This window comes from Rhamphochromis longiceps, linkage group LG10, assembly GCF_057381845.1.
Source record: "Rhamphochromis longiceps isolate RC_006_pf linkage group LG10, R_longiceps_female_GT1.1, whole genome shotgun sequence".
In the NCBI taxonomy this organism is placed as follows: domain Eukaryota; kingdom Metazoa; phylum Chordata; class Actinopteri; order Cichliformes; family Cichlidae; genus Rhamphochromis; species Rhamphochromis longiceps.
This window is the reverse complement of record NC_140566.1, coordinates 34,739,743-34,882,564: the sequence shown is the minus strand read 5'-3', so window position 1 is coordinate 34,882,564 and position 142,822 is coordinate 34,739,743. Positions and strand designations below refer to the sequence as shown.

The 142,822-nt window shown below is 44.4% G+C and overlaps 10 protein-coding genes and 1 pseudogene across 12 annotated transcripts; 3 read left to right on the top strand and 8 right to left on the bottom strand.

Moving 5' to 3' along the window:
* The first annotated feature begins 23,133 nt into the window (after positions 1-23,133).
* Positions 23,134-24,078, top strand: LOC146661316 (olfactory receptor 52J3-like). The gene has a single exon (XM_085419752.1). The coding sequence runs from the start codon at positions 23,134-23,136 to the stop codon at positions 24,076-24,078; it is 945 nt and encodes a 314-aa protein (XP_085275878.1).
* Positions 24,079-25,751: 1,673 nt separating this feature from the next.
* Positions 25,752-30,207, top strand: LOC146661315 (olfactory receptor 52J3-like). The gene is made up of 2 exons (XM_085419751.1): positions 25,752-26,141; positions 29,241-30,207. Exon 2 carries the CDS (start codon positions 29,263-29,265, stop codon positions 30,205-30,207), a length of 945 nt encoding a protein of 314 aa, XP_085275877.1. The 5' UTR covers positions 25,752-26,141; positions 29,241-29,262.
* Positions 30,208-44,858: 14,651 nt separating this feature from the next.
* On the top strand, positions 44,859-49,314 carry LOC146661314 (olfactory receptor 52J3-like). The gene is made up of 2 exons (XM_085419750.1): positions 44,859-45,248; positions 48,348-49,314. The coding sequence occupies exon 2, from the start codon at positions 48,370-48,372 to the stop codon at positions 49,312-49,314; it is 945 nt and encodes a 314-aa protein (XP_085275876.1). The 5' UTR covers positions 44,859-45,248; positions 48,348-48,369.
* Positions 49,315-52,138: 2,824 nt separating this feature from the next.
* Positions 52,139-57,146, bottom strand: or6at1 (odorant receptor, family 6, subfamily AT, member 1). Its single transcript, XM_085419723.1, has 3 exons — positions 57,084-57,146; positions 56,323-56,985; positions 52,139-52,303 (listed from the first exon to the last, which is right to left on the bottom strand). Exons 1-3 carry the CDS (start codon positions 57,117-57,119, stop codon positions 52,139-52,141), a joined length of 864 nt encoding a protein of 287 aa, XP_085275849.1. The 5' UTR covers positions 57,120-57,146.
* A 12,370-nt stretch (positions 57,147-69,516) lies between these two features.
* LOC146661312 (olfactory receptor 8G17-like) lies at positions 69,517-70,461 on the bottom strand. The gene has a single exon (XM_085419722.1). It carries the CDS (start codon positions 70,459-70,461, stop codon positions 69,517-69,519), a length of 945 nt encoding a protein of 314 aa, XP_085275848.1.
* Positions 70,462-71,228: 767 nt separating this feature from the next.
* On the bottom strand, positions 71,229-72,368 carry LOC146661311 (olfactory receptor 52N5-like; annotated as a pseudogene).
* Positions 72,369-97,806: 25,438 nt separating this feature from the next.
* LOC146661310 (olfactory receptor 8G17-like) lies at positions 97,807-98,751 on the bottom strand. Its single transcript, XM_085419721.1, has one exon. It carries the CDS (start codon positions 98,749-98,751, stop codon positions 97,807-97,809), a length of 945 nt encoding a protein of 314 aa, XP_085275847.1.
* A 197-nt stretch (positions 98,752-98,948) lies between these two features.
* LOC146661309 (olfactory receptor 1500-like) lies at positions 98,949-103,213 on the bottom strand. The gene is made up of 4 exons (XM_085419749.1): positions 103,163-103,213; positions 99,983-100,334; positions 99,791-99,853; positions 98,949-99,178 (listed from the first exon to the last, which is right to left on the bottom strand). The coding sequence occupies exons 1-4, from the start codon at positions 103,211-103,213 to the stop codon at positions 98,949-98,951; spliced, it is 696 nt and encodes a 231-aa protein (XP_085275875.1).
* A 7,892-nt stretch (positions 103,214-111,105) lies between these two features.
* LOC146661308 (olfactory receptor 8G17-like) lies at positions 111,106-112,922 on the bottom strand. Of its 2 annotated transcripts, XM_085419719.1 has the most exons (2): positions 112,148-112,922; positions 111,106-111,284 (listed from the first exon to the last, which is right to left on the bottom strand). In XM_085419719.1, exons 1-2 carry the CDS (start codon positions 112,920-112,922, stop codon positions 111,106-111,108), a joined length of 954 nt encoding a protein of 317 aa, XP_085275845.1. The 2 variants fall into 2 exon arrangements, with proteins under 2 accessions (XP_085275845.1, XP_085275846.1); XM_085419720.1 differs by lacking the exon at positions 111,106-111,284 and having other exon boundaries at positions 111,978-112,922.
* Positions 112,923-126,197: 13,275 nt separating this feature from the next.
* LOC146661307 (olfactory receptor 8G17-like) lies at positions 126,198-127,498 on the bottom strand. 2 transcript variants are annotated; one of them, XM_085419718.1, is made up of 2 exons: positions 126,583-127,498; positions 126,198-126,223 (listed from the first exon to the last, which is right to left on the bottom strand). In XM_085419718.1, exons 1-2 carry the CDS (start codon positions 127,496-127,498, stop codon positions 126,198-126,200), a joined length of 942 nt encoding a protein of 313 aa, XP_085275844.1. The 2 variants fall into 2 exon arrangements, with proteins under 2 accessions (XP_085275844.1, XP_085275843.1); XM_085419717.1 differs by lacking the exon at positions 126,198-126,223 and having other exon boundaries at positions 126,554-127,498.
* Positions 127,499-134,941: 7,443 nt separating this feature from the next.
* LOC146661306 (uncharacterized) lies at positions 134,942-137,167 on the bottom strand. Its single transcript, XM_085419715.1, has 3 exons — positions 136,549-137,167; positions 136,251-136,391; positions 134,942-136,035 (listed from the first exon to the last, which is right to left on the bottom strand). The coding sequence occupies exons 1-3, from the start codon at positions 136,823-136,825 to the stop codon at positions 134,942-134,944; spliced, it is 1,512 nt and encodes a 503-aa protein (XP_085275841.1). The 5' UTR covers positions 136,826-137,167.
* Positions 137,168-142,822: the final 5,655 nt, after the last annotated feature.

Here is a 142,822-nt window from a genome sequence, read left to right as displayed (position 1 = left end):
AATTCAACTTTATTGTCATTGCACATGCACAGGTACAGGGCAACGAAATGCAGTTTGCATCCATCCAGAAGTGCTTTAGTGATATAGATATATTACAATATATATTAGCAATAATATAGATATGTGAGTATATTACAGAAATGGGTCTATTATGTTATAATGTACACGGTATGAGGTATGTTGTGAATATTCTATAACTATAAGTATGTACAGGCTGTAGTGAGTACAAGCTATGTACAGGCTATGAACAGGATATAAATATGAAAAACTATACAGAATATGAAATAAATAACTTTACAGAAATCTGAGATATACAGTTATACAGAAATGGGAACTATGCAAGTTGTAAACAGTTGTAGGGTTAAAGATTATCGAATGTACAGAATGATTATTTACACAGAGCTATACAGCAGTGCAGTTAAGATAAGTGAGATATGTGGATAATTTCTACAGAGTCTATATAAAGTGCTGGTGGTTGTGAGTGGTGGTTCAGTCCATGTTATTATTGTGTGTTTGAGGGTACAGTTGTCCATTGTGGGTGTGTGTATGTTCAGTCCATGTGTTAACGTGGGTCAGATGTCAGGAGGCAGAGTTCAGGAGTCTGACAGCTGTGGGGAAGAAGCTGTTCCGGTACCTGGTGGTCTTAGTCCGGAGGCTCCTGTAGCGCCTCCCAGAGGGCAGGAGGGTGAAGAGTCCATGGGTGATTGGGGTCTTTGATGATTTTCCCAGCCCTTTTCAGACACCGCTTCCTGTAGATGTCTTTTATGGCAGGAAGTGGTGCTCCGGCGATGCGCTGGGCAGTTTTCACGACCCTCTGCAACGCCTTCCGGTCCGAGGCAGAGCAGTTCCCGTACCAGACTGTTGTACAGTTGGTCAGGATGCTCTCGATGGTGCAGGGATAGAAGTTCACCAGGATGTCTGAGGACAGGTGGTTCTTCCTCAGAGTCCTCAAGAAGAAGTGGCGCTGGTGAGCCTTCTTGACCAGCTTGGAGCAGTTGGTCATCCAGGTGAGATCCTCGGAGATGTGGACTCCCATTTTTCAGAGAGGGGGACAAGCCGAGGACCAGCCCCTCAACCCCAGACCTGGGCCCGCTGAAACGTTCTCCATTTGAAACAATGCAATATCAGGGATTGTAACATCTAGTCCTTTTATTGAATCAGAATGACTCAACAAATCAATATACTGCATGCCAACTCATGTATCTGGACACTTAATGGCAGGAAATGGACATGGCATCTTTGCAGGAAAGCAAAATTACAGAAACCTTCAAATAATGTAAAGATAATGTATAAGTAGATCAATTCTTGAATGTCTCATGGTTGCTAAATTGTGACCAAAAATATTTTGCAAATCTTATTTTTAACAGTCACACTAGAGAAAGATGCATGCTCAAATATTTATGAGGTCAAAATATCCTTATGCTTAATCCTAGAAATTTGTTTTTCTCCTTTTTTGCCTCTTAAGAATTACTTTCCCAGTGTTTTAAAATCTGAGGACAAAAGAATTAAATATCAAGTATCACACCCTTTTTCATCAGAGCGGGTCTTTTTAAGTTAAGCCCCAACGCCCCCGATACCGGGGGCAAAGGGGCTCACGAGTTACGTAATCCTCCATGCCGTCACGCCTTTAATGCAAATATCAACATGTATAGTATCCACTGCATGTGGACCAGAAACTCCGGGAAGAACAAGCTGGATTTCGCAGTGGCCAATCATACATAGAACAGATTTTCATCTTGCGTACCATCATCGAACAGAGTTTAATGCCTCTCAATTACTTTTGTCGATTTCACAAAGGCATTGATAGTGTCCATTTAGATTCCCTCTGGAATATTGCCCGGTCATATGGCATCCCTGAGCAGTTTGTCAAAATATTCCAAACTCTCTACCTCCAGTTCCAGTTGCTGCATCTGCACAGAAGACGGCTATACGGATTTCTTCACCATCAAGACCGGTGTGAGGCAAGGGTGTATCCTCTCTCCTCTCTTCCTGTTCCTTCTTGTCATCGACTTTGTTATGTGGAGTGCCATGGACCAAGATGGCTTTGGGATACCCTGGCAACCACCAACACGCCTGAAGGACCTCGACTTTGCAGACGACATCGCTTTGTTGGCCGATGTCCAGAAAAACATGACTACTATGACATCATGCTTGGAGCAAGAGGCAGCCAAGGTGGGCTTACGGATCAGTAGAAACAAGACCAAGGTCATGAGGATAGGTTACATGATGACACAGGAACCCATTACGGTAGGACTGCAGGCACTCGAGGATATGAATCACGGTCTACCCCAAAAGATCGATCTGGCGATGAAGATTCGCCTGCTCAACTCCATCGTTATACCTACTGCGATCTACACTTGTAAGACGTGGAAAATATCAGCCAGAATCACCAAAAGACTCAATGTGGCCCAGCAGTGATGGCTAAAACGAATCCTGGAGGTCTCCTACCACAACCACGTCACCAACAAAGAAGTACACCGTCGAACTGCCACACGTCCCCTCCAGGACATTGTGACTGAGCGGCGTGTGCTCTTTGGAGGTCATGTTCTACGTCACCCCCCACATTGACTGCCTAAGCTCGCCATCACATGTAACCCACCCCATGGAAGATGCAAACCAGGCTGCCCCCATACAACATGGCGGAGGACCTTCATCGATGACTTACGTGCCATAGACATTGCATAGGATGAGGCCAAAGCAGCCGCAGCTGATCGAGTATGCTGGCGGACACTTGCCGCCCAATGTGCAAAATGGCGCAGGAGGACCTAAGTCTAAGTCCTAAGACCTAAATATGGTGTCCAAAGTGTGGCACAATTGAACAGACCGGTGCAACACCTTAACATTCATGGATTAACAGTGCTGTAAGTTTTTGCTGTTTCATTTTAGAATCATAAATCTTAGCACAGATGATGTTTATATGTTGAAGACTAAATTTCTGAATTAAAATGTGAGCCAAAGCATATTTTCAAAAAGGTTATATGCTAAAAAATAAATGAATAACTACTATTCTACTTACTTTTTCTGTGTTCTAGCTTCAGTAACTTTGACACAATAAGATCTGCTGCAATATTTACACCTGTGAAGAAATCTCAAAAGTGTTAACTTTATTTTGAAACCAAGATTGTTTATATAACCCAGTGTTTCTTTAGTTATTTGATATTGTGTGATATTCAGTATATATGTATATCGCTATATTGGGTGTTCTGTTATAAAATGTTCTGCAATGACTTTTTGTTTTTTTTAATTGCCATTGATTTGCAGCTGCTTTACGACAATCGACTGGGGTAGTACAATCTAGCGGGAGGGGCTATGAACTCACATGGCTTGTAGCTGTGCCAGAGAGCAACTAAGATGAGCTAGTGGGGAATGTTTACATCTGCAGTAGCCTTAAAAGACTATTGTTCGTTCTCCTGCCAGGTGAAAATTTGTATGTATATACTCACTTCCGGTGCCCCCCGTGTGTGACAGTCTGTTACAGCAGCTCTGCTCATTCTGAGTTTCAGTCTTTCTCATTTTTATAACTAAAGTATTAGCAATTAGACTCTGCAATCATGTTCTACCGTTTTGTGCTAGTTTTAGTCGTTTTTCTCTGTTTTTTTTCCACTTTTTTCACCTGTGTTTGGGGACCCAGCACATGGATCCTTTGTTTACAGTAGGGATCAGCCGTTAGCACTGTGTCCCGCAGCGATACTGCGGGCAGATAGACTTGACATTCCCAGCGAGCTGAGGAAGAAAAGACGGGGGTGTGGTGCTGGGAGGGAGCGCCGTCGTCTGAGAAGGAGACATTATACACCATGTAGCATCATGATGCTAACAGAGTCCTGGCTAACACCGCTGACTCCGGACACAAGCGTGACGCTACCTGGGATTCCAGCTGCTCTGGGTGGACAGGACGAGAGAGAGCGGTAAGAGGAAAGGCAGGGGACTGGCAGTGTTTGTTGATGACAGATGGTGTAATCCTGGGCACATCACTGTGAAAGAACAACTCTGCCACTGTCAAGTGTTCCTCTGACTGTGAGGTGTCCACACTTGAAAAAGACCAGACTTTGAATTTCACTCAACTTTATTTAGACCAACTAGTTTGATAGCTGGTAGGTAGCAGCAGGTAAAAAACCTTTCAACACAAAAATAAAGAACATTTCATTAACCATTCAGATAAATTACACAGAAGACAGATGAAATAACAAAATACACTTCAGTAAAGCCATTTACCATGTGGTTAACTGTGTTAATTTAACTGTGGTTCTTAAATAAATATACACAATGTGTCTTCTTTGCATTTAACACTTTTTTATAAACAATTGTATTTTAAAGTATACATTTTAGAGTTCACAAACATTTTAATAGACTTTAACTAAGGATTTTCTTTACAAAGAATTATTTTCTTTAAATCAAAACCAAACATTTATTCACTAGTTTTACGATCCACCCAAGGATTTGGGGTAACTATTTTTAATATTAATTAACATAAATATGTGGGAACACTAACTGCACAAACAATTTATTCAAACTTAAACATTCATTTTTGTCAATATAATTAAACTTAAATGCAGCAACTATTTCCCTAAGCGTAAAACATTTGCACAACTGAGCTTCCATAGTCCCAGATACATCTGCAAAAGCAAAATGTGAACTCAAGAGCTTACCGATAGCCTGTCTTGTTCAAAGTCTTCCTCACAGTGGAAAAGTGCTTTGTTTGCCGTCCTCTCAGTATGTTGCACCCGGGTCAAATGACTGCTGCATGCATTTAAAGGTTTACTCAGCACGCCCACCCTTGATTGCTCTAATGTGGCTCACCTGGCAGGGCGGCGCACACCAGGCCGTGCTTAGTTGTTGATTGCACCCAAGGTCTAATCAGCGGCCATGGGTAAGCAGCAGCACCGAACAGGTAGAGGGCAGGAGGAGGAAAAGAGGAATAACAGCCACACCTACTAGGTCAGCGCGACACCTCCCACTCGATCTTTGCTCAGCACTGTCTGGAAAGATCGCACTCAGGTGGGCTGGTCCCTCGCTTGATCTTCCACCGGTAAAAGGACCACAAGACGCCGGATGTCCCGATGTAAGGTGGTGCCCAGCTCAGGACTTGTGGTAGCAGGTTTTGGACTCTTGATCGCAATGCTGGAACTTGGAGTGACCCTCACATGCACATCTCGAACGATCCCTTTAGAATCAGGATTCACGCTGATGACTTTTGCGAGTCTGAACTGCCCTCTAAGGGCATTTTGGTCGCAGAGCCAAACTATGTCTCCAACAGCAATGTTTCTCTCTGCAGTATGCCATTTACTGCGGATGAACAGGTTTGGTCCAGCGAGTTGGCTCCAGGACCTCCAGAAGTTGTTGACTATGGTTTGTATTTCCTTCAGCCTTTTGAAAGGATAATTTGTGAAGTCAACAGTTTTGAAGTCCCCACTTTGTGTGGCTCGACCAAGCAACAGATTATTCGGCGTGATGTAGTCAATGCGATCTTCTCGGCTCTGAATTCTGGCATCAATGGGTCTCTCATTTGCAAGGTTGGCGACTAGCTGGAGTGCTGTCAGAAACTCACTAAAGGTAAGAGCCTCTGTATTGCCGAGAGTATGGAGGGCTCTCTTGATAACTCTGACAGCAGCTTCGGCGGCCCCATTTCGGTGAGGTGAGTCAGCGGGAAGAATCTTCCATGCCCAGATGGTCTCATTTTTGGCAGAGTATTCTTCAAGCGACTCCTTGTTTTGTCGTCTCAGGTAAGCATACATTTCTTCCAAGACAGGTTTGGCGCCGACAAAGTTTGTACCAGGATCTGACCAGATTTTTCGGGGATGGCCTCGGACAGAAGTGAACCTCTGGTAGGCAAGCAGGAAGCTCTCTGTTGATAGTGTGCTCGCTAGTTCGACATGAATGGCTCGGCTTGCCATACAGCAAAACACAACTCCCCAAACTTTCATGGTCACTCTTCTCTTGACATCATCCCTCACATGATAGGGTCCAAACAGGTCAACAGATGTAAATTCGAATGGTGCAGCAGGATTTGACCTCTCTTCAGGTAAGTCCCCCATTACTTGCTTGCAGGTTCTTGCCTTTGCCTTCTTGCAGATGATGCACTGGTCAACGACTTTTTGGGCAATAATTCTTCCTCTGACAACCCAAGCCTTCATTCTCATCCGCAGTAAGGTTTCTGCCACTCCGCCATGTCCCTCGCTGTGTGCTTCTCTGGCAAGGAGGGTGGATAGCCAGGCTTGGAATGGTAGAAGGGGAACGGCTCTGCGGTCCTTTTTGAAGGTTTGGATTCTGCCCCCACAAACTAGAAGTCCACTTGTTTGGTCTTTGTAAACGACTAGTCTGTCTGTTGTGGTGCTTGGGAAGGTGACGCCCTCTTGTGCTGCTAGGCAAAGGTCTCGAAAAGCATCTCGTCTTTCGCTGACTGTGAGGACACCCGAAGATGGTACTACCTCCCACTTTTCTTGGTCTCTGGTCTTTGATCTCATGAACTTTTTGGCAACCCTCCAGACCCACGCCACGGTCCCAATCAGCCTTCTCAGGTTGCTGAATCGCCTTTCGTCGATTAGCTGTTGGGTTGCTACTCCTCGTGGTCTTCTCGACTCTACGTGTACTGAGTCCTGAGCCGCCTTGATGTGCATTCTGGTAAGGACCGCAAGAAAAGTCTTTTTCTGTAGCTTTGTGACCGTTTCTCGAGCTTGGGCAGCGACTTCTCCGGCGGATTTCTTCAGCCACTCATCTTCAGGAAGTTGGAGAAACTTTGGACCCGACTGCCACTCGGAGTCCTCGGTTAGGGCATTCGGACTGGCCCCTCTGGTGAGGATGTCTGCAATGTTTGCTGACCCAGGAATCCACCACCAATCCTGGGCATCAGTGCTACTCTGGATTTCACCAACGCGGTTTGCGAAGAAGGTCTGGAAACCGTAGCTCTCACGCTGGATTGCACCCAAGACGGTCTGGCTGTCAACGAGGTGGTACCATTTTTTGACCTGGATTCTGCAGTGTCTCTGGAAGTAGGTCTTCAGACGGGCAGCAAAGACTGCGCCACACATCTCTGCTTTAACAGGATCGCCTTTGTGATTGAGAGGCGTCAGTTTGGCTTTGGACTCTACTAGTCTCACAATGACACTATGGCTGCAGCTCCAGCGAAGGTACATCACTGCACCATATGCATGTTCACTGCCATCAGAGAACGTGATGGCACTGGGCTCTGCACAAGGATCTGGTGGAGTCAGGGCTCTAGTGAAATGCAGTTTCTTCAGGTCAGCATACTCTTCCAGAAGCTTTATAGCGTCTTCTCGGAGACCTTCAGACAAGGCTGCGTCCCATGTGTCTTCGAGGCAGTGCTTTACTTTTGCTTCTTGGAAAGCTCTCCTTACCAGGATGGCACCCTTTTGTTTGACGGGAGTCACTAGACCGAGTGGGTCGTATAGGCCGGAGACTTGGCTTAGCAGTTCTCGCCTGGTGAGTGGATCAGGTGTTTGCTCTCTGACTTCTTCTCTGAGCAGGTCTTGACCAAGGCGCATTTTCCTCCTTTTCTTTGAGAAGTTCACTGCGACCATGACATGAAGCTTGTCATCATTGATGGTGTAGCCAAGGCCAAGGGCTTTGTTGTCATCTTCCGTCAGCTGGTTTGGCAGGATCATAGTCTTTGGCTCTGATCGAGGCAACTCTGTCTTTGACTCCTCCCTCCCACTTTGACTGGAGTAGACCCAAGGCTTCATGTAGAATCCTCCAGCTCTCAGGATGTGCTCGATGTTGGCTGTTAGGCGTCTCAAATGGTCGAGGTCATTGTGTGATGTCAGGATGTCATCGACATAAGCATCTTCTTCCAGCACACGTTTCTCCTCTGTGAAGTGACTGAATGAAGGTAGGTTTGCAGTTTCTCTCATGGCGACTTGGGCTATGCAACCAGCAGGTTTGTCTCCAATGTTGACTCTTGTTATGGCATAGTCTTCTATGTCTGCATCTTCTGTGTCACGCCACAAGAATCTGTGCAAGTGGACTTCTCGATCTTCCAGCCAGACGGAGTTGTACATCTTGCGGACGTCACCAAGGGCGGCGTAGACACCAGCTCGGAACCTCAGCAGGACAGCTCTTATCGGGTTCAGGACATCAGGACCTTTGATGAGGATGTCATTCAGGCTGAGGCCTCTGTACTTCTGGCTGCTGTTCCACACCAACCTCACTGGGGTAGAGACAGAGTGTGGATTTGGCGCGATGAGGTGGCTTATATACCATACTGGCCCAGTCCAACTCTGCAGGACTTCTTTGGACAGCTTCACTGCAGCTCTGCGGTTTACCATCTCATGAACTTGTGCAGCATAGGCCTTCTTCCATTCAGGTTCTTTAGATAGCTTCATCTCGGTTCTGATGAATATTGCTTCTACTGCTTTCCTGTTATTTGGCAAGGTTGCTGGATCTTCTACCCATGGGTATTTAGCATGCCAATGCGGTTCACTGTTGTGGGCATCTCCAGTTGAGTAAGTCAGGCCATTCCTCACGATCTCCATCTCCCTCTCTTCTGCAAGCGTCATTTCTTTACCCCCTGGCTGGCAGCTCCCACAACGACACCCTCCACATCTCGGCTGGCAAGCGGCTCCGATGCTTTCCCACCTCCACCACTTCAGAAAGTCTCTGCTGCTGGTAGCTGTGGTGGATAGAGTCTCAGGGTGATCAGGGTGCTGACAGGAAGCTAGGTCTTTAGTGAACTCTTGGTACTTGAATGCAGCAGCTCTCATTGATCTTGCAAAGTGAGTTTTGGAGGTGTGGGCCATCAAAGTGACTTCCTCAAAGAGGTCTGGATGCGTGCCCCCGATTGTTTTGCCAAGTGGACCGTCCCAGAGAACCAGGTCACCGATGGAACGGATCTTTTGGGGCACCAGCTGGCCTTCTTTATGGCTGATTAGAAGCTGGATCTCTCTGGGTCTGATGAGGTCTTGGAGAGGGATGTCAGGGAAGATCTTTTGTAGCTTCTGAGGTGGAACATGTCTTTCCACTTCAGCAATCTTGTCAAGACCATAGCAGACTAACTGGTGAGGCTTTAAAGTTCCTTTTGAGGTGTTGACACGGATCTTGAGAAGGTAGCGCTTGGTTGCCACAGACACCTTCATACCTCCGATACCCTGGATGACAAGCATGACGTCTTCACTGCGAAGGTTGAGCTTACTTGCGGCTTTATGGGTTATGTAGTTTGTGTCAGATGCTAGATCAATTAGTGTCCCAATTCTCTGCCCATCATTGGCGATGACGTCAAGGAGCATCAGGATCACAGGGTACTCTTTTAGACCAGTCTCCTCCAGTAGACCTCTCTCTGCTGCCATGGAGTTGAAGGCTCGTGATGAGACGTTGCAGAAAGCTTTCCGACACTCCTGCGCTAGCTCTGGCGATAGTTTAGAGATGAACTCTTCTTGAACCTCTGTATACCTCCTCCCCTCAGCTCTCGCCGGACCAGACTTGGGCCTTTGTGATAAGGGTCGTGGCAAGGGACAAAGAAGGTAATGATGCTGGTCTTTGCACTCTGGTTTTCCACACAGGTAAGTAGTCTTTCTGCAGGGTTCATCGTGGATCTCGAGGCATCTCTTGCAGGCTCCAAGTTGCTGCACTGCATCCTCTTTCTCCTGTAACTTTGTGTTGGTTCGAAACCGTCTGCAGATGTAGAGCTTTCTCTTGTGTTTTGGGTCCCCACAGATGATGCAGCCTGCTGGATCAGTACTGGATTTAACTGACTTGGTACGGGCGTACTTTACTGGGAACTTTATTCTCTCCTTGGCAGGGTCGATGTCTCTCAGCTGGTCTAACTGCTCGTAGATGGACTCTTGAGATTGGAGGTATGCGAGCAGCTTGTCAAACCGGTTCTGATGAGTCACAACATTCTTTGTATCAGCAGCGTGGGTAAGCCAGTCTTTCTTTAGGGACTCGGGCAGCTTGCTTTCAATAGACTTTATTACTAAGAGGTTCTTTATGGCATTTGCTTCATCCAGCTCACTCAAATCATAGAGGGCCTTTTCAACTGCGTGGATAAGCTCTATAATTCTTCTAGGCTGGTTGCTACGGACAGGAGGGATAGCTTGAAGCTCCTCAATGATTTCAATGGCGATGGTGGCTTGATTTCCATAGCGGTTCTCGAGGACTCTGAAGATCTCATCGGCCGAGGTGTATGTGGACAGGCGCAGATCTTTGGCCACCTTATCATCGAGGCTATCGAGAAGTTGGAATTTCTTTACTTCCACGGACCCGGTTGGTTCACCTTGCTTTTGCAGAGCCTCCCATTCCTTCCGCCATCTGTAGAACTCACGCTGGCTGCCGGTGAACTTTGGTAAAGCTGTGGCTTTCAGTTTTATGGCTGCGACCGAGGCTGCGTTGCGGACTGTGACAACTGCTTGGTCGGCATCTCTTTTAATCCTCTCTGCTTTGATCAGGACTGCCTTCCCTGACACCAGCTTTGGAAGGCAGGTTTGGAGCTCCATCAGTCGACGATCACAATCTCGCCTCTCAGCAGGTGGAGCCCAGCGGTTCCATGTCTGGTGTGCCTGCTTAGCTTTCTTCACCAGTTCTTCTAGATGGTGGAGCATAAAATCATATGCCTCCAGGGGTGTATCAGGCTGAGTGGATGTGACGTTCTCACACGCCATTTCTGCTGATTTTAGAGCAAGGGTCAGTTCTTTTTCACCATATGATGTCCACAGTGTCTCTCTGATCAGGTGCTTCACCTCCTTCAACTTCTGCTCACATTCTTTCTCCGTTTTTTCGACGTCTGCTCTCTGTTGGCCCATCAGCTCCGGTGTGCCCTCTGCTTCACACTGCGTGATGTAGGCGGCCTCAAGCTCCTCGTTCGCGTCAATCACTTTGGAGCACTCTACTGTGAGTCTCTTGAAGGAATCCTGCAGCTCCTCTACAGACATATCCATGTGGGTCCTTATTATATGGTTGGTGAGTCTGGAAAACAGTCTCTTTGCAGTGGTTCGCTCTATTTTCAGCTCTTCGAGTGACTTGGACTCAGCCATTCTGTTTTCTCGGTTATTGGTTGGACAGGCAAACGGCAAGTCGCGATTTCCTCCAGGCCCCCAGGTGGAGTCTTCTCTGTCTTTGTGGTGAGCTTTTGTGGAGTCTTCACTGGTCAAGGCCGGTTTCTCTACTGGCCAGGCCGGTTTTTTACTGTCAAGTGTTCCTCTGACTGTGAGGTGTCCACACTTGAAAAAGACCAGACTTTGAATTTCACTCAACTTTATTTAGACCAACTAGTTTGATAGCTGGTAGGTAGCAGCAGGTAAAAAACCTTTCAACACAAAAATAAAGAACATTTCATTAACCATTCAGATAAATTACACAGAAGACAGATGAAATAACAAAATACACTTCAGTAAAGCCATTTACCATGTGGTTAACTGTGTTAATTTAACTGTGGTTCTTAAATAAATATACACAATGTGTCTTCTTTGCATTTAACACTTTTTTATAAACAATTGTATTTTAAAGTATACATTTTAGAGTTCACAAACATTTTAATAGACTTTAACTAAGGATTTTCTTTACAAAGAATTATTTTCTTTAAATCAAAACCAAACATTTATTCACTAGTTTTACGATCCACCCAAGGATTTGGGGTAACTATTTTTAATATTAATTAACATAAATATGTGGGAACACTAACTGCACAAACAATTTATTCAAACTTAAACATTCATTTTTGTCAATATAATTAAACTTAAATGCAGCAACTATTTCCCTAAGCGTAAAACATTTGCACAACTGAGCTTCCATAGTCCCAGATACATCTGCAAAAGCAAAATGTGAACTCAAGAGCTTACCGATAGCCTGTCTTGTTCAAAGTCTTCCTCACAGTGGAAAAGTGCTTTGTTTGCCGTCCTCTCAGTATGTTGCACCCGGGTCAAATGACTGCTGCATGCATTTAAAGGTTTACTCAGCACGCCCACCCTTGATTGCTCTAATGTGGCTCACCTGGCAGGGCGGCGCACACCAGGCCGTGCTTAGTTGTTGATTGCACCCAAGGTCTAATCAGCGGCCATGGGTAAGCAGCAGCACCGAACAGGTAGAGGGCAGGAGGAGGAAAAGAGGAATAACAGCCACACCTACTAGGTCAGCGCGACAGCCACAGAGACATCGAGCTGTTAGCCATTAGCATGCGTCTGTACTACATCCCCAGGGAATTCTCACATGTTATTGCGATAACAGCGTATGTTCCCCCTTCGGCCAACGCGGATGCAGCCTGTGACTCTTTCCACTCTGTTGTCATCTCAGAGAGCCCTTCTTTTAATATCAGGGGACTTTAATCATGTCTCACTGAACTCCACGCTGCCCACCTTCACCCAGTACGTGGCATGCCCAACCAGAGACAATAAAACACTGGACTTACTGTATGCCAATGCTGAAGAGGCATACAGTTCATTACCTCTACCTCTCCTGGGCAGATCTGATCACAACCTGGTGTACCTTGTCCCTGTGTATGAGCCCTTAGTGCAGAGGGAGCCACACACAGTGCAGAGATGGTCGGAGGAGAGCGAGGAGGCTCTTAAGGACTGTTTGGAGTCTACAGGGTGGGCCATTTATATGGATACACCGTAATAACATGGAAATGGTTGGTGATATTAAAGTCCTGTTTGTGGCACATTAGTATATGTGAGGGGGCAAACTCCTCAAGATGGGTGGTGACCATGGTGGCCATTTAGAAGTCGGCCATCTTGGATACAACTTTTGTTTTTTCAATAGGAAGAGGGCCATGTGACACATCAAACTTATTGTTAATGTCAAGTTTCTCTTTGTTCACAACCATTGACATGTTAAAGAGGTTAACACGTGAGGAGCGGATTGAAATTGTGTTTATATCTGGTGAACGCAGTAACCGGGTCATTGCAGCAGATTTCAATGCAAGACACCCTACAAGACCACCCATCTCCCATGCTACAGTTAGCAAACTGCTTGCTAAGTTTCATGAAACTGGTTCAGTGTTGGATTTGCCAAAAGTGGAGGCAAGAAAACTGTCACTAATGAAGAAACATCAGTGGCTGTCCTAGCTTCATTCAGCAAGAGCCCACAGCGTAGCACTCACCGCATGTCACTGGAGAGTGGCATTAGTCGAACATCCCTTCGGCGGATATTAGCTACTCACAAATGGCACCCTTACAAACTCCACGCAGAAGATTTTGTTCAGTGATGGGGCAAACTTTTATTTGAATTGTGAAGTTAACCCTCCTGCCATCCTTTAAAAAACTCACACCCATCACCCTAGGGACCATTCTCAGCCACGCCATAAAAAGACCATATATCCATATTTTATTCCACTTTAAATTAGCCAACCTTGTAAAACTACTTCTCCCTGAAATATTCATGTAAAGTTTTAATTATATTTTCGTTGTTTTAACCCTTCAAATCCCAGTGTTATTACATGAGCGCCCTGTGTTATAAGCCCCAAAAACCAAAAAACGAAACTAAATATTTCCACAAAAAACCAGTTGAAGTAATATGTGATTGTCATTATAAGTAGGCCTTTAGATGGACCAAAGATTGGCACCAACATACATTTTGACCTGCCATTATTTTTTTGCATTTTTTTTGCAATTTAAAAATTAAAACTTCAAGGCCCTGAGTCTTCATTGACATCCAAGAAAAGAAGAAAAAATAAAATCATATGATGATAATTTGGGGTTGAAAAATAGCGTTTATAATGGAAGTCAATGGGCAGAAAATGGTCCCCAGGGTGATGGGTGTGGGGATTTCTGCTGCTCAGCCATTTTAGGCTGATTTAAGGAATTCACACTGGAATATTAACATTGACAGGTAAAAACTATCCTGTGGCAAGTTTGGTTATATTCCACTGAACACAGTGGAAATGGCAGCCATTTAACACATAGCAGTGGCACAAAAAGGTCCCAAGAAGGCAGGAGGGTTAAACAAAACCACCGCTATTGGTCTGACACTAACCCACATTGGATGGATCCCTCCAAGACTGTTGGAACAACAAAAGTGATGGTTTGGTGTGGTATATGGGGTACAACGATAGTGGGTCCATTCTTCATCAATGGAAACCTCAAGGCCACTGGATATTTGAAATTGCTACATGATGATGTGTTTCCCTCTTTGTACACTGAAGCTGGCACGTTCCCTGAGTTTTTCCAGCTGGATGGTGCACCACCACATTACGGGTGCCAGGTCCGAGCATTCCTAGATGAACAGTTTCCTGGAAAGTGGATTGGTCGTCGTGGGCCAGTTGAATGGCCCCCAAGGTCTCCCGATCGGACCCCCTTAGACTTTTATCTTTGGGGTCATCTGAAGGCAATTGTCTATGGTGTGAAGATACGAGATGTGCAGCACCTGAAACTACGGATACTGAATGCCTGTGCTGGCATTTCTCCTGCGGTGTTGCTATCAGTGTGTGAAGAGTGGGAGAAGAGGGTTGCATTGACAATCCAACACAATGGGCAGCACATTGAACACATTTTATAAGTGGTCAGAAACTTGTAAATAACTCATGAAAGAATAAAGTTACCCTGAAACCAAGCACACCATTGTTTTTCTTGTGACATTACCAATAAGTTTGATGTGTCACATGGCCCTCTTCCTATTGAAAAAACAAAAGTTGTATCCAAGATGGCCGACTTCTAAATGGCCACCATGGTCACCACCCATCTTGAGGAGTTTGCCCCCTCACATATACTAATGTGCCACAAACAGGACTTTAATATCACCAACCATTCCCATGTTATTACGGTGTATCCATATAAATGGCCCACCCTGTACTGTGTGGGAGGTGATCTGTGACAACCACGGAGAGGACATTGACAGCCTTGTGACATGCATTATGGACTATATTAACTTCTGTGTGGTTAACACCGTACCTACCAGGACTGTGCGGTGCTTCTCTAACAACAACCTGGATGACTGCAGAAATTAAAGCCATCCTCATGCAGAAGAGGAGGGCCTTAAAATCCAGAGACAAAGAGGAGTTGAAAAGGGGGCAGAGAGAGCTGATAATGAATGGGAAGGACAGCTACAGGCAGAAGATGGAGAACCAGCTTCTGGTGAAGTCTGGAGAGGCCTTAGAACCATCTCGTGCCACAAACATCAGAACTCTCTGCCTGGGAGGGATGTGAGGTGGGCAAATGAACTGAATCTGTTCCATCTCTGACACCTCAGACACTTCACACCTCCTCTACTCACCCTGCTCACTCCTCCCCACCCCCAACAACAGCATCCAATACACACTCAACACAAGGCTCCAGCCTGTCTCTCTCAACAACCCAGGTTAGAAGGGAACTGGGGAGGATTAAAGCCAAGAAGGCAGGGGGTTCAGATGGCATGAGCTCAAGGGTCGTCAGGTCCTGTGCAGACCAACTGTGTGGGGTGATGGAGAACCTCTTCAACCTGAGCCTGAGGCTGGGGAGAATCCCACAACTCTTGAAAACCTCCTGTGTTGTACCAGTGCCAAAGACCTCACGCCCCAAGGACCTCAACAGCTATAGGCTGGTGGCTCTGACATCCCACCTGATGAAGACCATGGAGCGGCTGGTCCTGGCTCAGCTTCGGCGCCAGGTGAGCTCATCACTGGACCCACTTCAGTTTGCCTACCAGCCTGGCATCGGAGCGGATGATGTTGTCATTCACCTCCTACATCGTTCCCTCTCTCACCTGGAGACCGCTGGGAGCACTGTGAGAATCATGTTATTTGATTTTTTCTCCAGTGCCTTCAACACTATTCTTCCCATGGTCCTGAAGGACAAGCTGGAAAACACCGGAGTGGACCACCACCTCACTACCTGGATTCTGGACTACCTCACTGACCGACCACAGTATGTGAGAACTCAGGGCTGTGTGTCGGACAGAGTCGTCTGCAGTACAGGGCTCCACAGGGAACGGTTCTGGCTCCGTTCCTCTTCACCATCTACACTGCAGACTTCTCCCACAACTCCACCCAGTGCTTCCTGCAGAAGTTCTCTGATGACTCTGCAATAGTCGCCCTCATCACTGATGGGGACAACAAGGAGTACAGAGAACTGACTCAGGACTTTGAGGACTGGTGCCAGCTGAACTACCTCCACAGCAACACTAATAAAACCAAGGAGTTGGTGGTAGACTTCCGCAGGCACAAACATCCTCCACTGCAACCACCGAACATCCAAGGTATGGACATTGAGGCTGTGGACAGCTACAGGTACCTTGGTGTTTATCTGAACAATAAACTGGACTGGACTCATAATTAGGACACCCTCTACAGGAAAGGGCAGAGCAGGCTGTACTGTCTTTTGGAGTGAAGGTCCCACTCCTGAAGACCTTCTATGACTCTGTGGTGGCCTCAGCTATCTTTTACGGTGTGGTCTGCTGGGGCAGCAGCAACTCTTCTGGGGACAGGAAGAGACTGATCTGGAGGGCCAGCTCTGTTCTAGGATGCCCTCTGGACCCAGTGGAGGTAGTGAGTGACAGGAGAATGGTGGCTAAGCTGTCATCCCTTTTGGACAACATCTCCCAACCCATGCAGGAGACTCTGACAGCACTGAGCAGCTCCTTCAGTGGCAGGCTGCGGCACCCGATCTGCTGTCAGACTCCACAACAAAGACTTTGCAGCTGATCAAACACACAAACCCACTCATGTGCAATAAGACTAAGTGCAATACTCTTTTTCTGACAAAGTTGTATTTTTACTCAATTGTATATAGCACTTGTATTCCAATTTTATCCTATTGTGTATATTATTATTTTATTTTATTCTATTCTGTACAGTTGTTTACAGTATCGTATTCTTATTCTATTCCAGTGTTCTCTGATTTTGCTATATAACTTGGCACTGCCCACTCTCTGCTGTAACAAAACAAATTTCCCACGTGTGGGACTAATAAAGGTTATCTTATCTTATCTTATCTTAGATTATGCTATTCCATGTGTTATCATGTATTTATGTTATGATGTGATGTGTACTAATGATTATTAATAGTTACAGCTAAAAGTAGTAGGAATAATTGGGACTTGAGAGCATCAGTAACCTTATCCTGAGCATATGCACGAACATCTGTGAATTCATCTGCCGCTTTGCAGAGAGAGACAATGTAGTTTTGTGAAAGGTATGGTTTTGATCCAGAATACACCGTTATGTTAAATGGGGTTAAAGCCAAGTTTAAACTACAAGAGGTGCAAAGGGCGTTCACTTTGCTGGATTACTTTGTTAAAATTCAACAAATTGATAGTGTCCCTGACACTATTTTGTGTCAGTTTACTGAGTTTATTATCCCATTGCTTTTAGATGGTGAACATTCAGCAGATGGCTCCCTGCTTGTTGATCCTGTGCCAGCAGGACCCGGGCCATGACCAAAATGGAGACCCCAGAGACCCAAACAACCGTTCACAAAACTCACAGGGGAGCAGAGTCCAAAGCACAGTGCAGGTGGCCGGCCTGGGGCCCGATAGCACAGGAGGCCGTCCACGAAGAAGGCCGTGGCGGCGCGTAAAAAGTTCAGGAGGCCGGCCACGAAGAAGGTCGTGGCGGCGCGCAAAAAGTTCAGGAGGCCGTCCACGAAGGAGGCCGTGGCGGCGCGTAAAGAGTTCAGGAGGCCGTCCACGAAGGAGGCCGTGGCGGCAACAACCTCGTTTAGGAGGGCGGCCACGACGGCGATGACGACTAGCCAGCAGCCTAGAAAACAGCCAATGAAGATGAGGTGCCAGACGCGGACCGGATGGTGGTGTGCCAACAGTGGAACCAGGCACAGACGAGGAGAAGGAAGAGGCTGGACCCGCTGAAGCCAAACCAGGCGGGGCTGGAGCTGATGCAGCAGGCGATGATGCGGAAGCCGAAGGAGCTGCTGCAGGCGATGATGCGGATGCCGAAGAAGCTGCTGCAGGCGATGATGCAGGCACAAAGGCTGGACCAGACGAGGATGCAGGCACGAAGGCTGGACCAGACGAGGATGCAGACACGAAGGCTGGACCAGACGAGGATGCAGACACGAAGGCTGGGCCAGACGAGGATGCAGGCACGAAGGCTGGACCAGACGAGGATGCAGACACGAAGGCTGGGCCAGACGAGGTAGCAGGCACGAAGGCTGGACCAGACGAGGATGCAGACACGAAGGCTGGACCAGACGAGGATGCAGACACGAAGGCTGGGCCAGACGAGGTAGCAGGCACGAAGGCTGGACCAGACGAGGATGCAGACACGAAGGCTGGGCCAGACGAGGATGCAGACACGAAGGCTGGACCAGACGAGGATGCAGACACGAAGGCTGGGCCAGACGAGGATGCAGGCACGAAGGCTGGGCCAGACGAGGATGCAGGCACGAAAGCTGGACCAGGCGAGGATGAAGCCGGACCAGGCGAGGATGAAGCCGGACCTCCTTAGACGGATTAAGCGCTGCTGGGTCCATCTTGTGGTCGCGTCGTACTGTCACGGTTTGGGTCAGTGGCCGTGTGAAGAGTGGAAAGGAGGACTCAAATGCAGTACTTATTTAGACGTGAGGGCGATTTATTAACAATACCAAACATAAAGTGGAGATGGCAAAACAGAACTAAGGATGAACTAAACTGGGAGTTAAACTACACCAAGGAGTGGCAAACCTGAACATGAAGGGAGAACAGCAGGGAGAGCACGCAGGGGATTTCACAGAGTATGAACACAGACGTCGCGACGAGGAACAGAGGAAAACACACACTATAAGTACACAGAGAGACACTGGGAAATCACACACAGGTGGGGGACACAGCTGGACCTGATTAACCTGATGAGACAGGGGAACACTAACACCAGGGACCAATAGAGGGAGCACAAACCCAGAACCCAGTATCTAAAATCCCAAAACACAAACCATCCCAAAACAGCCATGAATAATAATGAAAGTAATAACAATAAAGAACACAAACACAAAGTCACTGAGTCATGGCCGCAGGACCATGACAATATCTATATTGGGTGTTCTGTTATAAAATGTTCTGCAATGATTTTGAGGTTTTCTTTATTGCTATTGATTTGCGGCTGCTTTACGACAGTCAGCTGGGGTAGTACACTCTATCAGGAGGGGCTATGAACTCACATGGCTTGTAGCTGTGCCGGAGAGCAACTATGGTGAGCTAGTGGTGAATATTTACATCTGCAGTAGCCTTAAAATACTATTGTTCATTCTCCTGCCAGTGGTGGAGGAGACTCGTTTTTTTTTTTTTCAGAAGAGGCCTCACTGTCATGCTGTTTCACTGGTGCCATTTTTCTTTGGACCTCGAGTATTTGGACTGAAGTACTTACACCCATGTACACAATTAGTGGCATACATTTTTTTCATTTTACTGGCCAGCTATCACAATTGTTTTCTCATTCACAAAGACTATACAAAAACATTTTGGTTACTGCCAAATAGACACTCTCTGATTACGGACTGAGGAGGTTGCAGTTTACAAGGCCAGGACTGAGAAAAGACTCTCTAAATAATATATTCACCTATCTCCAGGCTCAGAGAAGTGGGTAATTGATGCAAGTATTGTTTTTCTTTCTCTCTTTTCTTCTTCTCTTTGTTTACATTACATTCCAGGGGAACTGTAAGTTGTTCAGGTTGTAAACATTTTGGTTAAGTTTCTTTTGATGTACCAGTGTCAAGCTGATGTATAAGAGGGTATGTTAGGAGGTGTTAAGGACATATGTGCTCCAGTTCGGCAATTCTTTAAGGTATTGGACACCAATGGTAAACTGCCATCAGACCCTAAATAAATTGCCCTCTGTTGTTATCAATATTGTTTTGATCATTCTTAGGTGAGTGGACATATAGGTTACATTTACAAAGAGTTTGTAATTGTAATTGTAAATATCATTGTATTTAAAATCCATTCATTTTGGGCACGTAATTTTCAAGCAGGAAGCTAAGAAAGCCCTTTGGGGCAAAACTGGTTAATATTTCCAACAGAATTACAGCTGGTCTTGGATCTGAAAATCCCAATACCTGTAATAATCAAGCTTTGCTTTTGGTTCAAATTAATTTCTTCTGTGATTTCTAAATTCAAAAATATAAATGTACAAACTTGGAGAAAGATGTTTGCAGAACTTACAGATATTTTCAGATCTGAGTTTACTGACGCAACAAACCCTGGCGCATTGGGTGCATGTTCACATTATAAAAAACATGTCAGCCAAGCCTCAAGTGTGATTTGAGCAGGTTCACGTCAACTGAGGTGCGTATGAGACACAAACACACGCACTACCTGATCTTACTACAGACTAAAATATATGTATCCTTTGTTTTATTTGTGTTGCATTTAGTGATGTCTTAACTCCACTACCACCGATTCATTGTAGGATGGCTTTCATTTGCTCTTTTGATTCAACTCCTATTTCTGGTGATTTAATTAGTAAAAGGTGGTTTTAGGAGTAAACAACAAGCAAACCCAAATATTAGAATGTTGGGCTCATTAAATGTTGACAGTAATTTTAGGTGGTTGACCTACCCAGAGTTAGGAGTGGATTTTGTTTAACATCAAAATTTGTAATCTACTGATAGAAACTATTACTACTAACTACTGCCATGCAAAATGTTTTAAAAGTTTGAAAATATGTCTGGTTAGTAACCGACTAAAAATAAACCTCACCCTGACTCTTGAAGGGTTAATGGGGATCTATCATGTGGTCAGCAAAAAGAAAATTAATTATAAGTATAAAGATTTAATCTTTATACTGCTGAAAATAAATACTTGGACTAAAATTTCAATGAACAAACAAAAGCTCAACATGAGGAAACTTCAATTAAGGAGTTCTAATTCTAGTAACAAGGGAACATTTGGTAATTGCTTTGGAAATAGTGCCTATTTATTAAAAAAAAAAAAAAAAGCAAAAGAAGCTGACAATCATCATGTGTCCAGACGTTTCCATTTGACTTTTCATTTGTTTGTGATTGTTCATAAACAAGGGTAATAGTTTCTATTACCTAATGTGAGCTGAGTTTTCAAAATCAAGTCTGTGACTGATGATGACTCACCGGAGGAACATCAGTTCACAATTTTTGGAAAATCTCTTTGATCCTATTTCTATCACCTAACATTTAAATTTAAATTTTATTTTGAGCTATTTCTTTTTGGCTCGAGCTCCAGTTTTGTGTGTTCCATCTTCATTTTTGTTTGGGGTTAAATACAAATTGCAAAAGCTCAGTTTTCAAATTTTTCTGGACTGCGTCATTTAAAAAGATTTGCTCATGTTTGTGAAGAATATTTACTTCAGTTTTGCACTTTGATCAGTGAATGTGGAAAGAAAAAAGGGGGGTGCTTTATCAAAAAGGAAAGCTTGAAGCCTAATCTTGAAAGTAGAGATAGTGTCTGTCTCCTGAATCCAAACTGGAAGCTGGTTCCACAGAAGAGGGGCCTGAAAACTGAAGGCTCTGCCTCCCATTCTACTTTTAAATACTCTAGGAACAACAAGTAGGCCTGCAGAGCGAGAGCAAAGTGCTCTAATAGGGTGATATGGTACTACAAGGTCATTAAGATAAGATGGGGCCTGATTATTTAAGACCTTGTATGTGAGGAGCAGGATTTTGAATTCTGGATTTAACAGGAAGCCAAAACAGGAGAAATCTGCTCTTCAGGGAGTTTTTAGGACTTCCTGATAATAATGAATTACAGTCGTCCAGCCTGGAAGTAATAAGTGCATGAACTAGTTTTTCAGCGTCACTCTGAGACAGGATATTTCTAATTTTAGAGATGTTGCACAAATGGAAGAACGCAGTCTTACATATTTGTTTAATATGTGCGTTGAAGGACATGTCCTGGTCAAAAATGACTCCAAGGTTCCTCACAGTGTTACTGGAGGCCGAGGTAATGCCATCCAGAGTAAGAATCTGCTTAGATACCATATTTCTAAGCTTTTCAGGGCCGAGTACAATAACCTCAGTTTTATCTGAATTAAGAAGCAGAAAGTTAGCGGCCATCCAGGTCTTTATGTCTTTAAGACATTCCTGAATTGGTGTGTGTTATCCGGGTTCATGGACAGATAGAATTGGGTGTCATCTGCATAGCAGTGTAAATGTATGCTATGTCTTCTGATGCTGCTGCCTAAGGGAAGCATGTATAATGTAAACAAAGTATCCTCACACAGAACCCTGTGGAACTCCATAATTAATCTTAGTCAGTGAAGAAGACTTCCCATTTACACAGCTAAATCAAAGTTTAAAAAATAGATATGATTTAAACCACTGCACCAGTATTGAAAGCTGTAACGAGATCCAGCAGGACTAGCACAGAGGTGAGTCAACTGTTAGAGGCCATAAGAAGATCCTTCATAACTTTCCCTAGTGCCATTTCTCTACAGTCATGAATTCTGCTTGTTGGTTGCTCTGATTGAATTTGAATTGCTCAACTTGAATAAAAGCTTCTAAAACTGAATTTGAATTAGCCTAATTTGAAATTCAGTGTACTGGATTGAGAATGAACATCACTAAATTGAAACTGAATTTTTGTATTCCATCCTTCTTTAAAAGACATGATATAAGACTATCACTGAAATGGCAAACTTTGAAAAAAAAAAAACCCAACACTTCTCATTCTCTAAACAGCTGTAGATTACGCTATCTGTGCTTGTTTACTGTTATCAATAATTACATTTCTAAATTCTCTTTGTTCATATGATCTGTCATTTGACATGATGAATGACTTCTGAATGCTTAATCTGTGCCCCGCTCAAGCTCAAGATGCTGCAGGTCCATTTTGTAACACTGCGTCCGCAGGTAGAACGTAGCTCTATTAACTGGCACTCAATTACTCTGTGGTTTTCATAAAGGACCTAGATGTTTGACAAAAACTGAATTGTAGAACTGAAATTGAATGGTGGAAAGTGAAACTGAAAACATTCAGGAGCTAAATTTAAAGAAGAATGGAATACAAATTCAAATGTAATTATTAAATTTTCAAAATATAAAATTCTATTTCAACTTAGTGATGAACCTTTTCAAACAAATACATGGGATTTCAAATTAAGCTAATTCAAATTCTGTTTTAGAAGCTTTTATTCAAGTTGAGCAATTCAGATTCAATCTGAGAAATTCAAATACAAATTTAACTTATTCAAATTCAGTTTCTAATAGCACAAAGTTCTGCCTGTAAGTGGCTTTCAAAAACACTTGAAAATCCCTTTAAAGTTTGAAAATAAACATGTTTTTTTGTCTTCTCTCCAGGTTGAAATTAACCTTCTGCACTATGGAAAACCAGACTTCAGATATCCTGCTCTTAGAAGGTTTACAGGTCAGCCCAGATGCCTCCATTCCCACCTTTATCCTCCTCCTCCTCATCTATATCTTCACCATGCTTTCCAACATTGTCCTGGTGATCCTGATCACGCTGGATAGTAGCCTCCACCAGCCCATGTATCTGCTCTTCTGTAACATGAGCATTAATGATGTATTTGGAGCCACAACAATCTTTCCACGTATGCTGAGGGATATTTTTATTCCCAGCTCAGATCGGTACATCCACTATGTAGACTATGTCATTCAGGCCTTTTGTGTTCACATTTATGCAGGTTCTTCTCACACTATACTCATGATCATGGCTTTTGATCGCTATGTGGCAATCTGCAACCCGCTGCAGTACGCCACCATCATGACCAACTGGATGGTGGTGAAGCTGTCGGTCTTGGCCTGGGCAGTAATCTTCGTTATGGTGACAATCCTCGTGGGCCTCAGCGTTCGCCTGTCACGCTGCAGGTGGATCATATTTAACCCTTTCTGTGACAATGCCTCTTTGTTTAAGCTCTCCTGTGAAAGCATCCTCATCAATAACATTTACGGTCTCGGCTACACTGTCCTCCTATTTGGCTCCTCCCTCGGCAGTATCACTATCACCTACCTGAGGATCGCCATGGTGTGTCTGAGCAGCAAGAGCAAGACACTGAACAGCCGGGCGCTCCAGACCTACACCACCCACCTGACTATGTTCGTCATCATGTTTGTGTCATCCACCGTCATGGTGCTCCTCCATCGCTTCCCACATTTGACAGACCAAAGGAAGTTAGCCTCCATGATGTTCCATGTGGTTCCTCCAGCACTGAATGCTGTTATCTATGGGATGCAGATCAAAGCAGTCCGACAAAAAATGTTCATCATGTTCACGAGGAATACAGTGACTGTGACTGACGGGAAATGATTCATATTCTCAATAAATAAATAAATATATTTACAGTACGTTTTTCTGCCTTTCATGTTTTTTTTATTTCTCATATCCCGATTTCCTTTGTGTATTTTACTAAATACATACATCACAGCAGTTCACCTCAGACATCTGCATTCCCCTCAATATAATGCAGGTAAGGCCTCAGTCACACCAGACACCAGTTGGTGTCTGCCTGACAAGTGTGAAGTGTGTGTCAAGAGCTTCTCCATTGCACCATAAGAAGATCCTTCATAACTTTCCCTAGTGCCATATCATTAGAAGGCATAGCATACATTTTCACTGCTATGCTGATGACACCCAGCTCTATCTGTCCATGAAGCCAGATAACACACACCAATGAGTTAAACTGCAGGAATGTCTTAAAGACATAAAGACCTGGATGGCCGCTAACTTTCTGCTTCTTAATTCAGATAAAACTGAGGTTATTGTACTCGACCCTGAAAATCTTAGAAATATGGTATCTAACCAGATTCTTACTCTGGATGGCATTACCTTGGCCTCCAGTAATGCTGTGAGGAACCTTGGAGTCATTTTTGACCAGGACATGTCCTTCAATGCACATATTAAACAAATATGTAAGACTGCTTTCTTCCATTTGTGCAACATCTCTAAAGTTAGAAATATCCTGTCTCAGAGTGACGCTGAAAAACTAGTTCATGCATTTATTACTTCCAGGCTGGACGACTGTAATTCATTATTATCAGGAAGTCCTAAAAACTCCCTGAAAAGCCTTCAGCTAATCCAAAATGCTGCAGCAAGAGTCCTGACAGGGACTAGAAAGAGAGAACATATTTCTCCTGTTTTGGCTTCCTGTTAAATCCAGAATTGAATTCAAAATCCTGCTCCTCACATACAAGGTCTTAAATAATCAGGCTCCATCTTATCTTAATGACCTTGTAGTACCATATCACCCTATTAGAGCACTTCGCTCTCGCTCTGCAGGCCTACTTGTTGTTCCTAGAGTATTTAAAAGTAGAATGGGAGGCAGAGCCTTCAGTTTTCAGGCCCCTCTTCTGTGGAGCCAGCTTCCAGTTTGGATTCGGGAGACAGACACTATTCCTACTTTTAAGATTAGGCTTCAAACTTTCCTTTTTGCTAAAGCATATAGTTAGGGCTGGACCAGGTGACCCTGAATCCTCCCTTAGTTATGCTACAATAGACGTAGGCTGCCGGAGGATTCCCATGATGCATTGAGTTTTTCTTTACTCACTATGTATTAACAGACCTCTCTGCATTGAATCATATCTGTTATTAATCTCTGTCTCTCTTCCACAGCATGTCTTTATCCTGTCTTCCTTCTTTCACCCCAACCAATCACAGCAGATGGCCCCGCCCCTCCCTGAGCCTGGTTCTGCCGGAGGTTTCTTCCTGTTAAAAGGGAGTTTTTCCTTCCCACTGTCGCCAAAGTGCTTGCTCATAGGGGGTCATATGATTGTTGGGTTTTTCTCTGTATCTATGAAGAGCCTTGAGGCGACTTTTGTTGTGATTTGGCGCTATATAAATAAAATTGAATTGAAATTGAATTGAATTGTAAGAGCTTGGTCCGTATAGCCACCAATGAGTTGGACTTGTTCCCGGTGGGTGATGAGCTCTGCCAGGGCTGCCCTTTGTCATAGATTCTCTTCGTAATTTTTATGAACAGAATTTCTAGGCATAGCTAAGTGGCAGAAGGCTTTCACTTGGGTGGCCTAAGTGCTGTGGCTGCAGTGATGCGGAGGCTGCACTGGTCTGTTGTAGTGAAGAGAGAGTTGAGTGTAAAAGGGGGCACTCTCAATTTACTGGTCGATCTACATCCCCTACCCTCACCTATGCTCATGAGCTGTGGGTAGTGACCGAAAGAATGGAATCACGGATACAAGTGGCGGAAATGGGTGGCTGGCATCTCCCTTAGAGATAGGGTGAGGAGTTCAGCCATCCGGGGAGGTCTTACTGTTTACTCACGCGACAAACCATCAGCATCAGGGAACATGTTCACATTATAAAAAACGTGTCAGCCAAGCCTCAGGTGTGATATCAGGAGGTTCACGTCAACTGAGGTGAGTATGAGACACAAACACACACATGATCTTACTATAGACCAAAATGGCTGTAGCCTTTGCTGGGTTTTATTTGTGTTGCATTTGGTGGAGTTAAGACTTCGTGTCACTAATTCGTTGTTGGATGGCCTTTCTTTGCTCTCTGATTTATATATGTATGTAGTTTATATAGTGTTGATTAAAATCTTAATGCTGGTGGTTCGAACTATCAGGGAAATGTGGTTTTAGGAGTAAACAACAGGTAAACAAAGACTAGAGTGTTAGGCTGATTGTTTTTTTGTTTGTTTGTTTTTTATTAATAACAATTTTAGGTGGTTGACCTGCCCAGAGGTATTAGTTAGGAGTTGATTTTGGTTAACACTGCAGTGTGTGATCTACTGATAGTAGTAATAGCCAAAATTTTTAAAATGTCTGAAAGTCTGTCTGGTTAGTAAGCAACTAAAACAAAACCTCACCCTAACCCTTGAAAGGTTAATGGGGATCTGGTGGATGTAAAAAGGATTAATTTTTCCATTTGAGCACTTTAAATCTAATTTCCTTTGCTGTGCACGTTATAATCTTTATACTGCTGAAAAAAAAAGAGAACACTTGGAATGAAATTTCAATGAACAAACTAAAACTCAACATGAGGAAACTTCAATTCAGGAATTCTAATTCTATCACCAGAGGAACATTTGTTCATTTCCTACTGCTACAACAAGCTTTAGAAATTGTGCTTGTAAAAAAAACAAAAGAAGTGGAAAAGCATCACATGTTTAAAGTTTCGATTAGACTTTTTAATTTATTCGTGATCTTGCATAAACAGTGGCAATAAAATATAGTTTCTTTTACCGAGTTTTGAAATCAAGTTTGTACCTGATGATGACTCATCAGGGGAACATCAGGTTACCATTTCTGGAAGATCCCTTGAAACCACAGAGAATAGTTGGGTCTGTTGTTTATCAGTGGTATCTAATGTCATTGTGTTTCCCTGATGAATCTCACATTTCTATTACCTAAACAGAAATGTAAAATTTAAATTACATTTTTCTTCATCCCTTTCTTTTTGGCTGGAGCTGCAGTGTTGTGTGATGCATTTTCATTTTCATTTTGGGTTAAATACAAAAAGCAAAAAGCTACATTTTTCAAGACGGCCTTATTTAAAAAGATGTGCTCATCTTGGTGGAGAATATTCAGCTCATTTCGCACTGTGACCAGTTGGGAGTGAGAAGTGGGAGACAAAAAAAAAAGACCCATGTAATGATTACATTCCTTTTTATCAAAAGGAATTGTCATGTTTCAGCTGTGTGGAGGCAGGAAAAGGACCCAAACGCAAAACTCACGACAACAAAATTAAACTCAAGAAGCTGCTTTATTGCAGAATGACATGAAAAACTAAACTAAACTAAACTGGGACATGGATAACTAATACACAGGGAAACACAGACATGAGGGAGATTACGACACTGACAAAGAGAAACACAGGGCTTAAATACACAGAGGGCACAGCTGGGAGTGATCAGGCTGGACGAGACAAGGGAAGCAAAACTAGAATCACTCACATGAGACATGGACCTTCAAAGTAAAACAGGAAACACACTGACTGAACGCTAGACATGCAAACTTAACAGCAACTGAGAAGACAGAACATAGGGACCTGAAACATGGGACAGAAAGCCACAGTAGACACAACGTGGACATAACAACGCCACAGGGAAAGAGTAAAACAAAACACAGAACTTCTTAGAAAATAAAATAGGAAACATAATGAAATGCAAACATGACTACATGAACTTGACAGCATAACAGACTTGAAACACATGAAGGGCAAGGGAGACTTAACAGGGGTTGGAAGACACAAGGGGAATCTAATAATAAAGAACTAGAAAAACTCATGAGCTTAATCATATAAACATCCAAATAAACTAAACTCAAAACACTGGGTCATAAGACCCAGGATCGTGACAGGAATGTTTTAAGCCTAATCTTAAAAGTAGAGAGACAGAATGCAAATAATGATAACACAAAACACTGTGTCTCCATGCCCAGGAGCATGACGCTAATGAATTACAGTAGTCCAGCCTAGAAGTAATAATGAGCTAGTTTTTAATCACTCTCAGATACAATGTTTCTAATCCGATTGTTAAGTGATGACGTGACAAATCCTACTTCCGGGTCTAAAGTAGTCTGCGTTTAATATGGCTTTTGTGTTGTTAACATGTTTAATGTTATGTATTTTCTTCTATTTGATCTCAAAAAGCTCCTAAAACAGTCAGTGATCACTGTTGACCTCCCTCGGCTTTTATTACCGCTAATCATTTATTTAAGCTCAGTTTTTAAAACCTTAGGATGTAACTACAGCCCAGCCCATGCAGCAGTATATGAATGACTAACCTCGTATTGTGGATGGATTATCTCAGTTGTTCTCCTGGCTGAAGTTTGGTCCTTTTACAGCATCCTGCCATGCGATTACGTTTGTTCCTGACCACCGAGAACACTCACGTTAACTTTTATCGAGTGGAAAAAAAGTTAGCTTGTTTATATTATGCTAACATAGCTGTGTCGCTAGCGGTCACGTAGCACATCATTATATACCAGCTAGCCCAACTTCAGTAACCCTACAAACGTCACTGCTGTTTAGTTTTCTGTCTTCATTTATGCTGGAAGTGATAACAGAGCTGTACGTTTGAATTTGTTTCAAAACCCCGCAGTCAGGACATGCTATATTGCATTTAGATAGAAGCTAGCGAGCTAACTCCCTGCTAACTTCTAACTCCGTTAAATGTCATAAATTCCGTTTTCATGGATGCCTGGATGTTAAACTCAATTGTTACACCTGGTAGAGCAGAACGCTGATCATTTTATTAAAGATGAAAGACTTTAGACAGTTTTTCAACTCTCAGTAATGCCATAGTGATCGTTTGATATATGGACCTGCAGCGGAGTTTAGGCCCAGACACGGCTAGTGACGTCAGACTGAACAACCGGATAGATATTTGTGGAAGAAAGCAGTCTTACATATTTGTTTAATATGTGCATTGAAGGTCAAAAAATGACCCCAAACACTTTAAAATCCCTTTAAAGTTTGAAAATAAACATGTTTTTTTGTCTTCTCTCCAGGTTGAAATTAACCTTCTGCACTATGGAAAACCAGACTTCAGATATCCTGCTCTTAGAAGGTTTACAGGTCAGCCCAGATGCCTCCATTCCCACCTTTACCCTCCTCCTCCTCATTTACATCTTCATCATGTTTTCCAACATTGTCCTGGTGATCCTGATCACGCTGGATAGTAGCCTCCACCAGCCCATGTATCTGCTCTTCTGTAACATGAGCATTAATGATGTATTTGGAGCCACAACAATCATTCCACGTATGCTGAGGGATATTTTTATTCCCAGCTCAGATCGGTACATCCACTATGTAGACTGTGTCATTCAGGCCTTTTGTGTTCACATTTATGCAGGTTCTTCTCACACTATACTCATGATCATGGCTTTTGATCGCTATGTGGCAATCTGCAACCCGCTGCAGTACGCCACCATCATGACCAACTGGATGGTGGTGAAGCTGTCGGTCTTGGCCTGGGCAGTAATCTTCATTATGGTGACAATCCTCGTGGGCCTCAGCGTTCGCCTGTCACGTTGCAGGTGGATCATATTTAACCCTTTCTGTGACAATGCCTCTTTGTTTAAGCTCTCCTGTGAAAACATCCTCATCAATAACATTTACGGTCTCGGCTACACTGTCCTTCTGCTGGGCTCCTCCATTGGCAGCGTCACTATCACCTACCTGAGGATCGCCATGGTGTGTCTGAGCAGCAAGAGCAAGACACTGAACAGCCGGGCGCTCCAGACCTACACCACCCACCTGACTATGTATGTCATCATGTTTTTGTCAGGCATTGTCATGGTGCTCCTCCATCGCTTCCCACATTTGACAGACCAAAGGAAGTTAGCCTCCATGATGTTCCATGTGGTTCCTCCAGCACTGAATGCTGTTATCTATGGGATGCAGATCAAAGCAGTCCGACAAAAAATGTTCATCATGTTCACGAGGAATACAGTGACTGTGACTGACGGGAAATGATTCATATTCTCAATAAATAAATAAATATATTTACAGTACCGTATTTTCACGACCATAAGGCGCACTGTGTTAAAAGGCGCAGTCTCAGTTATGTGTGCCCTTACTGTATTTAACACACACATAAGGCGCACTGGACCATAGGGCGCATACAAGTACCGTATGCGTATTTAAAAATAAAGCGGGAGCAAACGTGAATTCGGTACCTTACTCACATTTCTATTGCCGGTAATCGTCATCATCAACAACACACAAGCATACAAGTGTGCATATTTAAAAATAAAGCGGGAGCAAAACTGAGTTTGGTACTCACATTTTTATTACCAATAATCGTCATCATCAACAACACACAAGCATACAAGTGTGCGTATTTAAAAATAAAGCAGGAGCAAAACAAAGTTTAGTACTCACATTTTTATCATCAATTAAACCCATCGAAGTCCTCATCCTCTGTGTCTGAATTGAACAGCTGCGCTAAATCTCCATCACACATGCCAGGTTCACTGTCTTCACCGTCAGAGTCACTTTCCGTGCCGTGCGGCTCCTCGGAAACGATGCCGGCTTTTGCGAAAGCTCGAACAACAGTGCCAGCAGACATGTTAGCCCAAGCATCTACAATCCATTGGCAAATTGTGGCGTAACTCGCCCGGCGCTGCCTTCCACTCTTAGTGAAACTGTGGTCTCCACCGGTCATCCATCGCTCCCAGGCCGCTCGCAGCCTTACTTTGAACGGGCGGTTCACACCGATGTCCAGCGGTTGGAGTTCCTTTGTCAGGCCTCCCGGAATGACAGCAAGCTCACAGTTCATTTGCTTCACAAGTTTTTTCACATCGGCTGTGAGATGGGCACGCATAGAGTCACAGATCAACAGCGATGGTGATGCGTGGAAAAAACCACCTGGTCTCCTTACATACACCTCCCTCAGCCACTCTTTCATCATTTCCTCATCCATCCAGCCCTTTTCATTTGCCTTAATGATGATTTCTGCTGGAAACTTCTCTTTAGGCAAAGTCTTTCGCTTAAAAATCACCATAGGCGGCAGTTTCTGTCCATTAGCATGGCAGCCAAGCACAACAGTAAAAGAAGACTTTTCATACCCCGTTGTGCGTATCGCTACCGTGCTGGTCCCCTTCTTCTCCACAGTGTGACTCACCGGGATGTCAAAAGTGAGCGGGACCTCGTCCATGTTTGTGATGTGGCTGGGCTGGATGTTTTTGTCGCCGATGTGTTTGCTGCAGTAGGAGCGGAAGATGGCCAGCTTTTCCTTATAATCCGCTGGAAGTTGCTGCGCTATCGTAGTCCTGGTCCGGATGGAAAAATGGCACCGTTTCATAAAACGAAAGCACCAAGACGGACCTCCTTGGAAATGTTCAATGTTCATCTCTTCAGCAAGTGAAACCGCTTTTAGCCGAATGGTGACCGTCGAAACGCTTCTCCCGCTCGCTCTTTGCTCGATGATCCACCGCTCGAGTCTTTCCTCCAACTCGGGCCACCTCGCCTTATGTCCGCGGAAACTCAGCTGCGTTTTCTTGACCTGCCGGAGCTTGTTTTCCAGCTTCCTCCATTTGCGAACCATCGATTCGTTTATCTTAAATTCTCTCGCCGCTGCTCGATTTCCATGTTCCTCCGCGTAGCTGATGGCCTTCAGTTTAAACTGTGCTTCTTAAGCGTGTCTCTTTGCCATTTTCAGGGTTGTTAAAACAACGATGTCCTGCATAATGCACATACCTGTTCTTTTATACAGGTATGTGCGATTGTCCCGGTATATACGATCAACGCCCACACTTCACCCTTTAACGTTCTCATGGTGTTCTCTACTACGTCCTCCTTACAACACATAGGGTGCACTGCGCTATAGGGCGCGCCGCACTTTTTGAAGAAAATCTAAGCCTTTTAAGTGCGCCTTATGGTCGTGAAAATACGGTACGTTTTTCTGCCTTTCATGTTTTTTTTATTTCTCATATCCCGATTTCCTTTGTGTATTTTACTAAATACATACATCACAGCAGTTCACCTCAGACATCTGCATTCCCCTCAATATAATGCAGGTAAGGCCTCAGTCACACCAGACACCAGTTGGTGTCTGCCTGACAACCACCAGTCGCAAGTCGTAATGACTGTTTGTTCATTTTAGTTTAGTTTTTTTGTTTTTTTTACAATAAAAACAAAGGATCTTTAGCCCACTGACAGACATCCATAGGACTGAAAGGTCTGTGTGGCGCGGGTGTGGTCTCTGGCCCGCTGCAGGGGAGGGGTGGCATGGTGAGCTCCCGGGGCGGGGGGGAGGCGGGGCTGCACAGGTGTTTGGGACGAGTGACTGATTGTTTCTTTTCTTATGTTTCAGTGACAGTCGAGGAAGCGAACGGAGCGACTACTGAGCGGGAGTGTCTGTGTCCCGTGCGTTTAAGCTGAAACCACAGTTATAATAAAAGAAGTGTGTGTCACCATAACCACGGCGTGTGTGTGCGTGTGTTGGGGTCCGACGTCACAGTCTGACATCAGTTCTAATAAGGTCCTTCAGTGTTTTCTGATTCAGCTGACCTCATCTGAATTTGGAATTATGAAAACTACAAACTTTGAGAACAAAATGAGTAAACTTGATGATACTTTCAGTATTGTTGTGACAATCTGAGTTCAATGACACAACAGGGCAGTAATAAATGAATAGATGATAATTAAATGTTAAAAACAGCTTTTGTTTACTGACAGATCACGCCTGCTTCTGGATCCTTATGATTGTATTATTGTTGATTATTCCATTATTCTCCATCCCTTCCCTTCTATGTAGAGACCACAGGAAGTTAACAGCATTCATTGCTGGAGGAAGTTCAGGGATGCGAACTATGGGATGCAAATTAAAGCAGTCGGACAAAAAAATGTTCATAATTTTTACCCCCCTCCTTTGGGGTGGGGTGGCTGACTGACCACGGTCCCAGTCAGTTGATAGAGCAGGTTACCTACTAATTATAAGTTTGGTGGTTCCACCAAAAATGCAGGGCCTGGAGTTAAGTTCAGGGATGCGATCTATGGGATGCATATCTTTCTTTGGCTCTCGGAGGAGGCGGACGCACTTTTTCTCCTCTCCCTTATCTTCCCTGCTTATGTCCTTGTCTAGTCTTGTGGGGTTTTTTTTTGTATTTTCCCTGGAATATTCTCTCACAGTGTGTTCTCTAAAACCTAAAAGAGGAATTATGGATTGGATCAACTGGTCAATGGGTGCATTGTGTGCCGGGTGGCGGCCAGGAGCAGAGGCCCTGGCGGACTGACCCCCGGCTGCCAAGACTGGCAATAGGGACATGGAATGTCACCTCTCTGGTGGGGAAGGAGCCTGAGTTAGTGCGTGAGGTTGAGAGGTACCGGCTAGATATAGTCGGGCTCACCTCTACACATGGCTTGGGCTCTGGAACCAGTCTCCTGGAGAGGGGCTGGACTCTGTCTCAGTCTGGAGTTGCCCCTGGTGAGAGGCGGCGGGCTGGGGTGGGTATCCTAATATCCCCTCGGCTTGCTGCCAGTACGTTGGGGTTTTTCCCGGTGGACGAGAGGGTTTGTTCCCTGCGCCTTAGGGTCGGGGAACGGGTCCTGACTGTCATCTGCGCTTATGCGCCGAGTGGCAGTTCAGAGTACCCAGCCTTCTTAGAGTCCCTGGGGGGGGTGCTGGAAGGTGCTCCACCTGGAGACTCTGTTGTCCTGCTGGGAGACTTCAATGCTCACGTGGGTAACGACAGCGAGACCTGGAGGGGCGTGATTGGGAGGAACGGCCTCCCTGATCTGAACCCGAGCGGTGCTCTGTTATTGGACTTCTGTGCTAATCACAGTTTGGCCATAACGAACACCCTGTTCGAACATAAGAGTGTCCATAAGTGCACGTGGCACCAGGATGCTCTAGGCAGTAGGTCGATGATCGATTTTGTAATCGTATCAGCAGACCTGCGACCATATGTTCTGGACACTCGGGTAAAGAGAGGGGCTGAGCTGTCAACTGATCACCACCTGGTGGTGAGTTGGATCAGGTGGCGGGGGAAGACGCTGGACAGACCTGGTGCACCTAAACGCGTAGTGAGGGTGTGCTGGGAACGTCTAGCAGAGGCCCCAGTCCGCGAGATCTTTTTTTTTTTTTTTTTTTTTTTTTAAGTTAACATGTTCTTTATTTCTTTTTTTTTTTTTTTTTTTCTTTCTTTTTTTTTTTTTTGGCCTGTCCCGTTTGGCTCTTTTGCCATCAGAATTGTTGTCTAAAGGCAAAGAAAGTCCACGAGATCTTCAACGCACACCTCCGGCAGAGCTTCAACAGCATTCCGAGGGAGACTGGGGACATTGAGTCCGAATGGACCATGTTCAGCGTCTCCATTGCCGAAGCTGCTGCATTGAGCTGCGGCCGCAAGGTGGTTGGTGCCTGCCGTGGTGGTAATCCCCGAACCAAATGGTGGACACCAGAGGTGAAGGGAGCCACCAGGCTGAAGAAGGAGTCCTATCGGGCTTGGTTAGCCTGTGGGACTCCGGAGGCAGCCGACAGGTATCGACAGGCCAAGCGGAATGCGGCTCGGGCAGTGGCTGAAGCAAAAACTCGGGTGTGGGAGGAGTTTGGAGAGGCCATGGAAAAAGCCTTTCGGGCTGCCTCGAAGAGATTCTGGCAAACCGTCAGACGTCTCAGGAGGGGAAAGCGGTGCTCTACCTGCACTGTGTATAGTGCTGGCGGAGCGCTGCTGACGTCGACTGAGAAAATTGTCAGGCGGTGGAAGGAATACTTCGAGGACCTCCTTAATCCCACTGACACGTCTTCCGAGGAGGAAGCAGAGTCTGGGGATGAGGGGAATGACCCGCCAATTTCCGGGGGCGAGGTCACTGAGGCAGTTAAACAACTCCTTGGTGGCAGAGCCCCTGGTGTTGATGAGGTCCGCCCCGAGTTCCTGAAGGCTCTGGACGTTGTAGGGCTGTCCTGGTTGACACGCCTCTGCAATGTTGCGTGGAGATCAGGGGCAGTACCTGTGGACTGGCAGACCGGGGTGGTGGTCCCCATCTTCAAGAAAGGGGACCGGAGGGTGTGTTCCAACTACAGGGGGATCACACTCCTCAGCCTCCCTGGGAAAGTCTATGCCAGGGTGCTGGAAAGGAGAGTTCGTCCGTTAGTCGAACCTCGGATACAGGAGGAACAATGCGGTTTTCGTCCTGGTCGCGGAACACTGGACCAGCTCTTTATCCTCTCCAGGATACTTGAGGGTGCATGGGAGTTTGCCCAACCAGTCTACATGTGTTTTGTGGACTTGGAGAAGGCATTCGACCGTGTCCCTCGGGGTGTCCTGTGGGAGGTGTTGCGGGAATATGGGGTGTCTGGCCCATTGCTACGGGCCATTCGATCCCTATACAACCGTTGCAAGAGCTTGGTTCGCATTGCCGGCAATAAGTCGGACTCGTTCCCGGTGGGTGATGGGCTCCGCCAGGGCTGCCCTTTGTCTCCGGTTCTGTTCATAATTTTTATGGACAGGATTTCTAGGCGCAGCCAAGTGGCGGAGGGCTTTCGCTTTGGTGGCTGTCAAGGCTCGGCTGTGTGGCAGGCAGGAGTAGGACCCAAAATGCAGGACTCACAGGCACGAGGGAATGAACTCAAAAAGGCAGCTTTATTGCTGAAGAGGCAGAACATAGGAAATACAAAACTAAACTGGGAAAAGTAAACTAACACTCGGAGAGAGAGACACAGGGAAATCCACGCAGCATGAGGGACGACGTCACGCTGAACAGAGGGAGACGCAGACAGAAATACACAGAGGGTTAACGAGGAAAGTGGGAACACACGGGGAACACAGGTGACACTGATAATCATAACGAGACAGGGCGGGGTGAACTGAACATGACATGTACGGGCGTGAGAGTCACAAGGTAAACAGGAAGTGCACAGAGGTTCAGACAGGAGGAGAGAGAGCACGGGGAAAACACAGACATAACGGGCTGGGGAAACATGAAACAACCACAAAGGGAGACGAGGGCTCATAAATACATAGAGGGCACACAGGGGGAAGGGAGAGCACGGGGAGAACTTAGACATAATGGGCAGGGGAAGCATGGGATAAAACATAAGGAGAGACGAGGGCTCACAGATACACAGAGGGGCACACAGGGGGTAAAAGCCATGAAGGGAAAACACTTAGGGAACAACACAACAGGGCAACTCAGAAAACATGGCCTAAGCAAGGAACAAAATACAAACATACAAGGAAACTAAGAACACTGTGCCAACATGGCCCAGGACCATGACAGTGGCCTCAGAATCTCATCTCTGATTTTTGCAGATGATGTGGTTCTGTTGGCTTCATCGGGTGAGGGCCTCCAGCTCGCACTGGAGCGGTTCGCAGCCGAGTGTGAAGCAGCGGGAATGAGGATCAGCACCTCCAAATCTGAGGCCATGGTTCTCAGCCGGAAAAGGGTGGAGTGCCCACTCCGGGTCGGGGATGAGTTCCTGCCCCAAGTGGAGGAGTTCAAGTATCTCGGGGTCTTGTTCGCGAGTGATGGGAGAAGGGAGCCGGAGATCGACAGACGGATTGGGGCTGCAGCTGCAGTAATGCGGACGCTGCACCGGTCCGTCGTGGTGAAGAGGGAGCTGAGTGTAAAAGCGAAGCTCTCAATTTACCGGTCGATCTACGTCCCTACCCTCACCTATGGCCACGAGCTGTGGGTAGTGACCGAAAGAACGAGATCGCGGATACAAGCGGCAGAAATGAGCTTCCTCCGAAGGGTGGCTGGCCTCTCCCTTAGAGATAGGGTGAGAAGTTCGGCCATCCGGGAGGGGCTCAGAGTAGAGCAGCTGCTGCTCCACATCGAAAGGAGCCAGCTGAGGTGGTTCGGGCATCTGACAAGGATGCCCCCTGGGCGCCTCCTGGGTGAGGTGTTCCAGGCATGTCCCACCGGGAGGAGGCCCTGGGGCAGACCCAGGACACGCTGGAGAGATTATATCTCTCGGCTGGCCTGGGAACGCCTTGGTATTCCCCCGGATAAGCTGGAGGAGGTGGCTGGGGAGAGGGAGGTCTGGGCCTCTTTGCTTAGGCTGCTGCCCCCGCGACCCAGCCCCGGACAAAGCGGATGAAAATGGATGGATGGATGGATCAACTGGTCCCTAAATGCAATTGACACCCCTTTCTCAATGAGTAGTCTGGGCTTGGGTGAGCCTGAGTGCTGAAGATATCTACCTATTCAGAACCATGGTAACAGGGTTCTGGCTGATCGGAGCTGGCTTGGCCTTGACTTATCGAAGAATTAAGAAAGAGGAATCGGCGAGTTGAATAATCAGAAATGGGCCCATCTTCCTGCAGGACCCATCTTCCTGCAGGACCACCATCCGTCTTGGAGTTCCTGGGTGGGGTGCTGTGGGTGCGCTGCCTGGGGACTCCAATGTGGTCCCTCCAATCAAGGCAAAGCGTCTCACCTATAGACACATTTTAAGAGATGGAATTAGCATGTCTCATGTCTTAAATGTGTACACAAGTGCTTGTGTGTTTTAATCAACAGGCCGTTGTTATGTATTTAAATCACATCTGACAGCTATTACACTTTATAGTTACAAAGTGTACATAACCTTTATATACTTACCATTGCCTTATTTGCCTCTTGTGATTGAAGAGCTGCCTCTGCATTGTTTAGCTCCTCAATGTTGTGCAAGGGCAAATCCAGAGGCAGTACCCCAGCATCTACCGATTCATTGCAGCCAGTATTGCGGATGGCTCTGACCTCCTCATGGAGTTCGTTAACAGCTCTCGTCAGGTCTGACAGAAAAAGATAATTTTTTTTTAAGTAAGCTAAATTTAGCTGATCCGTGCAGGTAAATGAATTTACCCTGTCTAAAGAAATCAAGAGAAACACCCCGGGCTACTCAGTCACTAATTACTGTTACTGTACTTTTATCACAAGTATTATACTGTAAAAGCAACAGGCCGCACCCTGCTGCAGCTCCTGTGCAGAGCTGAGTATTAAATATGTGCAAACAACAGCATGTTTTCAGTCTCTTGCCACATCTGTAAAGACAGTAACATTTTTTTAAAAGCTTGTGCTTCAGTAACTCCTCATTAATCAGGAACTATGGATTAAAGTACTGTAGTGTACTGTAATACTGAAAAAATGTAAGAGAAGAACTTCAGATCCTGAGTGTGTGAGGACAGAAGAATCAGCTTAATTTAAATTTTGAGGGATAAAATTTACATTTGAGTTTGATGGTTCTGTTCTCTTTGTGATTACAGGAGCTGCCCTCAGATTCAGACCTCAGCACCACCCAGTGACAGCAGACAGATCATCCAACATGTTCACATGTTAACTGCAAAATGAACTGATGAAAACAGTACAAAGGTTAAAGTACCACACGTGCTGTAGTGAAAGCTGCAGCTTTATTGATAAAGTTAAAGACAAAAAACAAAAGGATTAATCACTCATGTAACTGTGTCACTATATATCAGCATTAACAGGACCTCAGTTTGGTGTTTCAGAGAGCTGCTGATCTCAGACCTGCACAGCTTCCGTTTTAAACACTTGATGTACTCAGCTGCATGAAGAGCACGTTTGAGTTTCTCTGACACAATTAAAAAAAACCTGATGAAGGTCAAAGGTCGTCACTTGTATGTTGAACTACAAACTTGTCATCTGGAATTCTTTCACAGTTTTTTGCAGATAGTGTTATTTACCATAAAGTAATTCAGAGTTATTCATACCAGAGTAACCAGAGAGGATCATATATTTTTAAATATATAACTTTCTACAGGACTGAATGTAATATCTTTATGTAAAAGTCATCTTTATGTATAACATTACACAAACCAAAAGTCTCCATCACAATGTTCATGAAATCCTGGGTTTATCCATCTCCTGGGGCGGGCCAACAGAGGAGTTCAGAAGATTTCGCTGTGAGGGAGCTGGTGGTGAAGATCATGAGTCCTGCTTGATCAATGCGATGAGCTTCAGTGTTCCTGTTGTTTCTTAAACGATGCCTCTCTCAGTGGGTCAACAGAACATCTGGCACAGGACAGCTGTGATGAAAGAAAAGTTTCTCCAAACCTCTGGACCCAGGTAACCCAGCTTGGTCCTGATGGTCTCCCTCACTAGTTTCTCCCCAGGGTGAATGTAGCTGTTGATAAAATATGGATTCTATTATGAAATGAAAAGAACAAATTACACTACACTACTGAAATGTTCTGCTGATGTTTTTAAAGTTTCCACGTTACCAGGCTGTAGAGGGCTCTGAAGATTTAAACAGTTTTAGATCCATCACACTCACAGTCTTATGTTAAAATCTCAAAGGACAGCATTATATTTTTGATATTAACAGCAACGCTGGGCCTCTGTAAAGTGTGCAGCTGATCTCATCGCTGTCTAAGAATGGATAAAAAAAAAAACCTAAGAAGTGCTGAATCCTTCAATAACACAGACTATTAGAGTAACAGGTGTGTAGCATCGCTAACTAGCTAGCAAAAAGCCTCCAACACAGTGTGTATGCTAGCGGCTAATCTAGCGAACGAATTAACAACAGAGTGATTTTAGAACTATAAGACGATAAGCTGTGTGTGTTTTTTATAACAGTGACATGGTTGTATTTACCTTAATTAAACGAGTCGTCAGTCACGATAAACCAGCAAAAAACCTCAAGTCGCTGGGCTACGTAAAAAGTGTAGAGGGGCGGGTTTGCGGTCACGTCCAGCGGGTGTGTGGGCGGGAGCGTTACACAGTCGCTCCACCTCAAGTCACTACTGCGCAGACTCTGGCAATTTGCAAGATGGCAGCCTCCACAAGTGGGATATTTTGGCTTCATTTTTGCACAATGGGAGGAGGCGGTGTCGCGTCGTCCATCTTTTATACAGTCATTGATTTAAACACAGAGTGTTGATCTTCCTTCAGCCCGAAGATCAAAGAATTGGGGTATATAACTCTGCCCTAAGTGAAAGAGTTGAAGTATCGTGGGGTCTTGCTCACAAGTGACGAGAGAAGGGAGCAGGAGATCGACAGACGGACCCTCACCTATGATCATGAGATGTGGGTAGTGGCCAAAAGAACAAGATCACGGATACAAGTGGTGGAAATGGGCTTCCTCCAAAGGGCAGCTGACTAACTCCAGACACGAGTGTGACGTTGCCTGGATTCCAGCTAGTGATGGGATTTCCATCTCTTTTTAGAGAACCGGCTCTTTCGGCTCGGCTCACTAAAAAGAGCAGGCTCTTTCAGCTCCCAACTCTTCAGGTTGTTTTGTTGCTTTAATTAATTTATTATTAACAACACTATAAAATTCTGCACAAAAAGAATTACTGGTATCGGATAAAACCTGAACGATACCCATCCCTACCCATTGGGAGCCGGCTCGCATCGTTCACTTCAAAGAGTCGGCTCCAAGAGTCGTTTCGTTCGCGACCGACACATCACTAATTCCAGCTGCTGCAGGTGGACAGGACGAGAGAGAGCAGTAAAAGGAAAGGAGGGGGTCTTGTAGTGTTTGTGAACGACAGATGGTGTAACCCTGGGTACATCACTGTGAAAGAACAACTATGCAACAGAGACATTGAGCTGTTGGCCATTAGCATGCATACATACTACCTCGCCTTGTCCCTGTGTACAAGCCCTTAGTGCGCAGGGAGCCACCAACCACCCACACAGTGCAGAGATCATCGGAGGAGAGTGAGGAGGCTCTTAGGGACTGTTTTGAGTCTACTGTGTGGGAGGTGATCTGTGACCACCACGGAGGGGACATCAACAGCCTTGTGCCCTGCATTACAGACTGTGTGGATAACGCCATACCCATTGTTTCTCCAACAGTAAACCGTGGATTACCCTAGAAATAAAAGCTGTCCTCAAGCAGAAGAGGAGGGCATTCAAATCTAGAGACAAGAAGGAGTTGAAAAAGGTGCAGAGGGCTGAGAGGACTGATAAGGAATGAGAAGGACAGCTACAGGCAGAAAATGGAGAACAAGCTTCAGCAGAACAATGTTAGCGAAGTCTGGAGAGGTCTTAGAACCATCTCGTGCCACAAAGACCAGAAGTCTCTGCCCGGGGGTGATGTAAGGTGAGCAAATTAACTGAATCATTTGATTCATCCAGGATGCAGTCTCCAACATTGGCTGCAGACTCACCCACCCCGACTGCTACTGTTCCACCCCTGACACCTCAGTCACTTTACACTTCCTCTGCTCACCCTGCTCACTACTCTCCACCAACAACAACAGCCTCCAATAGAGCTTTGGAATTGACATAACGGTGCAATGTATTGTAGGAGCGCAGCGCCATATTTGCAGACCACGAATCAAAACAAACTGTGTTGGAAGGAAGATTGCAACGAACCATGCTTAAAAGCAGCACAAAAGAAAAAGGATGGTATAGAGACAGATTGCATCCGGATGCAAAGAGACAGTACTTGCAAAAAAAAGAGTGCATCGGAAATGTGGACCCGTATGAAATATGGCCATGGAGTAGAAATCCCGAGGACCTATTGCCATTGACTTACCCTGATATACAGGGTGGGCCATTTATAAACTTGTAAATAACTCATGAAAGAATAAAGTTACGTTGAAACCAAGCACACCATTGTTGTTCTTGTGACATTACCAATAAGTTTGATGTGTCACATGGCCCTCTTCCTATTGAAAAAACAAAAGTTGTATCCAAGATGGCCGACTTCTAAATGGCCACCATGGTCACCACCCATCTTGAGGAGTTTGCCCCTCACATATACTAATGTGCCACAAACAGGACTTTAATATCACCAACCATCCCCATGTTATTACGGTGTATCCATATAAATGACCCACCCTGTATTTTCATACCTTGTCTGTGGAGTCAGCACATTCATTGCAAACCTGTTTCGCAATTATAAATCTCTGGAGGTGCACATCAAATTCACCAATGGTTGGGTACAAGATTAGGCTATTTTTAAACCTCCAAGTCGTGAGTATGTCGCCATTCAAACAAAGGTAAGTCAGCTTGAGTAAAACGCATTTGATTTCCCCCCGAACATTCAGATTCATTAGTGCAAGGATAAATTCCTTCATGAGGGGGAAATTACAGTGAGAACATGTGGACTCTGTTAGAGGGATAACATAGTGAGTTCATTGTATTAATGTGACGTTGTCCTGAGGATTTTTATTATTCTCTATGGTTAAAGAAATTGCAATGATTTATTTATATTTACTATAAATAATCCAAATTATATATCTTGCTTCCATGTTTGTGCCCTGTGTCACTAAAAACACATTCTATTTTAGTTTTATATATTGATTAATGATAACTTTTGTTGATTGTTACATTTGTGATAAATGGATTTGAAAGTAGATAAAACAAAACTGTCGATCTTGGCTTTTGCTCCTCTCCATTGTTAGTGCTTTTTTGGCCTACAAAAATGACACCTCAACCAAAAATCCTGGCCACGCCCCCTCGCGATGTCACATTCCAAAGCCCTATACACATTCAACACAAGGCTGCAGCCTGTCTCTCCTAACCACCTAGGTTAGGAGATGTTTCATTGAATACCACCTCTGTTCAAAGAAAATCCAGGGGAAAATTTTAAGGCAGCAACTGTGTTCAGACATGGATTTTAAATTTTGTGTTTGATAATTGTTTAGAAAAAAGTATTTAGATTTTTTACTTACCTCAAAGCACATTGTGCGCTGTCGATCTTCGTACTGCACAATAACATGTAATATTTAGTGTCTACTGTTATCTACTGTTAGCTAGTTCATTGTGATGGTGTTGTTTTTATTATGTTGGCCTTTGCTGTTTGTTTTCTCTTCTGGTTTTTTATCTCCATACAGGTGATCCAGGTGTTTTGTTTGTTTTTCTTTTTTTTTCTCCCCCCCTTTCTGACCATCTCTTCTCCCCTTTATTTTTCTTTCTCTCCCTCTCTTTCTTTCATTCTTTCTCCCTGTCCTATCCCCCAGTCATGTCTGTCCCGTCTTTAAAAAATGAAAATAAAATAAATACATAATTATAATAAAGGCCAATCAAATGGACCAATATAGCCATGATGATCCACTTAGTAAAGGAAATCCACTTGGCATCTTTCTTGACCTTCAGACAACAATTCTGATGGCTAAAGATCCAAACGGGATAGGAAAAAAAAAAGTCAAACAAAAAGAAAATGATAGTGTGGACGCGGAGCGTTTTTAGTTTTCAGATTTATCTGGATTAGCGTAAACTAGCCTTTGATAAATAGCAATTAATAGCAAATAAATACAGAGAAAGAAGAATGTGCATATTGTGCAAAAGAAGTCAACACATCTGGGATAAGTGGAGAGTATTACAACTGCTCATCCACTTTGTCACAACCCCCTCCCTGTAGGTCACGTGGTAGAGCAGGTTACCTACTATTTACATGTTTGTTTTTCAATTCCCATCTTCACCCATCTCCATGCCAAATATCCTTGTGAAAGATACTAAACCCAAGTTAATCTGAGATTCATCCATCAGAGTATGGATGCGTGTGAATGTTAGATACAAAGCACTTGTAAATATCAACACTTCACCGAGTTCTTTTGATTCCTCAGAGACATCCGAAGACAAAACACTGCTTAGTAGAATATTTAACACCTTATTACTTCTAGAAGGGAGATGCGTCCAGCATGGCATGGATCTCAAACTGGGGCCCTAACAGTTTTATTACAGAAGCTCGCTCATTCGAGTCTAAACAACAGCGTCTCAGTAATTTTTCACTAGAGATGGTCACTTTATAACACTTATTAATAAAAAAAGCATAACATTATTGAGGCACTGCAAGTTATTTAATCCCAACAACAGAAATATCATTGAAGAAAGCACTTGAATGAGGCAACTTGTGTAAAGCACTTTGAGTGCTCAAGTAGAGTAGGCAAGTGGTATTTAAGAATCAACCCATTTACCATTTATGAGGAGAGAGAGAAAAAATAGTAAAAATCTGCTAGACCACCTGCTGAAAAAAGGCAACAAACAATACAGCAGGGAAACCTCAGCAAACCAACATGTGCATAACTAACAGTAAATGATAAATAACAAATATTACTGACAGATTAAATGTATAGTCAGGGTGCGCTGGGAATGCATCTCGGAGGCCTGGTACATGAGATCTTCAACTCACACCTCTGCCAGAGCTTCATATTCAGGATATTTGGCATGCAGAGTGGAGCAGACTGGGATCAAACCAACAACCCTCTGGTTAGTTGGTGCCCCGCTCTACTACCTGAGCTACAGCCTCCCATCGCTGTGCAGGTTTCCATCTTTAAGAAAGGGGACCAGAGGGCATGTTCCAACTATAGGGGGAATCACACTCCTCAGCCTCCCTGGGAAAGTTTATGCCTGAGTGCTGGAAGGGAGAGTCCGTCCATTAATCGAACCTTGGATACAGGAGGAACAATGAAGTTTTTGCCCTTATCATGGAAGACTGGATAAGCTCTTTATCCTCTCGATGATACCTGAGGGCGCAGTGGAGTTTGCCCAAACAGTCTACATGTGTTTTGTGGACTTGGAGAAGGCATTTGACCATGTCACTCTGAGTTTCCTGTGGGAGGTGCTTCAGGAGTATCGGGTGTCTGGACATGTGATCCTTATACAACAATTGGAAGAGCTTGGTCCGTATAGCCACCAATGAGTTGGACTTGTTCCCGGTGGGTGATGAGCTCTGCCAGGGCTGCCCTTTGTCATAGATTCTCTTCGTAATTTTTATGAACAGAATTTCTAGGCATAGCTAAGTGGCAGAAGGCTTTCACTTGGGTGGCCTAAGTGCTGTGGCTGCAGTGATGCGGAGGCTGCACTGGTCTGTTGTAGTGAAGAGAGAGTTGAGTGTAAAAGGGGGCACTCTCAATTTACTGGTCGATCTACATCCCCTACCCTCACCTATGCTCATGAGCTGTGGGTAGTGACCGAAAGAATGGAATCACGGATACAAGTGGCGGAAATGGGTGGCTGGCATCTCCCTTAGAGATAGGGTGAGGAGTTCAGCCATCCGGGGAGGTCTTACTGTTTACTCACGCGACAAACCATCAGCATCAGGGAACATGTTCACATTATAAAAAACGTGTCAGCCAAGCCTCAGGTGTGATATCAGGAGGTTCACGTCAACTGAGGTGAGTATGAGACACAAACACACACATGATCTTACTATAGACCAAAATGGCTGTAGCCTTTGCTGGGTTCTATTTGTGTTGCATTTGGTGGAGTTAAGACTTCGTGTCACTAATTCGTTGTTGGATGGCCTTTCTTTGCTCTCTGATTTATATATGTATGTAGTTTATATAGTGTTGATTAAAATCTTAATGCTGGTGGTTCGAACTATCAGGAAAATGTGGTTTTAGGAGTAAACAACAGGTAAACAAAGACTAGAGTGTTAGGCTGATTGTTTTTTTGTTTGTTTGTTTTTTATTAATAACAATTTTAGGTGGTTGACCTGCCCAGAGGTATTAGTTAGGAGTTGATTTTGGTTAACACTGCAGTGTGTGATCTACTGATAGTAGTAATAGCCAAAATTTTTAAAATGTCTGAAAGTCTGTCTGGTTAGTAAGCAACTAAAACAAAACCTCACCCTAACCCTTGAAAGGTTAATGGGGATCTGGTGGATGTAAAAAGGATTAATTTTTCCATTTGAGCACTTTAAATCTAATTTCCTTTGCTGTGCACGTTATAATCTTTATACTGCTGAAAAAAAAAGAGAACACTTGGAATGAAATTTCAATGAACAAACTAAAACTCAACATGAGGAAACTTCAATTCAGGAATTCTAATTCTATCACCAGAGGAACATTTGTTCATTTCCTACTGCTACAACAAGCTTTAGAAATTGTGCTTGTAAAAAAAACAAAAGAAGTGGAAAAGCATCACATGTTTAAAGTTTCGATTAGACTTTTTAATTTATTCGTGATCTTGCATAAACAGTGGCAATAAAATATAGTTTCTTTTACCGAGTTTTGAAATCAAGTTTGTACCTGATGATGACTCATCAGGGGAACATCAGGTTACCATTTCTGGAAGATCCCTTGAAACCACAGAGAATAGTTGGGTCTGTTGTTTATCAGTGGTATCTAATGTCATTGTGTTTCCCTGATGAATCTCACATTTCTATTACCTAAACAGAAATGTAAAATTTAAATTACATTTTTCTTCATCCCTTTCTTTTTGGCTGGAGCTGCAGTGTTGTGTGATGCATTTTCATTTTCATTTTGGGTTAAATACAAAAAGCAAAAAGCTACATTTTTCAAGACGGCCTTATTTAAAAAGATGTGCTCATCTTGGTGGAGAATATTCAGCTCATTTCGCACTGTGACCAGTTGGGAGTGAGAAGTGGGAGACAAAAAAAAAAGACCCATGTAATGATTACATTCCTTTTTATCAAAAGGAATTGTCATGTTTCAGCTGTGTGGAGGCAGGAAAAGGACCCAAACGCAAAACTCACGACAACAAAATTAAACTCAAGAAGCTGCTTTATTGCAGAATGACATGAAAAACTAAACTAAACTAAACTGGGACATGGATAACTAATACACAGGGAAACACAGACATGAGGGAGATTACGACACTGACAAAGAGAAACACAGGGCTTAAATACACAGAGGGCACAGCTGGGAGTGATCAGGCTGGACGAGACAAGGGAAGCAAAACTAGAATCACTCACATGAGACATGGACCTTCAAAGTAAAACAGGAAACACACTGACTGAACGCTAGACATGCAAACTTAACAGCAACTGAGAAGACAGAACATAGGGACCTGAAACATGGGACAGAAAGCCACAGTAGACACAACGTGGACATAACAACGCCACAGGGAAAGAGTAAAACAAAACACAGAACTTCTTAGAAAATAAAATAGGAAACATAATGAAATGCAAACATGACTACATGAACTTGACAGCATAACAGACTTGAAACACATGAAGGGCAAGGGAGACTTAACAGGGGTTGGAAGACACAAGGGGAATCTAATAACAAAGAACTAGAAAAACTCATGAGCTTAATCATATAAACATCCAAATAAACTAAACTCAAAACACTGGGTCATAAGACCCAGGATCGTGACAGGAATGTTTTAAGCCTAATCTTAAAAGTAGAGAGACAGAATGCAAATAATGATAACACAAAACACTGTGTCTCCATGCCCAGGAGCATGACGCTAATGAATTACAGTAGTCCAGCCTAGAAGTAATAATGAGCTAGTTTTTAATCACTCTCAGATACAATGTTTCTAATCCGATTGTTAAGTGATGACGTGACAAATCCTACTTCCGGGCCTAAAGTAGTCTGCGTTTAATATGGCTTTTGTGTTGTTAACATGTTTAATGTTATGTATTTTCTTCTATTTGATCTCAAAAAGCTCCTAAAACAGTCAGTGATCACTGTTGACCTCCCTCGGCTTTTATTACCGCTAATCATTTATTTAAGCTCAGTTTTTAAAACCTTAGGATGTAACTACAGCCCAGCCCATGCAGCAGTATATGAATGACTAACCTCGTATTGTGGATGGATTATCTCAGTTGTTCTCCTGGCTGAAGTTTGGTCCTTTTACAGCATCCTGCCATGCGATTACATTTGTTCCTGACCACCGAGAACACTCACGTTAACTTTTATCGAGTGGAAAAAAAGTTAGCTTGTTTATATTATGCTAACATAGCTGTGTCGCTAGCGGTCACGTAGCACATCATTATATACCAGCTAGCCCAACTTCAGTAACCCTACAAACGTCACTGCTGTTTAGTTTTCTGTCTTCATTTATGCTGGAAGTGATAACAGAGCTGTACGTTTGAATTTGTTTCAAAACCCCGCAGTCAGGACATGCTATATTGCATTTAGATAGAAGCTAGCGAGCTAACTCCCTGCTAACTTCTAACTCCGTTAAATGTCATAAATTCCGTTTTCATGGATGCCTGGATGTTAAACTCAATTGTTACACCTGGTAGAGCAGAACGCTGATCATTTTATTAAAGATGAAAGACTTTAGACAGTTTTTCAACTCTCAGTAATGCCACAGTGATCGTTTGATATATGGACCTGCAGCGGAGTTTAGGCCCAGACACGGCTAGTGACGTCAGACTGAACAACCGGATAGATATTTGTGGAAGAAAGCAGTCTTACATATTTGTTTAATATGTGCATTGAAGGTCAAAAAATGACTCCAAACACTTTAAAATCCCTTTAAAGTTTGAAAATAAACATGTTTTTTTGTCTTCTCTCCAGGTTGAAATTAACCTTCTGCACTATGGAAAACCAGACTTCAGATATCCTGCTCTTAGAAGGTTTACAGGTCAGCCCAGATGCCTCCATTCCCACCTTTACCCTCCTCCTCCTCATTTACATCTTCATCATGTTTTCCAACATTGTCCTGGTGATCCTGATCACGCTGGATAGTAGCCTCCACCAGCCCATGTATCTGCTCTTCTGTAACATGAGCATTAATGATGTATTTGGAGCCACAACAATCATTCCACGTATGCTGAGGGATATTTTTATTCCCAGCTCAGATCGGTACATCCACTATGTAGACTGTGTCATTCAGGCCTTTTGTGTTCACATTTATGCAGGTTCTTCTCACACTATACTCATGATCATGGCTTTTGATCGCTATGTGGCAATCTGCAACCCGCTGCAGTACGCCACCATCATGACCAACTGGATGGTGGTGAAGCTGTCGGTCTTGGCCTGGGCAGTAATCTTCATTATGGTGACAATCCTCGTGGGCCTCAGCGTTCGCCTGTCACGCTGCAGGTGGATCATATTTAACCCTTTCTGTGACAATGCCTCTTTGTTTAAGCTCTCCTGTGAAAACATCCTCATCAATAACATTTACGGTCTCGGCTACACTGTCCTTCTGCTGGGCTCCTCCATTGGCAGCGTCACTATCACCTACCTGAGGATCGCCATGGTGTGTCTGAGCAGCAAGAGCAAGACACTGAACAGCCGGGCGCTCCAGACCTACACCACCCACCTGACTATGTATGTCATCATGTTTTTGTCAGGCATTGTCATGGTGCTCCTCCATCGCTTCCCACATTTGACAGACCAAAGGAAGTTAGCCTCCATGATGTTCCATGTGGTTCCTCCAGCACTGAATGCTGTTATCTATGGGATGCAGATCAAAGCAGTCCGACAAAAAATGTTCATCATGTTCACGAGGAATACAGTGACTGTGACTGACGGGAAATGATTCATATTCTCAATAAATAAATAAATATATTTACAGTACGTTTTTCTGCCTTTCATTGTTTTATTTCTCATATCCCGATTTCCTTTGTGTATTTTACTAAATACATACATCACAGCAGTTCACCTCAGACATCTGCATTCCCCTCAATATAATGCAGGTAAGGCCTCAGTCACACCAGACACCAGTTGGTGTCTGCCTGACAACCAGTGGTTTCAGGGAGATGCTGCCATGAAGACATTTGTGGTGTTGCGCCCGATACCTCCGTGCAATTTGTTTGATCTGTAGCACATTAACCCTCTCATCCTAACCTTGCATTGAAAATGCTAACTTCTCCATAAACACTTACTATTTTCTTGTGAAACTTTGAAGAGTGTGATGAAAACTGGACACAAAGACTGCTTGCCTTCAGCATAAAAGTTAAATGTCTTGATGTATGTTCAGTCACCCAGGTAAGGAAATCCCAACATTGGAATAGGTGAGATACATTTTCTCTAAAAAACGGGTCTATGTGGCTTTTAAACCCCAAAACATTCTTCACCAAAAACTGGTCCACACATGTAGGATTATGTCCCCTGACACAAACAGAGTAATGCAGTGTACACTGTTAAGTGCCAGCTGTTTCTTTGTTGTTGTTGTTGTACCACAAAAACAACAGAATACCAGCCTGAATTTTACTTTATTAGACTGGAAAAAGAAACCAGTGGTATTGCACATCACTGCTTATTATTTCCCTCCATCTAGTTTCATACCAATTGAATTTCACCTTCTCCTATCTCTCCCTCCCTTCCCCAAAGCAGATACTAGCAGAAGCCTCCTGTGACTGTGAGACTTGGTTACTAGTTGTTGCTGGTACTACTGTTCATGGTGAAGCAGAACTGGCAGCCAACATGTCATTAATTTGACACACTTTGTTGCATCTATTGTAAGTTTCTTTTTTATTGTTTTCTCTCAGGTTTTTAGCTCCACCTTCTCACCACACTAAACCTTTCCTACGAGCTGCTTGAGCACACAGTGATGGTAGGAGAGGGGCCAGTTGCATTCAGAGATTTGATCGGGCATTCCGGTGTCAGTCATGAAAATGAACAATGGGCTGCTGTCAGTGCTTGTACAGCCGGAGTCCAATGGCTCTTCAAGATGGCCCACCGCCCTGAAAGGAAGATGCATGCCAAATTATTAATTCTGTGTTCGGGGCCACAACAATAATTTCCCAAAGGCTAAGTGACACATTTATTCTCAGGTGAGATCAGTGTGACCACTGTATTGTCATTCAGGCCTCGTGTGTTCAATTACATGCAAGCGCCTCTCACACTGTTCTCATGATCAAGGCTTTGATCTCTGAGATACTCCACCCACCATCCAGACCAACTGGCTATGTAGGTCATCATGTTTGTGTCAGGCACTGTCACTATCATACTCCATTGCTTCTCCATTGTTAGCCTCCATTAGGTTACTCCAGCAATGAATGCTGTTAATTATGAGATGCAGATCAAAGAAGTCAGGCAAAAATTGTTCATGTTTATGAGGAATAGTTAAACACACTTGTGGCTAATTTGTTCAGTTTTATTTTCAGTGTTGGAATCATCCAAAGTAGGACTCTGCAGTACATATGCATTAATAAATCAACTTTGCAGGCTGGAGCATTGTATTAAAATGGTATGAAAATACCGTGTGATGGCCAAACCCGTGGCCACACTCTAAAGTTGGTAACTCTTGTATTTTCATTTCTTCATTTTAACACATTAACACACTTTAGTTTCCAATAACTTTATTGATTGGTTTGTATACATTTGTTCTATTTGTAAGCGCGCACATTTAGTTTACTTATGCATTCATACCACCTCATTACTTTGATTTTTGACTAACCTTTCTCTTTTTATTTCTTACCTGCCATCATCCCTGGAAGATGCTGGACAAAAGATGGTAGCCAGGGTTTGAAACCATTAAATGCAAAGGGGGATAATTGGACCACACCACCACTTCCTGCTGAAGGGGAGAATGTGTGTTTTCTTTAATTTAAAAACAAAGTATTTGTATCTAATTAAATATTTGAGTTTAGGGTTTAATGGGTTTTGATTTTCTTCTTTGGTGTTTAGTTTAACAAACTAGATTGTACTGCATCGTTTGTGATTTATGATTGTGTTTTGTTTGTTACCCCTCATGTGTCACAATGGTCTGATCAGCCATTATATATAGCCTTGTATGTCATTTCATGTTTAGGTCAATTATGTATGTTTGGGCAGTCATTTGGTTTGTTAAGGTTGCAGTCTTTGCCTGAGTTCAGTTTTGTTTCTTTGACCTCTTTTATGAGCTCAACATTTATTACTTTTGTAAATATAATTTTTTGGGGTTAAACTCCTCCACTTGGGTCAGGAACTGCTTAACAAATTCTCTGTAATAATTATAATAATTATATATGAATTATTATTTAACTGTAAAATAGTCATAAGAACACTTGGGTGTAAGCCAATCACTTCATGAATGACCCAGATAACTCATGTAGTCTCTGTTAACCACTATTTAACAATATAACAGCTTCAAGATTCACAGCTTACTGCTGTACTGTCTGGTGTAGCTGAAGAGAAATGTAAAAACGTTTAAAGGTTTTGTTAACATTGACTTTATTTCAAACATTAAAAGAAAGTGACAGAGACAAGGGAACCAAAATGACAAAATGTTAACTAATTAATGCAGTACTTTATCAGTAGATTTTATATATGAGCTCATCAGTACATAAACAATTGGACAACTATTATTAATATTGGCACAATCAACCATGTAATTAAAAGATCACCATTTCTAGAAATGATTTGTGTCAGACACTTTTTCAGGACAAAGTGCTGATTTTCTTGGTGGGTAACACAGCAGCAGGTCTGAACCTGCTCAAAGTTCTTCTGATAGACTCTCGCAGCTCTTTGTTCCTCAGACTGTAGATCATCGGGTTCAGGAAGGGAGTCAGAGCAGAGTACAGCACAGACACAATGATCCGCACCTGAAACAGAGTCAGATGTAATGCTTAATTCATCTGTTTATATACTCGAGGATGACATTGCTGGTCCATCTGGTCCTTTAGCATGAATGGTTTTTTACCCAGGAGTCATGCTGCATGGCCCTTGGTAAAAACTGGCATGACTTTTTTTTCCCTGAGATTTAAACCAGAAACATTATGAAAGTATCCAGCTCTGTGGTGGAAGTCATATCAACATGTTATCACAGTAATGATGCAAGTACTTTTTGGTTTGTCGTGGTTTATTGTATCCACAAGGTGATTTAACATATCACCTGGTTGTCAAGAGTGTTGGGGAGTAACAGAATACATGTACCGGCGTTATGTATTTAAAATACAAAATATGAGTAACTGTATTCTGTTACAGTTACCATTTAAATAGGTGGTAATCAGAATACAGTTACTTTGCTGAAATAAATAGAATACACAGCAATCGTTTCTGGCTTCATATATTAGGCTATCCCCTCTCTATGCCTTCTCCAATTTTGGTGATTAAACGCACTTGGCGCAGGTGCATGTAGTCATATATCGCATGGCTATGAGCAGCCGGCCTGAGTTCGAGTACAATTCGCAGCAGGCCCTTTTTTCTTCTTCTTTTTAACAATTTCCATCTGGTATTAATAAAGTTTACCTGATTCTGATTGCTGGAAACCCAAACAAAACACATAATAAGAGGCTGTAATGTAAATGTCCTGTTAATGTTGGTGGCATCAGCTTTTGGGCTGACCCAGAGCCAGCCCAACAGCCAGCAGTGCACGGGCAGGAATGCATTTCTTGGAAATTCCAACACAACCTCATAAGAAGAATGGGATGGGCGAAACTTCAGTATCTTTGATGTACTATTGCTGTGTGATATTTATTACTTTTAATGAAGGATACTCCATACCGAGCTAACATTGTTAGCTGGCGTTAGCTGAGGGTAGTTTGCAGATTGTTAGGCCTTTTCTAAATCCTCATGTACAGTGGCTTGCAAAAGTATTCGGCCCCTTGAACTTTTCCACATTTTGTCACATTACAGCCACAAACATGAATCAGTTTTATTGGAATTCCAGGTGAAAGACCAACACAAAGTGGTGTACACGTGAGAAGTGGAAACAAAATCATACATGATTCCAAACATTTTTTAGAAATAAATAACTGCAAAGTGGGGTGTGTGTAATTATTCAGCCCCTGAGTCAATACTTTGTAGAACCACCTTTTGCTGCAGTTCCAGCTGCCAGTCTTTTAGGGTCTGTCTCTACCAGCTTTGCACATCTACAGACTGAAATCTTTGCCCATTCTTCTTTACAAAACAGCTCCAGCTCAGTCAGATTAGTGTTTGTGAACAGCAGTTTTCAGATCTTGCCACAGATTCTGGATTGGATTTAGATCTGGACTTTGACTGGGCCGTTCTAACACATGGATATGTTTTGTTTTAAACCGTTCCATTGTTTCCTGGCTTTATGTTCAGGGTCGTTGTCCTGCTGGAAGGTGAACCTCCGCCCCAGTCTCAAGTCTTTTGCAGACTCCAAGAGGTTTTCTTCCAAGATTGCCCTGTATTTGGCTTCATCCATCTTCCCATCAACTCTGACCAGCTTCCCTGTCCCTGCTGAAGAGAAGCCCCCCCAGAGCATGATGCTGCCACCACCATATCTGACAGTGGGGATGGTGTGTTCAGAGTGATGAGCAGTGTTAGTTTTCCACACATAGCGTTTTGCATGTTGGTCTCATCTGACCAGAGCAGCTTCTTCCACATGTTTGCTGTGTCCCCACATGGCTTGTGGCAAACTGCAAACGGGACTTCTTATGGTTTTCTGTTAACAATGGCTTTCTTCTTGCCGCTCTTCCATAAAGGCCAACTTTGTGCAGTGCACGACTAATAGTTGTCCTGTGGACAGATTCCCCCACCTGAGCTGTAGATCTCTGCAGCTCGTCCAGTCACCATGGGCCTCTTGGCTGCATTTCTGATCAGCGCTCTCCTTGTTCGGCCTGTGAGTTTAGGTGGACGGCCTTGTCTTGGTAGGTTTACAGTTGTGCCATACTCCTTCCATTTCTGAGTGATGGATTGAACAGTGCTCTGTGGGATGTTCAAGGCTTGGGAAATCTTTTTGTAGCCTAAGCCTGCTTTAAATGTCTCGATAACTTTATCCCTGACCTGTCTGCTGTGTTCTTTGGACTTCATGGTGTTGTTGCTCCCAATATTCTCTTAGACAACCTCTGAGGCCGTCACAGAGCAGCTGTATTTGTACTGACATTAGATTACATGCAGGTGCACTCTGTTTAGTCATTAGCACTCATCAGGCAACGTCTATGTGCAACTGACTGCACTCAGACCAAAGGGGGTGAATAATTACGCACACCCCACTTTGCAGTTATTTATTTGTAACAAATGTTTGGAATCATGTATGATTTTCGTTCCTCTTCTCACGTGTGCACCACTTTGTGTTGGTCTTTCACCTGGAAGTCCAATAACATTGATTCATGTTTGTGGCTGTAATGTGACAAAAAAAGTTCAAGGGGGGCGAATACTTTTGCAAGCCACTGTACACGAGTCCGTACTCGCATTTTCGCGTGTCCGGACTTCGTAAGTTCACACAGGAGTCCAGACTTCCTGAGAACGCAGTGCGATCGTTCCACAATTAGAACGGCAGTGTACTTGATGACATCACAGCTTTTTACTGCCATCCCCTCTTAATTTAGCTGTGATTGATATTTGCAATGGAAATTACACATGACATAAATTATACATGATGTAGCAGATTTCTTTAAGAAAAAAATAATAATTTGAACTAATTTTAATTGAACAAATATTTAAAATATTATCTTTTTGAGCAGCCTTCAGGATCTCCACATATTAACATGGTGGTTTTAGACTGATGGATAGCATTAACAACTTGCTAGCTGCAAATAATCATGTGCAGTTCCACATGATTATTAACAGATAAAAAGAAAACATATTACTGATCCAGAAATATGTCTGTGAAGGTTCTCAGTTATCCAGGTCATCATAGTCAGAACTCAAGAAGCTTCTCAGATGAGAAGCTTTCCAAGCTTCTTAGACTGATACAGAAACAGTCTCCTATACACAATCACTGCAAAAAGTGCAGCCTTACCTAATGTCCATTTTATATTAAGATTATATTAAGATTTAATGATCTAGTTGGCATTGTAATGGCGAGTAGCCTTCAGTAATAGTAATACATCTGTAATATATCTGTAGTGGAATACACTTTAAAAGTAACTTTCCCAACACTGGCTGTTAACTCTCTGGGCTCAGCCCTAAATGAAAACACAAGTGAAACAAATGTACCTTATTTTGAGGCAATATGTCTGTGTAGGTTCTCAGTCATCCAGGTCGTGGTAGGATGACCTAGATGACTTCAAGCTTCTCAACTGAAGAAGCTTCTCAAATGAAAGGGGAATTGCCTTCAAGAAAGTTAAAGAAGTCCAGCTTTCTTTCCAAGCTCTTTAGACTTACTTTGAGCAATGTCACCAAACTCTTAATGTTACTGTTAATGTTGTTTCTTCTGACACTTTAAAACCGTTTGACGTATAGTAATGTGCAAAAGTGTTAAACCACATTTCTTTATGTTTTCCTTTAAAGTCGTCTTAACCAATAGTTCTCCAGGATTTCTGAAGGTCTTTCAAATTCCTTCTTTAGCCACTGGCTTCTTTTTTGCTCATCTCACGCTCTTATTCACACCTAGGCCAATTTAGAAACAACAAGTACCCTAACCCACTCAGGGGAGTTTACATGAAATCTTGTCCATGAGAGTCCTGGTTCTGCTGAAGAAGAAAAGGTGGAGAATAAATGTGGTTATAGCAAATATTGACAGCTCATTAGAAATGTCCAAATGCTGTTTTTGTCATTGATACTGTATTTCCATTTTGGTCTGTTTGTTTCAGTAAATCTCTGCACGTATTTCTTGTTTTCCTACCAAAAATATAAATAAATAGAGGTGGCTCAAGACCTTTACAGAGTACTGCACTGAGACATTACAGAGAAAGCAAAGCAAAGTTTTTACCTCTGATGAAAAGTTTCCCACTCGGTAGGAAATGTATACAAATGAGGCTGCTGCATAAGAGATGGACACCACAGTCAGGTGGGCAGAACATGTTCTGAGCGCCTTCAGCCTCTGAGCAACAACCATCCTGGATATGGAAAAACCAATCAAGATGTAGGAGGAGAGTATGAAGACACCTGTGGTCACCAGCGACACCATTGCAAATAAGAGAGACACAATGTTATCCAAAGAGGTGTCACTGCACACAAGCCGCCTTACAGAAGATGGGTCGCACCAGGCATGTTTCACCACATTTGGGCCACAGTAAGGCCTCTCAAAGGCAATCACAGTAACAGGAAGAGTGCAAATTGCACCGAATCCCCAGGCTCCTGCAACAAGTAGCAGTCGGACAGGCCTGGTCATGATGCTGTTGTATTGCAGAGGGTTGCAGATCGCCACGTAGCGATCGTATGCCATGACTGTGAGAATGGCACGGCCTGTAACAGATAACTGAATGAAGAAGTACATCTGGAGTAAGCAGCCCAGGACAGAGATGGTTAAGATATCTGTCAGTAAGCCAGATAGCATGTTGGGGATGGTGGTTGTGGTGTAGACCATGTCCACAAAGGAGAGGTTGCAGAGGAAGAAGTACAGTGGAGAGTTGAGCTTTGGATCCGTCAGTGCCTGCAGCAGGAAAGACATAGATGGTAATCGTCACATCCTCACCTCATCCTCAACTCTTTATTAGACTACGACAATATTGATTAAACTGTTCTCTGTACCACATAGATGATGATGCTGTTTCCTCCCAGGACCATGATGTAAATCAGCAACAGGATGGAAAAAAGTATTATCTTTTTCTCATCGAGGCTTGTGAGGCCCTGGATGATAAAGAACGTGACACCACCGAGTCCCAAGGTCTCATTAACAGAACTAGATCTGTGATTAGTTGACAAAGTTGGGAAATCTGAAGGAAAAAAAGAGCTCATCAGTGTTCATCAGAGGGGTCCAAGTCCAAAAAGGTGCATTGTTTGTGCTGCTGATATGATGTATATATGATGCCAGCTGTGATGCACCTACTGGCCAGTAAAGTTCCACTAAGCATTTTTTCTATTGTCCTCAAGTTTTTTGAAAGACGTGCCATGCTTATATGATAGCAACATGCCAATTATAAAGTAACAATGCCCCAAATCACACTGTGTTTTATTCTGTTTTTCTGTGGGACCATTAACAGGGTGATCATCATGTTGAATTTATAAGACTTAAAACTATGGTGTAAGACCAAAACTCATCAAGTATGTATAAAGCTCATAAAATAACTTAATGTTAAGGTTGTTTCCTACAGACTTCAAAACTAGATTTTTCATCCAGAGGAGTGGTCTTCTGCTGACGTGGTAAAAAAAAAAAATGAAAGTGTCAGGCACTTCTGCTTTGGCTTTCCTTTTCAGAATCAGAAACTATGACCATCTTTTACACGGATATTTATATATTAAATTTATATTTAGGCAGACAATATGTTAAAAAGCCACTTTTTTTTCTCTTGGCATAACATTAAATCTAGAAGATGGACCCACCACAGTATAGTTTGTACTACTAGTATGTCTGTGACAGACATGAGAGATTGCCATTCCCACATTACATAAATTTTTAGTCCCACTAACCTCTGGCAGGAAGCTGCAGTCCATCAGTACCAGTTTTTTTCCCCATGCAGCTGGACTATTTCACAAACTTAATAAAGCATAAAAGCCCCGAACCTCAAAATCTCTCTTTTTCTTAGTGGAGAGAGTGATATGTTATGTGTGATATTGGTATAAATATTAGGTTTTTCATAGCTAAATATTCATATTTTTTTTTATTTTTAAGCGACTGTTTGTAACATGATAGCAAGACAAATTTCTTTTTTATGCAAAAAGAAACAATAATTGTAATTCTGATTCTGTTTACTGCTGAGATGCTTTAAAATCATTCACAGTGAAGTTTTTCAGACTGGCCAAAATGTTCAAAATTCATCTACTCATATAAAAAACATGTTTCCAAAAATAAAGAAACAAGGTTCAAGCCATTTTCAGCGATGATCCCAATACTTGCCCAAGGAATTTGTCCTTGCCTTCTTCAGAGGCAAACAAAAAGTACTTTTTAGTCCTTCGATCTGGATTACCAAGATTTCTTATCTTATGAATACAGCTATGGTTAGATGATGACTTAAACCTAGGAGAGTTTGAGCCATGTTTAGCAAAAGCATTATCATTGTGGTCTTAATTACATTTTACACAGTACTTCAAAATCAGTATACTCACAGACATTATATTATTCAGTACACAACTGCACCAGGACATTAGGCGAAGGGGCCCTCTGCGTTTCTTGGTGTTTCTCTGTGTCATCCCCACCTCTCATGCCATGTGTTCCCGTGCCTTTTGTCTCCTCGTGGTTTCAGGTATCACAGTGTTTAGCGTTTTGTTTTTCAGTTTGAGTTTGCATGACGTTGGTTTTCCCATTCTAGGTTTTGGTAGCTCCCCAATCATTATTTCCTGTTTTTGTCACTGTGCAGACACTGTAAATAAAACGCTCACTCGAATCACAGCCTTCGCCTGCATTTAGGTCCTTCCTTCACAAACACCACACGACTGTTGTAGCAGCCGTGACGAGTAGGAAATAGTCAAAAATGAATTATCATAAATTTGTAAGTAATGCATTTTGGCAGGGAATGCATTTTGTGTCAAAAGCACATATTTTTGCAGAAAAAGCAGGGAGGTTTTACCACCAGCTGTGACAAGGTTTATAATTTTACTGAGATCACTTTTTCAAAACCTAACCAAGAGGTTTCAAATGACGAACCTTAATCAAATGACATACATGCAATTTAATGGATAAAAAAAATCATACAAGTGATTTGTGGAAAACTGACATGTAACTCAAAGTTCAACATCTGCCATGAAAACAAATACACTCTTTGTTAATTGTTAATCTAGAATTTATCTAACTTTTTTAATAAACAAATAGAGTGGACTGAAGAAAAATTGTGCTCAAGGACACAACATACTGTTGTGAAATGTGGGCCAGCAACGGGAATCAGTAGATTAGTAGTCATGAGTATATCATGAACTGCTATGAGATCAGGCTGGGTTTTTTGTGAGAACGTCAAGATTTGTGGTATTTTGAGCTGTATTAAAATGATTCCTGTAAAAATAAGTTACTTGTGATCACAATGACAAGCATACCTAAACAATCACTTAACCTCCTTGAAAGTAACCACCATTTCTATTGTAAAAATCTAATTTAATCTAAAATCTAATGGTATCAGAATTATTAAATAACTTAAGCTAACAACTTACTCAAAATTGAGTCACATGAACTCCTTATAGCAAAGTAAATGAGTACCACCTATTTTAAAGTTAAATTTACTTTAAGAACCCTAAATTTTAAAATAAATGAACCCAAATAAACATCAGTGTGACTGGACTAAAACTTCAGTATGACTGTACCAAAAACCAAATTGTACTTTTGCTGTATTACTGTACCCCATAAGCAGGTACTATAACTTCAAATAATACTGTAGGTTTGGTTAAAACAATAGATTTAATCAAATAATGACATTAGTTAAAAGAAACACCACAAACACTAATAATGCAGTTGTTATATATATTTTTGAGTTGTCTGTTATTTGATCTCTTGGATTCCAACTATGGTTGTTATTTAAAGAAAAAGAAAATGTGTTATTAACATTGTGGTTAGGGTCCAGAACTGTAAAAGCACCAACAGCAATAACAGAATCAGTTTTAAATAATTTTTACCAAAAAAAACCCCAAAAACACTTCATCACCTTTAACAAGTGTTTCTGTTTTATATAAATGGCAGATTATGAAGTTTTGACTGGACATCAGTAGTTAGTTGGTGGAAAAGTAAAGACAGTAAAGTAAAGGTACAGACCTCTGGGACTTTGGAGTGGAATATCGAATGTCCACAGCTCCATCTCTTCTCACCAGACAGACGGATGAACCTCCCAACAGGTGACCAGGTAAGAAAAAATTAGCTCGATAAACGACAATGACAAGTGAAGAAAAATTTGATGTGTGCATGAAAACATTAAAAGGCTGCAGAACACAAATGAAACCCCTCCAGATTTAAAGGTTGCTTTACAAAATATGTGAGAAGGTATCACTGGCTTGTCTAAGCAGGACTGAAGTCCTCTGCTCCACATTCTGCCTTTTCTAGAAAAAACAACTATCTAATGAGTGACCAGAAAACTTTAATTAGGCTGAGTTACATCAGAGCATCAGAATTAAAAATGTAACACACAAGAACACAAAGAATACCAAAGGGACTTGTTTTAGGTACCTTTGTGGGTTTAAATGCAAAAAGCACAGAAACATAATTATCCCTGTAGCCATGGTAACAAAAACCTGCTTCAAAACACTTGCTTAACCTTCTCATTATACAAACTGTTGCTTTAAGTGTGTGTGTGTTTATTCTCAATTTGTAGGGCAATGACTTTTTACATTTTTTCTTCACCTCAGCTCAAGGCTGAAATGGCCCCCTGTACTAGATTGCCAGAGCAATCAAAGCTGACCAAAAGTCTAATTCCATGGGTTCAACGACCTCCAGAGCTGCTCTAGTTGGCCTGCCAGTGTCTGTCCCACAGGCTAAACAAGGCTGTTAAGACTCCCCACCTGAGATTACCAACATGACAGGCATTAACAACCTTACAGCCACAGCTCTGTCCACACTAACACCCCACCCCCCACCCCAAAAAAAACAAACAACAAAAACAAAACAAACAAACAAAAAAACAAATATTTAAATGAACAAAAAAGGGAACAACTCCCTTTTAACATGAAGAAACCTCTGGCAGAACCAGGCTCAGGGAGGGAACCCATCCGTCCATTCTTCTCTGCTTATCTCGGAGGCTAGAGGGGCTCGAGCCTTTCCCAGCTGTCATAGGGTGAGAGGACTATGGCAGAGGTGGGACAAACAGCTATATGCATTAACATTCACAGTTCATACTTATTGGCAATTTAGAATCATCAAGTAACCTCACATGTCTTTGGACTGTGGGAGGAAGTCAGAGTACCTGGAGAGAACCCACGCAAACACAATTATGCTAACACCACACAGAAAGGCCCTGGCCAGTTAGTGGATCTTAGGACTTAGGACATTCTTGCAGCGAGGAAACAGTGCTTGCCACCGAGCTGTCATTCTATACTTAAAAAAAAAAAAGTAGGAAAGCTATGGTTACAAGGTTTGATTTAAAAAATTTCTTTACACTTTTGTTAACAACAACAATGTTGATATTTGTAAATTAAAATATTTACATTTATTTATTTATTTGAGTCCAAGCAACTAACCATTTTTGCTGGATTATGTCACATCATTTTAACAGGAATTAATTTAGCAACTGTTAAGTTGTTGAATTTCATACAAATCGTAAATGATTTGATTACATATACCATAGAAACATCAAATTATTTTGTTCAAATTATAAGTAAGACTCATGTAAATGCAATAACCAGCCAATTTCACTTTTTTGAGTGCAGTAGCTTCAAAAAGTTACAAATGCCGCCTCTGCCAAATGCTTTCAGTCACCCTGACGATACGTTATGCTAGACCTGTAAATCTAGGCTATGCTAGGCTGGCATCTTATCTTAATGACCTTGTAGTACCATATCACTTCACTCTCACACTGCAGGCCAACTTGTTGTAAAGAGTATTTAAAAGTAGAATGGGAGGCACAGCCTTCAGTTTTCAGGCCCCTCTTCTGTGGAACCAGCTTCCAGTTTGGATTCGGGAGACAGACACAATCTCTACTTTCAAGATTAGGCTTAGAGGTTTGGGGTCTTCACAAACCCCTGTTCTCTGCTGACCATCGGGGCGGGGGGGCTGGGAGGTGTTGGCTGTCCGATTGGGATCTGGGATGTGGGGCCTCCCTGCTGCTGCGGAGCCTGGGGCGGTCCGCTTGCCTCTACCCCGTGGGAAAGGGTAACATCTCCTCGGCCTAGTTGCCGCTTCCCCCTCCAGGGGTGAGGGTACCTGGACCCGGGGTATAGAGTTTGTTTGGGGAGTGTGATTGTGTGTACAGTGTCCATGTATGTCTATCCCTACGTTGAGTGAGTGCTGAGTGTAAAGTGTAAAAGTAAGTGTAAAGTGAGCTTGTTAGTCCCCATAGGGAAATAGTTCCTCTGCATTTAACCCATTCACCCAGTGAAGCAGTGGGCAGCCACCAGTGCAGCGCCCGGGGAGCAGTGTGAAGGGACGGTACCTTGCTCAGGGGTACCTCAGGGTAGCCGTTCAGTGGAGTCGAACCCCCGACCTTCCGATCATGGGGCCACCACTCTACCTACTGAGCTATCCCTGCCCCCAGTGTTTGCATATGTGTGCATGAGGGTGGGAATGCATGTGTGTGTCTGTGTGTGCCTGTTTGTCTGTGTCTATATGTCAGGTCGGGTCTTAGACTCCACCTCTCTGGGAACTCCCAGGCCCTCCAAGGCCTATCTCCCCTCACCACACTCCCTGCCGGTGACTGATGCCCTCAGGGGTCGGTGCATTGGTGGTTCTTGGTGTCCGGGGCTGGGCGCTCAGGTATGTACCGGCTCACTCCCGGTGGCTACTTGGCGCCTGTTGCTCGGTCAGGCCTCCTCCGGGGTGCAGGGGGCCCTCGGGCCTCCGGCCTCTGGGCCTGCGGCTCGGTTCACTCTGGCACAGCTGGCTGCCGGCAGAGCCGGCGGGCACGCCAGTGCAGCCCCCTCTGGCTTCTGCTCGGTGGCTACTGGGTGACGCCTCGTCTGGGGATCCTCAGCCAGGAGGGTGGCCAGGAGGGTGGCACGGATGCCCCTCCGGTGGTCCTCCTTGGGCTCTTGCACTCTGGGGCCTCTGGATGTCTGGGGCCTGGATCTCCTCCATGCCTGCTTCATGCCCTGGGGGACGGGGCTATGGCTCGCTACATCCTCTTGCAGATCATTACATGTGGAAACCATTTGAATACAAGCGTGCTGATCCACACAGGTGTGCACACGGGTGTTCACTGCTCGTAGACTTAAATTACACCTTTCTTGGCTGCTACTTCAAAGCACATTGTGCGCTGTCTGTCCTGCGTGCTGCACAACAACATTGAATATTTAGTATTTACTGCTGTTTACAGTTAGCTAGATTAATGCGATGGTGTTGTGTTTAGTATGTTGCTTTGTTTTTTTTTTGCTTGTTTTCTCTTCTTCTTCTCTCAACAGGTGATCCAGGAGATTTTTTTTTCCTTTCTCACTGTCCCTCTCCCCTTCTGTTTTTCTTTTCCTTCCTCTTTCTTTCTCCCTTTCCTATCCCTCACTCATGTCTGTCCCGTCTGTAACATCTGAAAATAAAATATAATAAATAATAAAAACAAAGGTCGATCAAATGGACCAATACGGCAACGCCACGATGATCCATTTGGCAAAATAAATCCATTGGGTCTCCTTGTTGGTCTTCAGACAACAATTCTGATGGCTAAAGAACCAAATGTATGGAAGCCCGTTTCCGCCACTAAATAAAAACAAAACAGCTAGTATCCATAACTCGAAATTTCGAGTTATTTTCTCAAAATTTCGACTTAATAACTCAAAATTTAAAGTTACTTTTCTCAGTTAGCTCTGCCAATCAAAAATATATGTGAATGAGGTCGCTTTCTTGTTACCCGGAAGCATATGGTGCAGAGGAACGCGCACTCAAAAACGGATCGCAACAAATTGGCGCTTTCGCGAGTACGTTTGCTGATAGTAACACCGTGTGATTCAGCTAATAACACAGGGATTTCATCATTTGTGAAGCCAGGCTGAAAACACTCAGCAATCTGTGCATTCACGACTGGATGTAATACCGGTAGCTTAGCTGTAGCATTTGTAGCTGAGGGCTTCCGGGTAACGAGGAAATGACGTCATTCATGTAGATTACTGATTGGCAGCGCTAACTCGAAATTTTGAGTTACTTTTCTCAAAATTTTGAGTTAATAAATCGAAATTTCGAGAAAATAACTCGGAATTTTGAGTTATGGATCCTTTTTTTTTTTTAGTGGCGGAAACGGGCTTCCATACAAATGGGACAGGCCAAAAAGACTGAACCCTTTGGCTACTAAATTTGGGTTATTGATGTCTGGATTAAGAAATCTGGGTTAATTGGTTGTAAGTGGGTCATTGTTGGGAAATGCTAAATGTTAAAGTGGGAAAAGCAAAATGACAATAAAAAGAAAACGGGGTTTCAAATGGGAAGTTCATAATAATTAAAAGTTTTTGTCTGGGTGATGTGGAAGAAAGCTCGAGGAGTTGAAGAGATTTAACATGATAACTAAAATTATTTCATTTCTTAACACAGGTTTGCAAGCCCGGAGCAAGTTTACTTGAGAGGAGAATTGCTGAGGTTTTCTGAGAAATAATATGACTAACCTTTTTCTTTTAATTTCCTAGATGTGGTGAAGCAATTTCATTCTGTTTGACACATAAAATGTGTCAAAGGGGGAATTTTAGGTTTAATTTGAAAGAATGGATTGCATGATCAGGGTATGACTTTTTAGTGTGCTTGATAACTTAGCTACGGTAAAACTTACGCATAAATCATTGTTTTCATGTTTAAGCTTAAATGATTAAAAATAAAATGAATCCCATTTAGAAGATAAAATGCTTGTGTTCATGAGAAGCTGAGTACCACACTGAAGGGGAAACTGTGGGACAGCAAGCTGAATGAAACATGCTTCTGTGAAAGAAGGGAAGATGCTTAAGATTGAAAATGTTTGATTTCTTTTTGATTTCTTCTACTAAAATAAGCGGTTATAATTATTTTCATACACACATGACAATAATGAAGGACTTAGAGTGCAGAGCGGTAAATGCAAACACGCTTACACACATTATAATAATTAGACTAATCCTGTAGATCAGAGAGTCTCAAACATGATATTCTGAGCCAACTTTAAATAGCTAAAAGAACAAGGAATGAATAAATTAGCTTATTGAGGCTTCGCAGAGCAGTGTTTGCCTTTTCTGTCCTTTACAGAAGGAGCAGATTCCAGAACCACAGCAAAAGCACGAAGGGGTTGGCGAGAATCCAGGAAGCACCAGACCGAACGGATCTGGCTAACAAAGGGGGACACAGTGATCTAAAAGAAGCATAGATCCCAGAGAATCGCCCGTCCCAGAAGATTAGTTGTTTAAATTGTAAAGAAGGTCGAAAGCTCGTTAGACAGAGGTTATGGTGTGAGCACAAAAGTAATCAAAAGTTATGGGAGGATTAGCTTTAGTAATAGTTTGCATGATTTTTATGTTATGTCAATTGACCAAACACAGTGCTCATGCCTGATATAGTCTAGCCGTTAAAGGGGGAGTTTAGAGAACTAAAAGTTGTGTGCTGAGAAACTAGGAGTGCTTTGTAAAGAGGAAACGGGTTAACTCTAAAGAGACTGTTCCCATAGATTTACAAAAGTAATCTAGGACCTTTTACTAGGAAAAAGCTAATTATATCTGTTTGGATTTTACAGTGAGCAGTGAGGGAAGTCAGAAGCGGGATTAAACTATGATGCGGGGTGAAAATGGGGACAGCTCACAGCCAGGCGTAGACACGAGGTGCTGTCTTAGTGCTTGACTTATTTGTTTGATTTTTTGTTGTGGATAGAAGTAATTATGCCACAATATTACATGAACATTGAAGAACACAATTGGAAGAATGCATGACATTTATGTTGGGGTAATGGAAAGGGTTTATTTTGTCTATTATGGTTTCTCTCGCTACATTTTAGCAATTATTGTAAGTTGTTGTTGCTGTGTGCCGTGTATTAGCGTGTTGGCAGTGCGTCTCATCAACAAGGCAGCGGACCCAGGGTCAGAAGGCCAGGGGCCATGATCCCGCTGAGGCAAAATGAGGAGGAAGATACCCTGGACAGGTTAATGAGGGAGTCAGTTAATTAGGTTAACTCATAAACTTATATGAGTTAAGTCTCTCTCTGTACTCAGAGACCAGTTTATACCATCAAAAATCAGTTTTCTGTATTATTTGCTTGCTTATTATGCACCAGTCTACCGGTGTATAAAAATGACCTCCGACAAGAAAGCCTAATTTCCGCTGTTCAATACTGAAGAAGTTTCAGCTTTTACAAATTCTGCCAAAATGCAAAATGCTTATCTCTGTCTCTAAAAATAAGTTTGTAACTCTGCTTTACTTTAGCAGCATCAGGTAATGTTTATCTGTTGATTCATGGTTTTCTTCTGTTTTTGTTCTACTGCAGAATATTTTTAAGGTGGTTATCTGCTATAAAAGAACAGGGCAGAAAAATCTCCTTCATGTTTTATCCTCAGTTAATTTGACACAAAGGCATCTGCTGTTATGCTTTCACCTCTGATGAAGTCTCACAAGTGTCAGCTTTGTTTTCATAGATAGATATAAAAATATGGATTTGTACTGATAAATGAAGATAATTATAATCTTTCTGACTGTCTGAGTCAAAACGGGATCAAATCGAATCAAATCACCAGGTTGGGGCCTTGATAACCCTCTTGTCATGTTTACGCTGTGTGGCATAAAAACACAGTAGTCCAAATCCAAGAAGTTCAGGGGACTGACCTGGAGGTCAGCAGCACTGGTGTTCAACACACAGTTCAGGAGGCAAACCAAGGAGCCAACGGCTGTGACAGAGATGGAGCAGTTCTGGGGACTGACCTCATGAAAAGCGGCAGCGGCAACACAATTCAGGAGGCCGCTCATGGAAGCGAAGATCCTTGGTCAACAGATCTAGAGGGCAATGGTGGTGATGAAGGCTTTGGAACCAGAAGAGGGAGATGAAGGAATCAAAGGGCTTTGGTAGGCTTGGATGGTAACTGTCGTCGGTGCGGCTTGGTGGATGGATGTAGACGTGCAGGTTGCGCTGGAAGTGGATGTAACTGAACGCTCTTGGGTGGCTTGGCAGATGGCCGGTGTGCAGTACCAGACAAGGCAGGACAAGATGAGGCAGGCCAGATGCCGTGTAGCAGTTGCAGGTGGTTGAGCAGGTAGTTGCGGGATGGACTCTGCAGAGCGTCTGACGGGAACAGGTGGCTGAGCCTCCAGCAGGAACAGACGGTTGTGTGGGAGCTCTCCCGAGTCTCCAGCAGAGACAGACAGCCTGGAGTGACCCTGACCTCAGTTCTGACAACATCCAAAATGGAATTATCATCTTCCACAATGCAGGGAGACTTACATCTTTATATCTTTATTCTTTTTCTGGCAGTCTGTTGCAGATTTTCTGCGGTGCTTGGGATCACTACTGTGTTTGGGACCCAGTTTGATCCAAGCTTGAGCTGTGGTAAAGATCGCCTCACATTTGACTCTAGAAATGTTTGGTATACAGAAAAGTTCATGATGAACTCGCCAATCACAAGGTGCCCGGGTCCTGTTGTTAGGAGGTGGTGGGTAGGTGTATAGTTGTTTTTGGGTTTTGTTTCCCTTTTTGGCATAGGTAGGCGAGGCGGGGCTTGATGGCATTCCGGCACACCTGCGGCGCATTGGACGTCATCAGTGAGCGCTTTTATGGAGCTGAGTCACGGACGTCTGGTGTTGGAGTATTGTCGCTGTCACAAGTGGTAATGTGTTGGTGCCAGCTGAATCTGTTGATCCCACGCTATTGAGCTGCATGTTTTTTAGGATCCATCTTCTGCCTGCTTCTCCTTTGTTCTAGCCTGTCCCGCTGCCTGCTCGCCTGCCTAGTTTTCTTTGTGTTGGCTTCTTTGGATCCGTGACGGAGAGTTACTTCATACCAGTCTGTGACCACCGCTACAGCTGTAGTTCTGTGTTTCAAGTAAGCTCTCCAACTCTCCCCGTCCACTTTAGTTTAACTCTCGGCTATTGACGTTACTCGGTAAACTTTGTTTGTCCCTCGTTTTCAGGTAGCTCCGGTGCATCATCTGCCCACCCGCATACCTCGGCTCCGTCTCATCTCTTCAGCTCTGCTCTCCTTGCACATTTTTACCTGTCACTGTATATAGCCCCTTCCCTTGTAAATATTTCCCCATCATTGTATATAAATCTGCATCACTACTATCTTGTGCCCGTATGTGTTTCTGCCACTAAATCCATCCGTGTAAGTTCTAACACCTGTGGCTGCAAAGCAAGTGCAAACGATTGATCATCCCTCCACTACCATGCTGACAGTTGGTGTGAGGCATTTGTGCTGATATGTAGGATTTGGTTTTACTTAAACAAGGCAAATAAATCCAATTCGCTATGTGTACTAAATACAAAAAATATTTATACTATGTGAAAAAGTATTCACAGTAAATTGTAAAGAAACGACTTTTCCCCCCTAGATAATTTTATACACTTACACTGTATTCCCAGTAAAAAAATATGTGAAATACAAGGAAGGAAAAAAGCCGCAACTACAGGATGGGCCATTTATATGGATACACCGTAATAACATGGGAATGGTTGGTGATATTAGTTACGTTGAAACCAAGCACACCATTGTTTTTCTTGTGACATTACCAATAAGTTTGATGTGTCACATGGCCCTCTTCCCATTTAAAAATCAAAAGTTGTATCCAAGATGGTCGACTTCTAAATGGCCACCATGGTCACCGCCCATCTTGAGGAGTTTGCCCCCTCACATATACTAATGTGCCACAAACAGGACTTTAATATCACCAACCATTCCCATTTTATTACGGTGTATCCATATAAATGGCCCACCCTTTACTGTTGTGTTTGGTAAGAAAACATACTATCACCAGGCTCAAAACTCTATTATAAATTGCATTGAAAATGTGGACTGTCATGGCTTTAATTGGAGAAGCAGATTTTTGTATGTCAGCCACTCATATAACAGAAGCCTTCATTATTAACAAACAGTGCTAAAAGGCTATCATTGAAAATGATAAAGACAACAGGAAACATGTAAAAGCAGGTGGAGGCTGTAGCTTAGGTCAAATTTTTACAAGTCATCTTATTCTCATCTGTACTTTTAATATCAGTAATGTATTGTAATAACACCATGTCAGTGACACTGGGTTTTTGTTACACACTTTAATACTCTCTAGGTCTAGGTTTGCTCAATGTTATTTTCTTTTTTTTTTCCAATAAATTAACTAAATATTTGACAAAAATCATGTTGAAAAAAAAGGAACCACAAGGGTTTGCCTTTGAAAATAGTGTTGCATTTCTACAGTGCTGGTAATAAATTATTCTTAATTATCTTGTGTCATCCTGCACGATTAATAATGCATGTGCAAATAAAACTTATTTTAATGGCCCAGTTTTCTTCTGTAGTAACTTTGCAAATAATTTTTGCATCTCTTTGGACTGTACACCATAAATAATGGGGTTGAGGCTTCCAGGGATGATGTGAAACAAAATGGAACAAAGTTTTCTGTAATCTGAGTACTGTGGAAAGCGATGCAACATAATGACAATCATTCCGCTCAACAGCATAATCAAGTAAACAACCAGGTGGGTGCTGCAGGTCTTCAATGCTTTACTGTTCAAAGACTTGTTCTTACTGGTTAGACAGACAATTGTTATACTAGCATATGTGAGAACAATGCTGCCTATAGAACCTGTAAACAGGACCACAGTGAAGGTGAGCCCATAGACATTATTAATGAACACATTTTCACAGGAAAGCTTAAAAAGAGAGGCATTGTCACAGTAAGGGTTTGTAATCAAAGTCCTGCATCGACTCAGTCGTACAGTCAGTCCAAGCAGAATCCCGACCAAAACAAAGGCCACTCCCCAGGCAAAAACCGTCAGCTTGATCACCATTTTGTTGGTCATTATGGAAGCATATCGCAGAGGATTACAAATGGCCACATATCTGTCAAAGGCCATAATCATGAGCACAGTGTGACTCGTGGTACCAAACATATGTGTGGTAAAAGCTTGCACCACACATTCATAATAACTGATAAAGCGTTCAGATGGAGGCTTCAATATGTCTATCAACAATCGAGGTACCATGATAGAGTTTCCAAGAATATCATTAAAAGGCAGGTTGCAAAAAAGCATATACATAGGCTGGTGAAGGTTCTTGTCCATGAAAACTAAAACAACAATCCCTCCATTTGCTACTATTATAAACAGGTAGAAGAACAGCAGGAGAAGAAACAAAGCATATGTGGACTCTACTGAAATATTCAACCCTTCCAGCTGGAGTGTGAGGATGTTGTAGGTGTAGTTCTCCATCATCATGAAAGAACAAAATGGTAAGTAAGCCAATCAAGTTTGTGGTAGGAAAAACGTGTTTTGATTTCAGTTTTAAATGAGAGGTATCTACTCTGTCTTTTGTCTTTTGTCTATTGTCTGCGCTTTCTTGTTCCTGGTAGTTCACAACTGGCAATGCCTACACAGAATGCGCTCTGCTGCAGTGTTATATGGGCATTATCTCAACCATGCAAACACTTAGCTTAAGCAATGTATGATGTCATACAATGAAGACAACAACAACTGTCAACAATCTGGGGAATAAAATTTGTGGGCAATGAAGTAATGTTTGTCTGCTCAAGCTTCACTTCTCACTGGTAGCACTTAGGCTACGTTCACACTGCAGGCAAAAGCGCATCAAATCCATTTTTTTTACCCTCTGTGACACATATCCCATCATGGTGTGACAGTGTGAACGGCACAAATCCGATATTTTCAAATCTGACCTGGGTCACTTTCGTATGTGGTGCTGAATCGATACATATCTGTTTTAGAAAGCGACTGCTGTTTGATGGTCACGTCGCATTAAATCCGTCTTTTACGTCACTGACAGAAGACAGACGCCAATTATCAGCACCGGAGAAGACATCGCGAACGCTTCCTGTCCATCCAGTGTAGATGTCAGTGAAACTGTTGGGAAGACAACGTTGGAGAAACGTGAACATTTTATTTGTTCTGTATAATCTGCAGATTCTGACATATGATATATAATATGTCACTTTAAACTGTTCAAATAACCCTGAAAATTGTCTTTAATATAATGGCAAAACCTTCTTTAACTTAACTTTTGATACAAATTTTTTTTTATCTCTTTGGATTGCATACCATAAATGATGGGATTGAGGCTTCCAGGGATGATGTGATACAGGACAGCCACAATTTTTCTGCTCCCTGAGTACTCAGGAAAGCGATGCAGAGTGATTATGGACATACCACTGAACAAAAAAATCAGATATACAACCAGGTGAGTGCTGCAGGTCTTCAAGGCTTTATTGTTCAAGGACTTGTTCTTAGTGGTTAGACACACCACAGTAATCTTAGTATAGGTAAGAACCATGCTACCGATAGAACCTGTGAACAAAAGCACAGTGAAAGTGAGGCCATAGACATTGTTAATGAACACATCCTCACAGGACAGGTTAAACAGTGCAGCATTGTCACAATAGGGGCTTTTGATCAGAGTTCTGCATCGGCCCGGTCTCAAGGTCAGACCAAGCAGAATCCCAACCAAAACAAAGGCCACCCCCCAGGCAGAAACTGTCAGCTTCATCAACATCTTATTTGTCATTACTGCAGCATAACGCAGAGGATTATAGATGGCTACATATCTGTCAAAGGCCATTATCATAAGCACTGTGTGAGCTGTGGTACTAAACATTTGTGTGGTGAAAGCTTGGACCACACATTCATAATAACTGATGAGGCGCTCAGACATGTCTACAAGCAAACGAGGGATCATGATAGAGTTTCCAAATAAATCATTAATGGACAGATTACAAAAAAGGATATACATGGGCTGGTGAAGACTCTTGTCAACAAAAACCAAAACAGCAATGCCCACATTTGCAACAATTAGAAACAAGTAGGAGAAAAAAGAAAAAGAAACATAGCATATGTGGCTTCCTGTGGGACATTTAAACCCTCCAGCTGTATTGTGAAGATGTTGTTTGTATTTTGCATGGACCTGAAAGAACAAGACAATTTCAAAGGCATTTCAAAAGCAATCCAGTAACTATCTAAAACATTAAATAAAGCTTTCACGCATGACATTCCCACATCTGTAAACAAGAGCTTATATCACAAAAAAAGACAGAGATCAGATACTTGTTAGTCCTGACAATCCTCAACTCCTGAAGTTGAAGTGTTGGACTGTTGTACATATAGTTCTCCATCTTGTCTGAAGTAAAAGCAGAAGGAGGGAAAAAGATTAACTAAAATTGAAATGTAATAAATTAAACATCAAATATTAGCAGTGAGGCAAACTTTTTTCAAAAGTCACACATTGTAAAATATTAATCTAGTATCCACCAGCAAATGGAGGACAAACACTATGATAAATATTTGTTCAAGGGAGAAAAATAAACTGAAAAGGACCCACAGAATAATGTTTTCTGAATGATCATACAAGATAATTTGTTATCATCTGAAGGCAAGAAGCAAACTGTTAATGATCACTTGAAATGCATCAGTTCATGTGCTTCTTGTTTCTCTGCACAGCTTTATCTTGTGCAGTGGTTGGACATGGGTGTCCACTGGGAAACTTTAATCCACCTCAGGATTAATGGTAAATAGTCATCAACACTCTATAAAAAAAATTAGGGGGAGAAAGCATATTTCATATACTTTGTATTGAAAAAACAAGATGGTGCCAGTGTGCACAGCAGGCCGTCCTCGTCTCTGTTTCCGATCTTTCTTTTATGATTGTTGTGTATTATTCGTCCTTCTTTTGGTAATATTCCTCTCTGATGTCAATGCCCATGCTGGAACTTAAGAGATGCTACTTTGCTTCATATATACCCGTCCACTGGTGCACTGCCTCTACCTTCCCTGCCTAAGAGGCACTATAGAAAGCGAAGCAAACTGTTAGGATGCCTGGGTCGTTGACCCAGGACTTTTGAGTTTATTATATTATTTGATTTATTAATACTTTATTTATCCAGGTAAAAAAAAATCTCATTGAGATTAAAAATCTTATTTCCAAGAGAGACCTGGCATCATGGCAACAAAAGTCACATACCACATAGGTATATAACATTTAAAACAAATACAATATCCCATACCAACATGTGTAAAATATACAATAACAGATCAAATTAAGAGTACATTAAAAACAATCACACTGAGTAAAAGAGCTGTTCTCTTGTTCCTTTAAGACAGACTTAAACTCTCCCAAGGTAACCAATTCTGATAATTTCAGTTCCTTCTGCAGATTATTCCAGGAAGCAGGGGCAGCGTATTTAAAAGCCCTTTTCCCCAATTCTGTTCTGATTTTTGGGACAATCAATTGTATGATTTTGTTCGAATGAAGGCTGTATTGGTTGTGGTTTTTACACATATAAACACATAAATAAGATGGAATCAGCCCAAGGAGAGATTTATAGATAAAGATCAACCAATGGGAGAGTCTGCGAATATGCAAAGATGGACATTTAGCAGCAGCATACAAAGAACAATGATGTACATGATTTCCATAGCCAGTAATAAAATGTAAAGCACAATGGTACACAGTATCCAACCTCTTTAGGTAGTGGGCAGGTGCATTCATAAAAAGCAGGTCACCATAATCCAATAAAATAAAACAATTCCCCAACAGCTCGTATCAGAACAAATGACCAGACCAGACATCCTCCAGCTTCTGTCACCTGAGGGGCACCAGACAGGGATGCCCACTCTCCCCTTCACTTTTTGCAATTTTTATCGAACCTCTAGCAGCAGCATTTAGACAGGCTACAACAATTAAGGGCATAAAATGTAAGAGCATAGAACATAAAATCAGTCTCTATGCGGATGATGTGTTGCTTTTTCTGCAAAACACACAAACCAACCTCTCTGAGGTAATTACTCTAATAAACTGGTTTTCAAGAGTTTCAGATTATTCAATTAACTGGCCAAAATCTACAGTTCTCCCCATTAACTGCTCCTTCCATAATTCTTCCTCTGCCCCACTGCAATCCGGAAATATTAAATATTTAGGTATTAATGTCTCTCCTAAGCTTTCAGACTTAACTAAATTAAACCACATCCCACTTCTAAAGAAAGTAGAAGGCGATCTGACTAGATGGAAATCTTTACCCATATCACTCATGGGAAGGGTCGCCACTATAAAAATGATGATCTTGCCAAAAATGAATTACTTATTTTTGATGATCCCTAACAAACCATCACAAGATTGGTTCAGATCTCTGGATTCATATATTTCCAAATTCCTTTGGAAAGATAAACCCCCGCGTATCAGCTTAAAAACGCTACAAAGAACCAAGGATAGAGGAGGATTAGATCTGCCTAATTTTCACCAATACTTCTTAGCCAACAGGCTTCAGTTAATCTCAGAATGGTCAAAACATACCTTCTTAGATGAGCCCTGGCTAGATGTTGAACAGGCACTATGCAAGGATCTAGAGATTTCAGACCTACCATTTATTAGCTCAAACATCAAAAGACATGAATGCTTTAAAAGTATCAACATCAGCTTCTCTCTGACAGCATGGTGGGAGTCTTCATTAATCCCATGTAAACGTACACCTATCTGGAATAACCCTGACATATTACAAAACAATAATATGATTAATTTTCCAGAATGGAGTTGTAAAGGAATTAAATACTTAGAACATATATTAGAGGGAACAGAATTTATTCCATTTGACAGACTAGTTGCACAATATGGGATCAACAAGAAAAGATTTTTAGAATATCAACAAATTAAATCCATAGTAAAAAAGAAATTTAACCTCAGTCAAGTTGAATTACAAACACCACCAAGTGCGGCACATTTCCTTACTCTTAAATCCCCCAAATTATTATCTAAAATATACAGAACACTTTCTAAATTAGATGAATCAATATCCCTTCCTATTGCAAAGTGGGAAGCAGATTTATCAGTCAGCTTAAACCAAAACTTCTGGTCTCAGGTATGCTTAAAAACCTTTAAATTGATTAAAAATCCCAGTCTGCAATTAATACAATACAAAATACTACATAGAGTGCACTATACAGGTCATCGGATGTTCAAGATGGGCTTTACATCTTCCAACAACTGCTCACACTGTCAAGGCAATACACCAGACAGGCGACTAGAGGATCATCAGGGGGTCTTTTTGTCCCTCTGTGGGGGGTCACTCCCACTAGGTTTATATCTGGGACTCTCCATCATTTGACCTTAGAACTGAAGAAGCTTCTCGGATGAGAGGTGAAACGTCTTCAAGCAACTTAAAGAAGTCCAGACGCTTTTCTTTGCAAGCTCCTTTGAATACACCAGACAATTATATCCACGCTCTTTGGTTCTGTCCACCAGTTCAGAAGTTTTGGCGCAAGATATGTGAAGACTTATCAAAGTGTCTGAAATGTAACATTCCAACTTCCCCCTTAGTGTGTTTGTTGGGCAGCTTAGATAATGTCACTTCAGAAAAGAATATCGCCCATATGGTTTTCACTGCCCTATGCATAGCCAAGAAAACAGTCCTCATGAACTGGAAAAATAAAAACAATCTTAATTCTAACCAATATAGAAATTATCTATTAGATTACATTAGTCTTGATACAGCCTCTGCCACCACATCAGATCAATTGCTCTGGGCTCCTTTGATCAGCTCCATCACCTAGTGGGGGTGGGGGGTCATAGTTTGGTCCCGCCTTCACTGTTGTGACTGGTGTGGGGGTAGGGACAGGCTTAGGGCGTCGGGGGGTTCCCCGGAGGCATCTTCCTTGGGGGGCTCAACCCGGGGTAGCGGTCATGTCCGGGTGGGGGCTCTTTTGGCTCTTGGGTGACTGTTTCCTCGTGGCTGCGTGCAGCGGGGCTAGGGGAGGGTCTGTGCTGACGGACGTGGGTTACTGACCTGGTAGCCTGGCTGCCCCTGGGTGGGTCCGGGATGGGCGTGAGGTTCTGGGGGCGCTCCGTCTCTGGGCTGGGGCCCCGGCCGGGCCTCGGGGCCTTGGGTCCTGGTTTGTGTGTTGCCGGGGTTGTGGGCGGGTGGGTGCATGGGGGCCCATCCCTGGCGCAGGGTGCCGCCGGTGCGTCGAGCCGCCTGGGGGGCTCTTCAACTGGTGGGGGAGATTGTCACATCTTGCAGGAGCTTTCCTCTCCTCAGGAGCTCTCTCTGCAGGAGGGGGAGATACAGGAGAGGTGGAGGAAGATCTCAGCCTGGGCGTCTATCGTCTCATGTAGTCTGGAAGATGAATGGATGGTGGGGTGGGTGCAGTTTTCTCTGTGGTGGGGTTGGGTGGACTGTCCCGGGCTCTGTGGGGCCGGGGGGCGCTGCTGCGCTGGGCCCCGGTCTGGATGGGCCTGGGCCCCCTTTCCCTGGCGGGTCGCGGAGTATGGGAGTGCCTACTGGGGTCAGCGTGGGAGCTGACCCCAGGGAGGGGTCACCTGCCCCTCCCTTCCTTCCCTCCCCATCTCCAGCTGCCTCCCTCTTCCCGCTCCACCACAACCACCCACACATGCAGGGCCTTGGAGTAGGGGTATGTCACCAGGGTGCAGAGGAGGCTACCCCCCCCTCTGTCCCCTTCTGGCTGCCTCTGCCTCAATTTTATCCCACAACTTAGACATTCACATTACTCACACTCTCATTACGCATACATATAGGATCTTGGGGGGTGGGCACGATACACGGAGTCCAAATTACCATCAGGGTGTACACTTCACCCCTGGCGTCGTTGCCCACCTCTCAATTTTAAATACACGTAGACATTGAGGGCTATCAGGAGGGACTATGCGCTTACCTGCTCCTCTCTGGCAGGTAGCTCCATGCCCTCCTGGGTTTTAATTGCACCTTAGAACACACATGCATCAACACTACAATGAGCGGGTGGAGGGAGGTTTGGAGTCTTCTCTCACCCCCGTTCTCTGCGGCCTGCTGGAGCGGGGCGGGCTAAGAGGAGTTGGCCGTCCGACTGCGGTCTGGAGTGTGGGGCCTCCCTGCTGCTGCGGTGTCGGGGCGGTCTGCCTCTCCCCACCGCAGGGAAAAGGGTAACACCACCTGGGTCTGGGTGCAGTTCCCCCCTCCAGGGGCAAGGGTACCTAGACCCGGTTCGTAGAGTACGCCTGGGGAGTGTGATCGTGTGAACAGCGTCTCTTTATGTCTGTCTCCACGTTGGTTGAGTGTGGAGTAAGTGCATATGAGAGCATGAGGGTGGGGATGGATGTTTGTGTCTGTGTGTGCCTGTATGTCTGTGTCTATATGTCAGGTTGGGTATCAGACGCCACCTCTCTGGGGACATCTCAGGCTCTCCAAGGTTTGGAGGCCTATCTCCACCCACCACCACTTCCCCTGCCAGTGGCGGACTCCCTCAGGTGTCGGTGCGTTGGTGGTTCTTTGTGTCTGGGGGTGGGCGTCCGGGTACACACCGGCTCACTCCTTGGCGGCCGCTTATCGGGGCCTGGAGCCTGGGGCTCGCTCGGGCCACTTCGGAGGTGGGGTGCCCCCGGCCTCTCGGCCTGGGGCTCGGTCACTCAGGCACAGCTGGCTGCCGGCGGAGCTCACGGGCGCGTCACTGCAACTCCCCCTGGCTTCTGCTCCGCGGCTGCTGAGTGAGCCCTCATCTGGGACTCTCCTCAGCTCTTACTGGGACAGTGGCGCGGCTGCCCCTCTGTTGGTCTTCCTTGGTCTCTTGTGTTCTGGGGGCCTCTGGATGTCTGGAGTTTTGATCTCCTCCATACCTGCTTCATGCCCTGGAGGACGGGGCTGTGGCTCCCCACACTCCCTAGCAGATCGTTACATGGAGAAACCTTTGGAATGCAAGCATGCTGATCCACACAGGTATGCACACAGGTGTACACACGGGTATTCACAAACGCGGACTACAGCTTTCTTGGCTGATGCCTCAAAGCACATTGTGCGCTGTCTATCTTGCGTGCTGCACAATATCGTTTATTATTTAGTATCTAGTGATATCTACTGCTAGCTAGTTTATTGTGATGGTGCCGTTTTTTTTATTATGTTGCTCTTTGTTGTTTGCTTTCTCTTCTGTTTTTTTTCTCCATACAGGTGACCCAGGTGTTTTTGTTTTTTTTTCCTTTCTTCCCCCCCTTCTCACCGTCTCTTCTCCCCTTTGGTCTTCTTTCTCTCCCTCTCTTTCTTTCATTCTTTCTCCCTGTCCTATCCCCCAGTCATGTCTGTCCCGTTTGTAGCAACTGAAAATAAAATACATTCATAATTATAATAAAGGTCAATCAAATGGACCAATATGGCAAGGCCATGATGATCCATCCATCCATCCATCCATCCATTCGCTTCCGCTTATCCTTTTCAGGGTCGCGGGGGGCGCTGGAGCCTATCCCAGCTGTCATAGGGCGAGAGGCGGGGTACACCCTGGACAGGTCGCCAGTCTGTCGCAGGGCCAACACACAGGGACAGACAACCATTCGCACTCACATTCATTCGCACAGTCACATCTAGTGACAATTTGGATTATCCAATTAACCTATCCCCACAAGCTGCATGTCTTTGGACGGTGGGAGGAAGCCGGAGTACCCGGAGGGAACCCACACAAACACGGGGAGAACATGCAAACTCCACACAGAAAGACCCCGGCCTGATGTTGGAATGTTGGCAGCACGGTGGCACGGTGGTTAGCACTGTTGCCGCACAGCAAGAAGGTCCTGAGTTCAATTCCAACATCAGGCCATGATGATCCACTTGGTAAAATAAATCCGCTTGGCATCTTTCTTGGCCTTAAGACAACAATTCTGATGGCTAAAGATCCAAACGGGACACAAAAAAAAAAAAAAAAATCCAATAAAGGTAAAAAGGTTGCACAAATCAAATGTTTTCTTACTTGGAGGGAGAAACAGGATTGGTTTCTAAAAAAGTAACCTAGTTTTAGTTTTAACTTCGACACAAGCCTTTGAATGTGAGTCTTAAATGACAAATTCTGATCTATAATGATCCCTAGATACTTGTAAGATGTGACCATTTCAATTTCAGATCCTTGAATTGTTTTAATCTTAGGAGACATAGCTAACAACTCTTTGCCATTTGAGAATAACATTAACTTGGATTTCTCTGGATTTAACACCAACTTAAGTTGAGTTAAATGGGACTGAACGACATCAAAGGCAGACTGCAGAAATTGCAGGGTTTGTGCTACTGAAGGGGATGAACAATAGATAATTGTATCATCTGCATAAAGATGAAATGCTGCATTTGACAAATTATCACAAAGGTTGTTTATGTAAAGAGAAAATAGCAATGGTCCTAATACGGAGCCCTGCGGAACTCCTTTGGATACTGGGAGAAAAGAGGAAGAAGACCCAGCAGCACGGACACACTGTTTTCTTCTGACAAGTAATTTGAAAACCAACTTACATCATTTACAGATAGACCAATATTGTTTAGTCTATTTAATAAAATAGCATGGTCAACTGTATCAAAAGCCTTTGACAAGTCAAGAAAAAGAGCAGCACAGTATTTTTTGCAGTCCATTGAATCAACAATGTCATTAACTACTTTAATAGCAGCAGTTATTGTGCTGTGTTGTTTTCTGAATCCTGACTGATGTTGGGAAAGAACTGAATTTTTGTCCAAAAAGTCTTTCAGTTGTTCACTAATGAACTTTTCTAGAACTTTTGCTAGAACACACAATTTAGTTAAACAACTCCTTGGTGGCAGAGCCCCTGGTGTTGATGAGGTCCGCCCCGAGTTCCTGAAGGCTCTGGAAGTTGTAGGGCTGTCCTGGTTGACACGCCTCTGCAATGTTGCGTGGAGATCAGGGGCAGTACCTGTGGACTGGCAGACCGGGGTGGTGGTCCCCATCTTTTTTCTTTTTTTTTTTTTTTTTTTTTAATGGGAGGTTCTTTATTCATTTTTTTTTTTTTTTTTTTTGGCCTGTCCCGTTTGGCTCTTTTGCCCTCAGAATTGTTGTCTAAAGGCAAAGAAAGATGCCCAACGGATTTACTTTACCAAACTGACCATCCCAGCCTTGCCGTAATGGTCCATTTGATTCACCTTTTATTGTTTATTTTATTTTCACTTACTGAATACGGGACAGACTTGACTGGGGGAAAGAAGGGGAGAAAGAAAGAGGGAAAGAGAAACAGCTGAGAAGAGGGACGGGGGAGAAGGGCAAAAGACAAAAACCAACAGAACGGGCAGAGAAAAAAAATACATATATCAATCACCTGGATCACCTGCTGAGAAAGAAAAAAGAAAGCAAGCAGAAGAGAACAAGAGTAATAGAATAAACAACATCACAATGATATATGGGGATATGACAGTAAATACTAAATGTTAAACATTATTGTGCAGCACATAAGATCAACAGAACACAGTGTGCTTTGAGGTAGGAGCCAAAAAGGGTGTAGTTTGTGGGTGTGATCGCCCGTGTGTACACCTGTGAGCATGGACGCGCTTGTTTTTTGTTTTTTTAAAAGGTTCCTTCATGTAATAATCTGCTAGAGGGTGTGGGGGGGCCACAGCCCCGTCCTCCAGGGCGTGAAGCAGGTGTGGAGGAGATCAAAACTCCAGACATCCAGAGGCCCCCAGAACACAAGAGACCAAGGAAGACCAACAGAGGGGCAGCTGCGCCACTGTCCCGGAAAGAGCTGAGGAGAGTCCCAGATGAGGGCTCACTCAGCAGCCGCGGAGCAGAAGCCAGGGGGAGTTGCAGTGACGCGCCCGTGAGCTCCGCCGGCAGCCAGCTGCGCCTGAGTGACCGAGCCCCAGGCCGAGAGGCCGGGGGCACCCCACCTCCGAAGTGGCCCGAGCGAGCCCCAGGCTCCAGGCCCCGATAAGCGGCCGCCAAGGAGTGAGCCGGTGTGTACCTGGACGCCCATCCCCGGACACAAAGAACCACCAACGCACCGATGTCTGAGGGGGTCCGCCACTGGCAGGGGAAGTGGTGGTAGGGGGAGATAGGCCTCCAAACCTTGGAGGGCCTGAGATGTCCCCAGAGAGGTGGCGCCTGACACCCAACCTGACATATAGACACAGACATACAGGCACACACAGATACAAACATCCATTCCCACCCTCATGCTCTCATATGCACTTACTCCACACTCAACCAACGTGGAGACAGACATAAAGAGACGTTGTACACACGATCACACTCCCCAAGCGTACTCTACAAACCGGGTCTAGGTGCCCTCGCCCCTGGAGGGGGGAACTGCACCCAGACCCAGGTGGTGTTTCCCTTTTCCCTGCGGTGGGGGGAGGCAGACCGCCCCGACTCCGCAGCAGCAGGAAGGCTCCACACTCCAGACCGCAGTCGGACGGCCAACTCCTCCTCCTAGCCCCCCTGCTCCAGCAGGTCGCAGAGAACGGGGGTGAGAGAAGACTCCAAACCTCCCTCCACCCGCTCATTGTAATGTTGATGCATGTGTGTTCTAAGGTGCATTTAAAACCCAGGAGGGCATGGAGCTACCTGCCAGAGAGCAGCAGGTAAGCGCATGGTCCCTCCTGCTAGCCCTCAATGTCTACGTGTATTTAAAATTGAGAGGTGGGCAACGATGCCAGGGGTGGGGTGTACACCCTGATGGTACTTTGGACTCCGTGTATCGTGCCCACCCCCAAGATCCTATATGTATGTGTAATGAGAGTGTGAGTAATGTGAATGTCTAAGTTGTGGGATAAAATTGAGGCAGAGGCAGCCAGAAGGGGACAGAGGGGGGGGGGGGGGGGTAGCCTCCTCTGCACCCTGGTGACATACCCCCACTCCAAGGCCCTGCATGTGTGGGTGGTTGTGGTGGAGCGGGAAGAGGGAGGCAGCTGGAGATGGGGAGGGAAGGAAGGGAGGGGCAAGTGACCCCTCCCTGGGGCCAGCTCCCCCGCTGACCCCAGTAGGCACCCCCATACTCCGCGACCCGCCAGGGAAAGGGGGCCCAGGCCCATCCAGACCGGGCCCAGTGCAGCAGCGCCGCCCGGCCCCACAGAGCCCGGGACAGTCCACCCAACCCCACCACAGAGAAAACTGCACCCACCCCACCATCCACTCATCTTCCAGACTACATAAGACAATAAACACCCAGGCTGAGATCTTCCTCCACCTCTCCTGTATCTCCCCCTCCTGCAGAGGGAGCTCCTGAGGAGAGGAAAGCTCCTGCAAGATGTGACAATCTCCCCCACCAGTTGAAGAGCCCCCCAGGTGGCTCGACGCACCGGCGGCACCCTGCTCCAGGGCTGGGCCCCCATGCACCCACCCGCCCACAACCCCGGCAACACACCAACCAGGACCCAAGCCCCCGAGGCCCAGTCCGGGTCCCAGCCCAGAGACGGAGCGCCCCCAGAACCTCACGCCCATCCCGGACCCACCCAGGGCCAGCCAGGCTACCAGGTCAGTAACCCACGTCCGTCAGCACAGACCCTCCCCTAGCCCCACTGCACGCAGCCGCGAGGAAACAGTCACCGGAGAGCCAACAGAGCCCCTAACCGGACATGACCGCTACCCCGGGTTGAGCCCCCCAAGGAAGATGCCTCCGGGGAACCCCCCGACGCCCTAAGCCTGTCCCTACCCCCACACCAATCACAACAGTGAAGGCGGGACCAAACTATGACCCCCCACCCCCACTAGGTGATGGAGCTGATCAAAGGAGCCCAGAGCAATTGATCTGATGTGGTGGCAGAGGCTGTATCAAGACTAATGTAATCTAATAGATAATTTCTATATTGGTTAGAATTAAGATTATTTTTATTTTTCCAGTTCATGAGGACTGTTTTCTTGGCTATGCATAGGGCAGTGAAAACCATATGGGCGATATTCTTTTCTGAAGTGACATTATCTAAGCTGCCCAACAAACACACTAAGGGGGAAGTTGGAATGTTACATTTCAGACACTTCGATAAGTCTTCACATATCTCGCGCCAAAACTTCTGAACTGGTGGACAGAACCAAAGAGCGTGGATATAATTGTCCGGTGAATTGGTTTGGCAGTGTGAGCAGTTGTTGGTAGACGTAAAGCCCATCTTGAACATCCGATGACCTGTATAGTGTACTCTATGTAATATTTTGTATTGAATTAATTGAAGACTGGGATTTCTAATTAGATGAAAGGTTTTTAAGCAAATCTGAGACCAGAAGTTTAGGTCTAAGTTAACTGATAAATCCGCTTCCCATTTTGCAATAGGAAGTGATATTGATTCATCTGTTTTAGAAAGCATTCTGTATATTTTGGATAGTAATTTGGGGGGTTTAAGAGTAAGAAATTGAACCACACTTGGTGGTGTTTGTAGTTCAACTTGACCCGGTTTAAATTTCTTTTTTACTATGGATTTAATTTGTTGATATTCTAAAAATCTTTTCTTGTTGATCCCATATTGTGTAACTAGTCCGTCAAATGAAATAAATTCTGTTCCTTCTAGTATATGTTCTAAATATTTGATTCCTTTATCACTCCAATCTGAAAAGTTTATCATATTATTGTTTTGTAATATGTCAGGGTTGTTCCAGATAGGTGTACGTTTGCATGGGATTAATGAAGACGCCGTCAATTTTAGAAACTCCCACCATGCTGTCAGAGAAGAGCTGATGTTGATGCTTTTAAAGCATTCATGTCGTTGGATGTTTGAGCTGATAAATGGTAGGTCTGAGATCTCTAGATTATTGCAGAGTGCTTGTTCTACATCTAGCCAAGGTTCATCTAAGAGGGTGTGTTTTAGCCATCCTGAGATAAACTGAAGCCTGTTGGCTAAGAAGTAGTGCTGAAAGTTAGGCAGTTCTAGTCCTCCTTTATCCTTGGTCTTTTGTAGTGTTTTTAAGCTTATACGTGGGGGTTTATTTTTCCAAAGGAATTTGGACATACATGAATCTAGAGATCTGAACCAATCTTGTGGCGGTTTAGTTGGGATCATTGAGAATAAATAATTTATTTTTGGTAAGACCATCCTTTTTATAGCGGCAACCCTTCCCATGAGTGATATGGGTAGACATTTCCATCTAGCCAGATCATCTTCTACCTTCTTTAAAAGTGGGATATGGTTTAATTTAGTTAGATCTGCAAGCTTGGGAGAAACATTAATACCTAAATATTTTATATTTCCCGATTGCAGTGGTGTAGAAGAGGAATTATGGAAGGAGCAATTAATCGGTAGGACTGTAGATTTTGACCAGTTAATTGAGTAATCTGATATTCTTGCAAAAGAGTTTATCAATTCAATCACCCCAGAGATATTGGTTTGTGAATTTTGGAGAAAGAGTAACACATCATCCGCATAAAGGCTGATTTTATGTTCCACGTTCTTGCATTTTATGCCCTTAATTACTGAATTCTGTCTAATTGCTGCTGCTAGTGGTTCAATAAAAATTGCAAATAGTGAAGGGGAGAGTGGGCATCCCTGCCTGGTGCCCCTCAAGAGACAGAAGCTGGAGGATGTCTGGTCATTTGTTCTAACACAAGCTGTTGGGGAATTATATAATATTTTTAACCAGTTTATGAAAGAGGATCCAAAACCAAATTTGTGTAAAGTTGCAAATAGAAATTTCCAGTTAACTCTGTCAAATGCTTTTTCTGCGTCTAAAGAGAATATTGTAGTTTCTAGGTTTTTACTGTATGAGTAGTCTATCAAATTAAGTAATCTACGTGTATTTGTTGATGAGTGCCTACCTTTTATGAAACCAGTTTGGTCAGGATGAATTAAGAGGGGGGTTATTTTCTCCAGTCTCTTTGAGAGAGCTTTGCAGATTATTTTAAGGTCTACATTTATAAGGGATATTGGACGATAGCTTGAGGGATATACAGGGTCTTTGCCTGGTTTTAGCAGGAGATTAATGTTTGCAGAATTCATATTTGATGGAAGTCTGCCCTTTTCTTTAATTTCCAACAACGTTCTGTAGAAAACTGGTGCTAGAATCGACCAGAATTCTTTGTAGAATTCTGCAGGAAAGCCATCTGGACCTGGAGCCTTATTATTGTGCATACTTATCAGGGCTTCCTGGAGTTCACCTGGTGTCAGTGGTGAATCCAGTGCCATTGCTTGAGTGTCCAATAATTTTGGAAGAGTTATGTTGTCCAAAAACTGATCAATTTCTTTTTTAGATGGGTTTATTTGTGGTGAATACAACGTTTTATAGAAATCCCTGAAAATGTTGTTTATTTGTATCGGTTCATATAATGTGTTCCCAGATGAATCTTGAACAGCACATATAGTTGTTTTTTCTTTATTTATTTTTAGCTGGTTTGCTAGAAATTGACCGGATTTATTACCATGTTCATAATTTTGTAGGCGTAGTCTTTGTACTAAGAATTTTGTTTTTTTATCAATTATCTCATTTAATTCTAGTTTTGTTTTGCGTATTTTGTTCAATGTTTCCTGATCTTGGTGGGACGCGTAGGCTTCTTCTAGTGATTTGATGTTTTTTTCTAATTCCTGAATATTTTTGTTTTCTTTTTTCTTTTTATGTGATGAGAAAGAAATTATTTTACCTCTCATCACAGCTTTCCCTGCTTCCCATAGAACAGAAGCTGATGTTTCGGGAGTGTCATTATAGTTCAAATATGAAGTCCACTCTTTTTTAAAATATTTAATAAAGTCTTCATCTTTAAGTAGTGATATATTAAATCTCCAGTTTTTTCTTGGCGTAGTATTATTCTTGTGCATTAGTGTTAAAGATACAGGACCATGATCGCTGACAGCTATAGGGTGAATCTCAGTGTCTGAAATGTCGTTCAGCAGTGAGCTGCTGACCAAAAAATAATCCAGACGAGAGTAGGAGTGATGGACATGTGAGAAAAAAGTATATTCCTTACTGGTGGGGTGAAGGGAGCGCCATGCATCGCAAAGACCAAAGTCGCTCATATATTGTTTGATTATATTTGTGGACTGCCAATTACGCTGAGTTCCCGCTGTATTGAGCGTATCCATGTCTTCATTTAGTGGTCCCCATCTTTAAGAAGGGGGACCGAGGGTGTGTTCCAACTACAGGGGGATCCCACTCCTCAGCCTTCCTGGGAAAGTCTATGCCAGGGTGCTGGAAAGGAGGGTTCGTCCGCTAGTCGAACCTCGGATACACGAGGAACAATGCGGTTTTCGTCCTGGTCGCGGAACACTGGACCAGCTCTTTATCCTCTCGAGGATACTTGAGGGTGCATGGGAGTTTGCCCAACCAGTCTACATGTGTAGACTGGTTGGGCAAACCAGGGCTGCCCTTTGTCTCCGGTTCTGTTCATAATTTTTATGGACAGGATTTCTAGGCGCAGCCAAGTGGCGGAGGGCTTTCACTTTGGTGGCCTCAGACTCTCATCTCTGATTTTTGCGGATGATGTGGTTCTGTTGGCTTCATCGGGTGAGGGCCTCCAGCTCGCACTGGAACGGATCGCAGCCTAGTGTGAAGCAGCGGGAATGAGGATCAGCACCTCCAAATCTGAGGCCATGGTTCTCAGCCGGAAAAGGGTGGAGTGCCCACTCCGGGTCAGGGATGAGTTCCTGCCCCAAGTGGAGTTCAAGTATCTCGGGGTCTTGTTCGCGAGTGATGGGAGAAGGGAGCCGGAGATCGACAGACGGATTGGGGCTACAGCTGCAGTAATGTGGACGCTGCACCGGTCCGTCGTGGTGAAGAGGGAGCTGAGTGTAAAAGCGAAGCTCTCAATTTACCGGTCGATCTACGTCCCTACCCTCACCTATGGCCACGAGCTGTGGGTAGTGACCGAAAGAACGAGATCGCGGATACAAGCGGCAGAAATGAGCTTCCTCCGAAGGGTGGCTGGCCTCTCCCTTAGAGATAGGGTGAGAAGTTCGGCCATCCGGGAGGGGCTCAGAGTAGAGCAGCTGCTGCTCCACATCGAAAGGAGCCAGCTGAGGTGGTTCGGGCATCTGACAAGGATGCCCCCTGGGCGCCTCCTGGGTGAGGTGTTCCAGGCATGTCCCACCGGGAGGAGGCCCCGGGGCAGACCCAGGACACGCTGGAGAGATTATATCTCTCGGCTGGCCTGGGAACGCCTTGGTGTTCCCTTGGATAAGCTGGAGGAGGTTTGATCTTAGTTTTGTTTTCATTCAAAATAAGAGAATTGCCGACAACCAATCCTTGACCTCTTTCATGCAGTCTAACAAGCAGTACTGTGGCGTGGTTTAAAGCCAGACTGAAATTTGTCAGTAATATTATTTGTGTTTAAGTAGGGCTGTATTTGCAAAAAGACAATTTTCTCTAGTACTTTAGATAAGAACAGGAGTTTGGAGATCAATCTATAGTTTGCATGATCATTCCGGTCAAGGCTGCTTTTCGTCACATGTTTAAAGGCAGTTGGGACACAGCCCACCAGTAATGATAGGTTCATCAAAGATAGAATATAAGGCCCAATTACATCAAAACCATCCTTAATAATGCAGAAAGGGGGGATGTCATGTACAGAATTAAAACTTCTCAAGTGTTCAATTAATCTCTTGAGGGTGGAGAGTGAAATTGGCTCAAACTGATTAAAATTTGACTGACATCTTAAAGTAGGAAGAGGTTTCACCACAGAAGGGTGTAAAGTGAAGCCTTAAGAAATAAAACATTTTCTTGTAAAATGAAAGAGTAGAAAGAGTCATAGGAGGGGCAGCCAGCCTCAATAACTGTACTTCGGAGCTAGAAAAGGTGGGAGAAGGCAATTGTCGGACTGTAAATTTATTTTTAAAAACCGAGGCTAGGCCACCATCACTCCCAGAGGATCTCGATGAGGTGAAGAAAACACAATCCAGGGGAAGAAGTTTAGAGAAGGAAAAGGACTCACCAGGGCAAATCCAGGTTTATGTCAGGAACAAAGTATCCAACTGCAAGGTGAGAAACAAACCAAACACAAGGAGCTAGAAAAAAAAAAAAAAAAAAGCAACACTGGAGCCCGGAGAGCAACAGAACAAAAACAGGCTCACGACAGGCGCAGGCGGCCAGGAAAAACAGTTCACACAAAGTTCAGGGGGGCGGCCCAGAGGCTGACGGCCCAGGAGCCCAGAAAACAGGTCAGGGGGCCGGGCAGGCGGGAGGCACCGGCGGCGACCGAACAGGTCAGGAGGCCGGCCGGGCGGGAGGCACCGGCGGCGACGTAGTTCAGGGGACAATAACGTCCAGTCATCGGCCTGGAAAGCGGCTGAACAGGACGTGCAGGACGAGCAGGCCGGACAGGACATGCAGGCCGGACAGGACGTGCAGGCCAGACAGGACGTGCAGGATGAGCAGACCAGACAGGACGTGCAGGCCGGACAGGACGTGCAGGCCGGACAGGACGTGCAGGACCAGATGGCATGGGGACCTCAGGCGCAGACGAAGCTAGACGGAGCAAGGGAGGACCAGGCGACGCCGAAGGCGAAGACACGGAGGCTGGACCAGGCGACGCAGAGGCTGAAGCTGGACCAGGCGAAGCTGAAGACTCGGAAGCTGGACCAGGCGAAGCTGATGACTCGGAGGCTGGACCAGGCGAAGCTGAAGACTCGGAGGCTGGACCAGACGAGGGCGAAGACTCGGAGGCTGGACCAGACGAGGGCGAAGACTCGGAGGCTGGACCAGAATCAGAATCAGAATCAGAATCAGAATCAGAATGGGGTTTATTGCCAAATGTTGAGCAGGTTTACAACATTAGGAAATTGCTGCGGTGCTTCAGTGCAAACATGCTGTCATAAATAGCACTTAAATAGACATGGAAAAAAATAAAAGTAGGGATAAGAATTAAAAGTGCTACGTGGAAAGATATGTGCATGAGATATACATGAGATATATACATGAGAATAAGAATTAAGAGTGCTACGTTGAAAGATATATACATGAGTGCAGGTGGTGATCAGTGCCAAACATAGAATGATGCAGTGACACAGCGTAGGGTCATGTGTTAGTGGCGGGTACAGTCATATGGTTATTGTTCATGTGTCCAACAGCAGAGGGGAAGAAACTGTTCTTATGGCGAGAGGTTCTGGTGCGAATGGACCGGAGCCTCCTGCCTGAGGGGAGCAGGTCAAACAGACTGTGTCCAGGGTGAGAAGGGTCAGCTGAGATCCGAGCTGCACGCCCCAGTGTCCTGGAGGTGTACAGGTCCTGCAAAGATGGGAGTCTGCAGCCAATCACCTTCTCAGCAGAGCGCACAACACGCTGCAGTCTCTGTTTGTCCCTGATAGTGGCTCCAGCGTACCACACGGTGATGGAGGAGGTGAGGATGGACTCGATGATTGCAGTGTAGAACTGCATCATCGTCCGTGTTGGCAGGTTGAATTTCTTCAGCTGCCTCAGGAAGTACATCCTCTGCTGGGCTTTCTTGATGACGGAGGTGATGGTGGGCTCCCACTTCAGGTCCTGGGTGATGGTGGTACCCAGGAAGCGGAATGAGTCCACAGAGGTGATGGGGGTGTCAGTCAGGATGATGGGGGGGAGTGGGGCTGTGTGCTTCCTGAAGTCCACAATAATCTCCACTGTCTTCTGGGCATTCAGCACCAGGTTGTTGTGGCTGCACCAGGACACCAGACGTTCAACCTCCCTCCTGTAGGTAGACTCGTCCCCGTCCGAGATGAGTCCAATAACGGTGGTGTCATCTGCAAACTTGATTAGCTTGACAGACTGGTGGGTGGAGGTGCAGCAGTTGGTGTACAGGGAGAAGAGCAGAGGAGAAAGAACACAGCCCTGAGGGGAGCCGGTGCTGATGGTCCGGGAGTCCGAGACATTCTTTCCCAGCCTCACATGCTGCTTCCTGTCCGTCAGGAAGTCAGTGATCCACCGGCAGATGGGATCAGGCACATTCATCTGGGAAAGCTTGTCTCGGAGATGGTCTGGAAGGATGGTGTTGAAGGCAGAGCTGAAGTCCACAAACAGGATCCTGGCGTAGGTTCCTGGGGAGTCCAGATGCTGCAGGATGAAGTGTAGGGCCATGTTGATGGCGTCGTCTACAGACCTGTTGGCTCTATATGCAAACTGCAGGGGGTCCAGGAGGGGGGCCGTGAGGGTCCTGAGATGGGAGAGAACCAGGCGCTCAAAAGACTTCATGACCACAGATGTCAGAGCCACGGGTCTGTAGTCATTTAGTCCAGTGATCCTAGGTTTCTTGGGGACAGGGATTATGGTGGAGGACTTGAAGCAGGCAGGCACATGACATGCCTGCAGTGAGGAGTTGAAAATGCCAGAAAACACTGGGGCCAGCTCGTTTGCACAGTGTCTGAGGGTGGCAGGAGACACACCGTCTGGGCCGGGAGCTTTCCGAGCATTCAGGTTCTTAAACTGCTTCCTCACATCTGCTTCATGACCAGACGAGGGTGGCGCTGCAGGCGACGGCGTGGGAGCCGCAGGTGGTGGCGCTGCAGGCGACAGCGTGGGAGCCACAGGTGGCGGCTGGACGGGCCCCTATGAGGAACACCCCTATGAGGAACACCCAAGGCAGGTGTTCCGCGTCACCGGTGCCCCAGCACCCTCTCCCGGTCCAGGAGGGACATACAGCATTCCGGTAAGGACTCGAGAGGGGTATATGCCATGCTTTGGTGGACACGGGCTGTACGCAGACCCTCGTGCACCAAAGCTTGGTTCGCCCTAGGGCATTGCTGGAGGCAGAACGGGTGGAGGTGAAGTGTGTCCATGGTGATGTTCACTGGTATCCCATAGTGCCGCTGTTATTAAAGTATAAGGGCAAAACGCATAGAGTAACAGCTGCGGTTAGCCCGCGCCTGTCGCATCCCCTAATTCTGGGCACGAATTGACCGGGGTTTCATCATCTGTTAGGGCAGTATGCGGGGATGTGATCACGACCGTTAGTAGCGTGTAGTGTCTGCGCGGCGCTCAGGGGTGACGTGGGGTCGTCCGACGCTGACTCCGGGGAGGGGGAGACAGCGGGTCCTTCATGGGAGGCCCCACCGGCTCCGGAAATTTCCCCCATGGGTGATTTCCCACTGGAGCAGTCTCGTGATGACACCCTACGCTCAGCCTTTGACCAGGTGATTGAGATTGATGGTCACGTGGTGCGCCCTGAAGTCGTGCGGACCTACCCGCGCTTCATTTTATTAAAAGATAGGTTATATCGAGTGAGTTGTGACACTCCCACGGAGGAGACACACACTCAGTTGTTGGTGCCGCAGGGCCGCCGGGAAATGATTTTCCAGCCGGCTCATTATAACCCCATGGCAGGGCATATGGGATACGAAAAAACTCTGGAGTGAATAACGGCCCGATTTTATTCGCCGGGCATCCGAGCGGATATGCGCCACTGGTGCGCGTCCTGCCCGGACTGCCAACTTGTTAATCAGCCGGCCATACCAAAAGCGCCTTTGCGCCCACTCCCACTTATAGAGGTCCCATTTGAGCACATTGGCATGGACCTCATCGGGCCATTTCATCGGAGTGCACGCAGCTACCGCTTTGTATTAGTCCTGGTGGATTATGCAACGCGGTACCCGGAAGCAGTCCCGCTGCGCAACATCTCTGCAAAGAGTGTGGCGCAGGCACTGTTTCAGGTCATCTCCCGAGTCGGAATCCCGAAAGAGATACTGACTGACCAGGGCACGTCGTTCATGTCTTGCACACTGCGGGAACTGTACAAATTACTGGGCATTAAATCTATTCAGACCAGCGTCTACCACCCTCAGACAGATGGGCTGGTGGAGCGGTTGAATAAGACTTTAAAATCCATGATTCGTAAGTTCATTACCGAAGATGAACGCAATTGGGATCGCTGGCTAGACCCTCTGTTATTTGCAGTGCGGGAGGTGCCCCAGGCCTCCACGGGATTTTCTCCCTTTGAACTGCTGTTCGGCAGGAAGCCGCGTGGAGTACTCTACCTGATTACAGAAACCTGGGAGGAAGGTCCGAGCCCTGCCAAGAATGAGATTAAGTACGTGTTGGACCTGAGAGCGAAACTCCACACTTTGGGGAGGTTGTCACGGGAGAATTTGCTCCAGGCTCAGCAGCGTCAGCAGCGCCTGTATGACAGAGGGGCTAGACTCAGGCAATTTTCACCGGGAGAAAAAGTGCTTGTATTACTCCCTTCTTCTAGCTCAAAGTTGCTCGCCAAGTGGCAAGGACCCTTTGTGGTCACACGGCGAGTTGGGGACGTTGACTACGAGGTCGCTCGGTCGGACAGGGGAGGGGCCAAGCAGATTTATCACCTCAATCTCCTTAAAGAGTGGAGAGAGGCTGAAACCGCTTCTGTGGTAAGCCTGGTTAAGGAGAGAGATGAGTTGGGGCCGGAAGTACCAAATTCCATCATTCCCGCCTCCCTCCCTTGTGATGACCATCTCACACAGACCCAGAGAGCGGACGTTGTCGCGTTACAACAGCGTTTTGCTGATGTGTTCTCCCCCCTGCCCAGCCGAACGTCTCTCATTGAGCATCATTTTGAAACGCAGCCTGGCGTGACGGTGCGTTCACAGCCCTACAGGCTTCCTGAGCATAAACGGCAAATTGTTCAGAGGGAATTAGCTGAAATGCTGAAAATGGGAGTGATAGAAGAGTCGCACAGCGCCTGGTGTAGCCCCATCGTTCTTGTGGTGAAGAAGGATGGGTCTATACGGTTCTGTGTCGACTATCGCAAGGTGAATGAAGTGTCACGCTTTGATGCTTATCCCATGCCCCGGGTCGACGAGCTCCTGGATCGGTTGGGCACGGCCCGTTTTTTCACGACACTGGATTTAACCAAGGGCTACTGGCAGATTCCCTTGTCTGCTGAGTCAAAGGAGAAAACGGCCTTCTCCACTCTGTACGGTTTGTACCAATTCGTTACGCTTCCGTTCGGCTTGTTCGGAGCCCCTGCCACCTTTCAGCGCCTCATGGACCGGGTGCTGCGTCCGCACGCTGCATATGCTGCTGCCTACCTGGATGACGTGATCATCCACAGCGACATCTTGGTGGAGCATGTGCAGCGGGTGTCCGCGGTCCTGGAGTACCTGAGGAGGGCGGGGAAGTCTGCAGTTGGACGGAGGGAGGTACAGTATCTGGGGTACCACTTGGGGGGTGGGCACGTGCGTCCACAGGTGGAGAAGACGGCAGGTATCGCATCCTGCCCGCGCCCCAAGACTAAAAAGGAGGTGAGATGGTTTCTGGGGCTGGCAGGTTACTACCACCGTTTCGTGCCGGGGTTTGCGCAGCTGACCAGCCCCTTGACCGATCTCACCCGAAAGAGTGCTCCAGATCTGGTTCAGTGGACGGGGCCGTGCCAGGCGGCATTTGTGCAGGTGAAAAAGGCTCTCTGTGGGGAGCCGCTGCTTCACACTCCTAACTTTTCCCTCCCTTTTGTTCTGCAGACTGACGCCTCGAACAGAGGGCTGGGGGCTGTTTTGTCCCAGCAGGTAAGGGGGGCCGACCGTCCCGTTCTTTACATCAGCCGGAAGCTGGCAGAGCGTGAAAGACGGTACAGCACTGTGGAGAAGGAGTGCTTGGCTATCCGGTGGGCGGTCAACTCCCTTCGCTATTACCTCCTGGGGCACTCATTCACCCTCTGCTCGGACCACGCCCCGCTGCAGTAGCTCCACCGCATGAAGGATGCCAACGCCTGGATCACCCAGTGGTATCTGGCTTTACAGCTCTTTAAGTTCAAGGTGGTCCATAGGCCGGGGGCGCGGCTGCAGGGGAGGAGTGGTGCAGTGAGCTCAACGGGGCGGTGCTGGAGACGCAGGTGAGAACAGCTGATGGCGTTTGGACTGATGATGGTTTCCTTCCCTTTTATAGTGAGACGGAGAGGAGCGGAGGGGAGGCTGGAAATCAGCTGAGACCGGAGCTGTCAGATTGTGGTCGGTCATAACATATATAAACTATAAATAAACGTGGCATCTGGCGACAAACAAATGTGCGTGTGTGTACGTGTGTGAAGTGCATTTCACAGACATATATATTTCTTTTTTAAAATCCACATACATTTTAAGTCATTACATACATTTCCGACTACACATATGGGGAAAAGCCCTACAAAGAAAGAAAAAACAGTATTTACCATCTATTCCTCAACAGATTTAAAAAATAAACTACAAGTGTGAACTCTCATCCTTTATGCTGACTTCCTAATTACCTGGGGGCACCTTAAAAACAGCCAGCCCCTCTCAAGAATTGGGATGGTAAATGGCCTGTATTTGTATAGTGCTTTTACTAGTCCCGCCTAGGGACCCCAAAGCACTTTACACACCCAGTCATCCACCCATTCACACACACATTCACACACTGGTGGAGGCAGCTACAGTTGTAGCCACAGCTGCCCTGGGGCAGACTGACAGAAGCGAGGCTGCCATATCGCGCCATCGGCCCTTCTGACCAACACCAGTAGGCGGTAGGTGAAGTGTCTTGCCCAAGGACACAACGACCGAGACTGTCCGAGCCGGGGCTCGACCGGCAACCTTCCGATTACAAGGCGAACTGGTCACGGTCGCCCGGGATAGATCATTTGGCAAAAAAAAACAAGCAAAGGGGACCAAACATTGAGGAGCAAATCCTCATTTTCTGCTAAGGCAGCAGCAAATCTTTCATGAGAAATAACTTTAAACAATTCCCTGTACCACAAAGTAACAGTGGGTTTAACGGTTTAACGTTAACCTCCTAGGACCTGGTGTCCACATATGTGGACATCACATTTTGGGTTGTCTAGACCAAAATATCAGGATCAGCACCTCCAAATCTGAGGCCATGGTTCTCAGCCGGAAAAGGGTGGAGTGCCCACTCCGGGTCGGGGATGAGTTCCTGCCCCAAGTGGAGTTCAAGTATCTCGGGGTCTTGTTCGCGAGTGATGGGAGAAGAGAGCCGGAGATCGACAGACGGATTGGGGCTGCAGCTGCAGTAATGCGGACGCTGCACCGGTCCGTTGTGGTGAAGAGGGAGCTGAGTGTAAAAGCGAAGCTCTCAATTTACCGGTCGATCTATGTCCCTACCCTCACCTATGGCCACGAGCTGTGGGTAGTGACCGAAAGAACGAGATCGCGGATACAAGCGGCAGAAATGAGCTTCCTCCGAAGGGTGGCTGGCCTCTCCCTTAGAGATAGGGTGAGAAGTTCGGCCATCCGGGAGGGGCTCAGAGTAGAGCAGCTGCTGCTCCACATCGAAAGGAGCCAGCTGAGGTGGTTCGGGCATCTGACAAGGATGCCCCCTGGGCGCCTCCTGTGTGAGGTGTTCCAGGCATGTCCCACCGGGAGGAGGCCCCGGGGCAGACCCAGGACACGCTGGAGAGATTATATCTCTTGGCTGGCCTGGGAACGCCTTGGTATTCCCCCGGATAAGCTGGAGGAGGTGGCTGGGGAGAGGGAGGTCTGGGCCTCTTTGCTTAGGCTGCTGGCCCCGCGACCCGGCCCCGGACAAAGCGGATGAAGATGGATGGATGGATGGATGGATGGATAGACCAAAATACTAAATTTAGCTCCACAAGGGACTGATATCCACTTACGAGAACATTACACTGCCTCTGTTTTATCAAAATTTAAAACAAATTTCTTCATATGTGGCTCTCGTTTTTCTTAGAAACAAAAATCGGGTAAAAAAAAAAATCTGGTAATTCTTTGTTTTTACATTCATTGGGTTCCAATCAGCCCAAATATCAAAGAGAAATTAAAAATGCATGCCGTGGAAGAGTTCAGGTCTTAGGAAGTTAACTGAGTTAAGAATAAGAAAACATTTCCGAGCTAACAGCAATATTTTATCACATAATTTACGCTGTGAGTAAGTTAATGTTAATTCTTTTGAAGGTAAACCAAGAATAAAATATCCAGGGTTCTTTTGGATCCAATTCTTAAAGATATTACTCAGATCTTGAGATATAGAACTCCAAAATCTTTTAATTAGTTTGCATTGCCAAAAGTAATGGGAAAAGGTACAAGTTTCTTTTTGACATTTGATACAGACACATCAGGTGTAATCTTATGCAGGCATTAGGAGTTAGGCGGTGTCAAATTTTTTTATTGGGTCTCTTGCAAACAGTTGCAAGTAAAAGTAGATCTAGCTATGTTTCCACTCCTCCTCCACATATTGATTATTAAGATCTCTCTCCCATTTATGAATAGCACTCAATGTGCTGCTACTATGAGTATAAAGTAAAGAATAAAAGGCAGAAATAAAATGAGTTCTGTCTTTTTGTTTAATAAGAAAAGTCTCCAAATCTTCATATATAGCTGTTTCTGCAGATTGTGAAATTTCAGAATCAACAAAATGACAAACATGGAGAAAGCCCAAAAAAAATTTCTCTAGGAATATTAAAATTTGAATCCAGTTGCTGAAAGTTCATCAGTGTGTTGTTTAAATACAAATCACCCTTAGCCTGTTGTTATGCCACATATCAAACAGACTGCGAGACATTCCTAGAACAAAGTCTTTGTTTCTCAATAAAGGAGTCAAAAAAATCTCTGCCCAACCTTTTGTGCATTTCCCTCCAAAACCTTATTGTATTATAAATAACTGGGTTATTGTTAATCTCTGTTTGTAATTTCTTTTTGTCACAGACAACTAGGCCCCAAAGTGAAGAAGGTGAAGCAGACCAAGAGTCAAAAAAAAAAGACTGAACTTTATACCCTTTGTGTTCTGAACATGCACGAAAGGTCTGACAGATGGCAGGGTCATTGTATTTTAGCATAAAAATCATACTCTTTAAAAACATTTTCCTTTTAGTTAACATGAGAGAATGAGTAACTATTGATGTACTTTATGCAGTAACTTTATGAATTTAAAGAAAACAATCTTAATGGGGGTTTTTTTACCTCACAAATGAAATGCATTTGGAAATCAACAACTCAAATTTTACTGTACAAGAATCTCACTTAAGATTATCACAATGACATGCCTAATGCCAAATTGCCTTATTAAAATGGATTGGATTTATATAGCACTTTTCAAGGCACCCAAAGTGCTTTACAATTCCACAAATTTCCACTATTCATTCACTCTCGCATTCACACACTTATTATTATTCTTTCAGTTTAGGTTCAGTTTCTTACATATACAATACTGAACCAAAATGGTGATATGTGCTGATTTTGTGAACTGTTCCTAATTCACTGTTCCAGTCTGATTTGCCAACATATGCACAGTAGTAAGAACAAAATTGGCTAGTGTGCATGTGTCATAAATGTGAGGGATTTTTCATACAAGCTAATTTTTGCAAGAAAATAAACACATTTTTTTCATGGGGTAAGAAGCTTTTCATGCTGATATTAGTGAATTATTCCCAATGAGTCTTTTGTCACTGGATTAATTAAAGCTCTCTCTCTCCTTTGCAGTATTGTTTTAATTCAGCTGTATTTTAAACGGCCTGTTTAAGTTCATATAAACATCTCAATCAGATTTAAGTCCAGAGATTGTCTTTTTTGGTTTTGAATGAAAGCTACGGTATAAGTAAGAATACTAAAAATTACTTCCATGCAAAGGTATTCTCTTGGCCTTTAAAATTCATTACATCGGTATAACCGGGTGTTATTGCTGGTTTCATACCATTATGTTCTTTCTTAAATACTAATTATGTATTTAGCTCCAATAAAACTGCACAGTCCTTGTGTCTGTGTTTAACAAAGGCTTACCAGCAGATAGCGAACATTTGCTTTTGTATTTAACGTCATCTAATGTAAATTAAACTTCATGAATGAGACAAAACCACAGATTGGCTTAAGCTTTTATTTTACACAAACATACACACATTTTGAAATGCTGGCTAAAGTTTTATACATTAGTTTCTTACAGCAGCAAAAACATTAACTTCCGTCTAATTATGATTAAAATAGCTGTCAGAGATGATCTCCCTTTAGATGTTGAATTTCTATAAAAACAAACAGAAACACATTCTGTTTATGATGCCAAAACCTTCTTGGATACACAAAACTTCAAAAGGGCTTTTTGTAGGTCTTTGGACTGCACACCATAAATAATGGGGTTCAGACTGCCTGGAAATATACCAAACAGAATAGCAGAGATTTTTCTGTACTCTGTGTACTGAGGGAAGCGATGCAGAGTAATAAGTGCCATTCCACTAAGTGTCATAATCAGATAAACAACCAGATGAGTGCTGCAGGTCTTCAACGCTTTACTGTTCAAAGACTTGTTCTTACTGGTCAGACAAACCACTGCAATGCTTGTATAGGAAAGAACTATTGCCCCTATAGAGCCCACATAAAGAGCCACAGTGAAAGTGATACCATAGATGTTGTTAATGACTACACTTTCACAGGAAAGTTTAAACGATGAGGCATTGTCACAGTAGGGGTTTGTGATCAAAGTCCTGCATCGACTCAGTCGTGTGGTCAGACCTAGAAGAATCCCGACCAAAACAAAGGCCACTCCCCAGGCACAAACTGTCAGCTTGATCATCATTTTGTTGGTCATTATGGAAACATAGTGAAAAGGATTACAAATGGCCACATATCTGTCATAGGCCATAATCATGAGAACAGTGTGACTTGTGGTTCCAACCAAGTGCGCAATGTAGGCCTGAACAACACACTGATTATAACTAATGAGGCGCTCAGATGGAGGTCTCATAAGGTCTATAAGCAAACGGGGCACCACGTTAGAGTTTACAAGAATATCATTCAATGGCAAGTTGCAAAAAAGGAGATACATGGGCTGGTGAAGATTCTTGTTCATGACAATCAAAATAGTAATGCCCACATTTATAATCATTATAAACAGGTAGGAGAAAAACAAGAAAAGAAAGGCGGGGTAGAGAGAATCCTTTGAAGTGTTTAAGCCCTCTAACTGGAGGATGTAGCTGTTGTAGGTGTAGTTCTCCATCATCCTGAAAGAACGTTATTTTACACTTACAGATCTTATGAGATTGTAAGTCCATATGATCTTATCAGAAACAATAAAAGTTACAGGAGGAACTTTATAGTAGTGAAAACAATGAGGCTGAGTTATAGAAAAGCTGATGTAAAGCTGTTGGTAGACTAATACATCAACGCACAGCTTGTTTGTCACTGTTCTCCGCTGTCTTATAGGCACAGACTCCCAGAGGGTGTCCACATTGCCTCAGATTTTGAATGATGTAATTGCAATGATAATAAGATCAGGGACTTGTTCTTAGTGGTTAGACACACCACAGTAATCTTAGTATAGGTAAGAACCATGCTACCAATAGAACCTGTGAACAAAAGCACAGTGAAAGTGAGGCCATAGACATTGTTAATGAACACATCCTCAAAGGACAGGTTAAACAGTGCAGTGTTAGGTTTTGTATTGTTTATTGTCATTTATGCTTAGAAATATCTACTTATATATGCTTAGACTTTTATAATTAGTTGTAGATTGGTAGAGGTTTGATCCTTAATAGTCTGCAAACTTTGTGTGCATTCCAGAGCACTCTGGAATGCACACAAAGTTTGCATTGGAGAGGTCGTACCTTGTCTTGTTGTTTTATGGTAGGATAAACGTGTCTATATCTGTTTTAGGCTAAGTGCCTTTTGTTTAGATGAACTGCTGGACTTCCAGACCAATGTAAATAGCTGACCTGACTGGATACCTCCCTGGACTTTTTTAAGGGGGGGGGGGGGCAGGAAACAATGTTTAAAACAATAACAATAATTATATTTATATTTATATTTATAACAAGGTGCAATAATAATTAATGTGCAATAATAACAGTGTGCGATACACATGCACTGATTCTTCTTTTTTATACTAAGTTAATATACTGTGTTGTGTTGTTTGTTGCGTTGTGATGTGTCATATCGTGTCGTGTTGTGTTATATGTAGTGCCGACGTAGGACAGTTTTCCAATTTCATTGTACTACTGTACTATGTATGACTGTGCAATGACAATAAAGAGTTATCTTATCATTGTCACAATAGGGGCTTTTGATCAGAGTTCTGCATCGGCCCGGTCTCAAGGTCAGACCAAGCAGAATCCCAACCAAAACAAAGGCCACCCCCCAGGCAGAAACTGTCAGCTTCATCAACATCTTATTTGTCATTACTGCAGCATAACACAGAGGATTACAGATGGCTACATATCTGTCAAAGGCCATTATCATAAGCACTGTGTGAGCTGTGGTACTAAACATATGTGTGGTGAAAGCTTGGACCACACATTCATAATAACTGATGAGGCGCTCAGACGGAGGCCTCAATATGTCTACAAGCAAACGAGGGATCATGATAGAGTTTCCAAATAAATCATTAATGGACAGATTACAAAAAAGGATATACATGGGCTGGTGAAGACTCTTGTCAACAAAAACCAAAACAGCAATGCCCACATTTGCAACAATTAGAAACAAGTAGGAGAAAAAAGAAAAAGAAACATAGCATATGTGGCTTCCTGTGGGACATTTAAACCCTCCAGCTGTATTGTGAAGATGTTGTTTGTATTTTGCATGGACCTGAAAGAACAAGAGAATTTCAAAGGCATTTCAAAAGCAATCCAGTCACTATCTAAAATCACATTTTGGGTTGTCTAGACCAGAGATGGGCAGTAACGCTTTACTAGTAATGCTTTACTGGTAACGCGTTACTGTAATCTGATTACTTTTTTCAAGTAACGAGTAAAGTAAGGGATTACTATTGCAAAAACGGTAATTAGATTACTGTTACTTTCCCCTAGGAACGCTGCGTTACTGCGTTACTAAAACCGTGATTTTTTTTGCGAGAATGTCTCACGACAGTGGCGTAAGCGAGTGCGCCGTTCTGACAACACCTGTGTGCAGATCAACAATGGATCACATATCGATTGTGTATGAGCGTGCAGCGTTTAAAGCGTGGAAGTACTGACCTTACTTTGAGTTTAATTCCATAAAAAGTGACAAAAACATTAGCGTCCATCGTGCGTGGGAAGAAAACTTTTTACAGCGAAAAAACCCCTAAACTTCCAAGCAAGCACCGAGTGCGCAACGACGTAATGCGCAACTGACCGCGGCACACCTGCACCAAGGTAAACCTCCGCCTACTGCAGTCCTGCTTTACAGGTGAAAATAGAGCAAAAGGACCGCTTAGTCTTTGACTTTATTTATTTTCTGCTGTGTTTTACTTGCATCTATTTGAAAGACTTAGTGTAAACACAAAACAAATTTTATTTTATGTGCTGGAATGTGCAGAAAATAGGTTTAAATCTTAAACTAATTTATTCAAGTCAGAGAATGATGCATATAATTAAATTTTTGCTTGATGCATAAAGTTAAAAGATTAAAACTAATAAAACAAGTTTTAAAAAGAGACTTTTCCATTTGATTACATTTTGTATGATGGATTATGCAGGAAGTAGAATTGGGCTGAAAGATCTATCACTTTATCACCTCTTCAGGTTGTAAATCGTGTTTTTAAAAAGTAACTAAGTAACTAACTAATTAATTACTTTTGAAAATAAGTAATCAGTAAGGTAACGGGATTACTTTTTTGGGGAAGTAATCAGTAATTCGTTACTGATTACTTTTTTCAAGTAACTTGACCAACACTGGTCTAGACCAAAATACTAAATTTAGCTCCACAAGGGACTGATATCCACTTACGATAACATTACACTGCCTCTGTTTTATCAAAATTTAAAACAAATTTCTTCATATGTGGCTCTCATTTTTCTTAGAAACTAAAATCGGGTAAAAAAAAAAAACAGTAATTCTTTGTTTTTACATTCATTGGGTTCCAATCAGCCCAAATATCAAAGAGAAATTAAAAATGCATGCCGTGGAAGAGTTCAGGTCTTAGGAGGTTAACCCAGTTAAGAATAAGAAAACATTTCCGAGCTAACAGCAATATTTTATCACATAATTTACGCTGTGAGTAAGTTAATGTTAATTATTTTGAAGGTAAACCAAGAATAAAATATCCAGGGTCCTTTTGGATCCAAATCTTAAAGATATTACTCAGATCTTGAGATATAGAACTCCAAAATCTTTTAATTAGTTTGCATTGCCAAAAGTAATGGAAAAAGGTACAAGTTTCTTTTTGACATTTGATACAGACACATCAGGTGTAATCTTATGCAGGCATTAGGAGTTAGGCGGTGTCGAATTTTTTTATTGGGTATCTTGCAAACAGTTGCAAGTAAAAGTAGATCTAGCTATGTTTCCACTCCTCCTCCACATATTGATTATTAAGATCTCTCTCCCATTTATGAATAGCACTCAATGTGCTGCTACTATGAGTATATAGTAAAGAATAAAAGTGTCATGGTCCTGCGGCCATGACTCAGTGACTTTGTGTTTGTGTTCCTTATTGTTATTATTCTCTTTATTATTCTTGGGCTGTTTTGGGATGGTTTGTGTTTTGGGATTTTAGATACTGGGTTTTGGGTTTGTGCTCCCTCTATTGGTCCCTGGTGTTAGTGTTCCCCTGTCTCGTCAGGTTAATCAGGTCCAGCTGTGTCTCCCACCTGTGTGTGATTTCCCAGTGTCTCTCTGTGTACTTATAGTGTGTGTTTGCCTCTGTTCCTCGTCGCGTCGTCTGTGTTCATACCCGGTGAATTTCCCTGCGTGCTCTCCCTGCTGTTCTCCCTTCATGTTCAGGTTTGCCACTCCTTTGTGTAGTTTCTCCCAGTTTAGTTCGTCCTTAGTTCTGTTTGCCATCTCCACTTTATGTTCAGTATTGTCAATAAATCACCCTTCACGTCTGAAATAGTGCTGCGTTTGAGTCCTCCTTCCACTCTTCACACGGCTGCTGCCCCGAGCCGTGACAGTACGACGCGACCACAAGATGGACCCAGCAGCGCTTAATCCGTCCAGGGAGCTACGGGAGACGCTCATCGATGCCACACAGGAGCTGATCGACCTGTGGCTGGAAAGCCCGGGTGGCACGTCCCAGCGCGCTATAGAGAGGCGGCTACAGCGTCTGGTGACCGGTCTCCCATGGCTTCTGGACTCGCTCTGTTCGTGGGAGCGGGAGTTTCTCCTTTTGGACCTTGGACTTCACCCCCCGTCTGCATTTACTTTCGAGCACCCCGAGGCGGTGAGTGAGCGGGATGCATTGGCTTCCCCAGATTCCGGGACTGGGGCTATTCAGAGCGGGATGGGAGACTGTACGGGTCGCTTACCTACCTTCGTGGTAACAGATCCTTCGCAAGTGGGCGTGTACAAACCCTCTGTGAAACCAAGAGACTGTTTCTCTGCCGCCCCTTCTGAGCCAGGACTTTATCGCCATTCTCCGGCTCAGTTCTGTGTCCAGCCACAAGCCTCCCAGTCTGTAGCTCAACCGCTAGCCTCCCCAAGGACACAATTACCTGTTCTGCCGCCGCTCCAGTTAGCCACTCAGCCACCACCACCGCTTGCATCACCGCAACCCGTAGTTCACTAGCATCCCCAGGCTTCTACCTTTCTACCTATAAAACCCGGAGAGCAGTCAAATGGTGGAAGTGGAAGCTAAATTGGCTAGTCATTCATATGTATATTAAGATAAGATAAGATAAGATAAGATAGAACTTTATTAATCCCTCGGGTGGGTTCCTCTGGGAAATTCGACTTCCAAAAAGCACAGCAACGACCGAAGTTACAGTTACAGAATTGTTATATATATATATATATATACACACACACACACACACGCACGCACGCACGCACGCACACACACACACACACACACACACACACACACATATATAAATACAGAGACAAATATAAATAAAATATACAAAGGGGATAAATAGAATAAATAGGAATAAAAAATAAAAATACAAGTGAATTGCACATTTCAAGTATTGAGTCTATTGCACTGTTGACTATTTACAAAAAGTATTGCACAAGGTATTGTACAGTGAGGTGAAGAGGCACTACAGCTTAGTTGTTCCCCCCTCCTTTGTCCTCCTGTTTCCCCTCCCTCTCCCCTCCAGAGAGGAGTTAAACAGTTTGATGGCGTGTGGGACAAAGGAGTTTTTAAGTCTGTTAGTTCTTGTCTTGGGGAGAAGCAACCTGTCACTGAACAGACTCTTCTGGTTGTTTACCTGGGAATTCTGGAGGGAGGGGAGTGGGGGTGAGTGATTGAGGGGGTGGGGGAGCTGCTAAAAGCTGTGAACTTCCCTTTTGTGTTTCATCTTGATGCATTCTCAATCATCCAGGGAAATAAATCTCCAAAAGTCACCAACTTGGAGTGTTTCAGTTTGCCATCTTAGGGAGAAATCAACACACATGGGTGTATGTCCTTTGTTGCTGAGATTTATTGATAAAAACAGTACAAAAAACCAACCATTTGTACACATATTTACAAATAATAATAAAAAGCGAGTGAGTACATTACAACATTTTCAGCAATCACTCACAATCCTGGCACTGCCATGGTATCTGTAGTCTGCATTTACCACATGTGTATCTGTAGCAGTGAACACATCGCACAGTGGCCTGATTTTCCACCATAGTTGGTGACAAATGATCCCCACACACTGGAAATTGCAGCGAACTTATCAGTTGTGATTATGCTTTTATTATACCAGTGGTCTGATTGATGCCACAATGGACCATTGATCAGTCGTCCATTGTGGCATCAATCAGACCCGTCCATTGTGGCAACCCGTCACACCCCGCTTAGCGACACTGCAAGCGATTATGCTTTTATTGTACCAGTGGTCTGATATATGGGTATATATATGATACAATCTCACTGCACTTAGCCTAATCCTTCATTGCCCTGAAGAATTCTGTGGTGTACGGACCTCCTCTCCAAGGAAAGAAAATGCAGAGAAGACTCACCACTCAGCAGGCCTTGGAAATGATCCTGAGGGAAGTCGACCCTTGTGACTCGGATGGAGAAGACCTAGAAGTTCAGCCGGATTCGGACTCAGAGCTGTCTGATCAGTCTTCCGGTTAGTTTCATTTCATGTTATTTCCTTTTTCATTTCAAACAAGTAAGTGGATGTAGTTAGTAAGTAAGATATTTCAGACATTATTCTGATACAGAGGAAGAGATACTGGAATTATAATTAGTATCTATGCATGCATTTGTGATTTTGTTTGACCTTCCCATTGCTCACAATTTGAATTTGTTCACACTGCAGATGAGGAGACTGCTTCTCCACCGAAAAAGAGAGCTTGTTTGGGGACTGAGACAGCGAAAGATGGCACAGTGTGGCGTGAAGAACATGTGGGGACCCGTCTCCCTTTCACCCCAATAGAAGCGTACGCTGCAGATGGAGAGCCAACGGCTAAGGCCAGGAGAAGTATCTCGAGTCGCCTTCAGAGCTTCCTGTGTTTCATCACTCTTGACATGCTTCGTAGCATTCAAGAATGGACTATTCAACATGCACAGCAAACGGAGCATGTTCATTGGTTCATGGACCTCCTTGAACTAATGGCATTTATCGCAATTGTCATCTTGCGGGGGGTTTACAGGGTTCCATCTGTAAATGACTGCTGGTCAGCAAACCTGGGAAACCCACAGATAATTGGAACTATGGCACGAAACCGCTTCCAAGACATCATGCAACACCTACGCTTTGATGACAAGTCCACCCGCTGTGATCGAGCAAAGACTGACAAGTTCGCTGCAATTTCCAGTCTGTGGGGATCATTTGTCACCAACTGCATCACGTGCTACAACCCTGGTCTACATATCACCGTTGATGAACAGCTTTTCCCATCAAAGACTCGGTGCTGTTTCCTGCAGTATATTGCAAGTAAACCTGACAAGTTTGGGATCAAGTTTTGGGTGGCTTGCGACCTAAAATCCAAGTACATTTGCAATGTCTTCCCATATCTTGGCAAGGACCCCAATCGTCCCACTGGGGAGAGACTTTCTGAAAATGTAGTAATGAGGCTGATGGAACCATTCCTAGACAAGGGCAGAAATGTTACCACGGACAATTTTTTCACATCGCTTTCACTTGCGCAAAAACTTCTTAGACGGAAAACCACCATCCTCGGCACAGTCAACAAGATTCGCCGGGAAATTCCTCAATCCACTAGACAGACAGATCGCAATGAGTTCACCACTCAGGTATGTTGCAGGTCTTTTGTGGTTCTATGTTTATGTGTTTCATTGTGTGTAAAAGGGCTATGGAAATAACAATTTATCTTATTTCTTAGGTGTTTTCAACCTCTGCTGCCACGCTGATGGCGTATACGGCCAAACGGAAGAAGACAGTCTATATTCTTAGCAGCATGCACAGCGTGGTTCAGACTGATAACACTACCAAAAGGAAGCCAAACACTGTCACCCTTTACAACAAAACAAAGTGTGGCGTGGATGTGATGGACCAGATGGTTTGGGAGTACACTGTCCGCAAAGGAACACGGCGCTGGCCAGTCGCCGTGTTTTATAACATGATTGACATGGCAGCACTGAATGCACATGTGCTGTATCAAGCATGCACCGGGACGAAGGAAAGACGGGTGGACTTCCTGGTGGCGCTTGCAACAGAGTTGGCTCGCTCTCATGTAGCTGAGAAGAAGGCAAGAAAAGAACAGTTGCTTCGGGCACAACCCTCCACACCTAGCCCTAGAAAAAGAGCCACGTGTCAGGTCAAACACAAATGCAAGAAAAATCAGGCCACTGTGCGATGTGTTCACTGCTACAGATACACATGTGGTAAATGCAGACTACAGATACCATGGCAGTGCCAGGATTGTGAGTGATTGCTGAAAATGTTGTAATGTACTCACTCGCTTTTTATTATTATTTGTAAATATGTGTACAAATGGTTGGTTTTTTGTACTGTTTTTATCAATAAATCTCAGCAACAAAGGACATACACCCATGTGTGTTGATTTCTCCCTAAGATGGCAAACTGAAACACTCCAAGTTGGTGACTTTTGGAGATTTATTTCCCTGGATGATTGAGAATGCATCAAGATGAAACACAAAAGGGAAGTTCACAGCTTTTAGCAGCTCCCCCACCCCCTCAATCACACCCCCCCCCCCCCCCCCCACTCCCCTCCCTCCAGAATTCCTAGGTAACAGCCTAATATACATATGAATGACTAGCCAATTTAGCTTCCTCCAGCATTTGACTGCTCTCCGGCTTTTAAAGGTAGAAACGCAAAATGATGGCTCCGCGGGGGTAAAATGATGGCTCCGCGGGGGTTTAAGTGCATCACCACAACCCGTAGTTCAGTTAATGGCTGAGTCACAATATTCACACTGTTTTTCCACCGCTGTTTCTAAGCAGGGAGATGAACTGTTTTACAACGGACCTGTTCCTCAAAAGCTGGCAACAATAGAGACTATTGCTCACTCCGGGGCTTCCCCAGAGGCTGGGTTACTGCCCTCAGCTTACTCTGGACCCCTGGAGGCCAAGATGCCAGCTGTGAACTGCACCGGGCTGTCACTGCCTGAGCAGGGTCAGTGCTCTGCGCAGCTGCAGCCCTCTGTATGTGTGCCAGAGGCCCACGTGCCTACTGGTTTTGTTTCGTGTGTGCCAGAGGCCCACGTGCCTACTGGTTTTGTTTCGTGTGTGCCAGAGGCCCACGTGCCTACTGGTTTTTTTTCATGCGTGCCAGAGGCCCACGTGCCTACTGGTTCTTTTTCATGCGTGCCGGAGGCCCGCGTGCCTCCTAGTTTTGTTTCATGTGTGCCAAAGGCCCACGTGCCTCCTAGTTTTGTTTCATGTGTGCCAGAGGCCCACGTGCCTCCTAGTTTTGTTTCATGTGTGCCAGAGGCCCACGTGCCTCCTAGTTTTGTTTTGTGTGTGCCGGGGGCCCCGGTGCCCGCTGGTTCTGCGGCTGTTTTTGCTGGGGGGCCCGAGGAGCCCGTCCAGCCTCCTGCTTCGCCTGCTGGGGGGCCCGAGGAGCCCGTCCAGCCTCCTGTTTCGCCTGCTGGGGGGCCCGAGGAGCCCGTCCAGCCTCCTGCTTCGCTAGCTGGGGGGCCCGAGGAGCCCGTCCGGCCTCATGCCACACCGGCTGCCACGTCGGCTGGGGGGCCCGAGGAGCCCGTCCGGCCTCCTGTGGCTGCTTCTCCACCTGTGGCTGCTTCTCCACCTGTGGCTGCAGCGCCGCCTCCTGCAGTACCACCACCGGCAGTGCTACCGCCTGCTACGGCCACACCTCAGCCTGAGGACGCATCCTCACCTGGCCCGGCTTCATCCTCGCCTGGTCCAGCTTCAGTTTCATCCTCACCTGGCCCGGCTTCATCCTCGCCTGGTCCAGCTTCAGTTTTATCCACGCCTGGCCCGGCTTCATCCTCGCCTGGCCCGGCTTCATCCTCGCCTGGCCCGGCTTCATCCACGCCTGGCCCGGTTTCATCCACGCCTGGTCCGGCTTCATCCTCGCCTTCATCCTCGCCTGGCCCGGCTTCATCCTCGCCTTCATCCTCGCCTGGCCCGGTTTCATCCACGCCTGGTCCGGCTTCATCCTCGCCTTCATCCTCGCCTGGCCCGGCTTCATCCTCGCCTTCATCCTCGCCTGGCCCGGCTTCATCCACGCCTGGCCCAGCTTCAGCCTCGCCCGGCCCGGCTTCACCCTCGTCTGGTCCAGCCTTCGTGTCTGCATCTTCGCCTGCAGCAGCGTCTTCAGCATCCGCACCATCGCCTGCAGCAGCGTCTTCAGCATCTTCGCCCGCTGCAGCCCCAGCTTCCGTGCCTTCAGCCTCGCCTGGCCCAGCCTCGTTTGGGTCTGGAGCTAAACGGCCGTTTTCTAGACCGCTGGCTAGGCTACTGGCCGGGCGCCGTCGCCTGACTGGCCGCCGTTGCTTTCCGCATGGCCGGCCCCCGGACCGCCATCGCCTGAGCGGCCGCCGTTGCCTTCCGCACGGCCGGCCCCCGGACCGCCATCGCCTGAGCGGCCGCCGTTGCCTTCCGCACGGCCGGCCCCCGGACCGCCATCGCCTGAGCGGCCGCCGTTGCCTTCCGCACGGTCGGCCCCCTGAACTTTTTGCGCGCCGTCACGGCCTTCTTCGTGGACGGCCTCCCGAACTCTTTACGCGCCGCCACGGCCTTCTTCGTGGCCGGCCGCCTGAACTGTGCTTCGGACTCGGCTCCCCTGTGAGTTTTGTGAACGTTTGTTTGGGACTCTGGGGCCTTCGTATTGGTCATGGTCCGGTCCCTCCGTCCTGGGCCCCCTGCCGCCCGCCCGGGTCTGGTGGTGTGTTTCTGTGGCTGTCAGGGGCCAGCCCTTGAGGGGGGGGTACTGTCATGGTCCTGCGGCCATGACTCAGTGACTTTGTGTTTGTGTTCCTTATTGTTATTATTCTCTTTATTATTCTTGGGCTGTTTTGGGATGGTTTGTGTTTTGGGATTTTAGATACTGGGTTTTGGGTTTGTGCTCCCTCTATTGGTCCCTGGTGTTAGTGTTCCCCTGTCTCGTCAGGTTAATCAGGTCCAGCTGTGTCTCCCACCTGTGTGTGATTTCCCAGTGTCTCTCTGTGTACTTATAGTGTGTGTTTGCCTCTGTTCCTCGTCGCGTCGTCTGTGTTCATACCCGGTGAATTTCCCTGCGTGCTCTCCCTGCTGTTCTCCCTTCATGTTCAGGTTTGCCACTCCTTTGTGTAGTTTCTCCCAGTTTAGTTCGTCCTTAGTTCTGTTTGCCATCTCCACTTTATGTTCAGTATTGTCAATAAATCACCCTTCACGTCTGAAATAGTGCTGCGTTTGAGTCCTCCTTCCACTCTTCACATGGCTGCTGCCCCGAGCCGTGACAAAAAGGCAGAAATAAAATGAGTTCTGTCTTTTTGTTTAATAAGAAAAGTCTCCAAATCTTCATATATAGCTGTTTCTGCAGATTGTGAAATTTCAGAATCAACAAAATGACAAACATGGAGGAAGCCCAAAAAATTTTTCTCTAGGAATATTAAAATTTGAATCCAGTTGCTGAAAGTTCATCAGTGTGTTGTTTAAATACAAATCACCCTTAGCCTGTTGTTATGCCACATATCAAACAGACTGCGAGACATTCCTAGAACAAAGTCTTTGTTTCTCAATAAAGGAGTCAAAAAAATCTTCTCTGCCCAACCTTTTGTGCATTTCCCTCCAAAACCTTATTGTATTATAAATAACTGGGTTATTGTTAATCTCTGTTTGTAATTTCTTTTTGTCACAGACAACTAGGCCCCAAAGTGAAGAAGGTGAAGCAGACCAAGAGTAAAAAAAAAAAGACTGAACTTTATACCCTTTGTGTTCTGAACATGCACGAAAGGTCTGACAGATGGCAGGGTCATTGTATTTTAGCATAAAAATCATACTCTTTAAAAACATTTTCCTTTTAGTTAACATGAGAGAATGAGTAACTATTGATGTACTTTATGCAGTAACTTTATGAATTTAAAGAAAACAATCTTAATGGGGTTTTTTTTTTTACCTCACAAATGAAATGCATTTGGAAATCAACAACTCAAATTTTACTGTACAAGAATCTCACTTAAGATTATCACAATGACATGCCTAATGCCAAATTGCCTTATTATAATGGATTGGTTTTATATAGCACTTTTTAGGGCACCCAAAGCGCTTTACAATTCGACTAATTTCCACTATTCATTCACTCTCGCATTCACACACTTATTATTATTCTTTCAGTTTAGGTTCAGTTTCTTACATATACAATACTGAACCAAAATGGTGATATGTGCTGATTTTGTGAACTGTTCCAAATTCACTGTTCCAGTCTGATTTGCCAACATATGCACAGTAGTAAGAACAAAATTGGCTAGTGTGCATGTGTCATAAATGTGAGGGATTTGGAGTATTGTTTTAATTCAGCTGTATTTTAAACGGCCTGTTTAAGTTCATATAAACATCTCAATCAGATTTAAGTCCAGAGATTGTCTTTTTTGGTTTTAAATGAAAGCTACGGTATAAGTAAGAATACTAAAAATTACTTCCATGCAAAGGTATTCTCTTGGCCATTACTCTGATTCATTACATCAGTATAACCGGGTGTTATTGCTGGTTTCATACCATTATGTTCTTCTTAAATACTAATTATGTATTTAGCTCCAATAAAACTGCACAGTCCTTGTGTCTGTGTTTAACAAAGGCTTACCAGCAGATAGCGAACATTTGCTTTTGTCTTTAACGTCATCTAATGTAAATTAAACTTCATGAATGAGACAAAACCACAGATTGGCTTAAGCTTTTATTTTACACAAACATACACACATTTTGAAATGCTGACTAAAGTTTTATACATTCGTTTCTTACAGCAGTAAAAACATTAACTTCCATCTAATTATGATTAAAATAGCTGTCAGAGATGATCTCCCTTTAGATGTTGAATTTCTATAAAAACAAACAGAAACACATTCTGTTTATGATGCCAAAACCTTCTTGGATACACAAAACTTCAAAAGGGCTTTTTGTAGGTCTTTGGACTGCACACCATAAATAATGGGGTTCAGACTGCCTGGAACCATATAACACAGAAGAGCAGAGATTTTTCTGTACTCTGAGTACTGAGGGAAGCGATGCAGAGTTAGATGTTGAATTTCTATATGTCACGGCGAGTGAGATGAGCCGTGTGGAAAATAAAGGAGGATCCAAACGCAGGGACTTGTAAAGGGGTGAGGGTGGTTTATTAAATACGAAATAAATATAGACAAACAGCAAATGGAGCGCGAACTAAACTAGACTGGAAACAACTAAACTACAGAGCACAAACCTGAACAAGAATGAGAACGAGCAGAGGAGAATGACAATGGACAGCAGGGAGAACACATGGGTGAGACATGGTGGATACACAGACAGACCACCAACTACAAACACAAAAGACATGATTAAAATACACTCAGAGAAACACAGGGAGATTACACACAGGTGGGGGACACAGCTGGGAGTCATTAACAAGACGAGAGGTAAAACTGAACACACTCACATGAGACGCAGACCTTCACAATAAAACAGGAACAAGAAACCGTCACACTAAGACGCAGACTCGACATTGAGAGACAGACAGAAAATGACACATTGAACTAGACCAATAGAAAGCAGACACAACCAAAGAACAAATCCTAAACACAAATAAACAGAAACATGAAACTCTAATAATAAACATCATAATCATTAACACAACAAGGAAACAATCCCTGATGCAAAATTAAACCAAAACATAATAAACTCAAAATACTGGGTCCAACGGACCCAGAACCGTGACACTATAAAAACAAACAGAAACACATTCTGTTTATGATGCCAAAACCTTCTTGGATACACAAAACTTCAAAAGGGCTTTTTGTAGGTCTTTGGACTGCACACCATAAATAATGGGGTTCAGACTGCCTGGAAATATACCAAACAGAATAGCAAAGATTTTTCTGTACTCTGTGTACTGAGGGAAGCGATGCAGAGTAACACGTGTCATTCCACTAAGTGTCGTAATCAGATAAACAACCAGATGAGTGCTGCAGGTCTTCAACGCTTTACTGTTCAAAGACTTGTTCTTACTGGTCAGACAAACCACTGCAATGCTTGTATAGGAAAGAACTATTGCCCCTATAGAGCCTACATAAACAGCCACAGTGAAAGTGATACCATAGATGTTGTTAATGACCACACTTTCACAGGAAAGTTTAAACAATGAGGCATTGTCACAGTAGGGGTTTGTGATCAAAGTCCTGCATCGACTCAGTCGTGTGGTCAGACCTAGAAGAATCCCGACCAAAACAAAGGCCACTCCCCAGGCACAAACTGTCAGCTTGATCATCATTTTGTTGGTCATTATGGAAACATAGTGAAAAGGATTACAAATGGCCACATATCTGTCATAGGCCATAATCATGAGAACAGTGTGACTTGTGGTTCCAACCAAGTGCGCAATGTAGGCCTGAACAACACATTGATAATAACTAATGAGGCGCTCAGATGGAGGTCTCATAAGGTCTATAAGCAAACGGGGCACCACGATAGAGGTTGCAAGAATATCATTCAATGGCAAGTTGCAATAAAGGAGATACATGGGCTGGTGAAGATTCTTGTTCATGAAAATCAAAATAGTAATGCCCACATTTATAATCATTATAAACAGGTAGGAGAAAAACAAGAAAAGAAAGGCGGGGTAGAGAGAATCCTTTGAAGTGTTTAAGCCCTCTAACTGGAGGATGTAGCTGTTGTAGGTGTAGTTCTCCATCATCCTGAAAGAACGTTATTTTACACTTACAGATCTTATGAGATAGTAAGTCCATATGATCTTATCAGAAACAATAAAAGTTACAGGAGGAACTTTATAGTAGTGAAAACAATGAGGCTGAGTTATAGAAAAGCTGATGTAAAGCTGTTGGTAGACTAATACATCAACGCACAGCTTGTTTGCCACTGTTCTCCGCTGTCTTATAGGCACAGACTCCCAGAGGGTGTCCACATTGCCTCAGATTTTGAATGATGTAATTGCAATGATAATAAGATCAAAGGTGCTTTGTTCATGAAAACTCAAGGCAATTCCTTTGTTATCAGGGCCCTTACCAAATAATCCTCCAAGAGAAAGCACACAACACCCACAAATGACCAAATTAGTAGGAACAAGCATTTTACCATTTCAATTCATTCAGATATCTTTTATTTTGACAAGGAATTTCTTTCCATCTTTTCCTTATAATACACGCAGATAGTAGGGCTGCAACGATACACAAAATTCACGGTTCGGTTCGATTCTTTGGTGTCACGGTTCGATATTTTTTCGATACAAAAAAAATGTTCATGCCTTTTTAATTTGTCATTTATTAAAATTATAAATATATATTTTAACTCAAAAGTACAGTTTTTAAATTTAATGTTGCTGAAACAACAAAGTAACAAAATAATAAATCTATCTGATGGAGGAATCACTCATCTTTGGAAAAGAGAGTTTATTACAGAGAAATGGCTCTTTCCCAAATAAAAGCTATACTATACGCTTCTTCTGGGCTATATTCTCAGCAGCATATTAAACATATCAGGTCCCCATAAGGAGAATCATGTGCTAACGGCTGTCTAAATGACTCGGGTAAAGTTTGTAGCATGCGTGCTTGTTGTTTTTGTCTGCTTCCACTTGTCTTTGCACTAGGATGCTGTCGGAGTAAATGTGCAGTCATATTCGTTGTGTTCCCACTAGTGCTGTCAGCGTTAATCTCGTTGAAATGACGTTAACGCCACAACACAGCAAATCTCCGTTAACGAGCTACCACGGATCGCCCCGTGCATGGGGCTGGACGGCCAACACGTTAACGAGCTAACTGCGCTAACACACTAGTTCCCACCCATGTAATTGAGCATTGCTTGGCACATCCGACATACTGTTTTACTTTTGTCCATGACGCGCTTACCTTCAGGGTCATACGTCACATGAAAACCAAAATAGTTCCAAACGCCAGAATGAGGTTGGGGGAGGTTCAATTTGCCATGTTGCAACGAGAGCTTAACTTCTGTCTCGCTAGCTTGCCCTGCGCTCAGTGAATCTGCGTTCGACTACTCCGCCTAGGCTGCACTGTCGAGCGCAGATCCACTGAGCGCTCAACACAGTGCACACTTTTGTCAAATCACATGCCAAAAATTTGGGGGTTATACTTGACAGCAATTTCACCTTTGAAAAACAAATTAGCTCAGTTGTACAGCGGTCTTTCTTCAAACTGAGGCTTTTATCTAAGGTGAGATCATTTTTATCTTTTAAAAACTTTGAACGAGCGATTCATGCTTTTATTATATCCCAGCTGGACTATTGTAACTCCTTATATGCTGGAGACAGCCAGACCTGCCTGGCAAGGCTGCAGTTGGTCCAGAATTCTGCAGCTCGTCTTCTGACACGTACTAAAAGATGTGAACACATTTCCCCGGTACTTGCCTCCCTTTATTGGCTCCCTGTCCGCTTAAGAATTAATTTTAAAATTTTATTGTTGACTTACAAAGCCCTGAATGGACAGGCTCCCGGGTATTTGTCTGACCTCTTGCAGACTTATACCCCCCTTAGATCTCTTAGATCAAGTGATCTTTTGCTTTTAGCTGTACCAAGGTCGAGGCTGGTTCATAGAGGTGATCGAGCATTTGCAGTCGTAGCGCCTAAGCTGTGGAATAATTTACCCCTACACATCAGACAGGCTCATACTGTCAATCTTTTTAAATCTTATCTTAAAATGCATTTTTATTTACTGGCTTTTAATACAGCATGAGAGTTATTTGTTAATTCATATTTGGTGTTTGCCTTTAATACTCTAAGTTGTTTTTATTATGTATGTTGTATTCTTGTACAGCACTTTGGTCAACGCTCCTGTTGTAATTAAATGTGCTATATAAATAATTAAACTATTAAACTATTAAACACAGACAGCATCATCAGAAGGAAAGTTGATAAAATAAATTAAAAATTTTGTATTGTTCAATACATATGCGTACTGAACCGAAAGCACTGTATCGAATGGTTCAATATCGATACGAGTATTGTTGCACCCCTAGCAGATAGAGTGCAAAAAGCAGTGCTTCAGAAGCAGTTTCAGCAGTGTTGCATTACTCCCTTTTATTTTAGCAATCTGGTACTGACAGAAATGTAATGACTTTAATTCATATTAATAGAATTGGAGAAGTAAATTTGTAATAGTGACAACGGATCGAGTTGGCAAAGATCTCATTTATTAAGCCAGGTTTGTCACGGTGGTGGACGGACTCAGGCACAGACTGAGGTAGCATGGTTCAACAACACTTTATTAATCACTCCAGTGCGCTATGTACACGTGAAGGGGGGGTGGAGAGAAACACCAGGGTCCCGGGGATCAATAGGCCGGGGAAACACACTTCTTCACACTTGCTCCGCTCCTTGTCCAAACACTCCTCACACGAGCAACCCACTCACACTCACGGGGTCAAAACGGGCGGGTCCAAATAAACCTATAAACATAGACGAGGGTAAGTCGGCGGCAAGCACGGGAACAACTGATTCACAATGAAGCCAGGCAATAGTGATGAGGGTTACTCAATATTCGAGCAACGAATAGCTCAGAGCCCCAGCCTTAAGAAGAGCCAGGGATCAACTGCAATTCATTCGAGATCAGCTGCAGGTGCGTGGGCCAAGGGCAGGAGCCCAATCAGAGCTCCACCCAGGCAGACAGGTAGGAGAGAGAGAGGGAGAGAGAGAAAAACAACAAAAACTTGTGGCCACACTGGGCTGGCCGGGGAGGCACAGGGACCATGACAGTACCCTTCCCCCCCCCCCTCCCCTCCCCCTCAACGGGAGCCTCCCGGTGACCCACCAGGCTTACCCGGGTGCAGGCAGTGGAAGTCCCGGAGCAGACCTCTATCCACGCTAGCCGACCGGGGCACCCAGGAACGTTCCTCTAGCCCGTAGCCCTCCCAGTCAACCAGGTACTGAAATCCCCGGCGCCGGGAGTCCATGACGCACGAGACGGTGTAAACCAGCTGGCCATCCACGAGCCGGGGGGGCGGCGGGGCCTCGAACGAGGGCACACCGGGCTGGAGACCACTGGCTTGACCTGAGAGACATGGAATACATCATGAACATGCATATTGCGTGGCAGTGCCAATCGGACGGATGCAGGGTTGATTATAGCACTGATTTCAAATGGGCCGATGAAGTTGGGGGAGAGTTTTTTCGATTCGGCACGTAAGGGCACGAATCGAGTGGAGAGCCATACCTTCTGCCCCACCACATATTCAGGGGCGGCTGTCCTCCGGTGGCAATCCGCGAGCGCTTTATTGCGTTCCTTCATCCGGAGTAAAGCCGCCTGAGTGGCCCGCCAGGCCCTGCGACACATGCGGAGGTGATGTCGGACAGATGGAACAGTATGCTCACCTTCAACCATGGGAAACAGAGGTGGTTGGTATCCCAGAGACGCATTGAAGGGTGACACGCCGGTAGCAGAGGATGTGTGACTGTTGTGAGCATACTCCATCCATGGCGGAAGGATGGAAGCCAGAGGAGAGGCTGACCTTGGCTCCTATGGCAGAGCAGAACTCCTTCCACACCCGTGACGTGAACTGAGGGCCCCGTCCGAGACAATGTCCTCAGGGATGCCATGGAGCCGAAAAACATGTGTGGTGAGGAGTCGAGCAGTCTCCAAGGCTGTAGGGAGCTTAGGAAGCGCAATGAAATGGGCAGCTTTGGAGAAACGGTCAACAATGGTCAATATTGTAGTGTTACCTGCAGATGGTGGCAGACCAGTGACGAAATCCAGAGAGATGTGGGACCAGGGTCGGCTGGGTGTGGAGAGTGGCTGCAGACGTCCAGACGGGTGTTGATTGGAGTGCTTATTTTGAGCACAAGTGGTGCAGGCGGTTACGTACTCCCGTGAGTCTTTAATAAGGGCGGGCCACCAGAAATACCTGCGCAGGAATGCAGTGGTGCGGTTAACTCCTGGATGGCAGGAAAAATGGGCTGTGTGAGCCCACTGGAGCATTTGGGACCGGACAGCCGCCGGAACGAAGAGTTGATCAGGGGGGCCCGTGCCAGGATCAGGGTCGGTTTCTTGTGCCTCCCGGACGAGCTCTTCGATCTCCCACGTAACGGCTCCAATAATACAGGAAGCAGGCAGAACAGATCCAGGGTCAGACTTCTCTCCGACTGGAGCGAATTGCCAGGAAAGAGCGTCTGGTTTAACGTTTCGGGAGCCTGGCCTGTAAGTGATGGTGAAATTAAACCGGGTGAAAAACAAAGCCCACCAGGCCTGCCATGTGTTGAGCCATTTCGCCGAGCGGATGTATTCAGTCCATACAATAAACGGCTGTGCGGCCCCCTCCAGCCAGTGTCTCCACTGCTCCAGAGCCAGCTTCACGGCCAGAAGTTCGCGGTCTCCGATGTCATAATTCTTCTCGGCTAGGGAAAGACGACGGGAGAAAAAGGCACAGGGGTGGAGCTTACCTTCGAACTGTTGAGAGAGCACGGCCCCTACTCCAGTCTCTGATGCATCCACCTCCATGATGAACTGCAGGGAGAGGTCTGGCTGGCGAAGGATTGGGGCGGTGGCGAACTGTTCCTTGAGGCAAGAGAAGACTTCCTGAGCCAGCCGGTCCCATTGGAATGGCACCTTGGGTGACGTTAACCTAGTGAGAGGTAGAGCAACTTTACTAAAATCCCTGATGAAACGTCTGTAGAAGTTAGCAAACCCCAGAAGGCGCTGAAGCTGCCGGCGATCGGGTGGTTTGGGCCAGTCCAACACTGCCTGAACGTTTGCCGGGTCAGGTTTCAAATCCCCTCTGGTGATGATGTAGCCCACAAATGCCACTGAATCCATGTGGAAGTCGCATTTCTCTCCTTTAACAAAGAGCCTATTTTCCAGTAGGCGCTGCAGGATCTGCCTTACATGGACCTCATGTTCCGCTTTAGATTTGGAGAAGACGAGAATCTCTTCTAAGTAGACAAAAGCACATCGGTCAGGCCGAACGGCATCACAAGGTACTCGAAATGGCCCAGGTGAGTATTGAAGGCCGTTTTCCACTCATCCCCTTCACGGATTCTCACCAGATGGTAGGCGTTGCGCAAGTCCAACTTACTGAAGATCGTGGCGCCCTGGTTACAATCAGGTTACAATCTCTGCACACTGTCAGTTTAAAAAACATTAATATGTCACTTCAAACTGTTCAAATAACCCTGAAAATTGTCTTTAATATAATGGCAAAACCTTCTTTAACTTAACATTTGATATATCTCTTTGGATTGCATACCATAAATGATGGGATTGAGGCTTCCAGGGATGATGTGATACAGGACAGCAACAATTTTTCTGCTCCCTGAGTACTCAGGAAAGCGATGCAGAGTGATTATGGACATACCACTGAACAAAAAAATCAGATATACAACCAGGTGAGTGCTGCAGGTCTTCAAGGCTTTATTGTTCAAGGACTTGTTCTTAGTGGTTAGACACACCACAGTAATCTTAGTATAGGTAAGAACCATGCTACCAATAGAACCTGTGAACAAAAGCACAGTGAAAGTGAGGCCATAGACATTGTTAATGAACACATCCTCACAGGACAGGTTAAACAGTGCAGCATTGTCACAATAGGGGCTTTTGATCAGAGTTCTGCATCGGCCCAGTCTCAAGGTCAGACCGAGCAGAATCCCAACCAAAACAAAGGCCACCCCCCAGGCAGAAACTGTCAGCTTCATCAACATCTTATTTGTCATTACTGCAGCATAACGCAGAGGATTATAGATGGCTACATATCTGTCAAAGGCCATTATCATAAGCACTGTGTGAGCTGTGGTACTAAACATATGTGTGGTGAAAGCTTGGACCACACATTCATAATAACTGATGAGGCGCTCAGACGGAGGCCTCAACATGTCTACAAGCAAACGAGGGATCGTGATAGAGTTTCCAAATAAATCATTAATGGACAGATTACAAAAAAGGATATACATGGGCTGGTGAAGACTCTTGTCAACAAAAACCAAAACAGCAATGCCCACATTTGCAACAATTAGAAACAAGTAGGAGAAAAAAGAAAAAGAAACACAGCATATGTGGCTTCCTGTGGGACATTTAAACCCTCCAGCTGTATTGTGAAGATGTTGTTTTTATTTTGCATGGACCTGAAAGAACAAGACAATTTCAAAGGCATTTCAAAAGCAATCCAGTCACCATCTAAAATCACATTTTGGGTTGTCTAGACCAAAATACTAATTTTAGCTCCACAAGGGACTGATATCCACTTACGAGAACATTACACTGCCTCTGTTTTATCAAAATTTAAAACGAATTTCTTCATATGTGGCTCTCATTTTTCTTAGAAACTAAAATCGGGTAAAAAAACAAAACAGTAATTCTTTGTTTTTACATTCATTGGGTTCCAATCAGCCCAAATATCAAAGAGAAATTAAAAATGCATGCCGTGGAAGAGTTCAGGTCTTAGGAAGTTAACCCAGTTAAGAATAAGAAAACATTTCTGAGCTAACAACAATATTTTATCACATAATTTACGCTGTGAGTAAGTTAATGTTAATTCTTTTGAAGGTAAACCAAGAATAAAATATCCAGGGTCCTTTTGGATCCAATTCTTAAAGATATTACTCAGATCTTGAGATATAGAACTCCAAAATCTTTTAATTAGTTTGCATTGCCAAAAGTAATGGGAAAAGGTACAAGTTTCTTTTTGACATTTAATGGCGCCGGTGAGGTCGGCTGCCGTCACGACTGCTCCGACCACTTTTTCTTTGTCTTTGCTTTTTAAGTTAGTTTTCAGCGTTTCTAAATCGGCAAAATCATCACCATTGGGTACATTAGGTATGACAGTGACACTCTTGTTTCTATTGGTTTACAATGTACTCACAATTCGAAGTTTTTAACTCGGGATCCGAGCTGGCCGAGTGAGATCTCGAGGGAGAACAAAGGGAAGCGGCGGCGGCCTAGAGGGAAGCGAGCCGGCGTCAGGAACAGGCTGAGAGCTCGTGCACACCGCACACCTCTGCCTAGCATCCTGCTCGCCAACGTCCAGTCACTGGAGAACAAGCTTGACGACCTCAGGGCCAGGATAAAGTTCCAGAGAGACATTCGGGACTGCAATCTCCTGTGCTTCACCGAGACATGGCTGAACCCAGCGGTGCCGGACCACGCCATCCAGCCGGCCGAGTTCTTCTCGGTTCACCGCATGGACAGGACACGGGACTCGGGGAAGTCAAGGGGAGGCGGCGTGTGTTTAATGGTGAACAACAACTGGTGCAACAGTGCGAACGTTGTTCCTCTCACACGCTCCTGCACACCAAATCTGGAACTACTGTCCATCATGTGTCGTCCTTTTTATCTACCTCGGGAATTTACATCGGTCATTGTAAGTGCCGTTTATATTCCACCACAAGCGGACACGGTCACCGCCTTATGCGAGCTGCATGAGGCACTCACACAGCACCAGACACAACACCGGGACGCTGCGCTTATTGTGACGGGGGACTTTAATAGCGCCAACCTCAAACGCGCAGCGCCGAACTTTTATCAACACATCACCTGCCCCACCAGGGGTGAAAGGACACTGGACCACTGCTACACTACGGTCAAGGACGGCTACAAGGCACAATCCCGCCCCCCGTTTGGCAAATCTGATCACGCCGCCATCTTCCTCATGCCAAAATACAAACAAAGGCTGAAACAGGAAGTTCCGGTTCAGAGGAAGGTCGCGCGCTGGACGGATCAATCGGTGGCCGCGTTACAGGACGCACTCGATGACGCAGACTGGGGCATGTTCAGAAACAGCTCCGACGATGACGTCAACGTGTTTACGGAAGCGGTTGTGGGATTCATCGGGAAACTAGCGGATGATACCGTGGAGACAAAGACTATCACAACGTTTCCCAACCAGAAGCCGTGGGTGGATAAAACCATCCGCGACGCTCTGAGATCCCGCACCGCTGCCTACAACACGGGACTCATGACGGGGGACATGGACCCGTACAAAGCCGCGTCATATAACGTGCGGAGGGCGGTGAAAAAGGCGAAGCAGCGCTACGGGAGGAAACTAGAGTCACAACTCCAACAGAGTGACTCTAGGAGCCTGTGGCGGGGACTAAGGACAATAACGGACTATAAAGCACCAACAACCGGTATGACGAACGCGGCCATGACTCTGGCAGACGAGCTGAACACTTTCTATGCTCGCTTCGAGGCTGCAGCTAAGGTCTCCAACAATGCTAGTGTTAGCGGCGCTAACGGCTGCAGACAGGAAGATACTGCCAGCACCGGAAACGTGCTCGTCATCTCCGAGCATGAAGTAAGGAGAGCCTTCAAGAGAGTGAACACCAGGAAAGCAGCAGGACCAGACGGCATCCCAGGTCGTATCCTAAGAGACTGCGCATACCAGCTAGCTCCTGTGTTCACTGAGATATTCAACATCTCTTTATCTCAGTCGGTGATCCCCACATGCTTCAAAGAGTCCATCATTGTTCCTGTCCCGAAGAAACCCCACCCTGCTTCTCTCAATGACTATCGCCCTGTAGCCCTCACCTCAGTAGTGATGAAGTGCTTTGAACGCCTGGTCAGAGACTTCATCATTTCTTCACTACCAGACACACTGGACCCACTACAGTTCGCTTACCATCCAAATCGTTCCACAGACGATGCCATCTCTCATCTCCTCCACACATCACTCACTCACTTGGACACTAGAAGGGGGAATTATGTTAAAATGCTCTTCATAGACTACAGCTCTGCATTTAACACCATAATTCCCTCCACACTCACCACCAAGCTGGAGCATCTGGGACTCAGCTCATCTATGTGTCAGTGGATCTCCAACTTCCTAACTGGCAGACCACAGGCAGTAAGGATGGGCGGACATGTCTCAGCCTCCACCACTCTCAGCACTGGAGCCCCCCAGGGGTGTGTTCTGAGCCCCCTGCTGTACTCTTTGTACACATATGACTGTGTGGCCACTACCAGCTCCACCACCATCATCAAGTTTGCTGACGACACCGTCGTGGTGGGCCTGATCTCTGATAACAACGAGACGGCCTACCTGAAGGAGATTAGGAATCTGGAGAACTGGTGCCAGAGGAACAACCTCCTTCTAAACGTCAGTAAGACAAAGGAGCTGATAGTGGACTTCAGCACTAAGCAGGAGAGGAACTACCAGACCCCCGTCATCAACGAGTGCCCAGTGGAGAGAGTGGACAGCTTCAAATACCTCGGAGTTCACATCACGCAGGACCTGTCATGGTCCTGTCACATCAACACCGTGGTGAAAAAGGCCTGACAGCGTCTCTACCACCTCAGACGCTTGAGAGACTTCCAACTGCCCTCCAAGGTGCTCAGGAACTTTTACTCGTGCACCATAGAGAGCATCCTGGCGGGAAACATCTTAACCTGGTTCGGGAACAGCACCATGCAGGACAGACGAGCTCTACAGAGGGTTGTGCGGTCAGCTGAGCGCACCATCCGCTCCGAGCTCCCTGACCTGCACTCAATCTACAGCAGGCGGTGCTGGACCAAGGCCAGGAAGATCGTGAAGGACCTCAGCCATCCCAACAACAGACTGTTCTCTCTGTTGAGGTCAGGAAAGCGATTCCGCTCCCTGAAGACCAACACAGAGAGACTGAGGAGGAGCTTCTTCCCGCAGGCGATACGGTCTCTCAATCACACCACCACACAGTACTGACCCACACATATGGTTCTTACACACACACTGGACTTTCTGGACATTGTTTTCACTTCATTACTTAAATCACGCTGCTGTTATTGTGTATATATTTATTTATATTTAGATTCCTTCATACATTCTTATATAGTTCTATATTGTGTATTTTGTTGTACAGTTATTTTATTTTCAACTTTAATTTATATATTTATCTTATTCTTCCCAGTTAAATTTACCCTTCATTCTAATTTGTGTTGTACAGTTATTTCATTTTTAACCTTAATTTATATTTTATTCCTTCCTAGTTAAATTTACCCTTTTTAATTTTTCATATTTATTTCCTATCTTATTCATAGCCTTTTCCTTTTTTGTTCTCTTTAGGTCACGAGCAGTTGTCCAAGCATTTCACTACATATCGTACTGTGTATGACTGTGTACGTGACAAATAAAATTTGAATTTGATTTGATACAGACACATCAGGTGTAATCTTATGCAGGCATTAGGAGTTAGGCGGTGTCAAATTTTTTTATTGGGTCTCTTGCAAACAGTTGCAAGTAAAAGTAGATCTAGCTATGTTTCCACTCCTCCTCCACATATTGATTATTAAGATCTCTCTCCCATTTATGAATAGCACTCAATGTGCTGCTACTATGAGTATAAAGTAAAGAATAAAAGGCAGAAATAAAATGAGTTCTGTCTTTTTGTTTAATAAGAAAAGTCTCCAAATCTTCATATATAGCTGTTTCTGCAGATTGTGAAATTTCAGAATTAACAAAATGACAAACATGGAGAAAGCCCAAAAAAATTGTCTCTAGGAATATTAAAATTTGAATCCAGTTGCTGAAAGTTCATCAGTGTGTTGTTTAAATACAAATCACCCTTAGCCTGTTGTTATGCCACATATCAAACAGACTGCGAGACATTCCTAGAACAAAGTCTTTGTTTCTCAATAAAGGAGTCAAAAAAATCTTCTCTGCCCAACCTTTTGTGCATTTCCCTCCAAAACCTTATTGTATTATAAATAACTGGGTTATTGTTAATCTCTGTTTGTAATTTCTTTTTGTCACAGACAACTAGGCCCCAAAGTGAAGAAGGTGAAGCAGACCAAGAGTCAAAAAAAAAAGACTGAACTTTATACCCTTTGTGTTCTGAACATGCACGAAAGGTCTGACAGATGGCAGGGTCATTGTATTTTAGCATAAAAATCATACTCTTTAAAAACATTTTCCTTTTAGTTAACATGAGAGAATGAGTAACTATTGATGTACTTTATGCAGTAACTTTATGAATTTAAAGAAAACAATCTTAATGGGTTTTTTTTACCTCACAAATGAAATGCATTTGGAAATCAACAACTCAAATTTTACTGTACAAGAATCTCACTTAAGATTATCACAATGACATGCCTAATGCCAAATTGCCTTATTATAATGGATTGGTTTTATATAACACTTTTCAGGGCACCCAAAGCGCTTTACAATTCGACTAATTTCCACTATTCATTCACTCTCGCATTCACACACTTATTATTATTCTTTCAGTTTAGGTTCAGTTTCTTACATATACAATACTGAACCAAAATGGTAATATGTGCTGATTTTGTGAACTGTTCCTAATTCACTGTTCCAGTCTGATTTGCCAACATATGCACAGTAGTAAGAACAAAATTGGCTAGTGTGCATGTGTCATAAATGTGAGGGATTTGGAGTATTGTTTTAATTCAGCTGTATTTTAAGCGGCCTGTTTAAGTTCATATAAACATCTCAATCAGATATAAGTCCAGAGTAGGGATGGGTATCGTTTAGGTTTTATCCGATACCGGTGCCAAATCGGTACTTTTGAAACGGTGCCGGTGCTTAAACGGTGCTCGAACCGGTGCTTAAAGAATGGAGAACACAAAATTGGTCCAAAAACCTCTCATGTTCAGCTGGTTCACCAGGCCATCAGACTGCTGAACACGTCATAGACACCTCAGCTTCACTACTGGAACTTTAACATTATGCACTCCATACTGTACAGTAATGCCACTGTTTTGCACATGTCTCAACTCTGTATATTTTATATATTTTATTTATTGTTTACTCTATTTAATTTGTAAAATATGTGTACACACACACACACACACGTAGGAAAATATTTACTATACACATCCAGAAATGCATATACTATTATATATTGTACATATATTTATTAGTTTCAGATGTAGCCATTCTTGTATTTTGCTTGTTTACATTATTGTATTTTGCACAACTCTGTTGCTTGTGAAGCTCGCACACAAGAATTTCACTCACATGTGCTGTACCAATGTACCTGCACATGTGATGTGACAATAAAAGTGATTTGATTTGGTTTTTGTAAAAAGATAACAATGTTAGCCTTTTCTGCAGCTATAGGGCATATATGGTATCACTCTTGGCTGGAAGCAGTGCTTAATCAATGGAAAAAACACAAACTTTGTCCAAAAACCGCTCATGTTCAGCTGTTTCCCTCTTTTTCTTTGGTCATTTTAGCCTTTTTGGCCAGGGTGAAGGGAGTAGCTGCCATCAAACAAGAAGACAGCCGCATGTAGATATGATGATGTTTGCTAGTTCACCTTACATGCATTAATTTAATAACGTGGTTAGCCTACTCAACGTAAATTACTCACGCAGAGAAGAACGGCTGCTGCTGCTGCTGCATCATCATCCGTCATCATTTCTGCTACACTGGCAGGGCTAGGGGCCAGGACTCTCCTCTTCGTGTTTTTAGGTATGTTGCTAACTCCGGGTCCGATAACAGGCACCACACCGCAGTAGATGCGCTCGGTGTGAGGTCTCGCAGCAAGCTATCAAATACAGCGCATTTCTTGGTTTTTGGAGAGAAAAAAACGCTATGCGTCGCTAGGTGTTTCATCGGATTTGAGGAGTTACCTCCTTTGACAGTATCAGCTTAAAGCACTTGTTGCAGGCTGCTGAGTTTGCATCTTTTGCTGTGAAGTACAGCCAGACTTTTGACCGCTTCGCCTTGGGCATTTTTAATCTGTAGCTCTGCATAAAAGAACGTACGTACCTGGCCCCGCCTACTATCCTCGGAAACGTAAAATGATTGTCTAGAAGTGTATCACAGCTCAGGAAAAAAAAGCACCGAAATAAAGCACCGAAATGTGCGCTGCTTTTCGGTCTGGTTACTACCGTTTATGTCAGAACCGGTGCCATCATGGCACCGGACACCGGTACCCATCCCTAGTCCAGAGATTGTCTTTTTTGGTTTTAAATGAAAGCTATGGTATAAGTAAGAATACTAAAAATTACTCCCATGCAAAGGTATTCTCTTGGCCATTACTCTGATTCATTACATCGGTATAACCGGGTGTTATTGCTGGTTTCATACCATTATGTTCTTCTTAAATACTAATTATGTATTTAGCTCCAATAAAACTGCACAGTCCTTGTGTCTGTGTTTAACAAAGGCTTACCAGCAGATAGCGAATATTTGCTTTTGTCTTTAACGTCATCTAATGTAAATTAAACTTCATGAATGAGACAAAACCACAGATTGGCTTAAGCTTTTATTTTACACAAACATACACACATTTTGAAATGCTGACTAAAGTTTTATACATTAGTTTCTTACAGCAGCAAAAACATTAACTTCCATCTAATTATGATTAAAATAGCTGTCAGAGATGATCTCCCTTTAGATGTTGAATTTCTATAAAAACAAACAGAAACACATTCTGTTTATGATGCCAAAACCTTCTTGGATACACAAAACTTCAAAAGGGCTTTTTGTAGGTCTTTGGACTGCACACCATAAATAATGGGGTTCAGACTGCCTGGAACCATATAACACAGAAGAGCAGAGATTTTTCTGTACTCTGAGTACTGAGGGAAGCGATGCAGAGTAATAAGTGCCATTCCACTAAGTGTCAAAATCAGATAAACAACCAGATGAGTGCTGCAGGTCTTCAACGCTTTACTGTTCAAAGACTTGTTCTTACTGGTCAGACAAACCACTGCAATGCTTGTATAGGAAAGAACTATTGCCCCTATAGAGCCCACATAAAGAGCCACAGTGAAAGTGATACCATAGATGTTGTTAATGACCACACTTTCACAGGAAAGTTTAAACAATGAGGCATTGTCACAGTAGGGGTTTGTGATCAAAGTCCTGCATCGACTCAGTCGTGTGGTCAGACCTAGAAGAATCCCGACCAAAACAAAGGCCACTCCCCAGGCACAAACTGTCAGCTTGATCATCATTTTGTTGGTCATTATGGAAACATAGTGAAAAGGATTACAAATGGCCACATATCTGTCATAGGCCATAATCATGAGAACAGTGTGACTTGTGGTTCCAACCAAGTGCGCAATGTAGGCCTGAACAACACATTGATAATAACTAATGAGGCGCTCAGATGGAGGTCTCATAAGGTCTATAAGCAAACGGGGCACCACGATAGAGTTTACAAGAATATCAGTCAATGGCAAGTTGCAAAAAAGGAGATACATGGGCTGGTGAAGATTCTTGTTCATGACAATCAAAATAGTAATGCCCACATTTATAATCATTATAAACAGGTAGGAGAAAAACAAGAAAAGAAAGGCGGGGTAGAGAGAATCCTTTGAAGTGTTTAAGCCCTCTAACTGGAGGATGTAGCTGTTGTAGGTGTAGTTCTCCATCATCCTGAAAGAACGTTATTTTACACTTACAGATCTTATGAGATTGTAAGTCCATATGATCTTATCAGAAACAATAAAAGTTACAGGAGGAACTTTATAGTAGTGAAAACAATGAGGCTGAGTTATAGAAAAGCTGATGTAAAGCTGTTGGTAGACTAATACATCAACGCACAGCTTGTTTGTCACTGTTCTCCGCTGTCTTATAGGCACAGACTCCCAGAGGGTGTCCACATTGCCTCAGATTTTGAATGATGTAATTGCAATGATAATAAGATCAAAGGTGCTTTGTTCATGAAAACTCAAGGCAAATCCTTTGTTATCAAGGCCCTTACCAATAATCCTCCAATAGAAGGCACACAACACCCACAAATGACCAAAATAGCTATGATAAGAAAACCCTAATGGACATAATGCAACCTTTCCATTGCCCAGAGAAAGAGGTCATCCCCTCCTCCAGCGGATTGTCAACTCCCAAGAGCTCATACATGAGTTGAGACAAGGTCTTCAGGCCTTCCAGTGCTCTGGTCACAGTTTCATCAGGGGGAGTATTGTTGAGAAGAGAAGTGGGTCCTAATTGCTCTGCTAATCCTTCTACTGCATCACAAGTTAAGTTTGCGTACCTAAGCACATTGTAGTGGATGTAATTAATAAGGTCAACAATCTAATTTGGAGTAATTGGGATAATTGAAATAATCCCCACAACTACTGGCAACGTTTTAAACCCAGCCACAATTTGGTCAGCCAATTTATATTCGTTTGGAACCCCTCTAGGCAGCCCAATAGCCTCTATACACGTTGGTGAACCCACAGAAAGGTCAAATGAGCCTATCGAGCGCTTCCTCAAAACATGGCATCCACGCTTCGCTGTTAATTGGGCAATGCCGGGTTCACCCAGTCGCACCCCCTTTTCACCCACTAAAACTAAAGGCGCCCCGACACGTACCATGACACACAGGCCAGAAGTCCAGCTAGGGATTCTGACGAATAGCCTGTACTCACCGATTTGATTTACCTTTCCTCTGGACAGATACATCACAGCGGATCACCAGTCAGAGTCGACATCTCCAGCGTCGTGCTTGTGGCTTCCCTGATCGCTTACTGTAAAATTAAAACAAGTATAGTTAGCTTTTCTCGGGGTGAAATGTCCTGGACCTGTTTTGTCGTAAATTTGTGGGGACAGCCTGGCCAAAGTGGAGTAGTTTCCTGTAGAAACAGCACTTCCAGTTAATTTAAACATACAACCAAGTCCCCCATGTATCAATGGGATACAGAGGACCAGGTTCAGTGAATACATGTGGGCGGGCGGCTGCGCACGCCACACAGTCTAACACCTTTTGCTCTTTTGTATTTTAAATTAGCCAATCTAGCCACAGATTGCTATCTTTATACTCACTAGGTGTCGGTTCTCCTAGTTGTTACGCTTCTTTTCTTTCTATGGGCCCTCTCTCCCCCTTTAACGGATGGACCACATGTGGGATGACCGCTGTATTCGGGCAATTGACATAGCTTTCGTAATAGTTTGTGATTTTATGCTAATACTCTCCCATTACTTTCCAGCTTCACCCAATTCTTGTTGTTTCCTGCTGCCACCTTTGTGCTCAAACAAGAACCTCTTTCTGAGGGGCTTGTGAGCTATGTGAGAATGCTCTTTCTGGACTTTAGCTCAGCATTCAATCATATCATCCCGGAGATCCTGGTCCAGAAACTGTCTCACCTGGGACTCTCCACCCCCATCTGCCTCTGGATCAAGGACTTCCTGACAAATAGACCACAGTCGGTCAGACTCGGCCCCCACCTGTCCAGCACCATCACACTCAGCACCGGGTCTCCACAAGGATGTGTTTTGAGTCCCCTCCTGTTTACGCTCTACACATCCGACTGCTCCCCTACCCATCTCTCAAACACCATCATAAAGTTCGCGGATGACACCACAGTGGTTGGACTCATCTCAAGGGGGGATGAGTCGGACTACAGAGATGAGGTCAACAGACTGACTGAGTGGTGTTCAGTTAACAACCTCCAACTGAACACCACAAAAACTAAAGAACTTATCTTGGACTTCAGGAAGGGCAGAGCAGACCCGGCCCCACTTTACATTCACGGGAACTGTGTGGAGAGGTTACACTCCATGAGGTTTCTGGGTGTGCAGATATCTGATGACCTCTCCTGGACTGCAAATACTACGGCGGTGGTTAAAAAGGCCCAGCAGCGTCTCCACTTTCTGAGAGTGCTCAGGAGGAACAACCTGGAGGAGAGGCTGCTGGTGACATTTTACAGAGCCACCATAGAGAGCATCCTAACGTACGGCATAACATCATGGTATGCAGGGTGCTCAGCTGCGGACAGGAAAGTACTGCAGAGGGGCATCAACACAGCCCAGAAGATCACTGGCTGCTCTCTGCCCAGCCTGGAGGTCACTGCAAACTCTCGGTACCTCAGCAGAGCTGGCAATATCATCAAGGACCACTCTCACCCCAGCAACCAACTGTTTGAACTATTACCGTCAGGCCGACAGTACAGGTCACATAAAACCAGGACAAACAGATTCAGGGATAGCTTCTTTCCCAGAGCTATCACCGTAGTAAATAAGCACAAAAACAACTGAACCTATTGTCAAAGGAGCTTGCAAAGAAAAGCGTCTGGACTTCTTTAAGTTGCTTGAAGACGTTTCACCTCTCATCCGAGAAGCTTCTTCAGTTCTAAGGTCAAATGGTGGAGAGTCCCAGATATAACCTAGTGGGAGTAACCCCCCACAGAGGGACAAAAGGACCCCCTGATGATCCTCTAATCGCCTGAGCCAAGGTGTGAAACTGGGTGTGGGTCCCAATCAGCCAGAGTTTCGGGTGAGTTCATTGTGAAACCTGGCCCCACCTTATCATGCGAATTCCTGAGGTCAGATGGCCCAGGATGTGAGTGGGCGTTAAGGCGTCTGGGAAGGATCTCAAAACTGGATTATAGATGGCAGAGAGTTGTCGTAAACCCCCGCCTCTGTTCAAAGATGGTCGCTCACAGTGGACATAGATGGCTTCTTTCACTCCTCTTTCAAACCATCTGTCCTCTCTGTCCAAAATGTGAACATTGGCATCCTCGAAAGAGTGACCTTTATCCTTAAGATGCAGATGGACTGCTGAGTCTTGTTCTGTGGAGGTGGCTCTTCTGTGTTGTGCCATGCGCTTGTGAAGTGGCTGTTTGGTCTCTCCAATGTAGAGGTCTGAGCATTCCTCGCTGCACTGTACAGCACACACCACATTGTTTAGTCTGTGTTTTGGCGTTTTGTCTTTCGGGTGAACCAGTTTTTGTCTGAGCGTGTTGCTGGGTCTGAAATGCACCGGGATGTCATGCTTGGAGAAAACTCTCCTGAGTTTTTCTGATACACTGGCTACATAGGGGATGACAATGTTGTTGCGTCTGTCCTTCTTATCCTCCCTCGCTGGTGTCTGGTCTTCTTTTCTGTGCCTCTTTGCTGACTTTAAGAACGCCCATTTAGGATGGCCGCACGTTTTGAGTGCTTCCTTTACGTGTGTGTTCCTTCTTTTTTCCTTCAGGCTTAGAGGGAACATGTTCTGCCCGGTTGTGTAGGGTCCTGATTACTCCAAGTTTGTGTTCCAAAGGGTGATGGGAGTCAAAGAGGGAGTCAAAGGGTCAAAGTCCAGACGCTTTTCTTTGCAAACTCCTTTGACTACGATGACCTGGATGTCTGAGAACCTTCACAGACAATTGAACCTATTCCATACCGTCACTGTCATTATATTATGCTGCTATTCATACTGTCATTATATTATGCTGCTATCCTGTATATATTGTACATACTATTGTTTGAGTACTTACGATTGTTTTTTTGTACTTTTTATATTTTATATTTATATTTATTATTGAAACTTGCACCAAGGGAGTGGCACTCCAATTTCGTTGTACTCTGTACAATGACAATAAAAGGCTATTCTATTCTATTCTTGTGACCTTCTTTACAGTTAAACAGCTAATCTTCCAGGACGGGTGATTCTCTCCGCTCTTTTCCTCTTCTTGCTTCAAACTCAGGGGTGGAATACCCTGAGGTCCGGGATTTTTTCTGACTCAGCCAAGTCAGGACCTCCGGCCTCTTTGGTGCAGTGCTTCTGTATTTCCACCAACCCCCTTCGTGATTATTGCTGTGGTTCTAGAATCCTCACGAGGTGACTAGCAGGAGCCCAAATGGCATGACCCTTGACCCCAATTGCTATCTTGGCAGTCTCGGCTTCTGCTACCAAGGATCCTCGTATCTCCGTGACCTCACCTAGTGTCTGCTCCTTTCTCTGTAAGAGACAGAAAACAAAAACACCTCTTTGCCTAGCCTTAATAATCTACTGTTATTATCCATTGTTCTTCTAGTGATTCAAAGTTGGTTTAGAATATCATATTCGGAGCTCTCTGACCCAGAGACTTATTCTAATCATAATCTATGTGTTTAAGTGTGTTTGCAATTACCCCTCTGCACTCTAAGTCATTTCAGTATACAATATATCAGTCCGGACAATCACGCGGAACAAAGCTTTTGGCCTTCAAAAGACTGAGTGCCAACTCTTATGAGCACATTCACAATGTGTGTATGAAAATAATTATAACTGCTTATTTTAGTAAAATAAATCAAACATTTTCAACCCTAACCTTCCCTCGTTTCACACATTTTAACATGTGAACAATAGAGCATGTGTTTTGTTCAGCCTGTCTCCTCATGAAAATGCACTAAATGAACACAGGCATTTTATCTTATAAACACGATTCAGTTTCTTTTGATCGTTAAACCTGTGTATTAATAGCATTGGAAGTTTCAAGATGGCGCTGTCTTTCAAACTTTTTTTTCTCCACCTTCCTTTAGTTTGTGGAGAGCAGGGAAATTATTTTGCTGCTATTGTCAATAATCATCATCATTACCATTGCATTAATAATATAATCTACAGCATTGATATTGCATTCAGATGTTTAAACAGTGTGTGTCTTTCAGAAAGACTAAGTTGCAGGCTGACAGGAAATTGCATGTTTGCAGAGTGTGCCTTTTGCAGAAGTGAAACCGAAAGCAGAGTCTAAGTGCAGGTTATTCTGAGGAGCTGTTTGGATGATGCTATTTGAATAACCAGGTTATTCATTGTTATCTTTTATTTCATTTATATCTGTTGATTAAGCTTTTAGTAGAGGTTCTTGATTAGGACATTTATTCAATATATTACACATATTGTTTCAGTTGTGTACGTGCTGGCCTTCTGTCTGGTGGAAAAGGTTACAAGGTTCAGCTGATGAGGCGAGGGGGGAAACTGAGTGCATTTCATGCTGACACCCACACACACACACACACACAGTACATAGACTCATTTATAGGTGAGAGGTTAGTCATGTTTGCTTGCAACTGCGAAATTGTCTCTGCAAAAAGAGGAACAGTTTCTTGCAGGATGTGGGTCTGGTGTTCCAGACGAGAAGTGAAAGTCAAAAGGTTGACAGGAAACATCTGCCATGAAGATAGAGACAATGTTCCTTTTTAAACTGTGTTAAAAGTCATTGTGGTTTTGATCTGACCTATGTATGAAATGTATCTGACGTTGAAGGGGCGTCATTAAATTCAAGCCCTGATGGTATAAAATATCTGCTTATGCTTTGATTAGTCAGAGATCAGCGCTGTCTGTGAACGGAGCTGGTCCCCCCACGCGTGTATTTCATTAAAATCAATTGTTTGACCAAGCTCTTCTGGACCATGGTGTTTTGTATTCTCCTTCCTCAATTTTTGAACCTTAACAAGTTACTTTACTTTCTACCTTTTAGATATAGTATGGATAACGCACTTTTTAAAACTTCTGGAACCAGCTCCTTCATCTACTCGAGAATGGAGCTGCTGGCACTAAACACAAAGACACAGACTGGCATGAGACACAACATCCCAGCCGAGCGAAACAGGAGCTACAGAGGCTGCAAGGCTGGAGTGAGGAAAGCGGATCACCAAAGGCGATTCATGCCATCAATCCCGACAGTGATAATGGGCAACGTGAACTTGTTACAGAATACGATTGATGACCTGTGCGCTCTGAACAACCACCGACTCTACCGTGGGTGCAGTTTGTTTATCTTCACGGAGACATGGCTTACCAAGCTAACGCCGCAGGCTAACATAGATCTATGTGGATTCACATCCGTGAGAGCCGATAAGGGACACAGGCCAGCGGAAAAAGTGGAGGTGGGGGACTCACTGTCTACATTTTAACATTTTGTACATTTTGTAACCCTGGACACGTCTCCGTTAAAGTATCGGTATGCCGACCGGACCTGGAGCTGCTAGGCATTAGCTTGTGGCCGTATTATCTACCTCGGGAGTTCAGTCATGTGATCTGTGTGTGTGTTTACATCCCTCCAAGGGCCGACGCAGCAGCTGTCTGTGAGAAAATACGCACAGTTACAGCAAGACTGCAGACACAACACCCCAAGGCTTTCATTATTATATCTGGAGACTTTAATCATGCCACACTGGATTCTACTCTGACTGCTTTTCACCAGTTTGTGAATTGTCCCACAAGGAGCAACAGGACAATTGACCTACTGTATGCTAATGTGTCCCCCCACTAGGGAAGTCAGACCACAATCTGGTTTACCTACAGCCACAATACACACCCTTTGTCCAAAGGCAGCCTGTGACAACACGCTCCATTAGGAGATGGACCCCAGAAAAGGAGGATGCTCTGAGGGACTGTTATGACACCACAGATTGGGATGTGCTTCTGAACCCACAGGGTGAGGAGATAGAGGGGGCGACACACTGTCTGACAGACTATCTCAACTTTTGTGAGGACGCGGTCGCCCCTGCTAAGATGGTTATCCTAATAGGGCTTTGGAGTTGATGTCACGCCGCAGTGCATTGTGGGATCATGGCGCCATGTCAGTAGGCCAGAAAGCAAAACAAGCGCACAGTACTGGAGTGTTGGATTCGGGACTGCCAGAACCATGCTCAAAATCAGCGCAAAAGACAAAGAGCTTTATCGTGACCGATTGTGCCCAGACGCCAAGAGACAGTACTTTGAAAAAATTGCGTGCATCTTTGTGACCTCGTTGTGTGGACACAGAGAGACCTTGCTGTGATTCGCGTCTTCCCTGCTGTGGATTTCTGGAAACCGCGCTTAAAGCAAGCACAAGACTTCTTTCGTAAAGTGTGCATTCCTGAACTTGTTGGGAAATACTTCTGGAAACAACGTGCTGCTCTAAATAGCCTGTAATGTTTCATGTTGTGGTTAAAGATTGATGACAGCTGTGTGGTGTGATGTAAATAGTTTGCATTTCATTTTTATGTGATTGCTGTGTACATGTGAATAGATCTATAATAAAGAAAAACAAACAAATACACTATTCTTTTTTGTTTTATTAAAACAACTTCACACATAGTACAACTATTTACAATGTACTGTACATCCAAAAAAACAGCTTTAAGAATACTCAACAGGAGCAAGTGTCATTTGGCCCTGGTTTGGAACAACACATATTAACAAAAACACAGCAAACCTTAACGATCTTATCAAGAAATGTTGTGTCTTCAGCCTCACATGATAAGAGTAATCGGATTGGCATTGTAGTGTGTAACATTTTGAACGTATTGCGCAAACTACCTATTACTCGCTCAACATGAATTCTCAGGTGGGCAGTTGCTCTCGTTTGTTCAACGTCCCTTGCATCAAGTTGACAGTAGCCTTTTGTGAAAGCTGGAATCTTGACCTCCGCACACATCATTCCTACAGCATCTCTGATGTCAAAGCCTCTGTCAGCCAATACTACGTCCCCTGGTAACAGCCTTTGAAGAATGCCACATCTCTCTGTGATGTGTTTATCTGATGCACGACCCCCCCATCCCCTGGAAATGAAAGAAATAGCTCCATGGGGTGTAATCCCGATGAGGTATTTTATGGTGTGTGTACCCTTGTAATGAGAGTATGTTTGTGCACGTGCCTTTAAATTAGATGGTCTTTCTGTTCGAATCTCAAAACAGTCAACAATGATGGCTACTCGTTTTCCAAAAGTTTCAGTAAACTGTGGAGGCATTGTTGCCTGCAGACAGTGCCTCTCAGGCCAGTGCACCAGTGCTCCTAAGCGGGCATACAAAACATTAATGGTATCGGTGAAGACAGAAGACAGTGTTTTGTGGGACACATCGAATAGATGACAAAGATGCTGGACTGGAAGATCAAGTCTCAGACGCATCAGTGTGAGTAAGAGCATTTGGAAACCTGTCAGTGTCTTCGATATTGGCAGGAAATCTTTGACAGTGTTGAAGAGGGACATCAAGACAGCATAACAATGAAGTCCAGTGTAATAGCTTACTTTTTCGGTATTGTCCTTTAAGAAAGTTTCATTCAGCTCTGTCTTTTGCAACTGTGCTCGAAGCAGTCTGTTCTCCTCCAACAGCCGGTTTATTTCTGCTCTGCCCTGTTGACTGTACACACAATCCTTCGTCTGCCCTTCAGCTTCCGTGACGCTGTCACTCCCATCACCACTGTCCACATTTGCAGCTGGTACGTCAACCTCCACTTGTCCAACTGCTGTCCACTGCCTGCATGTCATGGTTATTTTGTTGTTGTTCTTCTGTCAGACCTTCATCGAACATCAAGCCTGTAAGATAAAAATAGTGCATAGACATAAGGTTAATGTACACCAATATTCCAATGACAGGTGTGTGATTCATCTTTAAGTTATGTGCGGATTAGTGTACCATAAGAGCAATTTAGTATGTTTTTAGAGGGGGGGGGTTTACCTGCAATGGGTGCTCTTTTTCGCTTCCGTTGCGTACGCCTTGCGTGCCGCTCCGAGTCTGACACAGGTTTGTCGTCGTGCCCCATGTGCAGTGTTGGTGCCCAGTCTGGATTTGTTACATCCATTTCATATGCTGGTTTGCCTGCAATAATGCCAAATCAAAAGCTACTCAGTCGACATGACGTGGTTCTGCAGCATCACACATTAGCATCTTTTATCTCATTATCTATGACCGCAGCGTGTTGAAAAAAAATTACTAAAAGCCTTTTAATAGTGATATGAATTAATTTAGAACTCACCGGAAAGAAAATGCCGTGAGCAAACCAACAAAAAGCTGGGGATTGCACGGAACTCGATATCCGCTCGTCTCACCGCTGCAATCCATGCCTGCCGTCTTTGTTTGGTGATATCGGATACATGGGATCCCTCACGTTGCCGCCAGGATGGAAAACGATGAAAAGATAGCCCATTATCCAGTTTCTTGCCTTCACGATCGTGAGATCTAACGTTGCAACCGACTACACAACACGTACGAACCATAGCTGAAGCTGTATCCTTTGTCTGGCCTACTGTCATGGCGGCGGGGGGCGTGGCCCGCCTCCTGTGACATCACGCTCCAAAGCCCTATAGCAAACAGTGGGTTTGTTATTAGGATAGGGAAAGCTGTCCTCAACATGAAGAAGAAGGCCTTCAGGAGCAAAGTGAAGGAGGAGATGAAAGCAGCACAGCGGGAGGTAAAACGCTGCCTGAGGGAAGCACACCTACAGGAGGAAGGTGGAGCAGAAGTTGGAGAGGAACAATATGAGGGGAGTCTGGAACGGCGTGAAAACCATCACAGGCCACAACATCAAGAACAGCACAGTGGGGGGGACTGTGGAGAAGGCAAACGAACTCAACAACTTCTTCAACAGGTTTGACCAGCCCACAACCCCCCCACCCTCACCTTTACTACAGAGCCCTCTCCCTACTCTCGTACCCTCCTCGCTCCCCCCCCCCCTCCCTGACACTATGACACCCCCTCCTCCTCCTCCAACCCCTCTCTAAACAGCATGACAGCCCCCCCCCCCTTTCCAATCCACTCCCAGTGTCATAGTTGACCAGGTCAGGAGACAACTGAGGAAGCTTCGCCCCAGGAAGGCAGCAGGCCCAGACAAGGTGTGTCCTAGGATGCTAAAGGTGTGTGCTGCTGAACTTGGGGAGCTGCTACAACGAGTCTTAAAAAAAATACATAAATACAATTTTTATTTATATAGCACCTTTCAAGACAGAATCACAAAGTGCTGCATATAAGATTACAAGTCACAAGATTACAAGATAGATTTAAAAAGACAAAATAAAACAGGCAAAAAATTAACCAAAAGCAGTTTTAAAAAGGCGAGTTTTGAGTTGTTTTTTAAAAAACAGCTACTGAGTCCACAGTTCTTAATGTTTGGGGGAGAGAGTTCCACAGTCTCGGTACCACAGTGGCAAAAGCTCTGTCACCCTTAGTTCTCCTCTTAGTACACTCAACAAAAATATAAACGCAACACTTTTGTTTTTGCTCCCATTCCCCATGGGATGGACGTAGAGACCTAAAATTCATTCCAGATACACAATATAACCATCCCTCCCAAACAGTGGTCACAAATCAGTCCAAATGTGTGGTAGTGGGCACATCTGCTATATTGAGATAATCCATCCCACCTCACAGGTGTGCCACATCAGGATGCTGATCTGACATCATGAGTAGTGCACAGGTGTACCTCAGACTGCCCACAACAAAAGGCCACCCTGGAATGTGCAGTTTTGTCTCACAGCAAAATGCCACAGATGCCACAAGCAATGAGGGAGCGTGCAATTGGCATGCTGACAGCAGGAATGTCAACCAGATCTGTCGCCCGTGCATTGAATGTTCATTTCTCAACCATAAGCCGTCTCCACAGGCGTTTCAGAGAATATGGCAGCACATCCAACCGGCCTCACAACCGCAGACCTCGTGTAACCACACCAGCCCAGGACCTCCACATCCAGCAGGTTCACCTCCAAGATCGTCTGAGACCAGCCACCCAGACAGCTGCTGGAACAATTGGTTTGCACAACCAAACAATTTCTGCACAAACTGTCAGAAACCGTCTCAGGGACGCTCAACTGCATGCCCGTCGTCCTCATCAGGGTCTTGACCTGACTCCAGCTCGTCGCCGTAACAGACTTGTGTGGGCAAATGCTCACATTCGATGGCGTCTGGCACGTTGGAGAGGTGTGCGCTTCACGGATGAATCATGGTTCACATTGTTCAGGGCAGATGGCAGCTGAGAATGTCCCAGTTCTTGCATGGCCAGCATACTCACCGGACATGTCACCCATTGAGCATGTTCGGGATGTGCTTGACCGGCGTATACGACAGCGTGTACCAGTTCCCACGAATATCCAACAACCTCGCACAGCCATTGAAGTGGAGTGGACCAACATTCCACAGGCCACAATTGACAATCTGATAGACTCCATGCAACGATGTGTTGCACTGCATGAGGCAAATGGTGGTCACACCAGATACTGACCGGTTCTGGGTCCCCAGACCCCCAATAGCGCAAAAAACTGCACATTCCAGGGTGGCCTTTTGTTGTGGGCAGTCTGAGGTACACCTGTGCACTACTCATGATGTCAGATCAGCATCCTGATGTGGCACACCTGTGAGGTGGGATGGATTATCTCAATATAGCAGATGTGCCCACTACCACACATTTGGACTGATTTGTGACCACTGTTTGGGAGGGATGGTTATATTGTGTATCTGGAATGAATTTTAGGTCTCTACGTCCATCCCATGGGGAATGGGAGCAGTAACAAAGGTGTTGCGTTTATATTTTTGTTGAGTGTATTTTGAGTGTATACAGCCAGTGTAACTGAGATAACAACGGTGTCACATGTGAGTACTTTGGCAAACCTCTTCAACCTCAGCCTGTGACTAGGGAGAGTGCCCGCCCTCTGGAAGACATCCTGCATCATCCCGGTCCCCAAAAGGAACCGGCCCAATGAGCTGAATGACTTCCGACCGGTGGCACTGACGTCACATCTTATGAAGACTCTAGAGTGGCTCCCCCCCTCTCATTAGAGTGCTGAAGTTTTTTTTCACTCACTGAGGAAATCATGCTGGACTTTTAATGACTCAATCCTCTTGATGTTAGTTGATGCCAAGTAACATCAGTCCAGATCCTTGCTCAGGTCAACTTCACTAGTGAAACGTTAACTTAATGCTGACTGACTTTTATTTTATTTTTTTTCCATTGCTAGGTCAGACATATTAGGTCAAGCATGATGAAAAAAATTGAAAAAAAGTTCAAAAAGAAACTCTCAAATAACTTAGGGTGGTTCAAAAGTGAATAAGTCAACACAGGTTTTCATCTCTTTGGCTAATTTTCCCCTTCAGGATTTCTGTAGAAGAGGATTTTAATGGAGTAACCTGACAAATAAGATCAATTCAAGTAGTTTGCACTCTTGCACACTAGAAGTATGGTGATTGAGGGGAATTACCACTTTGCTGAAGTCTCTTATGAATCGCTGGTAGAAATTCGCAAATCCCAGGAACCTCTGTAGTTCCTCCCAGTTCTTGGGCTTCTTAGGCCACAGTTCATAGGCCACTCCACCAAGGCCCTGACCTTAGCTTTGATCTTCCCACAGCTGCCCCTGTTCAAAAATAAACCCCAGAAAGGACAGAGTCTGCACATAGAATTTGCATTTTTCTCCTTTCATGAACAGACGGTTCTCAAGAAGTCATTGCAGGATGAGTCGGATCTGTTTCACATGATCTACTTGATTCTTGGAGAAAAGGAGAATGTCATCCAGGTAGACAAGCACAACGTGGTTAATGAAATCTGAAAGTGCATTGTTCACTGATTGCCGGATAATGTTAACTGAATTTCCTGAGTGCGGTGAGTTATGTTGGCTAGCCAAATTCTTGCAACAGTTCAGGAAGGGGAACTAAAAGGAGACCCCGCTTCTGAGTTTGGTCTCACCCATGAAGTTTTGTACGGCCATTGAATTGATTAGCGTGCTTTACGAGTAAGTATGGGAGTAAGGTGTGAGCTTAGCAGGACATGACAGGTGGGGAAATACATTCTCAGTAGCAGCTGTCAGTATCCCTACCACTGCTGATGGGCAACATCTTTTAGCCGAGAAGGACATGCATCTTCAAAATGTGCCTTCTTCCCGTAAGCAAAACACTCCTGCCACGTGCCTTCTTCTCTGATCAGCCTGGCTGCATGGACTGTTCCTCATCGTCAGCTTGCTTGTATTCCACCATATGCCGTTCTGCGTACTAAAACCCTGTCTGAGAGCTTGAACCTCTGTCAGCCTAGCGAAGGCCACTGGTCGGTTTCCCATACTCGTACATATGGTCATCCAACCAAAAACATATATCAATAAGAGCAGCGGTCCGCAACCCCCAGCCCGTGGACCGGTATCGGTCCGCGAGTCGTTTGGTACCGGGTCGCGAGAGTTGAGGCTCGGATGTGAAATGTATGGTTTTCAGGGTTTTTTTATCGTTAACTCAGTTTCCCTGGGTCTTTTGCCGTGTTATAGATGTGTTTCTTATTTTGAAAGAAATATTTACTCGTTTCCATAGCAATCAGAGAGCATTAAGGGCATTAAGATGTTACTCTCAATGTTGTTGGCATATTTCAGAAGGACGCTGCTAATAAAGTTACACAATTACACAGTGAATTCACGTTTATTATTGTATTCACAAAATACCACAGTCTTGGTCCTATCATTTTATTTTGTTGTATTTATTCGCCACACCTTAAAGGCCGCTCTGTGAAAATATTGTCAGACATTAAACCAGTCTGTGGCGCAAAAAAGATTGGGGACTGCTGAATAAGAGCATCTAAAGTCTTTCGCAATTCTGTGGCCAACTTATGTTTTATTTTCTCATTCAGGCTGTTTGATAAATGCTCAATGGAGTGCTTTTTCCTCCCAGCTGGTGTCCTTGGCTAAAATTCTGAAATTCACTGAGAAATCTGCCACGCTTCTCCTGCCTTGCTTGAGGGTGAAGTCACGATGTGCCGCCGTGTCAGGGCAGGTACCTTTGTCAAATACACAGTGAAACTTAGACAGAAAATCATGTTAGAAACTTTTAGCATGAGTCTTTAATACCGCTTGTGCCCATTTCAGTGAGAGGTAGGGAGAGAGCAGGCAGCAGCAACACTTAGCCAAGGTAGAGAAGATGGAACAATTTCCAGGTCAGAGGGGAAGACCGTGAATATATTTACAGTGTAAAACAGTGATAAACAAAGTCTAAGTCCCAGTACTGTGGCTTCTGTGGCTCAGGGGGTTGGGAACGGACTGATCGCCGGTTCGATCCCCGGGCTCTCTGTCCTTGTCGTTGTGTCCTTGGGCAAGACACTTTACCCTACTGGTAGGGTAAAGTGTCCAGAGGGGCCGATGGCGCGATATGGCAGCCTCGCTTCTGTCAGTCTGCCCCAGGGCAGCTGTGGCTACAACTGTAGCTGCCTCCACCAGTGTGTGAATGTGAGAGTGAATGAATAGTGGCATTGTAAAGCGCTTTGGGTGCCTTGAAAAGCGCTATATAAATCCAATCCATTATTATTATTTCTCCCGAATCCCACACAGTGCTCGAGTCCATGTCGTGAATTGTGAAACAGCAACTCCAATTCCAAAGAATAGCATTGCTCCCATGAAAACAGCTCTGCTCCTGACTCCTAGTGAAGAAAATGTCACAGTAATGACTAGGCAATCTGGGCAACTCAGCCAGTGATGGCTGCCGGACCATGACATAACCAACCTAACTACTTCCAAGATTTACTTTAGATGGTTCCCGTAAGTTAATGTCACCTTCCATCTGCTGAAGGGCAGCCTGACCAATTTATTGTCAATATGGACATCTTAAATTCTGCAGCAGGTGTAGTCTCAGTGCTCTGGACTTGAAGGAAGCTGCACTCATGTGCATTCTTTTCTCGACATCTTATTTCCACAGAGCAGAACTGAGATGTCGGAAACTACAAGTTGTTAGCCATCAAACTGGCTTTAGAGGCGTCGTGGAATTTGAAGGAAGGGCCTGAAATCTTTCACTTCAGTTCAGCTGGTCAGAATCAACGCCTTCCGGTCCGAGGCAGAGCAGTTCCCGTACCAGACTGTTATACAGTTGGTCAGGATGCTCTCGATGGTGTGTCTGAGGACAGGTGGTTCTTCCTCAGAGTCCTCAAGAAGAAGAGGCGCTGGTGAGCCTTCTTGACCAGCTTGGAGCAGTTGGTCATCCAGGTGAGATCCTCGGAGATGTGGACTCCCAGGAACTTGAAGCTGCTCACACACTCCACAGCCGTCCCCTTAATGTGGATGGGTGGATGTGGGTCAGCATTCCTCCTGTAGTCCACGATGAGCTCCTTAGTCTTCTCGGTGTTAAGCAGCAGGTTGTTTCTGTCGCACCACTCAGCCAGACAATCCATTGTGATTGTAGATGAGCAGTGGTTATCCAGCCGGACATGTTGGGGGCGGTTGGTCAGGAAGTCCAGTAACCATTTGCAGATGAGGGAACTGATGCCCAGGTCTGTCAGTTTCCTGATGAGTTGTGAGGGGTGG

What these genes read in the sequence shown, in the direction of transcription:
- LOC146661316 (XM_085419752.1), top strand. Translation starts at nt 23,134, where the DNA reads ATGGAAAACCAGACTTCAGATATCCTGCTCTTAGAAGGTTTACAGGTC.
- LOC146661315 (XM_085419751.1), top strand. Translation starts at nt 29,263, where the DNA reads ATGGAAAACCAGACTTCAGATATCCTGCTCTTAGAAGGTTTACAGGTC.
- LOC146661314 (XM_085419750.1), top strand. Translation starts at nt 48,370, where the DNA reads ATGGAAAACCAGACTTCAGATATCCTGCTCTTAGAAGGTTTACAGGTC.
- or6at1 (XM_085419723.1), bottom strand. Translation starts at nt 57,119, where the DNA reads ATGGTCCTGGGAGGAAACAGCATCATCATCTATGTG. An exon ending in ACAGCATCATCATCTATGTG is followed by an intron (nt 56,986 to 57,083) that starts GTACAGAGAACA and finishes TTCCTGCTGCAG; the next exon opens with GCACTGACGGATCCAAAGCT. An exon ending in TGGGAAACTTTTCATCAGAG is followed by an intron (nt 52,304 to 56,322) that starts GTAAAAACTTTG and finishes ACTCTGTTTCAG; the next exon opens with GTGCGGATCATTGTGTCTGT.
- LOC146661312 (XM_085419722.1), bottom strand. Translation starts at nt 70,461, where the DNA reads ATGATGGAGAACTACACCTACAACATCCTCACACTCCAGCTGGAAGGG.
- LOC146661310 (XM_085419721.1), bottom strand. Translation starts at nt 98,751, where the DNA reads ATGATGGAGAACTACACCTACAACAGCTACATCCTCCAGTTAGAGGGC.
- LOC146661309 (XM_085419749.1), bottom strand. Translation starts at nt 103,213, where the DNA reads ATGCAAGCGGTGGTGGTGGCTGAGTGGCTAACTGGAGCGGCGGCAGAA. An exon ending in AGCTCACACAGTGCTTATGA is followed by an intron (nt 99,854 to 99,982) that starts TAATGGCCTTTG and finishes TTGGGATTCTGC; the next exon opens with TTGGTCTGACCTTGAGACCG. An exon ending in AAGCCCCTATTGTGACAATG is followed by an intron (nt 99,179 to 99,790) that starts ATAAGATAACTC and finishes CAAAACCTAACA; the next exon opens with CTGCACTGTTTAACCTGTCC.
- LOC146661308 (XM_085419719.1), bottom strand. Translation starts at nt 112,922, where the DNA reads ATGATGGAGAACTACACCTACAACAGCTACATCCTCCAGTTAGAGGGC. An exon ending in GACACTTAGTGGAATGACAC is followed by an intron (nt 111,285 to 112,147) that starts GTGTTACTCTGC and finishes CGTGACATATAG; the next exon opens with AAATTCAACATCTAACTCTG.
- LOC146661307 (XM_085419717.1), bottom strand. Translation starts at nt 127,498, where the DNA reads ATGATGGAGAACTACACCTACAACAGCTACATCCTCCAGTTAGAGGGC.
- LOC146661306 (XM_085419715.1), bottom strand. Translation starts at nt 136,825, where the DNA reads ATGACAGTAGGCCAGACAAAGGATACAGCTTCAGCTATGGTTCGTACG. An exon ending in CTCACGGCATTTTCTTTCCG is followed by an intron (nt 136,392 to 136,548) that starts GTGAGTTCTAAA and finishes GCATTATTGCAG; the next exon opens with GCAAACCAGCATATGAAATG. An exon ending in AAAAAGAGCACCCATTGCAG is followed by an intron (nt 136,036 to 136,250) that starts GTAAACCCCCCC and finishes AGTGGACAGCAG; the next exon opens with TTGGACAAGTGGAGGTTGAC.